This window comes from Protopterus annectens, chromosome 10.part0 (assembly GCF_019279795.1).
Source record: "Protopterus annectens isolate FY-2018-M chromosome 10.part0, PAN1.0, whole genome shotgun sequence".
NCBI lineage: Eukaryota > Metazoa > Chordata > Ceratodontiformes > Protopteridae > Protopterus > Protopterus annectens.
In genome coordinates this window covers 192,496,367-192,640,545 of record NC_056744.1, presented here as the reverse complement: position 1 = coordinate 192,640,545, position 144,179 = coordinate 192,496,367, and positions in this window count along the sequence as shown.

The following is a 144,179-nucleotide window of genomic DNA, read 5'->3' as shown; positions in this document are numbered from 1 at the left end:
AGTGGACAGTGCTGGCAAAAGTGGATGTGCAGGGTCTGTACATAATGCTGAGCAATGTATGCAGTTCAGTGACTTCTTCCACTGTTCATGTCTTTCAGGTGGAATGTACAGAAGATACAACCTAACCTTCTTAGAAGCTGAGTCTGCTGCAATTATTGATGTGCTGAGACTCCATCACCAGGTGCTGTTGTCAAGGAACCACCATAACCAGCAACAACATGCTGCCCTGTGGGCAGACCTGTTAGCAACAGTGAATAATGTGTGCCACCAAGAAAGAAGCTAAGAACAGATCTGACACAGTGCTACCAATCTCATACGCTATGCATGGCAAACAGCCACTGCTGTAGCCAGGGACCGTGCTGACACAGGGGCAGGGCCTGCTAGACAACCACCACTCTCAACCACAGAAGACTTCCTGGCAAACCTGGCTTTAGCCACCAGCTCACAGGAAAGCATCAATACATATGTTGTGGAGGTGGGTATCACAGAGTCCACAGCCGAGGAGCATCCTGGTAAGCATCCAGTGGTCATCATCTTAATACTGTAGCATTCATAGTGGCAGCCTGTGTACAACTGTACACATGTCAGGTCAATGTACATCTGTGGTTGGGATTTTGTAATGCACAAATGTGTGCACATATTGTGAATGTCAGCAATTTGGGTAGTATCACAGCTTGTACTATACATGTTGATAAATGCACATATTATCCTGTACCATTGCCATATCTGTGTGTGTGTGTGCCGACAACAGCTTTCCCCCACAACTCCAGAGGTATTTCTAGTGTGGCTGGGGAACATCAATCTGTAGCTGGTGAGTGTGAACTATCATGTTATGGGTCACCTATACCCTAGGCATGTTAAGGGTTGCCAGTTTGCTATGCACACAACTGTTAAGTGTAACCATTCTGTAATATGTTTCATGTTCACTTGTGGTGGGGTTCACTGCAGTGCATCACAGTGGAAATCACAGTAGCAAATTTGTTGGAGCTATAACATATTCTCACATAGTTTTTTTATAGGTGTAGCCACTGTGCTATAAGGGGTGCATTGCTATTGTGTACACAGGTGCACTGTGTGTTAGCTGAAGGTCCATCACATACTCTGACTTCTAATGTATCTCACAAGTGTATAGCACTAGAAATATTAACTGGACATAGCTGCACTGCATGTTGGTGAGGGCTTGTCCAGAGTGTGTCTGTTGTGGTCTGATTGTGTGTTGTGCATGGCATTATTTAGAAGGTGTGGTCTTTATAATGCCTTTGTGACACCCGTGTGTGTGTGTGTGTGTGTGTGTGTGTGTGTGTGTGTGTGTGTGTGTGTGTGTGTGTATCATCAAACATTATCATGCAGGAGTTAATGTAGTCATGTTGTCTTCCCATCACAGGTGACCATGGGGGTCAGAGTGTGTCCCCTCACACCCAGATGTTAGTGTTTCATCAGACACTGATGATGATGGTGGCCTGTGTGAGGCACTGTTGTGGTTGTTGGGGGCTGAATCTGTCCCAGTGGTTGATATCCCATTTCCACCCCCAATGTCCTCGCACATGGTCAGTATGCCCACACATACCCAGTCCCCAGCAGCCACAGATATTGGGCAGTTGGATAGTGGTGGCATCAAACAGGGTAGTGTGGCAACTATGGCATCTGTGACTGTAGACACTAGCCATAGCCAGAAACCTGGTGACATTCCACACAGACAGATTGAGAGGGGTGCTCACTGGAGGCCTGCTGCCCATCCAGACCCTGTCAGAGGTGTCACAGCATGTGTCACCCGACGCATGTTTTGGTCCATCATGGAGGCACTGGCATGTTGTGAATGGTACACCAGATGGATGCTCAGGGTCACTGATGCAACACTGCCTGGCATGCATGACTCCATCCACAGCATCGGTGATGCATTACATCATTTTGGTGATGTAGATGATAGATGGTGAGGTGAGACATTGTCAATCCTTAACCGTGCAATGTCTGTGCTTGAACATGTGGTGGGAGTAGGGCATCGGATACGTGGTCATAGGTCAGCAACAACATCAGCTGAGAGCCCAAGTGGCCATGCATACTCACATTCCCATAGCGGCAATACCACCAGCGCTAATGAAGGGACAGTGGTGTCCACACCACAACATAGCAGGCCATGGGCACCTGGTCCTGGGCAGTCCTATGAGAGACACAGAGCCAGCAGACACCGGTCACTGTAAGAAAGTAATACCATATCTGGCCTTGGGCATGGTGGTGCCAGTGTCACTCCTGGCAAAACCAGTTCCCGTGTTCATGGCTGGAGATGGTGAACTGTACATTCTGCTATGTACGTTCCACAGCTGTCCAACATACCTTCATGTAGGGCTAGGACATGGCTTGACTTTGTGCATGCACACACTCACACATCACTGTCACATGCAGGTCATCAACAGATGCACACAGCTCCTCTTCATGGCCCAGATGGCCAGCACCCCTCCAGATACACACACACCTGATGTCAGCTGTATGTCACAGCCTAGGCCTTTGCCAACCCCACAGCACACCCTGTGCATGTGATGATACCTGTGCCACATCCCTGTTATCCATAACATTGATGCAGGGACATGCTAATATGTGTCTGATGCACAGGGTGAATCTAGTACAGGTAATGGCATTTTGTAGTATAGTAGTGTTATGCCCTGTAAGGTGCTGTCTCCTGCCAATTGTCATGCGTACACATCAAAGTGTATGTACCTTTGAGCCATGATGCTTTATTGCTGTTAGTACTGTTGACTGACTGTTGTCTCACAAACCTTATGCTGTTTCTGTTCCAGCTGTCTGAGTGTGTATGTTGTGGTGAGCTGCTGCTATCATTACAGAAGCTCAGGATGGTGCAGTGGCAACACGTACTCCTTTTCATCACCAAGGTATGATTGGAACAGTGTGTGAGGGACAATGGGGAAAACAGTGTAATCTTCCATGCATACCCCCTGACACAGCAAACAAGTCCTTATTCATGTCACCTGGGTGTTCCTTAGGATCACAGGTTCATAGTTACAGAGGAGGTTGCTAGAGTACTGGACCTGGGTCCTTTACTTCACTCCCAACACAATCATCAATCAGCACCTGTTGGCCATGGCATTGCTGGATACAGGTTGGACCCATGGGACAGATGTTTATATTTTTTTCCAATTCACTCAACCTTGAAGCAGTTGATGAGGGTCTGAATGGTACTGTGTTTGGAAAGTTTGGGGAGTGCATACATGAGACAGGGCAGCCTCTGGTTGACAAACATGTCTCTCCATCAGGTTTTTGTGTTGTGTCATATGTGATTAAGGCCTGTCATGCAGGCAGAGAGTAAAGGTGGAGGTGTCTCTATTTACATGATAAATACATATACTTCAAGGCTGGTCAAACAGGAGCATGCACTTGAGCTATTCCATGTTCAAATCACCACAAGTAAATCCAATACAACTTCCTTGCAAGCCAAATGTCCTCCTCTATGACCCAGGAACACATACCATGTATTTAAACCTAGTAGAAACACTAACCACCAAAACCAATACCATATTCATGGGTGACTTTAATTACCCCACCATTAACTGGGAATCTTATACAACATCAAATGTACATACACAGAGATTCCTGGATTTTGTGAAAACAAACTCCCTGAACCAGATAGTCAATACACCAACCAGGGGTGCAACCATACTGGATCTGGTCCTCACTAATACAGGAGAGTGCTGCACAGCCCCTATTGTAATGCCTTCTCTGGTAAAGTCAGACCACAAAATGGTCTCCTTTGAAGTAAAAATAAAACCTGGACCCCCAGGTCAACTGGAAATATTCAGGAACTATTCTAAGTCTAACCTCCTGCTATTAAGTGAGAACACGGCAAAATGTAAGCCCCTATAAACCCTGAGAACACTTCTGCCTATGCAGAACTGTTCACAGAAACCCTGTACAAGCATGTTAATAGCTGCATGGAGGCAGCTGTACCCACCAGGAAGAAGTACAAAACTAACTCAAAAAACAAGCCACCCTCATGAAATCACAAAATCAATCAGCTGTATAATAGGAGGAAGAAAATCATGGCAAAAATTAGGAGGTGCAGTACCCTGAAGGATAATAGCATTCTCATCAAACTAAACAAACAACTCAGAGGAAAAATAAAGTCTACCAAAACCAAATTTGAAGTAAGTTGGACCTCCCAGGCCAAGGACAACCACAAAGCATTGTTTAGCTAAGTCTGCAACCTCAAAGGCAATATGCAATTGGGTGCAGAGTTCATTGTGAATGGAGCCACCTATACTGAGCCAGAAAATATAGCAAACCTCCTAGCTGATAAATTCATCTCCAACTTTACTTCTCTCTCCCCCTCAACATTCCCTCAGGAAATATAATCAAATATAACTCTCCTTACTATCACTAGGGAAAAGGAGATTAATGCTCTCTCTAAGACCAAGAACACTGCATCAGTGGGCCTAGACAATATCCCAGGATGCATTCTAAATAGCATAAAACATGACCTATCAGGGCCTCTAGAATTACTATTTAACTGTAGCCTCCAAACAGGCTTCATGCTTCATGAATGGAGAAAGACAACAGTCATCCCTCTGCATAAAGGTGGGCCATCTGCAGACCATGGAAACTACAGATCCATAAGTTTCACTAGTCTTATATATAAAGCCATGGAAAGAATTATCATGGAGATGATCAATAGAGATATAGTAAACCACCAGACACTGGACCGAACCCATTTTGGATTCGTCAAGGGCCGATCATGCCTACTCAACCTAGTGGACTTCTTTGAGAAGGTCACCAAAGCAATGGATGAGGGCAAAATCATTCACACTCCCTACCTTGACCTGGCCAAGGCATTTGATACAATACTGCACTTGGGCATTGTTGATAAACCCATGTGGTTAGGTACAAACCCATTTGTCACCTAGTGGATAGCCAACTGGCTCACAGACAGAACTCAGGAAGTTAGAACTGGGGACTCCACCTCTACAAAGAGGCCAGTCACAAGTGGGATCCCTCAGGGAATCAGTCCTTGGACCGCTCCGTTTTGGCATTTACTTCTTAGAAGTCAAGGCCAATGATAGTGGTCTCTGGCTGACTAAATTTGCAGATGATTGCAAATTAGAAGCTGTCATTGAATCTCATACTGATACAAATGTTCTCCAGGAGGGGCAGACAAATAACTGGTGTCAGAGCCATGGACTAAAACTAAATGCCAAGAAATGTATAATAGTATCCTTTGGGAAATCATCCATCCCTGGTAACTACCATATTGACAACATGCCCCTTCGAGTTGACCCAGTAGTCAGGGACATAGGGACACATAGATAGTAATCTAGCCTTTGATCATCACTTGTCTACAGTGGTAAGGAAATCATTCTATGTTGCACAACCAATAAACAACGGTATGGCGTCTAAGTACAAGGAAGTCATTGTTCCACTGTATTCGGCATTCATCAGACCTATAATTGAGTACAATGCACCCTATGGTATGTACCTAACCAGGCACATCCAACAACTGGAATGTCCACAGAGATCCCTCACTAAAAGAATATGTCCTAAGCAGACCACCTCAAGGCCATATACTGCAGTGAGTTTTGCCACCTTCAGGACTACTGCATATTCTGGGGCAGCCAGTATTTGGCAGACATTTCCTGTTGTCCCACATAGCTGTCAGTTGTCTGCTGCTATCCCAGTAGCCCACCTCATTCCCCTTGCATACATGGAGCAATACCATAGATATGCTACCACAGTCTACCACTCCATTCATTTGTTGTTAAGAAGAGTGACTAACCTTGTGCCTGCAGCAGTTGTGAGGACAGAGCTTCAGGGATGACTCTGTTGGATGCACACAGTACACAGCCTATACATGGTAAGGTACAGGTAGTGTGATGTGTGTGGCATCCTTTTCAATGTGTGTGCAAGTCAGATTGAGGTGTCAGTCCCTAAGTCCCTAGGGTATCAGTGTAGGTGCTATGCATTGCCTCTCTGCCAAGACCAGGGCATACTGGGCATGCCTATGTCTGCCTACAGGGACAGGCTCAGGGAGTTCCATCTTCAAGTCCCTCTGTGCCTGTGAGGACCTTGGCAATGTTGGGGGGCTGTATGTGCCTTCCCTGTGATGTTCCTGCTGCAGCTGTTTCTGCAGGATCATATTGTGTAGCATGGCAGATACCATAAACATGTGTGCACATGTAGCTAGAGAGTACTGCAGGGCTCCACCAGATATGTCAAGGCAGCAGAACCATGAATTGAGCAGCCCAAGCACACGCTCTATGGTGTTCCTAGTTTATTCATGCACCTTATTATGGCATTCTTCAGTGGGTTTGTGTGCATTTCTGATGGGTGTCATCATCCATGATTCCAGTGCATAGCCAGCATCCCCCAGTAGATGGCCGTATGGGATGCCCCCCTCTGGCAAATGCTTGGTACAGCTGTGATGCATGCCAGATGAATGAATTGTGATAACTGCCAGTGCTGCCAGCACACACATTGATAATGCTCTGGGCATTGCATACAACCTGGCAGTTGATGGAGTGATACCACTTGTGGTTGATGTAGATTCTACCCTCCTCACTGGGTGGTGCTTTGATGTGCACTTGACCTCTGGGTAGTGTGCTACATGGTGGATGAGACGTATATTGATGGTTCCCTCCTCAGGGGTGTTGGGGAAATAAATGTACTCACTGGCATGTGTTAGCATGACATCCAGGATCTGGTGGAGTTCCCTGAATACAGATGCCTGTGAGACCCCCATGATGTCCCTAGTAGGTCTTTGGAAAGTACCTGTAGTGAGTATTCTTAAGGCTACACATACCTTTGTTTCCACTGGATGGGTTCCCCTCTGTTGGCTCTGGGGTCTGAGGTGAGGGCGGCAGAGCTTGGTGAGTTCCTTTAGTATGTCCTTGTCCACCCTGTAGCGCTCTACTATCTCCAGCTAATATAGCCCCTGAAAGGTTACCCTGGGTCTGAACACACTTCTCCTCCTCAGTCTGGGCCAATTGTCAGCATCATCATTATCACTGACCTCAGCCTGTAGTGTGTGGAGATGTAGCAAAGCAGCAGCAGCTCTTAAAATTTTGTTAATTAAAATTCCCAAGTCTGTACTCCAATGGTGCAGAGTATGTGCGAAAAATCAGAATGAAAGGTGTCTGCAAACTTTATATTGTTATGCTGCAGATGCAGCCTGCGTGATTGGCTGACGATCATACATTCCACCTGCCAGCTATATTATTGATGGGTTTTAATGGGCCAGTGTGAATGGCAGAATGTTTATTAGTAATTTGTCGTTGATTGGCTTTTCTAAACTATTTCCTTTTATTTTTGTTTAGTTTTTTTCAATTTCCTCCACTTCTAAGCCCTGTGCTGTGCTGCGCAAACCGGCGGCTCCAGTATAAACATTGTTCAGCAGATTTGACCTTCTCCTGTAAATGAGCATGCTTATCATTTTTTTAACCTGCTAATACATGCACAACAGGTCTCAGTATAGCTGAGCCATCCAGACACACCCCCTCTGTTTAGCTGTGCTTAGCTGAGTGCAAACAAGCTACAATGTGCTTAATCATACTGTGGCACACCTCCTTTTATGTCAGCTGTCTCTTCTGCCTATATTACCATAGTTCTAACCCTTACACAGTTAGGACCTGTGGAGATGGTGGCCCATTTTGCTATCTAATAAACTTAGCACATTTACTTACACCTAATTGCATATACCCTAGATTCTGCACTACACAAGAGCCTATGTCCTTAGCAACCACTATAACCTGCTATTGTATGACTGCATGCTGGCCACTATAACAGGAAAATTCAATATAGCTTTAAATGTCATATTTTACAATTTTAATTTTTTTTTGGCAAGCTAGCATGTCTGCACATTGCTGCACGTCACTTAAACATGGGATATGTGATAAAAAAAAGTATTTTTTTTTATATATTGCAATGCTTTTTTACATCACTGGCCATATTCTTAGCCATTTGCATGGCTACTGCACATTATATAACCCTTAATTTGAGCTTTTGCAGCCCCTGTTTAAATTATATCCTTCGGTACATAGTTAGCAACTGCGTACATTTTGTTGCCTTACACAGCACCTACACTGGTGGTCTTATGCTTGCTGGATTGCAAAATCACCTTGTCTGCATGGTTTTTACCAGCAGATGAGGTGACTTGCATTCTGCAGACATCTCCATGTCCAAACAGTGTCATGATGCTCATACACGCCCCGAGCCTTGTTTCCTGGATCGCTCAGCGGCCATGTTCCATGTCCAAACCTTACCACTATTCATACATGGAATTTGGCTGCATGTAAGATTTATTGAATTACCCCCCCATATTTTCTTGAGGGGACATGTCTGATAAAGGCCATCACTGTATGGTCCAGTAGAGCTAGCTGAGATGGTGACAGCCAAAAAGTCTGACAGCAGTTAGACGAGAAGCCCCAGTTGACCTGACCATTGGTAATTTTTGGGGTTTATAAGAAACAATGATTGAGCCATTTAAACTAAAAGTCCAGGAAAGAACTATCAAAAACTGAAGGTTACTATAAATGTAATACAGCAAAGGTGTTTATTCCAAGCAGTGGTGAATTTCACTCTCTTTGTAATGTTCTTTCTTTAAGATGTTAAACATTAATACCCACAGACACAATATAAATAAGTACAAGAGAAGGACTTTTATTTATTTAAAATTTGTTAACTGGCTAAGTGAGGGGGGGTTGCTGACTCTTTTCAGTCACATCCTAAATACATTTCATGTAGACATAAAAATGAAATAATATTAAAATTGGAAACATTGGGAAGAAAGTGATATACTGGAAATATAAAAGTTAGAATATCTAAAAAAAACTATAGGGAATATGAGAATTAGAAGCTGTGAAAAAAAAATATACAGAGAGCTATATAGAGAAGTATATACCAATATAAACACATGAGCATATACTATCTATACAGATATTTACAATGAAAATTTGTTGGTCCAGACTGAGATGATATTTTCTGGGAAAGTTCTAAATCAGTATAGGACAATGTATTGCATTAGCTTGTATCTCTTAAGCAACTGCATTTATCATCTTTGAACAAATAATAACTTAGTGATGTTTTATTTCTAAACCTCTTTGGAAGGTTGTTCCATCTTGTATAGGCTAATATAAGGAAGGGCATCTCACCAGTGGCATTTTTGATCCTGGGTCTAATTAATCTGAATGTGTTGTACTGGATATTTTTTAGCAAAGGTGGACAGTAACCAGAGGGATGAATTTTATAAATTAGAGTAAAAGAATGAAAAGTTGCTCCAATAGTAATAGCCATTTATCTGCTTTAATAAGTCACAGTGATTTTTATTTATGTATGCTAAGAGAACAAATATGAATATTTTGTATTCAGTTGTTTTGCCTGTCACAAAACAACTTGCATTATATGTTGTCAGTTAACTAATAGTTATATTTACTCTGCAAATATGCAAAATAAAAAATTACATCACAACAGCAACACTGATCTCTGTTCAAATACAGTAACTACATATTACACAATTACAGCTAAATATACATTGCATTTGTTGATTAATTTAATTAAGACAATGAAGTTAAAAAGAACATTCACAGCATGCTGCAAAATATACTGTTAAATATTTAAAGCAAGATGCTGTTTTGCATTGTCTAACTAAGCCTTTTAGGTTCAAGATATATAAATCAGAAAACCATTTTCCCTCTAACACTGTATGTATGTCAGTCCCAAAACATGCACTCATATGTTCTGTTTTCACAAACAGCAGATCTCATAAGCCAGAATTATCAATCAATACACAATTCTGCTACAGTGTTTTGCCAGATACTTATACACAACAGGTTAACTTAAGGAATATATATCTGCCAACTCAGTTGGTGTCTTTCTCTGAGATGTCTTGTGTATGTTTAAATGTAATTTTTCTCTAAACAGAGCCTTCTTTAATATTTAAACTATTAGTCTGGCATGCTTTCTTATGGTCACAATACCACTACCCAGTAAATTTGTGATGCTGCACCATGTGAATTAAAGCCCAAAACAATGACTTAGCATACAGATGGGCCAGATACATTAAAATGAAATACATAGACTACATCAAAATTAGATTGTTTTTACAAAGGGTCACTCTAACTGGAAAGCACAAAATTTGGGATTTATATGACTTCTTATTTCATTTCTTGGTCAACACTTTTTCCAAGGAGTGTCATATTTCCTGGGAAAACCTACTCTTCTCTCTTTTTCTCACTGTTTATAAGTATTGTTATTCCTAAGCCATTTTAAGAGTGCAGTCACTTGTTCTTTATAATGTTCTTATATTTTTGTCAGCAGGTAGGGGTATTTTCCTATTAGAAACAAAGCAATGTAATTTAAATATTTTAGTTATCATGCATGCTGTAGGCAGTTAATACTTAATGATTTGTATATTAAGTGGTTGCTTTGTTTAGGACATCGACCAGAACAGTTGCAAGTGTGACCACTGCATATGTAAACAGTCCACAACAGCTGTAAGGGCAAATGTCTTAAAACTTTACTTTAAAGATCACCTAACAATAAAGAGGCTAGAGTGTTTTAAGAGATTTGGTGTAAGCAAAAAAAAAAAAAAAAAAAAACTCTGTAATACCTGACAGGCCCATTAAAACGTTTAGGAAATAGAAGAAGAAGTTTTTCGCAGTACTTTCTAGATCTTTAATGAGGGGTGTGAGTCTTGCAGAATAAGGTTATGGTGGCTGCCACTATAGTGCCTTCCAAACCTGTACTAACAGAGCTGCAACTGAAATATGCATTAACCAAACACTTTTGCCAGCACCTACATCAGTGCAAACTCCTTATTTTGTGAATTAAAAATAGGCACTAGTAATATTTTTTACATAAAACAACCTGCACTATTTACATCTTCTATTGACATGTATGCTACTTTCAGTGACTAAAGGATTTAACTTCTTAGTATCCTTTCCTCAGGAGAAACTTCCACCAAAACATACAACTTCCATGTCAGAACTTTGTCGACAGAACTTGATGTGGGTACCTGGAGAGGGCCAGTTTAGATCTAGTTTTACTTTGAGAAGCCCTTGACCTTACTTGCACCAACAAAGGCCATAGGCTTACAGGCTAAAGGTCCAAGGAGTTTTCCTTCGGTTCCCTCTAGGGCAGAAGATGAAAACTGTTATTTATTGAACTTACGCTGATCAATGCATCTTTACAGTCCTAAGTAATTTACATATAAAAATTATGTCAGTGTAACAATTTTCACCCCACCTTACAGTATTCTGTTCTAAGAAACTTTAAAAAGAATGTATATACTTCTAATAATTTAGTCAAGATGGCCAGGAGTTATTTAGCTGAAAACAGTCAGGAACATAAGCAGCATACATTTTATCTTTCGTAGAAAACACACCTGAAACTGAGAATAAAAATAATTATTAATAACTGGGACTGTAGAAGTATTCGGCCTTTATCCCCTAAGGTGCTCCACTGATTCTGTAGCTAGTTTGTTCAGTGCACATATTGTAGGGAACCTAATCAAAAACACAAATGTAAGACTGTGATATCCCAAATTTTGGAAACTCCAGTGGCAGAAGTCCTCTTCTAGAAACTCACATTCAGATTTCACTGAAACATGGTATCAGATAGGGGAATCTGATTCAGAATGCTATGAGTCTCACCATCAGGTCATAACACAATTTAAAAAAGCTGAAGTTTAGGATTGGTTCTCTGGTCATAATCCACTTGCAATGTCTTTGAAATATGGGTGTCAAGAAATTTACTTCAATAATACAGCAAAGTGAAGCTCCTGAGGAGAGTTTTTTGCATCTATTCCTCAAACACATAAGTTTGTTATGACCAGAAATCCAATCATGACCCAATATGTAATGCTTTATATACCCTGCTATACTACTACATACAAAAAAAACACTGTAGGAGAACAAATGGTTTTACATTCTTGAATGCTGTCATACACATAGTCAACAACTTTAAAAGCTGTAAGACATTTCAGACTGTCATTCTTTTTACTCCTATTTGTAACACAAAGAATAACACTATATACAAATCTGAAAAATCACTTTTAGAGTTGTTCCTTTGTGTCTGCTTTATGTGCTACTGAACTACAGAACAAAACTTGATCATAACAATGTTCAGTGGTGACTAATAAAAGTTGTACAACTCTAAAAGACGTTATTTAACCCTGCAGTACTGTATAACTTGGCTGCTATTTCTGTTAGTTTTGTACAGAATCAGAGTGCTCTGTGTGTTATATTTTTTGTCTGTTAATGCCACTCTTAAAATGAATCCCAACAATTCTGCAAATTCAAATGAAAATTCTGAATTTCATTTCTCATATAAAAATTATGTTAAATATTGAAATGAGAGGGAGAGATCAAGAGGCAAGAGTTGGGAAAGAAGGAACACACACACACACACATATATTTTATATATATATATATATATATATATATATATATATAATATGTGTGTGTGTCTGTGTGTATGTATATATATATATATATATATATATATATATATATATATATATATATATATATATATATATCTATATATATGGGTCTACTTCTACTCACCAAAATAACAGTTTTTTACAGCCGACTCCACTTCAGGGTACCTCCATATTTTCATTGAAAGCATGGGCTACCAAACTTCATTCCCAGGGAAAGGAACCACTTGGCCACCAGGGTGAACTGTCCCCTTTTCTCCAGTGTAGTATGATCTCAGAGTTGATATATTTAGTTAGGGGGGTGTGGGGGCGAAGCCCCTCACTTGGGTGGGTTTCATTTACTTCTATTAATTTTTTTTTGTTGGTGGCCAAGTGGATCATTTCCCAGGGAAAGGAGTTTGGTAGTCCATGTTTTCGGTTGAATGGAAGTTCGCTGAAGAGGAGTCAGCTGTTTGGAATTCAAACAAGTGTAATTTTGATGAGAGAAAGTAGACCCACACACTAACACACACACACACACACACACACACACACACACATATGTATAAATATATGTATATATATATATATATATATATATATATATATATATATATATGTGTGTGTGTGTGTGTGTGTGTGTGTGTGTGTGTGTGTGTGTGTGTATGTATTATGTGGATCCACTTTTAAATGTCGAAATTCTGAAATCTCGACTTTTAAATAAAGTATCCAAAACATCGAGATTTCAGAATCTCGACATTTAAAAGTTGGTTAAATAAGTGTTTGCAGAGGGGCAAGCCCCCCTGCACCCCCCATACCCCCTACTTAAATATACCAACTCTGAGATTGTGCTACAGTGAAGAGAACATAACGTGCCTGTTGCACTTACCATTCTCTTCACTGTAGTGCGGTCTCGGAGTTGGTATATTTAAGTAGGGGTATGTGGTTGGTGCAGGGGGGGTTGCCCCCCTGCAAACAGTTTCTTTGACTTTATTTTTGTTTTTTTTTAACCCACTTTTAAATGTCAAGATTTTGAAATCTCAGTGTTTTGGGTTTCTTTTTTAAAAGTCAAGCTTTCGGAATTTTGACATTTAAAAGTGGACCCATATTATGTATATATCATTCATATGCATGTTGGCGTATTCTACACACACATGCATGTATATATATTTATATACATATGGATTAACTTTATAATCTCGAAATACTGAAATATCGAATGTCAGTAGCTCGAGACTATAAAGTTGAATGACCATAATATCGCTAATCGCTAGATTAAAAGAGCAACATTTGAAATCGTAAATTGGAAACACTTTGCTTGTAACTGTGAGTAGATTGCTTGAGTGAATGCAGAACTAGTGCACTATACTGAACCTGACAATGGCTGAGAAGACTATAAATGTATCTGGGTCAATAGGAGCTGTATACCAGACAACTACATCTCAAAAAGGGGGGTTGTGTCCTTCTATTAGATGGATATGTTTTAAATCGTGAAAAAGTGGTGAAAGACAGAATATATTGGTGTTGCAAATGGAAACAAGCAGAGAAATGCACAGGTAGGGCTGTCTCTGTTAGTGTGCCAGATGGAGAAAAGTTAGTAAAGTCTGTAAGCCACAAACCTGGTGGGGATCCTAGCGAGGTAGAGCACTACAGAATGTGTGCTCAGCTAAGACTGAAATCTAAATTATCTCGTGACTCTCCCTGCTTAATTGTGGATGATGTATTAGCTGCTACATCCACTAGTGTAACACTGAGCTTGGCTATACATAAAGCCCTAGTACAGCAAGTGGGTAGGGTGCGAAGCAAAAAAAGTAAAAGTGTAGTACAAAACATAATGAAACTACAATGAAACATGTCTAATTTTCCTACCAAATCAGGAAAGTTCATCAATAAAATAATGACTGATAGTTCCACTGATACCACTGTGCTTGTGTTCAGTACAAGTCAAAATTTGCTAGACTTGAGTATTGCAACCATATGGTTAGTAGATGGTACATTTTTTTTATAAAGGAATCCTTTTTAACCAATTGTATAGTATTCATGGACTTGTAAAGTATGGAGGATTTCATAAAAGTTTTCCACTATTTTGTCTGATGACTAAAAAGTCATTAAAGTCCTATAATTTTATGTGAAGTTGTGTTTTGCAGTTATTAGATGAAGAGGGTTATGAGTTGAATTTCAAGAATATCCTAAGAGATGCTGAAATCGCTGCTAAAAGGAGTGTTAGTTTAAATTTACAAGGTGTGATTGCAAAAGATTGCTTATTCCATTTTGGCCAAAATAACTGGAGGAAGATGCAACAGTTGAGGCTTGGTCATACTTATAATACCAATATGTCATTTCAGCTGCACGTAAAATGCCTAGTTGCTCTCACGTTTTTGCCTGAGGATGAAGTTATTCCTGTGTTCCAGTTAGTTAAAGATGCATTTCTACCTGACAGCAAAGAGTTAATTAAATATTTCTGTGATTAGTACATACTAGGCAAAGTGTGTAAGTTTTGTACTAGAACCAGTGGTTTTAGTTAGTTCCCCCTGCTGTTTCCAGTGTCTTTCTGAAACATAAATTACCTCAATACACTATTCCTCCCACGTCCACAAAACAGTGTTGAAGCGTGGCACTGCAGGTTAAAGTCCCTTTTAGGACACAGAGCAGCAGATTTAAGTGTGCTAATGAGTGTGTTGGCAAGGGAACAAGACAGAGTAGAGGAGCTGCGTGTGCACATGAGTTGTGGCAGTCCGCCATCTCCTAAATGTCGCATTATTGTGAAAAGGCATGCACAGTTTGATAATGTGGTGAAAAATAAGGAAAAGTATACAAACATGGATATTCTCCTAGCGATTGCAAGGTTGCAAAAGATGTAAAGTATTGTCTTTATTTCATGAAAGTTACGTGACAGACAGAGCAAGTGGTGTATAATTTGTTTTGGCTATTATATACAGCCTTAATGTTCTTTTAATGTAATCAGCGTGCGCTTTACAGTTGTGGAAGAGAGATATCACATGATGGTGACAGTTATTTAAGTTGTGGTCCAATGTTTTGGATGGAATATTTCTACAATTCATATTGTTTTTAAGTGAAACTAGGCACATATGTTAAAAATAAAGTGGTTTTCCAATTTTCCGACATTTTGAGATTTAGGGGTGTTCGATGTTATGATATGTTGTGAGCTTCTGTATTCTGTATTTCCATGCTTTTGCACTTTCAACTTTATAGTCTCGAGATACTGAAATTCAACATTTCAGTATTTTGAGATTATAAAGTAAAGATATATATATATATATATATATATATATATATATATATATATATATATTAATATATAGTAATACTAAATGATGATGGTTCAACTGGAGAAATGGCCCTATAGATAAGAAATTGTACATAGGTAAGGATTCATAGTGTAGCTAGTGCTGCAAAAGACAACGGTTTTCAATAAATTGTAAATGGCAGTAAGTTATTTTTTCCTTATACAGGAAAAGTATATGAAACAAGAAAATAAGGACTGGCTGCTTCAGTCTGAGAAACTTGTAGGCCAGGAAATTATGACTGGTTACTCATGTATACGTTTTTTAAAGCCAGGAGTAGGTTGAATGGCAGATGTCATTAAAGAAAGAATCCAGAGGACTCTATAAAGCATTTGGTCAAGGAGAGATGAACTAAGGTTGGAGAAGTCAGCTCTGTGATGGAGGTCTACGAAGAACTGGCATTTCCAGTGGAAGACGTGGTACTTGAATATTCTGGACTGTTCAGTGAGAGATGTTGGTAAAAAGGCTTTAGTTTTAGCCACTGAAAGCACCAGTGATAACAAACTTTGAACTGTTTGTTTTGTTATACTGATAAAAAAAATGGGTCATGGACCTTACCTATTTGGCTTGCACTTGTTGCTGTCAGTTTTTAAATTCTCCTTTTGCACCTAACTGAGCACTGCTGATAACAAAGCAGTTGAACTGAAAGCATTTTCAGCTCCAAAGCTGGAATTTCTGTTTCATCCATCTGTCAAAATGGTTTTGAGCTCTGTTTCGTCTGGTGAAGTCAGCCTGATTTAAGTTATTTTTAATAAAAGCACTAGTTTCAAAAAAACACTTTTGCGTGTCTGCTGCTTAAAACTCCACTATATATCCATATCTATAACTACGTACGTATATCTGTTGATGAAGTCATATAAAATACTAGACATTTCACAGAATTCCAAGTATCTGAATCCAAATGGTTGAAATCCTATTTGGCATGGTACTCATTTAGCCAAAGTTAATTTGCCTGAAACATCATCAAAAAACATATAAAGTAAATATTGCAAAAATTGATTTTTGTAAGGGGTGATGCAGCCAGTTCCCTTTTGGGGTTGAAGATTCACCTTCTACAACAGTACCCTTACTTATACTAGTTTCCAGTGTTGCAAAGCCACAGAGATATGAGAAAGGACTACACACAGAATATCAGTGCAACTACATAAACAGATACCACAGCAGCAGTGATTATATACAGATAACACTTAGCACCAGGTAAAACTGCTTCATATATTTCCATGCCTTTCTATTTTTATTATGAAGTATATGTGCATATGCTACATTTGACTAAATATACCCTGGGATTCGGAAAAATTGCATCAGTGATTGTGACCAGGCCAACACTTTTATAGTGTGTGCACAATAAGCTCTGAGGGTCATTACCAAGGCATGCAGTCAGACCAGTGTACTTAAAGAGAGCTGCTTTTCACAGCCTCAGTAGGGACCCATGGGAGGATCATGTTAAGTCAACTTATAGCCACAGTAAATTACAAGCAGCTGTTATAAACATAGATTGAGCATGAGTCTCTAGAGTAGTTGGCACAAAATCGCATGCTCAGATGGTAACATAGAAGTACTAGATGGTAATACTGAAGTGCTTATCTGTTGTTGTAATACAAAGTTACAAATAGGCAGAGAAATGTCTTCTGTTAGGAAGTCAGGAAAATATACAGAAGGGTAGTGGGCAGAGGCAGTAACAGGGCCACAGAAAGCAACAGAAATGAAATGTCTGCAAAGGGAGCTGATGTCTAACAGGGATTCAGAATACAGTTGAGAAGTGGGTTTGAGACATGCACACAGCTGTCAGTCTGAAACACTTGAATTTAGGAAATGTGAACTCAGATAGGATATGTCAGATACAGAAAACTAACAGGATTTATCTATCGACACCAATCCTGGCATAATTAGAGTCTGATTAGAGTACTTGTAGTATAATGTAAATGTCATGAAACAAACACCTGTTCAAAGCTGAGGGGATATGAACCCATCAGCCTTTTCCAATTACACTCTATGCAGCACTTCCTTAACATGATGAACCAAAGGAACAATAACATGGAAGGTATCAAAATAGCACATAGCAGATGAGCATTACACATTTTCAAAATAGAAGCAGAATAGTCACAGAAAACATTTACTCTAAGGGGTATAAATCCCTTATCCTTCTTCATTTGAGCTCTACAAATCACTTCATTAACAAGCTAAGCCACAGAAGCAGCCATCCAGAAGCTGCAATGAAATGCATAGCAGGTGATTGCTACACATTTATCGAATGGGAGAAGAAAGCCAAAAAACAAAAAAATCTTACAACTCTGGGGGGATATGAACTCTCCATCCTTTACAGTGATATACTACAGATCACTTGATGAATACACTGAGCCATGGAAGCAATCAGAGTAGCACCATAAGCTTTATCCTCGTATTTGCCAACTGCTGTGCAATGCTCCTCAGTTCATTTGCATGACTGATGGTAGCTGAGCACAGTATAAACAGTAAATGATATTGATTCTATTTCTTTGTTAGTATACAATGAGAAGTGCCATTTTTTGTAAATTATATATGGGCATCTAGGGTGTTGTTTGTGACCTGTCGTGCACAGTATCACAACAAAAGATAAGCGATGTCAAAGCCATTTTGGGGCATGTATGTGATGTGTTTATCCATTTGTGACCAAATTAAATGTCAGAATGAGAATTTAAAAAATAAATGAAAAGGGCAAGCAAGTAGAGTGTAGAACAGAAGGAGAGCAGATAAGGACTGAGCATGATGGATATGGGGTATAAGGGAAATCCTTTTTTGTGGGACAGGTATCCATTTTATTTTTATTAAGAGAAGGGAAAATAGTGAAAAGAAGTAAGGAAAGTATGAGGTTAGGTAGCAGGTGAAGACAGATATAACTGACAGGGTATGAGGTAAAAAGAGGAATAGAGTGATGAAGGACACATCAAACAAGCAGAGGGGAGACAATGGTAAAGGCAGGAGTGCATGATCAACAGGTGTAGATAAATATACAAAATGGAGGGGAATACCAGGTTAGGGGACAGAACTGTCTGTTTGCAGTGAAGTCTTTACAAGCTGTGACCCAGTCAGAGTTTACTCATCAGCATGAGTACTGTTATCATTGGATTCTAGCTCACTGAAAGTTTTCCATCTCGCTGATGCAGATATCCAACCTTGTGTGAATGATATCCCCCACAGTCTCTGCCAACTGCTGATATGGTGAGTACAAGTGAACCACCTTACAGCACAGAATTACCTGACACAGGTTATGTAGGTAAATCAGGATCTGTGGAGGCAGCTGTGGCAGAATGCATCCCAGATGTGCATGGCGCTTCCACTGCTGGAGGTGTTGTTGCTACCTTTGTGGAAAGCTGACAGGCCTTGCCAGAGGAATGGATGCAGATCATGTTGCTGCTGCTGCAAATAATAGTAAAATGAATATAGAGAAACAAAAATGAAACAAAATAAACATATATAATAGAAAGGATAGGAACACAGAGGGCAGAGGAAGAGAATACAAATAGAATGAAAAACTATAGTTCTATGTTGCTAATGATATTGTCAAATATAATATAATAGCTGAATCAGTAAATGCTCAGAAATTTCAGAAGTTTTTTTTGTCTATATATATGAAGGGGCAACCTGAACCATCAGTCATCATCGCATGCAGTGTGACAGGTAAAGTACTAACAGGAGGAGCTATTCAGATAGACAATGATGTGAATGTGGTCAGAGGTACAGTTTGATTTCTGATACTAATGCACATATACAAAGTAAACATGCTGCTCAAACATACATATTTCACTCCTATGTGATAGGCAAAGGAAGAAAAATTTTTATTTTACATTGGAAAATGTCCATAAACTTCTAATGCAGAATAACTAAGCACCTAGTATTGTATTAACAACTCAGCAGCAAAGACAAACACTGACCCATGCCTGGAGATTCAACCCCACCTCCCTACATACACATTCTGTTGTAGTTGCTGCCACTTGACCAACAAAGAGTCACTAGATAGTTAAGTACCAGGTTTTCCCAATGAGCATTTTTCCTTTCAGCTAGGAACATATCATGATGGTGAGTTGTTATTGAAAATACAAGCATCCAGTGCAGAACAACTAAGAACTTTATATTGTATTAACAACTGAAGAGGAAAGGAAAAACTGGAACTTATTTGATAAATGAAATCGGGACCTTCCACTTCACATTCTGAGAAGTTGTCACTGCCACTGGACCAAAAAGGAGTTGCTGTACAGTTAGGAACCTGGTTTATCCAAAGAGTAGTTGATAATCTTACATACATGGCTCATGTAGTGATGCAGTAATACTACTGAGACAGAAAAATATACTACATATTTTGCATGACAACATAACTGTGGGGTGGATAGAATGAATCCACATGCATTCTCAACATGTGAGGGCAGAACCTTAACATCATGACCCACTTGTCCACCAATACAGGACTTAGAATGTGTAAACACAATTCTATCATTTCATAGTCATACTGCTACCTTTGAGCTATGCCAATACTGACAGAATTGGCACTAGTGTATGAAAGTTATACATTTTTAAGACCTACTACTGTTAATATTAAAGACAGACATTCTGAAGCATGTATACATTTCTTTAGTGTTTGCATACATGCTCCAATCTGTTCTTGTATGGCTGTCTATTACTTTCTACTTCTTCAGGAGCTAGAGACATCAAAAGGCCATAAAGTAAAACATTTGGATGTCACACAATGGCAGGTTATTTGTGTACTTAACATAACTTGTACTGACAGTATGGAGGTGGTAACTGCATTTTAACTTCATCTTTCCATCAGTGTAGCAGGTCAAGATTCTGGTGCCTCATGTTAGAATAATGGTGACGACAGTGGTTCACCATGTGTAGGATGCCAGCAGCATGGGAGACAGCCTCCTCCAAACTATTTCAGGCTTCAGCTTTAAACTGAAGCCCTTCTCCTGCAGCAGCCTCTAATGGTACTCCCTATGGAAGAGGTTCAGAAAACATTTGGACTTCTCTTCGCAACACCTTTGTGTTCTAAAAGCAACACTATCTTCTCCTTCTCCTTCTCCTTCTCCAGATATAATGTTCCACCTTGAAGAATTTCAGGGAAAAGTAACCAAACTGACATCCAAAACAGTTATTGCATATCTCAGCTGCTGTGTAATGACAGGCATTGACAGGTACCTCATTTGCTGCCTAATTGAAACTCAGAAAATATAGGTACTATATTGCTATGGTTCCAATGTCCTTTAAGGTGTGAAACATGATGGTCTTCCATCCTTGAATGTACTGCTGAGAAGACATGCTCTGCAGTAACACTATCTGCAAATGGTTAAATATAGCATGACTATTCCCTCTCCATTAAAAGCATTGGCTGATTGCGTGTGTGCAGTGCTGCCCACACAGACCTAGGTGTGTACATGGCATCAAGTAGAAATTTGCACATTGTTTACCAGGTGCGCTCATCATGCAAATTGTGCAATTCAGAAACTCTAATTAGCAAAAATCATCTTTCCCAGAGGGGTGAATCTGTATAATATAGCGAGAGGAGCAGCACAGATCTTCTTTCTTTTACTGAAGTAAAAGAGTTTCCTTCCTGCTAAAGGTAGTTTTGGACAGAACTTTCTTCTGGCTAAGATATCTGCTTATATAAGGTAAGTGCTACTTCTTACAAATCCATTCCATTGCTTAGCAGTTGCTTTTGACAGCTGTTTACCCTGCTGCATAAAAGGATGACAGCTTGCCAGCACTTTTAAATGTATTGACCAAAATGAATTGCAAGAGTACTGAATTTATTAGCCTGCAGAATTGTTACGCTTGATGGGAGACATACCCCTGAGCTCAAATTCAGAGTACTTGTCAATACTATTTTAGTGTTGTATGCTTGCTCATATGTCATTTGCCACAATCTTTGTAAGAGTGCTACTACAATGGACATGTGCTCTTAGGCAATTGTACTAATTTATTTCTTATTTATTTTATTTATTGACATTTGATTACCGGGAAAGCCCAAATGGGTAGGTACCCATTTTGAGTGAAAGCCTGCAGAGAGAAGATTTAAAGTATTACAAAGCCATTTTAAGAACAAAATTTTACAATATTTAAAATAATACAAAGCATCTATCATTTAAATAATGTTACCAAATTCAACATAATGTGAGAATATTGGTTGAGAACACATACGACGTTTATGACAATGATTTAATATTCGGAGAAATGTGTGTGAAACTTCTGTCATTGTTTTATGGAAAATACATGCTTAGTATCTACATGCCTAACATTTACTTAAAAATTGTGGGTACAGATACCTAGCTGACAAGCAAAAATAAAACATGCTATATGGCCTAGGAGGACAGTATTTTTTTAAGGAATTACAGGGCTCATGCAAGAGTATGGCTGTTAATTCCACTGTTATGCATTAATATATATCAATGCCTAAAAAAGATGGCATACAGAAAAAATGCTGCATCTGCTGTGTACTCCACATCCATCTGTAAGCTCAAACTATTGATGCTGGGAATGAAGTGTTATTACATTCAGGCAGTGAAGCATGTATGGTTGACAGAGGGAGTGTGACCACTGCATCCCCTACACATACCATTGACAGTCTCTAAGCCTGCAGATACCCAGGCTACACAGACATCAGAGAGAGGACAGGTTGATGGGGACACTATTGATCACAGAAGTGTGCTGGGACCTAGTAGGAATACTTCTGAACCTGTCCCTAGCATTCATGTGTAGGGAGGCACACACTAGAATGTGGCAACAGTGCTCAATGGACACATGGTTAAAGAATTCCCTTGAAACTGGTGTTTAAGTAGCTGTGACCCAATGCCTATGCAAGGCCATTGTGGAGACAAAGGATTGTGCCACTGCAGCCATGACAGAGATAGTGAAGGTGATGCAGGGTGTATCTGCTGACTTACAGGACTGCAGTTCAGTGTGTGTGTTTCCTTGGATAGAATGAATCACACAATGGACTGTGCAATAGCATCTCTGGCTATCTGGCATGGATGAGAGATAATCCTCACATCTGGTCATCTGCAAATCCACAAAAGTTACTAACATGGCCATGAATATGTGGGATCCCACTCCTGCAGTGCTAATACTTTCACAGCAACATCTATTGTAGAGGTATCTACTCCCAGGAGAGAGCAGTTATATGGTTATGGCCATCATGAGTCTCACAGAAAAGAATTTACACTCATATTTAGATATGCTACTAATACATGTGATTCTGTATGAATTGCAGAAGAAGTCAATTCTGGGCACATTACAAGTGCTGCAAAGAGCCCTTTTAGTTACAGCAAAAATTGAAACAATACTACATTCATGAACTTTATTTGTACACTGACTTAGGAATGTGGTCTTGTCATGTTTTGGTATTAGCTATCCAAAAGACTTTCCCCCATATTTAACAAACTCCTTGCAAGAATAACATTATTATTGTACGTAGTGGTTCATGTCCATTTAGAACAGCAGCACACCTTGAATATTCATGAAGATGCACTGCTGTACTTCCTGTATGGACACGAACAGTGAACGAGTGCAGGGGGCATGTCCAAGTAGTGCACAGACACTAAATATGCCCCCTGCACTCAGAAAGGGCCATATAGCACTTTCGAAGCCAAACTGGCATAATATTAGAGCTTTACTCTAATATTATGCCAGTATTCCAGTGTCTGCAGACACTGAAATGAAAAATAAATGATCATATCAGTGTCCATGGACACTGAAATAAAAATTAACAACAAGAAAGCAATGCAGGGGGTGTGTGACAGGTTCTGTGACACACCCCCTGCATTGCTAAAGTGCCGTATATGACACTTTTGCAACCTGCTAAAGCAGGAAATGTGTGCAAATGCACACATAATGGGGAATAAATCCCCCAAAAGTGAAAAATCACAAATATAGCCCCACAAACATAGAAAGTTGATGTCATGCATTAGCATGAATTACGTAAGGGTAGAAGTTTGAAAGCAAATCTATGCCAATATTCCTTTACAGCAGTGCATGTTAACAAAGGCACAAATGATAGGGGGAATAAATAATCCATTAGTGACACGCCTGAAAAAATTGCCCTCATACACTTTGAAAGTTGATAGATAACAGGATATGTATTAGCAGGTGTCCCTGAAGGATAGAAGCTTGAAAGCCAAATGAATGGCAGTATTTCATGATTGCAGTTCCAATTAGTTGTCAGAACACCAGAATACACACCCGTATAACATAATAATATAATAATAATATATACTTTTTTTACTATCCTAAGGAATGTTTAAGTGTAGCTAAGAGGGTGTGCACATTATGGCCCTCCGCTTAGCATAGCTTAAACATGCCAGAGGAACTAAATGCAAATATACAGATGAACTTTTCAAACTGTGATAGTGTAGTGGTTAGAGTCTTGGCTTTACATGCAGGTGTTCACGGTCTGAGTACTAAGACAGACCACTTACTTTCTTATGTGAACGCAATGTTAAAATTATTTTAGTAAACTTAAATTATGTAGCAAATGTTTTTTGTCAACCAGGGTAGTGAGATGTCAGTGTAGTAAAGATTTGAAACCTCCATATAAACACAAGTGCCCAATACAGTATAGTCACACAAGAATATAATTTAATGAAAGCGCATATGGGGTGACATGGAAGGTAAACATAAAATTAAATGTGTATATAAATATTATTTTATAATATAAAATTATAAGGATAATATGGTTAAATGTGCCTTAATCAATCTGTATACATCAGACCTTGTTCTGCCCAGCAACAAAATAGTTAGCCCTGCCAAGTATCAAACCCAGGATGCTGTCCTCTACAATCACAGCAAAATGCCAATACACCATTTGAGCGGTGAGAACATGCATTCTGGTCATTTAAAATTAATGAAATAAAAAAAAAACAGCAGTCCCAAGCATCAAATCCATGACACTAACCACTACAGTCCGAGGAATGTACCACTACACCATCTGGACCATAACAGCTAAGGATGCTTTTTCAAGGCATCCAACAATAGGGAGAAAGCTTTGTGGAGCCATTCATGTGCTGTATATAGACATGTACACACACACACACACACACACACACACACACACACATATATATATATATATATATATATATATATATATATATATATGTGTCTGTTGAAACATATATATGAAAAATTAGAGTCATAATATAGATATACATATATAAAAATATAAAAAAGGAATATACATACATATATATATATATATATATATATATATATATATATAGATATAGATATATATATTAAACATGCAGTGCAGTTATACCTCAGAACCATGCCTTAGTGCAAGAAACCTGTGCAAAGGCTGTAAAAGGGGGGCGATTTGGGCTACATATAGGGACATATTTCAAATATTGCTGTTACAAATGAAAACATTTGCTACAGCAACAGGGTGCATTTCAGCAGACAATTACTGAAGGATATGAGGATGGAAACCAAAATGTTATGTCATTATTTACTGACATTAATCTTGGATCATCATTGTGATTTACCAGACAAATACAAATAAATTGTGGAACTGAACAAAAGTATGGTCCAAACATCCGGACATTCTGTGAAAATCCGGGCAGTGGAGAGGTATGCTCAGAACCCATAGTGCAATGAATCTGGACCAAGCCTGACAAAGTGGGGGGAGGGGGCAAAGGCTTAAAAATAGGGACATATCCAAAATACCTGAGTAGATAAGCTGAGAAAGTTGATGTAGTAGCACTTTATGTCCTAACATATATCGACTGAAATATCACAATTCCAGGACTCATTTGCTTCTCATTAGTTAGTGATGTCAATCCCCACATCATCCCACTGATGTGTCAGGAATACACAACAGCTATGGGGACCAGATGAAAGATATCGGCTAGACAACTGGACATCCTATGAATATGTGGACGTAACACAACATTAGGAAAATTACACTGAGCTACTGAGCAATGTCCAAACTACAATCAGACTGACATAACACTACTCAAGCCCAGCTGTAGGGCTGTGCACATGCATTAGCAAATATAACAGGCACCACAGGGATGTAACATGAGTGCAAATCAGACATTGGTGTGAAAGTGCATATCCCCAACCAATTGCACCATAGTCACAGCGACATACTAGGAAGCAAACTGAACACTGCACTATAATGACTGTGTGAGCAACAATCTGTTTGCCACACACACATTACCCCTACATATACTGCTACAAGTCACAGTGTAGTGGGAAACTTGAGGTGTTATGGGACATGTCATGGTCTGCATGTACAAACATATACAGGCAATAGGGAACCAGAAACTGGAGCAGCATGCACAGTCAGATAGAAAGAGCCCATGACACTTACATGTACACCCTCCATACACAGCCCAAATAACACGTACACACTACACTGTTACACAATCCTGACAGTCTTTTAACAATGGGCAGACATACACAGACCTCTCAAATGTACAGTTTCCCACAGAGTGTATAGACACAGGCCTCATATTTATGGCTTCCTTGTTACATGTCTGGGGGTCTATAACATCACTGAGATGGTAGCAGGAATGAATGCAATAAATAATGATACATCTGGACAAAGCCTGACATAATTGGGGGACAGATGCCCAAACATAGGGGTATATTGGACATATATACAACCAGCAGCAGACCAAGAGAGAATATCCAAAAAACGACAGCAGGGAATCAGATCCACAGTTAAATTTTATTACACTGACTTAGCGCCTCGGCCACAATAGCCTTCAAAGAGTACAAAATTACAAAAAACACATTCCCCTATTTATACACCACCAACAATCAATTAATAAGACAATCAAGCAATTAAGAAAATACCTTAATAAAATTTAAAGCTAACTTTTCCAATTTACTTCTCTATTCAACCCTTTTGGTGTTAAAGTGTCAAACTTCTGTATAAAAACAGTTTCTTTATACACTAAAATAGTCTTAATTAATCTTTCATCCCCCTTCCTAATAAATACTTCTTCCAAAATTGTAGCTTGTAATAAACTAATGTCATTATGATGTTTTTCCAAAAAATGAAATGCTACAGGACTTCCAGTCTCTGTTTCTTAATATCTCTTATGTGTTCCTGCAACATATTCTAAATTTTCTCTTTGTTTCACCAATATAGAAAAGGTTGCAGGGACATTTCAAACAGTATACTACACCTGCTGTATCATATGAAACATGATTATGTGGTATAAATATTTCCCATTAATCCTAGGAAAACTCGATGTTATATAACAACATATATTACAGTTATTACAAGGTGTCGTACCCAGAGGTACTAAAGAACTGGAGGGGATTGCTACCAGCAAAATAAAATAAGCTTTAACTAATTTGTCCCCTAAATTCTGTTCTCTCTAATAGGCAACAAAGGGTGTATTACAAATAATCCTATGCAGGAGTTCATCTCTATGTAAACATTTCCAATGATATTTTACTAATTCCTAAACTTTTGTGTTTAAAGTATTATATGTGGTCCCAAAAAACATTTTTTCACCCTCAACAAAATAATTCTTATTATCCGCGGTGGTGGTGCTGCGGTAGTGTTGTCGCCTCACAGTAAGACTCTGTCCGGTTCGATTCTCAGCTAGAGCATCTTCTGTGTGGATGCATGCGTGAATGGGCGTACCTTCGTTGAAGGTTGTGTGTCAGGGCTGGCAACTTGGCACGTAAAAAAAATCTACTGCCAATCATTAGCGGACCGGAGTTTTGCAGTGGCGACCCCTAATCGGGACAAGCCAAAAGACACAACAACTAGAATGAGCATATCATTTACTATTATTACATCTTGTGAGGTTGGACTGTATTAATTTATTAACAGACTCCTTGATTAAATCCTCACTATAACCTCTATTTAAAAACATAGACAAAGTTTGACAAATTTGCTTTTGTAAATCCAATTTATTATTACAAAGCCTGGATAATCTAATCATGTCCCCATAAGGTAAAGACTGGATGGTATGAACTGGATGGCAACTAGTACCAAATAAATGTTGGTTGCCATCCTCAAATTTACGATGAACTATAGTTTCAATGGAGCCATCTCTCACTCCAGACAAATGTACATCCAAAAAATTCACCTCCGTGCCACATTGTAAACCATCAAATTGAATATTGTACATATTATTATTCAATTCAGAAAAAAATACTGATACTCTGTCCAACCCTCCATCACAAATAAAAATTAAATCATCAATATATCTGAAATAAAATTAAACATGTTGTACAAACTCATTTTTGTATGTGTAATCAGACTCAAACATAGCCATAAAAAAGATTTGCATACATGGGGGCAAATGGTGCCCCCATGGCTGTGCCTCTTAACTGATAGCAAACAACTTCATTTAAACTAAAATAATTATGTAGTAAACAGAAAACAGAAGTTAGTAAGTTCTACCATAAAATGGGACCTCAGACTATCATCCAAAAAATATTGTAAGGCTCTTATTCCATCATTGTGCCTAATATTAGTATACAAACTACATACATCAGTAGTGATCCAAAACATATTCTGATTCCAATGAATGGCTGATACTTTATCCAGAAAATCAAATGAGTCTTAAATATAGGAGACCAACCTCTCTACATGGGGTAATAAATAGTTATGTATTAAAACCCCAACATTATGTAAAAAATAGTTAGCAACAGACACAATAGGATGCCCCAGGGGATTAATGTTATCCTTATGTAGCTTGGGAAGACAATAAAAAGTTGCTAAATTAAAATTACTCTCACACATTACCCCTACATATACTGCTACAAGTCACAGTGTAGTGGGAATCTTGAGATGTTATGGGACATGTCATGGTCTGCATGTACAAACATATACAGGCAATAGGGAACCAGAAATTGGAACAGCATGCACAGTCAGATAGAAAGAGCCCATGACACTTACATGAATACCCTCCCTACACAGTCCAAATAGCATGTACACACTACACTGCTACACAATCCTGATGGTCCTTTAACAATGGGCAGGCATACACAGACCTCTCAAATGTACAGTTTCCCGCAGAGTGTATAGGCACAGGACTCATATTTATGGCTTCCTTGTTACATGTCTCGGGGGTCTATGACATCACTGAGATGGTAGCAGGAATGAATGCAATAAATAATGATACATCTGGACAAATCCTGACGTAATTGGGGGACAGAGGCCCAAACACAAGGGTATATTGGACATGTTGCTGTTATAAATGTAGACAGTTGCTTGTGTTACCAGATTTGTTGTAACATATTTTTTCTGAGGGATATGAAGTCAGTATCAGCAATAGATGTTAGCATTTACTGACTGCATTCCCCAGAGTATCCTACTGATTAGCCAAGGACAGCAACTGTCTGGGAAACAGACCAAACATATCAGACATACATCTGGAACAAGTTTAGGACTCTGGACAGTATAGCGGTATGACCACAGTGATGTAACAGAATGGAAATCCACTGACAGCTGCCAAAAATATCAGTCAGCACCTTATGAAGCACAGTAAGACCAACATGACACTCCCCCACATCACCTCTAGGCAGTTACCGGTATATATTGAAATACAGTATGCACTACCTGGATAGAACTGTAGTGAAAAGCAGAGAATGGTGCAAAAATGTCCACCCAGAAACATTTGCACCAAAGTCACAGCAACATACCCATATACAAAATGAACTCTAGAGTAGAAAGACTGTCTGAACAAACATATCCTGATTGCCAGTCACACACTACACTGACATACACTGGCCCAATTCACAGTGTACTGGGAATCTGCTCAAGCAATCGAGACCTCCAAAGCAGAAATGCAAGTAGCCTCCACCCCGAACACAACCCAAATGACACATAGCCCAGAAACTCTGTTTCCCACTCAACCACAGCCCATAAGGCATAACAACGTACCAAACACTCTAGACATAGGTGACTTTATAGTCCAGCGTAATGATGTTCAACTCTCCAGGCTAAACAAGGAGAAAGTTACTGTCAGCTGCCTGTCGGGTGCCAGGATCTGCCACATAATGCATACACTCAAGTCACTCCACAACAAGTACAAATATAACTCTGTCATTGTCCATGTTGGTGTGAATGACCTGAGATGTACCTCCCTGGACTACATGAAAAGAGACATGGAGGAGCTCTCCGATCTTGTAGCACAGGCAGGTATGACCCTAGCCCTGAGTAGCATCCTGCCATCACTCAGAAAGATACCACAGTACATGGACACAATGATTGACTTCAACAATTGTCTAAGCTTCTGGTGTCATTCTAAGGGGATCCAGTATCTGTCTGCCTGGGATGACATGACTGACAGACCACAATGCTTTGCCAGAGATGGCCTGCACCTGTTGCCCTTTGGATTCTGGATACTGGCTAAGGCTTTTGCCACCCCTATAGTGCCTTTTTTAGGCAGGGTTCAAATGTCAAATTTACCAGTGTAACAGGTACAAGCAAACAAAATCTGAGGGTAATGCAACTCAGTGCTAGAAGTCTAAACCTCAAAATGCATTCACTCGAGGCACTCCTTAAAATGCAAAACATCGACATCTGTGCAGTGACAGAGACCTGGTTCAAGGCTCCAAAGAGCACCCCTGCATTACCAGGCTATAATTCATACCACACCTTTCGGCCACCTAACCTGGACCGAAACACTAAAGGCAGAGGCGTGTCCATATTCATTAAGGATATCCACAACTCCAGGCTAGTTGCTCAGCATAATGCATTCCAGATTATCCAAGTACAACTAACTCTGGGCAAGACCGCAATCCAAATTGTAACTTGCTACAGATCCCCCACCATGCCCCAGGATTTCCACTCCTCATTTCTTGATACACTGGAAATTATTGGGGTACAAACCAACACCTTAATAATGGGCAATTTCAACTACGCCACCATTAACTGGGAAAACTACTAATGTACCAATTCTTTTGCTCAACGTTTTCTGGAATTCATAAATTCAAATGCCTTGGATCACCTTATCCACACTCCCACCAAGGGCAGCAATATCCTAGACCTGGTCATTACCAATATAGGCAACCGGTGTTCCACACCAGAGGTCAATTTCTTGTTGGTCAGATCCGACCACAAGCTAATCACCCTAGACATCCACATCCAGCCCCTACCCCCATTAGGGAAACCATCGTAAAAAAATTTCCAATGCCAACTTCACGCTTCTTAAGACAGAAGTGACAAACTTCACGACACCCATGCAGATGGACAATAGAGGTACGACTGCTGAATCCTACACAACTGCACTTTATAAGCACTTACACGAGTGCATGGATCATGCTATCCCTAACAGAACCAAGATGCTATCCTCCAAAAAAAGGAAACCAATCTTTTGGTCCCCTGCCATAAACAAACTCTACAACAGAAGAAAGAAACTGTAGCAAAATAAGGGTAAAATCCCATGATTGGAAGAACTCCCTGGTCAGCCTCAGTAAGAAGCTGAGATTCCTCATAAAATCCTCCAAAGCTAGTTACGAAAACAAAATCACCACTGATTCTAAAGACAACCAGAAAGCATTCTATAGCTATGTCAAGAATCTCAATGGCAACACTCAGATCTGCTCTGAGTTACAGCACAATGGTACTAAGTATACAGAACCAACTGATATTGCCAAAATCCTGGCAGATAGGTTCAGTGCAAACTTAACCTCCCTCTCACCCCCTAAATGGCCCATCTCTATAATGGAAGAATGTAATCATGGCTGCACAGGTAAAAAACATACTCTCCAAAGCCAAGAACACAGCATCCATGGGACCTGACAACATCCCAGGCTGCATTCTACATGAACTACAGAATTAACTGGTAGCCCACCTAAGCACCATGTTCAATCATGGCCTCACCTGAGGCTTTGTGCCACTGAATGGTGCACAGCGATGGTTATCCCGCTCCACAAAGGGGGAGCAACCATGGACCCTGGGAACTACCACCCAATTAGCCTAATGAGCTTGGTATGCAAGGCAATTGAACGTATCATCATGGAACGGATAAACAAAGACATTGGTAATCTCTAAACTCTGGACCTCACCCAGTTCAGGTTTGTAAAATGTAGATCATGTCTCCTAAACCTGATAGACTTCTTTGCAGCAGTCACCAAAGCTGTAGACAAGGGTAAGGTGGTTCACACAGCCTATCTAGATCTCGCCAAGGCATTTGACACCATACTCCACTCTGGAAATATAGATAAGCTCACTAAACTAGGTATAAATCCCTATGTCACAAGATGGGTTGCCAACTGGCTCACTGACAGAACCCATACTGTGAAAGTAGCTGACTCCAAATCCAACTTCAGACCAGTAACAAGTGGAGTACCACAGGGTTCAGTCCTGCATCCTCTCCTGTTTGGTATCTACTTTTCTGACATACAGGCTAACACAGAAGGTCTTTGGCTAATGAATTTCACAGATGACTGCAAACTAGGAGCCATAATCGAAACTCTTAACGACGTGGACATCCTACAAAAGGGCCTCACTGAGACAGATGCCTGGTGTCAAAGCCATGGCCTCAAGCTCAGTGTCAAAAAGTGCATTGTCATCAACTTTGGTAAAAACTCTGTACCCATGAGCTACCACATAGGTGGTAGTCTACTTAACACCGAAAGTGTGATACAAGACCTTGGGACACAGGTGGACAGTAGTCTCTCCATTGATAATCACATCACCACAGTAGTCAGGAAATCCTTCTATGTGGCACACCTCATCACAAAAGGTTTCTCATGCAGGAAAAAAGAGGTCATTGCTCCCCTCTACCCCTCTATCCCCTCGTCACTCATTAGACCCATTATAGAGTACAACACCTCTTTTGCTATGTACCTCACAAGACAGCTACATCAACTGGAAAGGCCACAGAAATACCTCACAAAAAGGATTACCAGCCTCAAACAGATGCCCTATGTAGACCGTCTCAAAAAACTCCAGCTTTACTCCGTCGCATATTGCCTACTCAGAGGCAATCTCTGCCTAACATACAAAGTTATGTCAAACCCAGAGCTGTTAGACATGCTCCTCTTAAAGAAATCCCAATCCCTCCTAGCTAAATGCTCTAGGGACCTTAACCTTGTCAACACAATAAACAGAGCATGCTGGAGGAACAGATTCCTGTTTCAGAGACTTCCCATTTTCTGGAACAAACTACCTATCTATATCAAACAAAGCAACTCATTAGAACGCTTCAAGAAAAATCTTGATGATTAGATGGGAAATAGGAAATTCACCCCTGGGATCACCTCTGTGGCTCTGCTCAACAGGGGCACAGGAAAATAATTTTCTCGGGTGGCAAAAGCCAGGGTACATTTTTGGCTAGGCTTATAAAGGCCATAGGGCCTATAGCCTAGTAACTAGCTATGAACCTATGTACCTAATCCTGAGGTGTGACAGGGCATTTCACAGTCAGCCCCTACAAGCCCCTACAAGCATACAGATCTGATAGACCACCAGCAGCTGTAGCAGCATGCAAAGTCAGATAGGTAAAGGATGTATGGCACCCACATTTGCTACTCTCCCTACCCAGCCCAACAAACATCTACCCACAACACTGCTGCACAATCTTGGCAGTCTGTTCACAATGGCCATACATACATAACTGTTATATGTACAGATTTTCACAGAATTACCAGGGTGTGGAACCATAATCCTGGCCACTGCTTCATAGCATGGCCAGGAGTCTGCCAGGTCATTGGGATGATAACTGGAGTGCAGCTGGTAATTAATGATATACCATGCCTCTGCACCTTGTAGTGCAGGATATCTGGACAACGTATGACATACTTGTGGGACAGTGGGCTGGAAAGAGGGACATAACACACATAATGGTGTTACAACCTGAAACAGTAGCTGGTGTTACACGTGTTGTTGTAACATAACATCCCTGAAGGATGTGATGTCTGGAACACCAATGGATGTCAACAATTACTGACTACAATCCTCACATTATCATACCAGTGCCACAAAAACAGATGTTGTTCAAGGAACAGACTAAACATAGCAGGCAAACATCTGACCAGTATGTGGACAACATGTCAGTTGAGAGGTATTTCAGAGGTATATCACTGTCAGAAGTCAAGTCACCCAGTAAATGCATGTCCAGATGACCCCTGTCAATCTAGCAACCCTCCATATGTATAACAGTACTAATGGCATACAATCTGTACCCAATTCTGGAGCGTTATCCCCCATGCTGTTGGGCTGTCTCCACATGTCCTGTCTTGTGAGGTATTTTCACCTACAGTCTGTGAAGCTGTAGCCCCCACACCTCTGTAATATCCCCTGCACAGGCAAGGAAAATGGGCAAGGCCCACATGAAGGGCATCCCATATGTTGGAAGTAGCACCAGTGTCCAGGCACACACCACAATACTATGTGGGCACCTACATAACTTTATGGCCTCAGCAATACCTGACAATACAACATCAAGCCCCTCAAGGTAGGCCGAACTCCTATGGTGGACAGCAGCAGTACACAACTACCATCATAGGTGGAAATAATCGCAGGATGGACCAAAAAGGAACAGGTGTCTCATTGGAAGCCATGTCACCTTATTTTGCACAAGCAAATAAGGTCACAGGAGATTTACCCTAAGGCTGTCTTTCAGTGCAAAATGGAGACATCCACCAAGGCCAAAAACTAGGCCTTCCAGACGTGTGTCTGCAATTTCATAGGCAACATACAAATCTGCGCTGTAGTGGTGGTCAATAACACCACATACACATATGCCATGGATATAGGCAACTGGCTGCAGATAGTTGAAGGTAAACATCACCACCCTGTCCCCCCATAGGTGCACATGTTCATGTACAGCACCTGCTGCCCTCCCCTCATGATCAGGAAGCAGGTCTGTAATGACCTCTCAAAGGCAACACATAGAGGGCTCCATAGGCCTGATACCATTCCTGGCTGCATCTAACATGAACACAAGCATGGGCTCTCAGACCCATTCTGCAGTGTAGTCAACCACAGCATGAGCACTGGTGTCATCCTGTCTGCACAGAGGACAGACAGAAAGTTAATAGAAGACAGGTTATCCATTAGCATTAATGTTCAGAAGGATACAAGTCTGAAACTGAAATGTTTGCCATTATGTCATGACAGCAGTCCTCAATGACATGGCTGAAAACCTCAATACTCTCCATGTAATATAGTAATATAATATCAATATCCAATAGATGATTGAAAATATACAGCTCAAATCCCCAAACCAAGACAGTGTAGTGGTCAGAGTTCCAGCTTTGTATGCAGGTGTATATGGTTCGAGTACTACAACAGGCAATCCAATTTTACATGGGAAAGTGGTGTTAAAAGTACTATGTTCATATTAAAATATGTGGTAAGTTATTTTTGTCACCCAGGCTAGTGCAGCTGGTGTAAAATGGAAGTGTGAGTGCATATAACATGTGAAAACATTTATGTATACACGTGTCCCATACAGTATAGTTACACCCCTTGCTACTGTAATGAAAGCACATACAGCCATGTCATGTAATGGAAATCATATACACTTACTAAATAAAGTCATTAGTGCGGTATATTATGAGAATGAACTGTAAGCAATGGTTAACAATGCTCAACTAAGCTTAGAAGGTTTAACAACACATTTTTGTTGTCCTCACGCCTCTCCCTGGGGTTTGAGTGTCCAAATTCATGTCCAAATTCTGTACAAATGCACAGCTGATGCTGTACAAAAAATGGACAGCTATGGACCTTCATACACCCATCCTGCACATCCATAAATATCTTTCATATTGTTCTTTCCTCTGTTGGTCCCTTTTTCACCACTTTCCTATCACCACATTTTATTTTATTTTACAGAATTAGTGTGGGTGTAAGTGTGAGCAAGCGGTTGTAAGAGCAACTAAATTATCAGCCCTGCCAAGTCTTGGACCCAGGGTCCTGTACACAATTGACAGAGCAATATATCACTACACCACTTGAGCTGTAAGGACTGCTGATGCGTTTTTTAACATATGCTTATTCAACAGTATGGAAAAGATTCCGTAGCATCAGTCAGGTTTCGTATTTATACATGTAGACATATATATATATATATATATATATCTATATATATATATATATATATATATATATGTATATATATATATATATATATATATATATATATATATTTATATGGACAAATATATACATAATATAAATAGTGATATATATATATATATATATATATATATATATATATATATATATATATATATATATATATATATATGTGTGTGTGTGTGTGTGTGTGTGTGGGTCTACTTCATTTACCCGAAATACCATAATACCGACTTTCATAACACTGAGCCCATAATCACGAAATCTCACTACAGCGAACATTCACAATACCAAAAATCACATAACCGACTTTTACAACACCAACACACAGAACAGAAATGTATGAGCATATAATTCGTTAATGCTTGTAGTGATTCCCAGTTCAAAATAGTGCTTCATTAGGTGCAGAACATTTCACAGTTTGCATATATTATTTTCACTGACATCAAGTTACATATCCATAAATGACGGCACCACATAAATAAATACTACGAGTTTCGTCTACCACAGCGAGAGTTACACGAACATCACTATGCATTTCAAGACATCATGTAATAACAGAAGCAGAAATGCACGCCGCAGAACAGTTCTACTGCAGATCACTTGTACCGCTTACATAGCATACTCTCGTCCTAGATTCAAAGGTTGTAACTCATTTTAGAAAATCATATCATCACCAAATGTATTATCACACTAAATTCACAACTACAGACTTCCCATAAAGTAGTGCATAAACCATGTGACCGTACTAGTGTGCAAGTCCAGATGCACGTTATGAATGATTTAAAGTATAAATTCACATTTTTTAACAATTTCTCAATAACCTTCACAAATTCCAAAGGAATATATGATTCTTTATTCCTTAATACTGTCTCAAACTGTTGATGTCTCATAATTAGCTTCCTTTTCTTCAGTGAAGGGGGAAATCCAGTGGCCATCCGCACTAGTAGCTCATCTACACTAGCTTGTTCCCTCACTAACACTGCTAATAAAACAGACAGATTAGTACCTATAACTCCCATCAAGCATTTGAGTCTTCTGTGCCTTACAATTTTGTGATGAAACAGTCTGATAGACATTACCGATGACTCCAGGCACTTCCTGATACATATCCGTCATCTTAATGTTGGTACGTAGTACAGCATCTAAAAGGTACAGACCATTATTTATTCCTGTTGTCAGCACAGATTTAGGAAATGGTAATAATCATTAGGAGATGTCAATGATATGCATTACAGTGAAATGAACGCTCGCTCAAGTGAGATTTTGTGATTATGGGCTTGGTGTTATGAAAGTCGGTATTATGGTATCTCGGGTAAATGAAGTAGACCCATATATATATATATATATATATATATATATATATATATATATATATATATATAAAGAAATTATATATACAAAAAAAAAAAATATATATATATATATATATATATATATATATATATATATATATATATATATATATATATATATATATATATATATATATATATATATATATATATATATATATATATATATATATATATACCACAAATGCATCCAAGGATCCAACCAACAGACAAGGAAGTCACTATTAAATAAAATAAAGCCAAATCTTTATTCAGTAAGGACTTTCGTGGTGCATAAATCCCACTTCTTCAGACCTTTAACAATCACAATAATTGATATGCTCTTTTATACTAAAGCCAATACAAATCAGCCTATCAAAACATTTCCCTACTAATAATTAACAGCTAATCAACTCAAGAGAGTGAATCACTTCCTACCCAGTTAAAACACAGTGACATCTATGCATATAAAAATGTTTTTGCATATAAAACATCTGTATATATAGAAAAAAAATCTATACATATAAAAAATATGTAAAAATACACAACATACAAAATACTTTTTATTACACTGTTAAAATGCTCAACTCTTTAACACATACATATTGTCCATACTCATACAAAATATTGTTAATTAAACATCCATGCATAGGGATCCTTTCATTCAGGCCTCTACCCCTGTCTGCCCACAATTAATTATCCATCTGGTCTTTGATGTCTCTGTCTTATTAATTATATATCCTCCCCTTTCATTTTTCTTTACAATTTCCATAACCAAAAACCTAAAAGTATGTAGCGGACTTTCAAGGGATAAATGCTTTGCCAATGCATTGGTTAGAACTATATTCTTAATATTCAGTAGATTTTCTCTTATCACAAACCTAAGTTCCCTGTTTGTCTTCCCCACCCACTATACAAGCAATGTTAACAGGACAGTGAATATTGTAAAGAAACATTGGCCCATATTTACACATGATCCCGAACTTAAGGGGATAGTAGTGGAGGAACCTTGTTTCTTATTTAAGAATAAGAAATCCCTGAGGAGACTCCTTTGTTGTCTAAAAACATGGAGAGAACTAAAGTTGAGTCTAAGAGTACTTCACCATTTAATAGATGCAATCAATGTAGATGGATTAATACCAGTACTATATTTTTACACCCTGACACTGGAAAAGAGTTTCAATTTGGTGTGGCAGCAAACTGCAACAATAAGAATGTAGTTTATCTGGCAGTGTGCAACCAAACTTTCAGTTTTTATGTGGGGAAGACAAACAGGGAACTTAGGTTCAGGATAAGAGAACATCTGTTGAATATTAGGAATATGGTTCTAACCAATGCATTGGCAAAGCATGTATCCCTTGAAGGTCCACTACATACTTTTAGATTTTTGTTTATGGAAATCATAAAGGAAAATGAAATGGGAGGAGATATAATTAATAATACAGAGACATCAGAAACCAGATGGATAATTAGATTGCGGGTAGACAGGGGTAGAGGCCTGAATGACAGGATCCCTATCAAGCCCATTTTAAAGAACAGGACTCTTTGTAGGTAGTTACAGAGCTTTGAGTGCATGGGTGTTTCCTTAACAATATTTTGTATGAGTATGGACAATATGTATGTGTTAAAGAGTTGAGCATTTTTAACAGTGTAATATAAAGTATTTTTATGTTGTGTATAGATTGATATATATATATATATATATATATATATATATATATGTATATATATATATATATATATATATATATATATATATATATATATACAGATTTTCCATGTGCGCAGATTTTTTATATGCAAAATGTTTTTATATGCATAGATGTCACTGTTTATTATGATACTGTGTTTTAGCTGAATAGGAAGTGATTCACTCTCTTGAGTTGACTAGCTGTTAATTATTTAATAGGATAAATGTTTTGATAGGCTGATCTGCATTGGCTTTAGTATAAAAGAGCATAGCAATGATTGTGATTATTAAAGGTTTGAAGAAGTGAGATTTAGGCACCACAAAAGTGCTTACCAAATAAAGAGTTGGCTTTATTTTATTCAATAGTGGCTTCCTCATCTGTTAGTTGGATCCTTGGATGCAGTTGTGGTACTTACTTTTGTCTAGTTTCATTGTCCTGCATCCATTTATTTGAGCCGTGACCTTATTTGTATTTTGTGATATACATACATATATATATATATATATATATATATATATATATATATATATATATATATATGTATGCTCATAACATGTAGGGAAGTCATACCTCAGAACCACACCTACCAACCTCTTACTGCAAGAAATCTGGCCCAGGGTTGTCCAAGTGGGGGGAAAACGGGACAGAACTAGGGACATATTTTAAATATCGCTCATATAAATGTAGAATGTTGCCAGAGTGACAGGGTTTGTTTCAGCATACATGCTCTGAAGGATGTGAGTTCTGAGACTGAAATGTATGTCATCATTTACTGTCAGAAATCCTCAGATTATCACAGTGATTTACCAGGGATATGAAAATAATGCATCTGCGGAACAGACCAGAAATATGAACAATAAACTTTGACATATTGCAACAATCTGGACAGTCCAGAGGTAGGCTCAGAACCCCTTAGTGCAAAGAACCTAGGTCAGGCCTGACAAAGTGGGGGGAGAAGCCATAGAAATAGAGACATATCTGAAATACTGCAGTAGATAAGATGACACAGTTGCTGCAGTAACACCCTCATATCTGTCCTAACATATATTGGCTGAAATAGCACAAGTCCAACACTCAGTTACTTCCCACTAGTTAGTGACTGAAATCCTCACATCAGCCAAATGATGTGTCAGAAATATACAACACTTATGGGGGCCAGGCAACACTATGTCCTACAAATATCTGGACATGACATCACATTAGGGAAACTACACTCAGCTGCTAAGCATGTCTCCAAGCACTGTCCAAACTACAGTCAGACTGGCAAAACACTAACCCAAATCTCCTAGGGGAAATTACACATGTATTGGCAAATATATCAGGCACTACAAGGATATTACAGCACTGAAGAACAGACACCAGTGTGAAATTGCATACCCACAACCAATTCAACCACAGTCACAGTGACATACCAGTAAGCCAAAGGAACAGTACAGTATAAGGACTGTGTGAACAAAAACATCTCAACATGTTGCCACTCACACACTACCCCCACAGATACTGACCCAATTCACAGTGTACTATGATGCCTGACCATGGTATGGGATGTCTCAGTCTGCCCCTACAAATATATAAAACTGATGGACCACCAGAAACAGGAGCGGCATGCACAAGCAGATAGAAATGGAGCCATAATGCATACATCCACACCCCTCCCTATACAGCCCAATTAACATTGACATAATACACTACTGCACAATCCTGAAAGTCTGTCAACAATTGCCAGAAATGCACAGACCTATCAACTGCACAGAGTGCCACAGAATATTCAGGTTTCACTCATATATAAGACCTCTTCCACATAACATGTCTGGCAGTCTGATACATCACTGGGAAAATGTCAGGAATGTAGACACTAAATAATCATATACCATAGCTATCAACCTCTTACTGCATGACATCTGGACAAAGCCTGACATAATTGTGGGATAGAGGCCCAAAAACAGGGCCATATTAGAAATATTGCTGTTATAAACTGAGAATGTTGCTGTTGTAATAGGGTTAGTTGTAACGTATTTTTCCTGAGGGATATGAGGTCATAAAATCAAATGGATGTTAGCAGTTACTGACTACAATCCCCAGAGTATGCTACTGTTTTTCCAAAGACAAAAAATGTCTGAGGAATACACCAAACATAGGAATTCAAATTCTGGCCATTCTGCAGATAGCCCTACAGGTGACAGTTATGTCAATCACATAACACTGTCAGAGTTAATATCACACATAAACTCCATGTCCACACAAACCCTGTTGGACTAGCATTAATCCAAAATGTCTAAAAGCAATACTTACATTCTGTCCCTATGTCTGGAACATTCTCCCCCATTTTGTTGGCCTGTCTCCACAGTTTTGTTTGTAAGAGGTATTTCCAAATACCCTCTGTGATGCTGTTGTTGACAGACCTCCACAAAGTTCTCCTCACTGGCAAGGAAAAGGGCCAACGCTCACATGATGCACTCAATGATAGGAGTGTGTTGCCATGCTCTTGGCTATCTAAATAACAACACAGCTGTCCTGCATGCAATTAGCAAGTGGGGGACACCAATTGGTGCACAGGCCATCAGCTGCTCATGAGCATTACCTACAAAAGGCAAGATGCTGCCTATGCAAAACAGATGTACACCCTACATCCTAGAGAGAGATCGAGAGAGAGAGAGAGAGACAGAGAGAGAGAGAGAGAGAGAGAGAGAGTGAAACAGCAAAAAGAAAAAGAAAAACCAAGCAGGACATAACCACCTACACTTGAATAAAACAAACAGGTATATCAAACAAGTAAGCATGTAATGGACTGCAGTAGGGATATGTAAGAATGGGAAAAAGAAACTGTAACATAAATGTCTCAACAAGACTTGCTGTATTGATATATTGCTGATCAGAGCCTATTGCCATAACATCTGGGTTTGTCTGCAGTGACACAGATCATAGGTCAGGTCCCTGAGTCACCCCAGGAAAAGATGCCTCACATATGACTACTACTGCAGTGTGTATTAAACAATACTGACTGTGACAATGCAAGAACAGCCACTGGGATGTTGTACATTTCCATATCTTACTTATGACTACAACAATGATACACTTGGTTGTCTCAGAAATTTGAGAGACCTATACATGGTATTTGCATAGTAAATTACTGTTGCACACGTGTATGTTGAACTGCATGTGCTATACTAAGCTCATACCATTAAACTGTCCAGTGTTATGCACAATGACCTCATATTTGTAGTCATTTACTCATAAAGTTCTGTTATGTCTGGAAAGTCAATGGCAAATCTGTGAAGTTTAGCATTACAACATCTCCTTCTTTTTCTTCTGGCTGTTCCCATTAGGAGTCACCACAGTGGATCAGCTGCTGCCATTTCTACCTGTCCTCTGCATCCTGCTCTGTCACACCAACCACCTGCATGTCCTCTCTCATCACATCCAGAAATCTTATCTGAGGCCTTCCTCTTTTCCCCTTACCTGGCAGCTTCATTCTTACCATCCTTTTCTCAAATACTTAGCATACCTTTGCAGCACATGTCCAAATCGATGTAATCATGCATCTCTAGCTTTGTCTCAAAACCATAACAAAAAACTAAAAAACTCAAAAAAACAATACAGGGAGCAGCAGTAGATAACGCAAACAAATTTATTTAAAACATTTTCATTTAACAAATAGTCAAACTTCTTCAGATAAAATAAATGCTAAATAGGACACGTTTTAAAGGTCCTACTTAAGTGTCATGTGGTTAAAATCAACCAATTAGGTGAACCTAAAACAAAATGCCCACATCCTAACACATTTTACTACACAATGGAATAAAACTTTACTTAAACATTAAAAATATTATTTATATTCTCATATTATCAACTTTAACTTAGGTAGTGTCAAAATAAACAAACTTATATATAGAAATCACAGCAATCACTACCTTTCAAAGTTTCTAAGTTTCATAAGGCATGTAATGGAACAAGAGTCATTAATACCTGGAAAAATTATAGGCATTTGTTAAAATTTGCCAATATAATTCTAGCTTGTCTAATTTCAGCGTACTAGGACCACCCCTTCTATCAGGGGGCACATGATCAATAATTCTGAACTTGAAATAGTGATCTCTTTTAACCATTACTAAAGTATTTTCTTCTTTATATTTCTCAGTTGGGTAAAGGTGTTGATAAATATGTTCACAGAGTCTCCTTTCCGTTTTACGTATATAAAATGCTTGGCATTTTTGGCACTTAGCTAAGTAAGCTACTAGTTTTGAATTGCACATGAACATGGCTCTAGACTTAAAGGTCCTGTTATTGATAGTGAAACTATTACCTACTTCAATGTGTTTATAAAATCAACACATTTCACAATGTGTCATTCCAATGTACTTTGACATTGGGTAGTTACTGTCTTTTTTTTCAAAAAGATTTTTCAAGTTGTAGCCCTACAAAATATAATTCTAGGTATATTACCCAATATATCAAACATTGATGCATCATACCCTAGTAGTATCCAATTTTTGTTGAGTATATATGTTAAAAATTGACTCTCCATTTTGTACATTGCACCCAAACTTAATCTAAAGTTAGTTACATCAGTGCTATTGTCCAGTAAGGTTCTAAACTACTGGTTGTCCCCACCAGAACATCTGACCTAAAAATTGGAGAGTATACACCTGTAGTTCTTTTAATTTTGACTTCTTCAACAAGGGACTCCACTAAATTCACTGGATAGCCTTGTGCAAGGAACATTTTTCTGAGCTTGATACATTCATCATAAAAATCCTCATCAAGGGATACAACTCTTGCTACCCTTACCAACTGGCCTTTGACCACTGAATGCTTTTGATGATAAGGGTGGCTGCTAGAGAAATGAAAAAATGACTTGAATTAGTCTTTATATATCATTTTGCTGTATATCTCCTGTTCTCTTTGTCTTTCCTCAAGTGTATATCCAAATATGCTACCTTATTTTTTTTAAATTCCCAAGTGAATTTTAGAAAGTTAGTTGTCCCATTAAAGTACTCCACTAAATGATGTGCTTGTATATCATTACCCTTAAACAAAATTAACTATTGTCCAGGAATCTCATATAAAATAGGATGCAGTCCTTTATTTCTTGTCTCTTAAAGATATTTTCAATTTCCAAATACACCATAACCATATTGAACAAGCTAGCTCAACATGAGGAGCCCATGGCTACCCCATTTTTTTGAAGAGAGTATTGATTCTCAAATATAAAGTTGTTATTGGATAATACAATGTCCAATAACTCATCCACTAGAGATATCTCTGATTGGCTAGCTCCTTTTCTTTGTAACATAAGCGTGACCCACTCTCTCCATTCCTGGTGAGGACTCAACGTATAAAGATCTTTTATGTCAATCGTAAGGTACTCATGGTCATGGTTATATTCCAATTCGTTGATCTTACTTAGAAATAACCATGAATCCTTACATACTTGTGCTTCTGTTGGAAGATATTTTTTCAAGCTAGAATCTTCCATTTTAGCACATGGATAGGTGATAGAACTATGTCCATCAAACAAGGGTCTCATGGGTGGGTATTGTAAATCCTTATGCACCTTAGGTATTTCAAACAAGGCTGGAATTCTTGGGTATGGCATAGACAGGAAATTAAACAATTCAATACAAATTTTTCCGTCTATAAATAAATCACTGATGTAACTTCTAATCTGATGATATGCTGTATTAACTTCACTAAGAGATGTTGATCCATATGATTCACTATCCAAAATTATCGACATACGTGTCACATAGTCATCATAATTCATTACAACCAAGCCCTCTCCATTATCTGGTTTACTTACCCTTACTCTAGAGGTTCTTAATAGATCTAGTCCTGCCTGTTCTGTTTTACTAATATTCCATTTGTAATTTTGTTAGCTAAATGGTCTACAATCGACAGAATGTAAATCAAGTTTGCACATTCATTCAAAAGTTTGTAGTAAGGGGTGCAATGGGGGATTGTACGTACTCGGTATACTAAAAGGGTTGTCAAATCTATTATCATTGCTGTCACTATTGTCATTACCCAAAAGCAGTTGCAAATTCAATTTCCTAATGAAACATTTAATGTCCATTATTGTCAATGCAACGTTCATATTTTGAGATGGTACGAAAGTGTTGCCTTTAGCTAACAATTCAATAGTACATTGATCAATCGACAAAGATGAATAGTTAAATACATTAAAGTCACCTGTGTTGTTTTTTAAAATTTGTAGTTGGTTACAGCCTTCTGGAACTAATGTTTGCATTTGTTTATTTTTTGTTTGTTCTTCTTGGTCTAAAACTTGTGGATTTGCTTCGGAACTGCACCTTGTTGTTGTACGTTCTGAAAATAATGTTGCTGTGCCGCTTGATTCATTTTGATACTATTATTAAATCCAGAATTGGTAATTTGCAGTCTTTCACTACATCTCAATGGCATAATCTCGGAAGCACACTCCAAGTTATTAGGGTCACTTAAGTCTGTGTTATTTCGTTTCGTAGCTAAATGTTCAATCACATTAGCCACACATCCCATAAAACTTTGCTGTCCTTGGGGGCTGAGTTGTGCGGTTTATGATGTGGGTGGCTGGGGATAGGCAAGCCAATTATCATATCCAAGTCTATCTCGTTTAAGTTTTTTAAATTTAATAGCTTTCAGCTTATCCAGATAGTGATTAATGCTTGAAAAAATTCTAAGGTATTCGTATTAATACCTGAAAAAATCTTTGTCTGCTTTAATTGAAATATCCAATTCTGTAGCTTCTCTCATTGTCAGATCTAGAGAAGGTCTACAATGTTTGATCATTAATTTTAAAAGTATGAAGCCTTGTTGGTGGAAAAGTTTTAATAAGTCCATATGATATATGGAGCCTGCCTCCAATCCTGTCAGATATTGAAAGTTTTGTAACCCTTTAGGAATCATTTTCTGATTTAAACATTCTTTGAAGTATGAAATCTCAAGTTGGAGTTTATGTACTTTCAATAGTTTCTGATCGAACAGATTTAACTTGCTCATGACATTGTCATTGAAGTCTTTGCTCAATTCCACTCCCCCAACCGGTTGCCCCTGCTGGTTATTGTCCATCCTCTGCATCCAGGTAATCAGGTTTTCCACCATTCTGATAATATTCAGACTCCTATAAACCATGAGGAGGAATTGGTTACTTCATCATTCACCGATGTTGAGTTAACAAGAGTATTCTGATGCACTGTAACAGTCGACTGATTGCTTGTATTCTCATTGGTGTGGTTAGAAGGTGTCAATAATTTCAGGAAAGTATCCAGTACCTGAGATGCTAGAAAACTCTCAGGAACAACATTGTTCTGCATGTGTTCATGTTGTGAGTTGTCTAGAGCTTCAATTCTTGTTGTCAAGGTGTCAACTCATTGCAATAAAACTTCCACTAATACTGTCAGGTTACCAAAGTCTGTATTACTCAATTGCTGTGAAAACAGAGTTGGACTATCATTCATGCCAGACACTATAACAACTGAAAAACTATAACAAAAAACTAAAAAAGTTCTCAAAAATAAATAAGGTCCAGCAGTATATAACTCAAACAAATTTATTTAAAGTATTTTTCATTTACAAAAACAGTCAAATTTCTTCAGATAAAATAAATGCTAAAAAGACACACATTTTGAAGGTCCCAGTTATGTCATGTGGTTAAAATCAACCAATCAGGTGAACCTAAAAATAAATACCCACCTCCTAACACATTTTACTATGCAATTGAGTAAAATTGTACTTAAACATTAAAAATATTATTTATATTCTCACTTTATTGACTTTAACTTAGGTAGTGTCAAAACAAACATACCTACGTATGGAAATCACAGCAATCACTACCTTTCTAAGTTTCTAAGTTTCAAAAAGTATGCAATGGAACAAGAATCATTAGTACCTGGAAATATTATAGGCAATTGTTAAAATTTGCCAATATAATTCTAGCTTGTCTAATTTTGGCATACTAGGACCACCCATTCTATCAGGGGACACCTGATCAATAATTCTGAAGCTAAAATACTGATCGCATTTAACTATTACGTGCTTAGCCAAAGCATTTTCTTTTTTTGTTTTTCAATTGCATATAGGTGTTCATAAATATATTCACAGAGTCTCCTTTCCATTTTACCTATATAAAATGCTTGGCATTTTTGGCACTTAGCTAAGTAAACTACTAGTATTGAATTGCACGTGAACTTGCATCTAGACCAAAAGGTCCTCTTATTGATAATGAAACTATTGCCTACTTAAATGTGTTTACAAAATCGACACATTTCAATGTACTTTGGCATTGGTAAATACTGTATTTTATTTCTAAAAGATTTTTCAAGTTGTAGCCCCTACAAAATATTATTTTAGGTGTATTACCCAATTTATCAAAGATGCATGCATCATATACTAGTAGTGTCCAATTCTTGTTGATTATATATGTTAAAGATTGACTCTCCATGTTGTAAGTTGTTACCAAACTTAATCTAAAGTTAGTGGCATCGGTGCCATCAGCCCAATAAGGTTCTAAACTACTGGTTGTCTGCACCGGAACATCAGGCCTCAAAATTGGGGAGTATACACCTGGAGTTCTTTAATTTTGATTTCTTCAATAAGGGACTCCAATAAATTCACTGGATAGCCTAGTGCAATGAACAGTTTCTTGAGATCGATGCATTCATCATAAAAATCCTCATCAAGGGGTACAATTCTCGCTACCCTCACTAACTGGCCTTTGACTACTGAATGCTTTTGATGGTAAGCGTGGCTGCTAGACAAATGTAAAAATGAATTCGAGTAAGTACTCTTTCTATATAATTTCACTGTATATCTTCTATTCTCTTGGTCTTTCCTCAAGTTTATATCCAAATATGCTATCTCAGTTTTATTAAATTCTCAAGTGAATTTTAGAAAGTTAATTGTCCCATTAAAGTACTCCACTAAATGATGTGCTTGTATATCATTGCTCTTAAACAAAATTAAAATGTTGTCCAGGAATCTCGTATAAAACAAGATGCAGTCCTTTATTTCCTGTCTCTTAAAGATATTTTCAATTTCTCAATACACTATAACCATATTGCTGAAGCTAGCTCCACATGAGGAGCCCGTGGCTACCCCAATTTTTTGAAGATAGCATTGGTTCTCAAATATAAAGTAGTTATTGGATAATAAAATGTCCAATAACTCATCCGCTACAGATATCTCTGCTTGGCTAGCTCCTTTTCTTTGTAACATAAGCGTGACCCACTTTCGCCGTTCCTGGTGAGGACTCAACGTATAAAGATCTTTTATGTCGATCGTAAGGAACTCATGGTCATGGTTATATTCCAATTCATTGATCTTAGTTACAAATAACCATGAATCCTTACATACTTGTGCTTCTGTTGGAAGTTATTTTTTCAAGCTAGAATCTTCCATTTTAGCACATGGGTAGGTGATAGAACTACGTCCATCAAACCAGGGTCTCATGGGTGGATTTTGTAAATCCTTATGTACCTTAGGTATTCCAAACAAGGCTGGAATACTTGGGTATGGCATAGACAGGAAATTAAACAACTCAATACTAATTTTTCCGTCTATAAATAAATCACTGATGTAACTTCTAATTCGATTATATGCTGTATTAACTTCACTAAGAGATGTTGATCCATATGATTCACTATCCAAAATTATGGACATATGTGTCACATAGTCATCATAATTCATCACAACCAAACCCCCTTCATTATCTGGTTTACGTACCCTTACTCTAGAGGTTCTTAATAGATCTAATCCTGCCTGTCTGTTTTACTAATATTCCATTTGTAATTTTGTTGGCTAAATGGCCTAGAATTGACAGAATGTAAATCAAGTTTGCACATTAATTCAAATGTTTTTCGTAAGGGGTGTAATGGGGGATTGTATGTACTCAGTGTACTAAAAGGGTTGTTAAATCTATTATCATTGTTGTCACTATTGTCATTACCCAAAAGCAGTTGCAAATTCAATTTCCTAATGAAACATTTAATGTCCATTATTGTCTTTGCAATGTTCATATTTTGAGATGGTATGAAAGTGTTGCCTTTAGCTAACAATTCAATAGTACATTGATCAATCGACAAAGATGAATAGTTAAATACATTAAAGTCACCTATGTTGTTTTTCAAAATTTGTAGTTGGTTACAGCCTTCTGGAACTAATGTTTGCATTTGTTCATTTTCTGTTTGTTCTTCATGGTCTAAAACTGGTGGATTTGCTTTGGAGCTGCACCTTGTTGTTGTACATTCTAAAAATAATGTTGCTGTGCCGTTTGATTAATTTTGATGCTATTATTAAATGCAGAATTGGTCATTTGCAGTCTCTCACTTCGTCTCAATGGCATAGTCTCAGAAGGACACTCCAAGTTATTAGGGTCACTTAAGTTTGTTTATTTCCTTTCGTAGCTAAATTTTCAATCGCATTAGCCACACATCCCATAAAACCTTGCTGTCCTTGGGGGCTGAGTTGTGCGGCTTATGATGTGGGTGGGTGGGGATAGGCAAGCCAATTATCATATGCATGTCTATCTCGTTTAAGTTTTTTAACTTTAATAGCTTTCAGCTTATCCAGATAGTGATTAATGCTTGAAAAAATTCTAAGGTATTCGTATTAATACCTGAAAAAATCTTTGTCTGCTTTAATCAAAATGTCCAATTCTGTAGCTTCTCTCATTGTCAGATCTAGAGAAGCTCCATAATGTTTGATCATTAATTCTAAAAGTTTGAAGCCTTGTTAGTCGAAAGGTTTTAATAAGTGCATATGAAATATGGAGCCTGCCTCCAATCCTGTCGGGTATTGAAAGTTTTGTAACCCTTTAAGAATTAATTTCTGATTTAAACATTCTTTAAAGTACAAAATCTCAAGTTGGAGTTTACGTACTTTCAATAGTTTCTGATCAAACAGTTTTTAACTTGCGCATGACATTGTCATTGAAGTCTTTGCTCAATTCCACTCCTCAAGCCGGTTGCCCCTGTAGGTTATTATCCATCCTCTGCATCCAGGTAATCAGGTTTTCCAACCATTCTGATAATATTCAGACTCCAATAAACCATGAGGAGGAATTGGTTACTTCACCATTCATCATTGTTGAGTTGACAAGAGTATTCTGATGCACTGCAATGGTCCACTGATTGCTTGTATTCTCACTGGTGTGGTTAGAAGGTGCCGATAATTTTAATAAAGTATCCAGTACCTGAGATGCTAGAAAACTCTCAGGAACCACATTGTTCTGCCTGTGTTCATTTTGTGAGTTGTCTAGAGCTTCAATTCTTGTTGTCAAGGTGTCAACTCATTGCAATAAAACTTCCACTAATACTGTCAGGTTACCAAAGTGTGCATTACGAAATTGCTGTGAAAACAGAGTTGGACTATCATCTATGCCAGACACCATAACCACTGAAAAACTCTAACAAAAAACTAGAAACTCTAACAAAAAACTAAAAAAAATTCTCAGAAAACAAAATAAGGTCCAGCAGTGGGTAACTCAAACAAATTTATTTAAAGTGCTTTTCATTTAAAAAAACAGTCAAACTTCTTCAGATAAAATAAATGCTAAAAAGACACACATTTTGAAGGTCCCAGTATGTCATGTGGTTAAAATCAACCAATCAGGTGAACCTAAAACAAAATACCCACCTCCTAACACATTTTACTATGCAATGGAATAAAATTGTACTTAAACATTAAACATATTATTTATATTCTCATTTTATTGACTTTAACTTAGGTAGTCTCAAAACAAACAAACCTTTATATGGAAATCATAGCAATCACTACCTTTCTAAGTTTCTAGGTTTCTAAAAGTATGTAATGGAACAAGAATCATTAATACCTGGAAATATTATAGGCAATTGTTAAAATTTGCCAATATAATTCTAGCTTGTCTAATTTCGGTGTACTAGGAACACCCATTCTATCAGGGGACACCTGATCAATAATTATGAAGCTAAACACTGATCGCATTTGACTATTAAAATCTTGACTTCCAAAATCACTGGCTTTGTTCCTGTTGTAAACCTGATTAACTTTCCACTAGTACTACTTACCTTAAACTATCTCTCTTACTCTTGTTTCACTCTATTCTCCACTGGCCTTTTCTTTTCTCCCCTTTCATCCTCTCCTTGCTTCTTTCCCTGTTAACTATCTGAACTTGCTTTCTTCTCCTCAAACCCCTTCATATTCCTTACCCCATTCTTATTGTTCTACTTTTGTTACTTACTATCTTTGTATCTTTATCTCCAAGTATTTTTATTCCTGCATGATGTTATTTGGAATTTATCTGTGTGTGGTAGTAATTAATTCATGTTATACTAATTTATTAAAAGAAGTTTGAAGAATTTTGCTGTTTTGTTATTACTAACCTGATTACTAAATGTTTTATTGTTATGTATGTTGATTTTTATGTATGTATAATTTTTTTTTACTTCTGTGGAGCCTTTCTCCTTGGGCCTCTACTGAAAATGGAAATATCTCCAGCTAGACTAGCCCGGTCAACAAATGTAAAATAAAATAAAAATAAAATATTACATGCTTAGCCAAATATTTTCTTCTTTATGTTTTTCAATTGCATATAGGTGTTCTCAAATACGTTCACAGAGTCTCCTTTCCATTTTACCTACATAAAATGCTTGGCATTTTTGGCACTTAGCTAAGTAAACTACTAGTATTGAATTGCACGTGAACTTGCATCTAGACCAAAAGGTCCTCTTATTGATAGTGAAACTATTACCTACTTAAATGTGTTTAAAAAACGACACATTTCACAACATCTCATTTCAATGTACTTTGACATTGGTAGATACTGTCTTTTATTTCTAAAAGATTTTTCAAGTTGTAGCCCCTACAAAATATTATTTTAGGTGTATTATCCAATTTATCAAAGATGGATGCATCATATCCTAGTAGTGTCCAATTCTTGTTGATTATATATGTTAAAGATTGACTCTCCATGTTGTAAGTTGTTACCAAACTTAATCTAAAGTTAGTAGCATTGGTGCCATCAGCCCGATAAGGTTCTAAACTACTGGTTGTCCCCACCAGAACACCAGACCTCAAAATTGGGGAGTATACACCTGGAGTTTTTTTTAATTTTGATTTCTTCAATAAGGGACTCCACTAAATTCACTGGATAGCCTAGTGCAATGAACATTTTCTTGAGATCGATGCATTCATCATAAAAATCCTCATCAAGGCGTACAATTCTCGCTACCCTTACTAACTGGCCTTTGACTACTGAATGCTTTTGATGGTAAGCGTGGCTGCTAGAGAAATGTAAAAATGAATTAGAGTAAGTACTCTTTCTATATAATTTCACTGTATATCTCCTATTCTCTTGGTCTTTCCTCAAGTGTATATCCAAATATGCTATCTCAGTTTTATTAAATTCCCAAGTGAATTTTAGAAATTTCATTGTCCCATTAAAGTACTCCACTAAATGACGTGCTTGTATATCATTGCTCTTAAACAAAATTAAAATGTTGACCAGGAATCTCGTATAAAACAATATGCCATCCTTTATTTCCTGTCTCTTAAAGATATTTTCAATTTCCCAATACACCATAACCATATTGGTGAAGCTAGCTCCACATGGGGAGCCCATGACTACCCCAATTTTTAGAAGATAGTATTGGTTCTTGAATATAAAATAGTTTTGGATAATACAATGTCCAATAACTCGTCCACTAGAGATATCTCTGCTTGGCTAGCTCCTTTTCTTTGAAACATAAGTGTGACCCACTCTCTCCCTTCCTGGTGAGGAATCGATATATAAAGATCTTTTATGTCAGTCATAAGGAACTCATGGCCGTGGATATATTCCAATTCATTGATCTTACTTAGAAATGACCATGAATTCTTACATACTTGTGTTTCTGTTGCAAGATATTTTTTCAAGATAGAATCTGCCATTTTAGCACATGGATAGGTGATAGAACTACATCCATGAACAAAGGGTCTCATGTGTGGGTTTTGTAAATATTTATGTACTTTAGGTATTCCAAACAAGGCTGGAATTCTTGGGTATGGCAGAGACAAGAAATTAAACACTTCAGTACTATTTTTTCCTTCTATAAATAAATAATTGCTGTAACTTTTAATTTGACGATATGCTGTATTAACTTCACTAAGAGATGTTGATTCATATGCTTCACTATCCAAAATTATGGACATACGTGTTACATAGTTATCATAATTCATTACAACCAAGCCCCCTCCTTTATCTGGTTTACTTACCCTACTCTAGAGGTTCTTAATAGAACTAATCCTGCCTGTTCTGTTTTACTAATATTCCATTTTTAATTTTGTTGTCTAAGTGGTCTGGAATCTACAGAATGTAAATCAAGTTCTCACATTCATTCAAAAGTTTTTAGGAAAGGGTGTAATGGGGGATTGTACATACCAGGTATACTAAAAAGGGTTGTTAAATATATTATCATTGTTGTCACTATTGTCATTACCCAAAAGCAGTTGCAAATTCAATTTCCTAATGAAACATTTAATGTCCATTGTCTTTGCAATGTTCATATTTTGAGATGGTATGAAAGTGTTACCTTTAGCTAACAATTCAATAGTACATTGATCAATCGACAAAGATGAATAGTTAAATACATTAAAGTCACCTGTGTTATTTTTCAAAATTTGTAGTTGGTTATACCCTTCTGGAACTAATGTTTGTGTTTGTTTGTTTTCTGTTTGTTCTTCTTGGTCTGAAACTGGTGGATGTGCTTTGATACTGCACCTTGTTGTTCTACGTTCCAAAAATGGTGTTGCTGTGCCATTTGATTAATTTGGATACTATTATTAAATCCAGACTTGGTCATTTTCAATCACTCATTACATCTCAATGGCAAAGTCTCAGAAGTACACTCAAAGTTATTAGGGTCATTTAACTTTGTGTTATTTCCTTTCGTGGCTAAATGTTCAATTGTATTAGCCACACTTCCCATATAACTTTGCTGTCCTTGGGGTTAAGTCATGCGGTTTCTGATGTGGGTGGGCAGGGATAGGCAACCCCACTATCGTACATAAGTCTATCTCGTTTAAGTTTTTTAACTTTAATAGCTTTCAGCTTATCCAGATATTGCTTAATGCTTGAAAAATTCTAAGGTATTCATATTTATATCTGAAAAAAATCTTTATCTGCTTTAATCGAAATGTCCAATTCTGTAGCTTCTCTCATAATCAGATCTAGAGAAGCTCCATAATGTCTAATCAATAATTCTAAAAGTTCAAAGCCTTGTTGGTCGAAAAGTTTTAATAAGTCCTATGAAATATGGAGCCTGTCTCCAATCCTGTTGGCTATTGAATGTTTTGTAACCCTTTAGGAATCAAGTTCTGATTTAAACAGTCTTTATAGTACAAAATCTCCAACTGGAGTTTACATGCTTTTAATAGTTTCTGATTGAACAGTTTTAACTTACTCGTGATATTGTCATTGATGTCTTGGTTCAATTCCACTCCCCAAGCCGGTTACCCCTGTTGGTTACTGCCTGTCATCTGCATCTAGGTAATTCGATTTTCCAACCATTCTGATAATATTGGGACCCCTATAAACCCTGAGTAGGAATTGGTTACCTCACCATTCATCGATGTTGAATTGACAAAAGTATTCTGATGCACTGTAACAGTCTGCTGATTGCTTGCATTCTCAGTGGTGTTATTAGAAGGTGTTAATAATTGTAGAACAGTATCCAGTACCTGAGATGCTAGGAAACTCTCAGGAACCACATTGTTCTGCCTGTGTTCACGTTGTGAGTTGTCTATAGCTTTAGTTCTTGTTGTCATGGCGTCAACTCGTTGCAATAAAACTTCCACTAATGCTGTCAGGTTACCAAAGTCTGTATTACTCAATTGTTGTGAAAACAGATGTGGACTAGTATCCACGCCAGATGCCATAAACACTGACAAACTATAACAAAAAACTAAAAACAGCTCAAAAAAAAAATCAAGGTGCAGAAGTGGATAACAAACAAATTTATTTAAAGTGCTTTTCATTTAACAAATGGTCAAACTTCTTCAGATAAAATAAATGCTAAAAAGATACACATTTTAAAGGTCCTGCTTAAGTTTCATGTGGTTAAAATCAACCAATCAGGGAACCTAAAACCTAAAACCTACCCACCTCCAAAAACATTTTACTATGCAATGGAGTAAAACTTTACCTAAACGTTATAAATATTATTTATATTCTCATTTTATTGACTTTAACTTAGGTAGTGCCAAAACAAACAGACCTATATATAGAAATCACAGCAATCACTACCTTTCTAAGTTTCAAATGGCATGTAATGGAACAAGAATCATTAATACCTGGAAAATTAAAGCCATTTGTTAAAATTTGCCATTATAATCCTAGCTTGTCTAATTTCAGCATACCAGGGCCACCCCTTTTATCAGGGGACACCTGATCAATAATTCTGAACTTGAAATAGTGATCACTTTTAACCATTATGTACTTAGCTAAAGCAATTTTTCTTTATATGTCTCAATTGCGTAAAGGTGTTCATAAATACATTCACAGAGTCTCCTTTCCATTTTACCTACATAAAATGCTTGGCATTTTTGGCACATAGCTAAGTAAACTACTAGTTTTGAATTGCATGTGAACTTGGATCTAGACCTATAGGTACTGTTATTGATAATGAAACTATTACCTACTTTAATGTGTTTACAAACTCGACACATTTCACAACTTGTCATTCCAATGAACTTTGAGATTGGGTAGTTACTGTCTTTTATTTCTAAAATATTTTTCAAGTTGTCGCCCCTACAAAATATTATTCTAGGTGTCTTACTCAATTTATCAAAGATGGATGCATCATATCCTAGTAGCATCCAATTCTTGTTGCTTATTTATGTTAAAGATTGACTCTCCATGTTGTAAGTTGTTGCCAAACTTAATCTAAAGTTAGTAGCATCAGTGCCATCAGCCCGATAAGGTTCTAAACTACTGGTTGTCCCCACCAGAACATCTGACCTCAAAATTGGGGAGTATACACCTGTAGTTCTTTTAATTCTGACCTCTTCATTAAAGGACTCCACTAAATTCACTGGATAGCCTTGTGCAAGGAACATTTTCTTGAAATTGATACATTCGTCCTGAAAATCCTCATCAAGGTATACAATTCTCGCTACTCTTACCAAATGTCCTTTGACCACTAAACGCTTTGATGGTAAGGGTGTCTGCTAGAGAAATGTAAAAATTAATTGGAGTAATTACTCTTTCTATATAATTTCGCTGTATATCTCCTATTCTCTTGGTCTAGCCTCAAGTGTTTATCCAAGTATGCTATCTCAGTTTTATTAAATTCCCAAGTGAATTTTAGAAAGTTTGTTGTCCCATTAAAGTACTCCACTAAATGACGTGCTTGTATATCATTGCCCTTAAACAAAATGGAAATATCATCCAGGAATCTTGTATAAAACAAGATGCAGTCTTTTATTTCTTCTCTCTTAAAGATATTTTCAATTTCCTAATATGCCATAACCAGGTTGGCGAAGCTAGCTCCCCATGGGGAGCCTATGGATTCCCCTGTATTTTGAAGATAGTATTGGTTCTCAAATATAAAATAGTTATTGTCTAATACAATGTCCAAAACTCATCCACTAGAGATATTTCTGATTGGCTAGCTCCTTTTTTTTCTAACATTAGGGTGACCCACTCTCTCCGTTCCTGGTGAGGAGTGACATATAAAGATCTTTTACGTCGATCGTAAGGGACTCATGGTCATTGCTATATTCCAATTTGTTGATCTTACTTAGAAATTCCCATGAATCCTTACATACCTGTGCTTCTGTTGCAAGATATTTTTTTCAAGATAGAATCTACCATTTTAGCAAATGGGTAGGTGATAGAACTACGTCCATCAACCAAGGGTCTCAAGGGTGAGTTTTGTAAATCCTTATGTACCTTAGGTATTCCAAACAAGGCTGTATACTTGGGTATGGCATAGACAAGAAATTAAACATTTCAATACTAATTTTTCCTTCTATAAATAAATCATTAATGTAACTTCAAATTAGACAATATGCTATATTAACTTTACTAAGAGATGCTGAGTCATATGTTTCACTATCCAAAATTATGGATGTACGTGTCACATAGTCATCATAAGTCATCACAACCAAGCTCCTTCCTTTATCTGGTTTACTTAACCTTACTCTATGTGTTCTTAATACTTCTAATCCTACAGAACATAAATTAAATTCGCACATTCGTTCAAAAGTTTTTAGCAAGGGGTGTAATGGGGGATTGTACGTACGAGGTATACTAAAAGGGCTGTTAAATCTATTATCATTGTTGTCACTATTGTCATTACCCAAAAGCAGTTGCAAATTCAATTTCCTAATGAAACATTTAATATCTATTATTGTCTTTGCAATGTTCATATTTTGAGATGATACAAAAGTGTTGCCTTTAGCTAACAATTCAATAGTACATTGATTAATCGACAAAGATGAATAGTTAAATACATTAAAGCCACCTGTGTAATTTTTCAAAATGTGTTGTTGGTTATAGCCTTCTGGAACTAATGTTTGCATTTGTTCATTGTCTGTTTGTTCTTCTGGGTGGGAAACAATTGGTTTTGCTTCGGAACTGCACCTTGTTGTTGTACATTCCAAAAATGATGTTGCTGTGTTGTTTAATTCATTTGGATAGTATTATTAAATCCAGAATTGGTCATTTGCAATCTCACACTACATCTCAATGGCAAAGTCTCAGAAGGACACTCCAAGTTATTAAGGTCACTTAGGTTTGTGCTATTTCCTTTCATAGTTAAATGTTCAGTTGTATTAGCCACACTTCCCATATAACTTTTCTGTACTTGGGGGCTGAGTCATGTGGCTTGTGATGTGGGTGGGCAGGGATAGGCAAGCCAAATATCATATGCAAGTCTATCCTATTTAAGTTTTTAACTTTAATACCTTTTAACTTGTCCAGATATTAATAAATGTTTGAAAAAATTCTAAGGTATTCATATTCATACCTGAAAAAAATCTTTGTCTGCTTTAATTGAAATGCCCAATTCTTTAGCTTCTCTCATAGTCAGATCTAGAGAAGCTCTATAATGTTTGATCATTAATTCTAAAGGTTCGAAGCCTTGTTGGTCGAAAAGTTTTAATAAGTCCTATGAAATATGGAGCCTGCCTCCAATCCTGTTGGGTATTGAACGTTTTGTAACCCTTTAGGAATCAATTTCTGATTTAAACATTCTTTAAAGTACAAAATCTCCAACTGGAGTTTATGTATTTCAATATTTTTTGATGGAACAGTTTTAACTTACTCATGATATTGTCATTGATATCTTAGTTCAATTCCACTCCCCCAGCCTGTTGCCCCTGTTGGTTATTGCCCATTATCTGCATCCAGGCAATTGGGTTTTCCAACCATTCTGATAATATTGGGACCCCAATAAGCCCCAAGGAGGAATTGGTTACTTCACCATTCATCGATGTTCAATTGACAAGAGTATTCTAATGCACTGTAATGGTCTGCTAATTGTTTGTATTCTCATCGGTGTTGTTAGAAGGTGTCGATAATTGCAGAACAGTATCTGGTACATGAGATGCTAGAAAACTCTCAGGAACCACATTGTTCTGCCTGTGTTCATGTTGTAAGTTGTCTATAGCTTCAATTCTTGTTGTCAAGGTGTCAACTCATGCAATAAAACTTCCACTAATGCTGTTAGGTTAGCAAAGTCTGTATTACTCAATTGCTGTGAAAATAGACTTGGACTATTATCCACGCCAGACACCATATCCACTGACAAACTATAACAAAAAACTAAACAAACTTCTCAAAAACAACAAAATAAGGTCCAGCAGTGGATAACTCAAACAATGTTATTTAAAGTGCTTTTCATTTAACAAATAGTCAGACTTCTTTAGATAAAATAAATGCTAAAAAGACACACATTTTACAGGTCCCACTTAAGTGTCATGTGGTTAAAATCAACCAGTCAGGTGAACCTAAAACAAAATACCCACCTCCTAACACATTTTATTATGCAATTGATTAAAACTTTACTTAAACATTAAGAATATTATTTATATTCTCATATTATTGATTTTAACTTAGGTTGTGTCAAAACAAACAAACCTATGTATAGGAATCACAGCAATCACTACCTTTCTAACCTTCTAAGTTTCAAAAAGCATATAATGGAGCAAGAATCGTTAATACCTGGAAATGTATAGTCATTCATTAAAATTTGCCAATATAATTCTAGTTTGTGTAATTTCAGCATACTAGGAACAACCCCTCTATCAGGGGACACCTGAACAATAATTCTAAGTTTGGAATAGTGATTGCTTTTAACCATTACATGCTTAGCCAAAATATTTTCTTCTTAATGTTTCTCAATTGCATAAAGGTGTGCATAAATATGTTCACAGAGTCTTCTTTCTGTTTTACCTATATAAAATGCTTGGCATTTTTGGCACTTAGCTAAGTAAACAACTAGTTTTAAATTGCAAGGGAACTTGGATCTAGACATAAAGGTCCTGTTATTGATAGTGAAACTATTACCTACTTCAATTTCTTTACAAAACTGACACATGTCATTTTGACATTGGGTGTTACAGTCTTTTATCTTTAAAAGATTTTTCAAGTTGTAGCCCCTATGAAATATTATTCTAGGCATATTATTCAATTTATCAAAATGGATGCATCATATCCTAGTAGTGTCCAATTTTTGTTGATTATGTATGTTAAAATTGACTCTACATGTTGCAAGTTGTTACAAAACTTAATCTAAAGTTAGTAGCATTAGTGCCATCAACCCGATAAGGTTCTAAAGTACTGGTTGTCGCCACTGGAACCTCAGACCTCAAAATTGGGGAGTATACACCTGTAGTTCTTTTAATTTCTATTTCTTCAATAAGGGACTCCATTAAATTCACTGGCTAGCCTAGTGCAAGGAACATTTTCTTGAGATTAATATATTCATCATAAAAATCCTCATCAAGGTATACAATTCTCGCCACCCTTACCAAATGGTCTTTGACCACTGAATGCTGTTGATGGTAAGGGTGGCTGCTAGAGAAATGTGAAAATGAATTGGAGTAAGTACTCTTTCTATATAAATTTGCTGTATGTCCTATTCTCTTGGTCTTTCCTCAAGTATATATCCAAATATGCTGTCTTGGTTTTATTAAATTCCCACGTGAATTTTAGAAAGTTTGTTGTCCCATTAAAGTACTCCACTAAATGATATATTCAAGAACCAATACTTTCTTCAAAAAATCGGGGTGGCCACGGACTTTACATGTGGAGATAGCTTCGACAACATGGTTATGGTGTATTGGGAAACTGAAAGCCAGCTGATTGCCAGCATCTTTGCCTATTACTTCTTAGTGCTTTTTTACTGTTGTTAGTGTGTCTGGATGGAGCAAGGAGCTGGTATCGCTGCCACTGACTCAGTTCCCATACACGAGTTGACTACTTTGATCGGGAACTTGTCAGCACTGATTCAGGTGCTGACTTTACAGATTACAGACCTTGGAAGGAATTTATCAGGGGTTTCTACAAACTTAGGCCAGCCTGGTTGTGTCACACAGGCTACGACTGGGTTGATTAATGCCTCCATTCCCCCAGGGCAGGGTAGCCCTATTTCCACATCACCACGAGCGAGCGGCTCATCTTTTGGCTACAATATTACAGGAGGCGGGAACAATAATGGCGGCAGTAACGCCATCTATGCTACATCAGTACTTTCTTTTTTGGAATGGATTAGTAATGGTTCACAGTGCGATTTTGGGTTGGACAATAATAGACAAGTTCGTGGAACTGTAGATCAACAAATCAAAAGATATGAAAAAGAAGTGATGAAGCTACGTAAGCTTCAGGTCAAGAATTGCTATTTAAGGGAGGGTGTTCATAGACAACAGATACCGAAGGGACTTAGGACTTGGAAATTTCCCACAGGTACTGTTGCTGGATCTGATTTACACAACAAACTACTCACAATGTTTAATAGACATGGTTGCGAGCTACTAGATGTGCTTATTAGAGATAACAAAAAAATGATTGATTTAAAAACTAGGATTGATGTTATTAATGAAGGCTTACAAAGTGATTTATTTTATTTTTATTTTTTTTATTTTACATTTTTTGACCGGGATAGTCCGACTGGATGCATGTCCATTTTCAACAGAGGCCCGGGGAGAAAAGCTCCAATGGTAAGCAGATACAGCATTACATAATACCAGCATTACATATTACAAACAGACTATATACAGAGCTTACATAAGTAAGCAAGTTAAATAAGTTCCACAGGTTAGAGTTAATCCCGAGCGTAAGTCATGATTAAATTAAATTACACAGTAAGATGGTTAACAGATTTTTACACATTCTAGAGAGAGTTAGCCCAGCTTGATACAGTGACATAGCCAGTTAAGTGACAAATGTTGTTTGAGTCTAGTTTTAAATTGACCTAAGGTGGAAAGTAAGGAAATATCAGCTGGAAGAAAGTTCCAGGATCTACTTACAGAGTTTGCAAAGTGAGAGTCACCGGCTGTGTTATTAATTTTGCTAGTCTGAATTAGTAGTTTGTTAAGAGGATCGAAGTGGTCTAGGATTGTTATAGAGGTGATAATATTTTTAAGCGCAGGAGTATTGTCCGGATTATAGAGGATTTTATAGGCCATAATCAGTTGGTTATACTGGATTAGGCTGGGTAGTTCAAGCCACCCAAGTTGGTTTAGATTGAAGCAATGATGTGTCCTAAATGGCAGCCGAGTGGCAAACCTGGCAATGTGGTTGTAGCAAATTGAGAGTTTGTTAAGGACAGTCTTGCTTAAATTCGAGAGTAGAGGGGATGCATATAGAAGGGTTGAAAGAAGGTAAGAGTGAGCTATGGCAATTTTAGCTGGAGAGGTTAGAAAGGCTTTTATTCTGTAAAGTGACCCTAGTTTTTTATTGATGGTTTTGATAGTTTGGTTAACATGTAGGTCGAATTTTAGATTATTATCTATAATGACACCTAATAGTTTTGTAGAGGGGTCAGGGGAGATTATTGTGCCATCATTTGAATTTATGGTAAAGGTGAAAGCAGTAGACCTACGTGTTGGTGAAAATAACAGCATTTTAGTTGTTTTGGGATTTAAGATCAGACGATGTTCAGAAAGCCAGTTTTCTATTGTATTAAAGGTGGCCTGGGTAGCTGACCATAACTCTATTGGAGATGTGGCTGAGCAATTCAGAGTAGAGTCATCAGCATATTGGATACAGCTGACTTTTGGGATGACAGTATAAAGGTTGTTAATGAAGATGGAGAACAGCAAGGGCCCTAGTATAGAGCCTTGTGGTACTCCAAGGGTGTTAGGTAGAAGGTTAGAGAGTTTGTTCTGCCAGAGGACAGCCTGCTATCGACCATTCAGGTAGGATTTAAACCATTGAAGGGCTCTAGTATCTAGACAGAATGTTTGCAGGGTGTGGATTAAAAGTTGGTGATCAACCATATCGAATGCCTTGGAAAGATCTAAGAAGAGGGCTGAGGATATATAATTATTGTTGCGATTATGGTTTATGGTGTTGGTAAAGGCTAGTAGGGCTGAAGTAGTGCTGTGATGAGGATGGAAGCCATGCTGAGTGTCTGCCATAAGGTGATTCTGGATTAGGTGGTGCATGAGTTGTCTATGAATAGATTTTTCCATAATCTTTGCAAGTGGAGAGAGTATAGCTATTGGCCTATAACTGGAGAATTCAGTAGAGCTGCCTCCTTTGTGAAGTGGGATTACATAGGATATTTTCTAGGTGGTGGGAATTTTAGCTTCTACTATGGTTCGATTGATTAGTATTGAGACAGGGTAAGCAATAGCATCAGCTGATTTTTGTAGGTACTCATCAGGGAGTTGATCAGCAGAAAGTGTAGTGGGTTTTAATTTTTTGATCAAGGTACGGATAAGTGAAGTGGCGACTGGTTGGAAGCTGAATGCGAGTAGGTTTCTAGGGGTGCTACTTTCAGGACCAGGGGAGCTAGGAGGTAGTTGGCTAGCTAGGGCTTGAATTGTCTCAGTAAAGAATCGGTTAAAACTGTCAGAAACATCTTCAGGGGTTTTATCAATAGTAGTAGAAGGGATTGGGGTTGAAGTTTGTCCAGGATGTAGTAGATTATTTAAACCTGCCCAAAACTTCTGAGGGTTATTTTGATTTACAGCCTGTAAATTACAGTAGTATTGTTTTTTTTGTCTTGTAAAATGGATTTTTTTAGTTTCCTTCCTGGATTGCCTGTATTTAATATGATCTTGGGGGTCTTTAGAAGAACGCCATAAAGCCCATGCTTTGTTTCTAAGGGTAATTTTGAGTTTAGATTCTTTAGAAAGCCGTGGCGCAGATTTTGCCTTTGTTCTCTTTGAATGAACAGGTGCATGCAAATCAAGGATCTCAAGGAATTTGTTGTTAAAGTATGCTATTGCTTCCTCTAAGGGGAGGTGTTTTAGAATAGACCAATTACATGAGTTTAGTTCTTATTGGAATTTGGCAGGGTCAAAGTTTATATTGTGTCTAACCTTTCTGAGTAAGGGTTGTTGGGAATTAATGGCTTTGTGCTTAATTACATATGTGAGAAGGTGATCGCTTAGGCCATCAGGGAGGGTACCAGAGGTGTACAGTTGGGGGTGACTGTTTATGAGTACCCATTCAAGTATGCTTTCTTTTTGGTTGGGTTTACCTATCCTGGTAGGGGTGGAAATGACTTGTGTAAATGCATGCAGGTTTATATGGGTGGTTGGGGATTCTGAGGAACAGGTTCCCCAGTCTATGTTAAAGTCTCCAAGTAGTAGGGTTTCTTGGGGGTAGTGACATGATAGCCAGTGCAGGATATCTTCAAGAGTAGATATATTGTTACCTGGGGGTATGCACATAGAGATGATATTAATGCATTTATTTTTATTAAGTTGCAATTTGGTGGCGAGAATCTCCGAGTTATTAATCTGAGGTGGTTGTATTACATCTATGGTGACATTCAATTCAGATTTATAAAGTACAGCTACCCCACCTCCCTTCCTCGAAGCATGATCCAGCCTGTGTATGTTGTACCCAGGTGGTAACACTTCATTGTCTGTAGTGTTAGGTTTTAACCAGGTTTCAGATAAACAGAGAATCTCAGGGGAGTGGACATCCAGAAGTGCATGCAATTCATGTACCTTGTTATTAATGCTTCTAATATTAAGATGACAGGCTAGGAGAGAGTTTGTTTCCCTATTAATTGTAGGTTTGTAGCTTAGATTGCAAGTAGAGGGGTATGTGTATCTGAAGTGGGTGGGCCAGGGTTGGGGTGAATATAACTACCAAGTATTAGGTTAAGTCTATACTTGGTGATGAACTTCAGGAATTTGTTTATTAGTTTGTGGTAGTGTTTGGATCTAGAGCTAATGTGCCTGGGGTTGAGATGTTGATAGACTGAACAAGATGTTGGATAGGACCTGGTACTGTAAGTATGGTTGAAGGTGGGAGGATTTACAGCTGGGGTGATAGTATGGCCTTTCGGGACCTGAAATCCCATGAGAAACTGGTTTTCATACAAGTTAAGGAGGTATGGTGTGAACAAGAGGGGTAGTAAAGAGGAGTATATCATTATCTGTGATTCAGCTAGTGAGTTAAGGAACTATTTTACCTGGTGATGCAACACCAGAAGATAGAGTGGTGAGGTAAAGATACTGGAAGGGGGGTGGGAGAATGCCAGAAGAAAGCTAATAGGTGCTATTGAAATGTAAGTAGAAGAATGGGGGTGGAAGGAATTATTCCAGATGAAAGCAGATATGATCTAGAAAGTGGGGGAGTGGCTATAGTACTATAAATTTAGAGGTACTGGGGGCGGGAGGCAATTGGGGGCAGGGAGGTGAGTGAAGAGAGCCCAAGCGCAGCGAGGGCGAACGTAGTGGGGCTATTGCAGTTTACAAGGTTTCCTAAGGTGTCCTAAAGCTATAAGGTAAGTATTATAGTTCTTAATGCAAGAGTCAGTTTACTTAAGTTACAGGGGAAGGAGGCAAACACTCATGTAGAAAAAGAGCCCTACAGCTGACCAACATTTATTGTTTCAGAGTAAAATTAATGAATACAATGCTGTGTTGGTTAACAATGACAAAGCTATGGTTGTGCTAAAAAATAAAAAAGGCAAAAAGCTAGAAAGAGACAGAGTGGACTATGAACAAGGGAGGGTATATCCCTTGCCCATTAACAGCAACACTAGTTTGGAAGATAGAGAGGGGGTTAGTCATCCAATGGGTGACCCTGGTTTGGGTGAGAAGAACATGGGTGAGACTAATGATCAGACAGTCCCTTTAGAAGCACCTTTGAGGAGATTAGAGCGTCTCCAGAATCGGCAACAACAATACTACCAGGAGAGGGTCGGAAACGGCAACTTCCAGAATCACTACAACAGAGGCAGACCATACAGGGGGAGAGGGATGCCTAACAGTTGGTAGGAGTTGACATAAGATCAAGGTGTGACATTATTACTAATGAGGCTGGAGACTTCAAAATTTACAATTATAGTGAATAAGAAGTTGATGCACCATGGGCCAACCCCGTTCAAAAAGGACTGAATTTTGTACCCACTAGAATACCTAGGGTGGACAGCTCTTTACTTGAACTTAAATTGTTTGTGAGGAAGTTAAATTTTAGAATGTATTTTAACAACAATGATACAAATATTTATAGAAATACAGGAGAGTGTAAAAAGACAGTATTTTTAACCCACCCTTGCATCCACTTTTACATGTATTTGAGAACCTCTGTACGGAACAAATTCGTAAGTTACACCATGAAAAAAGAAGGGAGGTTATACACAACCTGTTGGACACTGAAGTTGACTTGTTAAAAGAGATTAGATACAGTAGTTCCATCAGAGTCCTGAAACCAGACAAGGGTGGGGGTTTAGTCATTATGAATCAAGCAAGGTACATAGAAATAATGTTAACACATTTGTATACCGATTCATATGACAAAATATCTAGAAATGAACTTAATATTTCTTATAGGAACATAGACATTTATTTACAGGATCTGCTGTTCATTTATTTACAGGATCTGCTGTTGAATGAGCAAATTTCTATTAGTGAACATAACTTCCTAACACAAAACCACCCACGTATTCCCACAATTTTTGGCATCCCCAAGCTACATAAAAGCATAGAGGATCCCCCTTTTAGACTGATTGTAGATGCAAAAGCCTCTAAAACCTTTAATTTGGCTAAATTTATTCACCACAATTTAAAACATTTTTGGATCAACATATACACTTGTTAAAGGATTCTTGGGATTGTCTTAAGAAAATTCAGAGTAATTTATGTAGTGATAACTTGCTATTTGCCACTATGGACATCAAAGATCTTTTTACAGTCATATCCCATCAGGAGGGTATTGACATGTTTTACGAATACTTGTGTACTTTTACATCATTGGGGCACTCTAGGATCCTGATGTATAAGACCCTTATGGAGTTAATTTTACAAAATAATTTCATTATATTTGAAAATAAGCTATTCAAGCAAAAAACAGGAGTCACAATGAGGCGGCTTGCGCCCCTTTATTTGCGAATATTGTTTTGACTCAGTGGGAACTGAATACAGTGTTTAAGAATGAACTTTTTAAACACTGTAGATTTTACGGTATATACATAGATGACCTGTACATTTTTTGGGATGGGACAGAAGAACAACTGGAGCAATTCTTTTTTTTTTTTTGGTTCCTGAATTCAAGTACAGGGTTCATAAAATTTACTATGGAACACAATTGTGAGTCTATCAATTCTTTGGACATTACCATAAGCAAGGATTTGCACAATCACAGGTTCACTTCTACGTTGTATAGAAAACCCACTTATTGTAACACCCTGCTACATTTTGACAGTTGTCGCCCTGTACACCAGAAAAAATGTCTCGTTAAAGGACAGGTTGTTAGACTAGCAAGGATGATCAGTGATTGTGCATTGTTACTACATGATCATAGACAAACTAAAGGCAATGTTTAATAGAAGGGGGCTACCCTGTGACATTTACTGATCCCATCTTGAATGAAGTAATAGCAAAAAGGAATAGCAGCTATTCTTTTCCACTTCTGGATACTTTCCCAGTAGTACCATGGTGACATTGACAACAGACACCCAGGAAGTGGGAATGACCACCTACACTGAGGCTATGATTCTTACTTTAACCCCTTTTACTATAATACTAGGGACGTTTTGTACAACAATTGGACAATACTTACTACTGATGAATCTTGTAAGTCAAGATTCCAGGATAAGCCTTGTATTGTTTATAGGTGAAACACAAGTGTAAAGAATCTACTAAAATGTAATTGTCCAGGTAAAAGGGAGGGATACATGCGTAAATGTGGACACTGTACAGAATGTCCATTCATTTTGGAGACTAATGTTATTAGCATCAGTGTTTATGGTAAAGTCCATTTGTCAGAAAAGTTCAACTGTCAAAGTAAATGCCTTGTGTATATTGCAACCTGTCAAGCGTGTGAATATTTTTATATAGGGAAAATAATCAACGCATTAAATAAGCATATCTATCAGCATGTCTATGACATCAGGAATGGTAATGGCAACAAAGCCCTGGCCAAACACCTAGGGGAACATCCACAGCACAATTTCAGGTTTGCTGTACTAGAACAAGTACACATTGAAAATAGCAGGGGAGTGCCAGCAGAGTTATTCCTGGAATATAAGGAATTACTCTGGCAGCTCAGGTGCAATGCTACTAATAAGCCTGGGTTAAATGAAACATTGTCAGTTTCGAGCTACCTTAAACTTAAGTCTGAATTTCATATATAGCATTGTGCTATAATCATTTTAGTGTTGAAAGATGGTTTATAGGGTTGTCTTTGATTATTGTATTGACTTATAGTTTATCATTTTGATCCTTTTAGTTGGTCTACCCAAGTATTTACAATACTATGTTAATACTATTTTCATTATGTATATTTATAAGCACTGTGATGTATTTGATTGACATGGTTGTTATATATCTTGAACATGTGACACAAGCTGTTTTTTATTTAAAGAGATTCTGATAATTATTTATTTTATTCTGAAGAAGTCTTGTGGTGAATGCCAGACAAAAGCGCTAAAGTCTGTGGTTCAGTTGCCAGCTTCTTTGCCTATTACTTCTTAGTGCTTTTTACTGTTGTTAGTGAAATTGAAAATATCTTTAAGAGACAGGAAATAAAGGACTACATTTTGTTTTATATGAGATTCCTGGACGATATTTTCATTTTGTTTAAGGACAATGATATACATGCACGTTATTTAGTGGAGTACTTTAATGGGACAACAAACTTTCTAAAATTCACTTGGGAATTTAATAAAACCGAGATAGCATATTTGGATATACACTTGAGGAAAGACCAAGATAATAGGAGATATACAGCAAAATTCTAAAGATAGAGTACTTACTCCAATTCATTTTTACATTTCTTTAGCAGCCACCCTTACCATCAAAAGCGTTCAGTGTTCAAAGGCCAGTTGTTAAGGGTAGCGAGAATTGTATCCCTAGATGAGGATTTTTATGATGAATGTATCAATCTCATAAACAATGTTCCTTCCTTGAGGCTATCCAGTGAATTTAGTGGAGTCCCTTATTAAGGAAGTCAAAATTAAAAGAACCACAGGTGTATACTCTCCAATTTTGGGGTCAGATGTTCCAGTGGGGACAACCAATAGTTTAAAACCTTATTGGGCTGATGGCATTGATGCTACTAACTTTAGATTTAGTTAAGTAACAACTTACAACATGGAGAGTCAATTTTTAACATATATAATCAACTAGAATTGGACACTGCTAAGATATGATGCATCCATTTCTGATAAATTGGATAAGACGTCTAGAATAATATTTTGTAGGGGGCTACAACTTGAAAAATCTTTTAGAAATAAAGGACAGTAACTAGCCAATGTCTAAGTATGTTGGAATGACACATTGTGAAATGTGTCGATTTTGTAAACACATTGAAGTAGGTAATAGTTTCACTATCAATAACAGGACCTTTAGGTCTAGATCCAAGTTCATGTGCAATTCAAAACTAGTAGTTTACTTAGCTAAGTGCCAAAAAATGCAAAGCATTATATATAAGTAAAATGGAAAGGTGACTCTGTGAATGTATTTATGAACACCATTTTGCAATTGAGAAGCATAAAGAAAAAAATGCTTTGGCTAAGCACATAATGGTTAAAAGCAATCACTATTTCAAGTTCAGAATTATTGATCAGGTGTCCCCTGAAAGAAGGGGTGGTCCTAGTACACTGAAATTAGACAAGCTAGAATTATATTGGCAAATTTTAATGAATGCCTATAATTTTCCAGGTATTAATAATTCTTGTTCCATTATATGCCTTTTGAAACTTAGAAGCTTAGAAAGTAGCGATTGCTGTGATTTCTATATATAGGTTTGTTTGTTTTGACACTACCTAATTTAATGTGAATAATATGAGAATAAAAAATATTTTTAATGTTTAAGTAAAGTTTTACTCCATTGCATAGTAAAATGTGTTAGGAGGTGGGTATTTTGTTTTAGGTTCCTCTGATCGGTTGATTTTAACCACATGACACTTAAGTGGGACCTTTAAAATGTTTGTCTTTTTAGCATTTATTTTATCTGAAGAAGTTTGACTATTTGTCAAACAAAAAGCCCTTTAAATAAATTAATTTGAGTTATCCACTGCTGGACCTTATTTTGTCACAAAACCATCCAACAGGGGGTGACCCTGTCATATACACATTGCTAATCCTGTCCACCCTCATCACAACCAGTGGAAATCCTAACATCTGTAACTATGCCACGTCCAGCTCTGACTACTCCTTTTTTGTCAGTGACATTGTCTAGAACCCGTATAACATAGATGGTCTTACTACGCTGTAGTTGACCTTCCCTTTCACTTTTAATGGTACTCGTCTGTCACAAATCAGTACTGACACTCTTCTCCACCCTCTCCATCTTGCCTTTACTTTCTTCTTTACCTGTCCTCCACAGTTGTTATTGCTCTGAAATGTCGATCCTAATAATTTAAACTCATCCACTTTTGCCAACTCTAATACCTGCATCCTCAACGTTCTGCTACCCTCCCTCTCATTCACACACAGATATTCTGTCTTAGTCCTGTTAACCTTCATTGCTCTCCTCTCTAGAGCATATTTCCACCTCTACAGGGTCTCCTAAATCTGTACCCTACTCTCAGTACAGATCACAATGTCATCTGCAAACATCATAGTCAATGGGAACTAATGTTTGATCTTCTCTGTCAACTTGTCCATCACCATTGCAAATAGGAAAGGGCTCACAGCTGATCCCTGATGTCATCCCATCTCCACATTAAATGCATCCGTCACTCCCACTGCAGACCTCACAACTGTCATACCACCCTTGTACATAACCTGTACCAGTCTTTCATATATGTCTGCCACTCACGACATCCTCATACAATACCACATCTCCTCTCTAGGTACCCTGTTGTATGCTTTTTCTATGTTCAGAAAGACACAAAGCAACTCCTGACCTTTTCTGTACTACTCCATCAACACTCTCAGAGCAAACATCTCATCTGTAGTGCTCTTACCTGGCATAAAAACATACCGCTGACCACTACTTATCACCTCCCTGCTTAACCTAGCTTCAACTACTTTTTCCCATGACTTCATGCTGTGAATGATTAATGTTATCCCTGTGTAGATACTACAGCTCTGCACATCAATCTTATTCTTAAAACGTACACAAACACTTTCTCTCCACTCCACATGCAACCTCTCACTTTCCAGGATATCATTAAACAATCAGGTTAAAAACACCACTGCCATTTCCCCTAAACACCTCCATGCTACCACAGGTATGTCATGTGGATCAACAGGCTTTCCAGTATTCATCCTCTTCATAGCTATCCTTACTTCCTCCTTGGTAGGCTGTTGCACTTCCTGATTCACCATAACCACATCATCCAACCATCTCGCTCTCATTCTCTGCATTCATCAGCCTCTCAAAGTACTCTGTCCACATCACACTCTCCTCACTTGTGAGTATGTTTCCCTCATTATCCTTTATCACCCTTATCTGCTGAAAATCTTTCCTAGCTCAGTCCCTCTATCTAGCCAACTTGTTCAAGTCCTTTCATCCCTCCTTAGTGTCCAACCTGTCATACAAGTCTTTATATGCCTCATCCTTAGCCTTTGCCACCTCTCTCTTTGCCATGCACCTCATCTCCTTATAGCCCTGTCTACTTTCCTCATCTCTCTGACAATCCCACTCTTTCATCCCCAACCTCTTTCTCTGTATACTGTTCTGTACTTCCTCATTCCACCACCAGGTGTCCTTGTACTCCTTCCTCCATCCACATGTCACAACCAAGCATCTTTCTAGCCATCTCCCTTATTAACTCTACTGTACTTACCCAGATATTTGGTAAATCATCACTGCCACCCAGTGCCTGTCTTAACTCTTCCCTGAACTCCACCTCACAATCACCCTTTTCCAGTTCCCACCATTTGATCCTTGGTGCTGCCCTCACATTCCTCCTCTTCTTGACCATCAATGTCGTCTTACAGACCGACAGTCTCTGCTGCCTAACTACACTCTCTCATGTCACTACTTTACAGTCTACAATCTCCTTCAAACTGTTCCTCCTACATTGGATATATTTCACCTGTGTGCATCTCCCTCAACTCTTGTATGTCACCCTATGCTCCTCTCTCTTGTTATAGTATGTATTTACCACAGTCATTTCCATCCTTTTTGCAAAATCCACTACCATCTCACCATCTGCATTCCTTTGCTTAACACCATACATACCCATCCCGTCCTCATCCCCTCTGCTCCCATCACTAACATGGCTATTGACATCTGCTGCAATCACCAATCTCTCACACATGGATACAGTCATCACCACGTTATCCAACTGACTTCACATTTCTCTTTCTCATCCATTGCACAAGCAACTTGCGTAGCATATGCACTAACAACATTCATCATTACACCATCAATTTCCAGATTGATAAACAGCGCTCTATCAAATACTCATGTTATCCTCCAAAAACACTGGCATACTGTTCATTCAGGATAACCTTAACCCATTTCCTCTCCCATCCACACCCTGATAGCACAATTGTGACTTGCCTCCGATACACCTAGCCGTACTCTCTTTCCATCTGGTCTCTTGCACACACAATATATCCACCTTCCTCTAGCCATCATGTCAGCATGCTCTGTCCCTATACCAGTCATACTGCCAACATTAAAAGTTCTTACCCTCACTACCACAGTCCTAGCCTTTCTCCACTCTTCCTGCCATATGAGTGTTGTACATCCTCCATGGTATGTCTGTCAATGCAAAGGCTACTATGCTATCAAATGACTCAGGTGTGTTACAGCAATATTAAGACAGTGTCATTAATTTTGTCCCACTACCCCCCATGCATGTGTGGCATCCTACAGCTTTCCTGCTCTAATGGTTTGAGAGGGATGACTGGGAAGCAAGAGTGTGAATACAGTGTGCCATAGTGACATAGAACAGAAATGTATATCAGGTATTACCAGTGCACATGTCAGTATGAATAGGTGTATATGGCCGCCTCTTAACAACAGACATGGGATGCAAAATGTCAGTTAAATATGCTGTACATGTTGTACATGTGTGTAATCTTAGTTAATGAGCATAAAACAGAGTGACATTTCTACAGCTACTGGCTGTTGCATTGCCCTGACACAGTCATGGGTACTACAGTAAGCATGATTATCTGTTTGAAATTGGAGTGGTGTCCAACTGTGTTCTGACTGTGTCTCCATGCCTACTACAAACAGCTATATGAACACCAACATAGCTGTTTGGACTCAGCAATACCTTACTTGTAACACCTGTCTCTACAAAAGTAGTGTAATCCCTTTGCTGGACAGCAGCAAATACACAAACCACAGACTTGGTTCCTATATTGGCTGTACAGGGCAAGTTAAGAGCAGGCACCAAATTGGCATCAAGTTTGATCAAGCATATAAGGTCACAGGTGGAGTACTGTAATGCTAACTATGAGTACAAATTAGATACACCCACCAAGGCCAATCACAAGGCCATCTTCACATATGGCTGCAATCTCAGAGGCAACAAATCAACCCACCCTGTAATGGTGGTCAATCAGACCACATACACACACACAACATAGCTATAGCCAACCTGCTGCAGATAGGTTTAGGGCAAACATCTCCCACTGGCTCAGCCTCACTATAGGTGGGTATGCACAGCACCCACACCACTCCCCTCATCACCATTGAGCAGGTACATATTGCTTATTGAAAGGCAACAAACATAAGTATCTATGGGACCTGATAACATCCCTATCCACATCCTACATGAACTCAGGCATGTGCTGCCAGCCCCATTACACACTGTAGTCACACCAAGCCTCGACACCATCCACACCCCATCCACTCTCACATACATGAATGAGGAATAGAGGATTATGAAATTAACTAACCCTCATGGGGGGAATATGACACATCAGGACCAGGAGTGCAATGCAAGCTGATACAGTGCTGATACATTACAGGGGTATGGTGTGGTTGTGAGTGGAGGCTACTGATATTCAATGTAGATGTGCAGGTTCTGTATGTACTGTTGCCAAATGTATGAGGTCCTGTGATGTGTTTCTCTTTTTATGTCTTCCAGGTGCAATGTCGCATCAGCAAATGTCAACGTTCTCAGCTGCTGAGACAAATATAATCATAGAAGCCATACTACAGAACCATGCCATAATCTTTGGCTGGAGCCAGCAACATCTGCAGGAGAGGACCAGCCTGTGGGTTGACCTTGTCAGCCTGCATGCACATGCAAAAGAGCAGGTACAGCATCGTATAAATGACCTCATATGCCATGCCCGGCAAAGGGCTGCTTCAGTGGCCGGGCTCCGCACAGCCACAGGTGGGGGCCTAGCCATGCAGCCCCCAATGATACCCACGGAGGAGCTCATTGGCAACCTTGGGGCACTCATCTCAGTACAACATCAGGGTACAGACCCCCCCCCACATACTGGAGGTAGATGGCACCCAGACAATAGACAAAGAGTGTGCAGTTATGGCCTCAGTGGAGATTACTAGACTAATGTAGCAGACATACTTGTATTTGTAGAGTATCTATGTTCATGTGTCAGGTCAGATTGCAGCTGTGGATGGGGTTTTCTAATGCACAGAAGTGCACATCTGTGGTGAAGGGCTGCAAATTGTGTAGTATTGGGGGTTGTACTGTAAATGTGCAGACATGCTGCATCCATCCTGTAGCAATGCCACATATGAGTCTGCTGACAATACTTTTCTCCCACAACTACCTCAGTCCCTCCGGTCTGCATGCAGGATGGCAGCCTGAAGCTGGTGAGTATGGAATTGTTCTGTTGTTGTTTGCCAATACCCCAGGCATGTGAAGGCCATGCAATGTACCATGTACACAACCATCACTCATAGACATATTGCTTTATGTGCATGTTCACTTGTGGTGGGGTTAACTGCATTGCATCACAGTGGTCACCACAGGGGCCTATCTGAAGAGAATGTAACATTCCTGTAGCATACATTGCAACCTGTCAGTGCAAGACTTCTGGGAAGACACCAACAAAATGGGGGGACAAACGGCCATGGACATATGTGAAACATTACTCTCATACAGTGGATATAAACAGTGTACACACCCCTGTTAAGATGCCAGGTGTTTGTGATATATATACAAATTGAGACCACAGTATGTCAGTCCATACCTTTTCCAACCTGTAATGTGACCTGTGACATGAAAATTCACTTGTAGAACAAATCAATCTGATGGGCTCAAAATATGGAGTATACAAATCTTACAATAAGCTGGATGCAGATGTGTGCACACCCTTCAAATAATATTTTATTGCAGCAGCTTGTGATTTACTGGCAGCATTCAGTCTGCTTCGGTACACACTTGCCATCAAGTAAAGGCACTCTGAGTAACACCAAATAACAGTCTGCTGTCCAAGTAGGATATTCATGATATTTGCTCCATTGCCTACAACAGCAACAGCCATGGCTTGTAGACAGCTTACAATGCAGCAAAGGGATCTCATATTTGAAAGGTATCAGTTAGGAGTAGGGTACAACAACATTACCACAGCATTGCATACACAATGGAACACAGTGGAGACAGTCATCAAAAGGTGGATTAAATATGGGACATCAGTGCTGTTGAAAAGAACCTGACATCCCTCCAAAAATGATGACAACACATGTCAAAATCTGGTCAGGGTGGCTGCCAGGAGACATACAGCAACACTGGGGGAGTTGCAGCAATCTCTTGCAGTACTGGTGTTGTGTGCTACATGTGAGAACACTCTCCCATATTCTGCATACATCTGGCCTATGGGGTAGGTTCAGAAGATGGAAGCATTTCCCCACACCAAAAAACATCCAGGGATGGATACAATTTGCAATACCCCACATCAAGTCTCCCAAAGGCATGTGTGGAAATGTGCTATGGTGTAATGAGACTATGGATCACCTCACAGCCACAATACCAAAATGTATGTGTGGTGCACAAGCAACACCTCTCTTAACCTGAAGACCAACATCCCCATGGTGAATCATGCTGGCAGCAGTGGCAAGCTGTGGGGATGCTGTTCCAAAGACAGAACTGGGCTTATAGTCATGGTGGTGGGAATTCTGAACAGTTCCAAATAACACCTACATCTGGCCCAAATCCATCAGACATCTGCAAGAACAGTGAGGATGGGAAGGGTTGTCAGCCTTCAACATAACAAAGACATGAAACATACATGCAAAGTTACCTAAGAATGGCTTCACCTGAACACATTCATGGTGATGGAGTGGCCCAGCAAGAGCCCAGACCTACACCAGATAGAAAAACCCCAGTGTGACCTGATGATGGCTGTACACATGAGCTGCCCTTGCAATCTGACAGAGTTGGGTGATCTTTGCAAGGAAAACTTGCCAAATAATGCCAAGTCAAGATGTGCCATGCTGATAGATGCCTTCTCAAGAAGAGTGAATGCTGTAAGTCACTTAGAAGGTGCTTCAAAGAAGTATCATTTTAAGGGTGTGCACATTTATGCAACCACCATATTGTACATACTGCAGTCATTATATTTTACACGTAATATATTTGTTTGTTTATTGATCACATTGCACAAGTAATATGTCACATGAATGGTGGGTAACATATATGAATGTATTATTGTGATTTCATCTTATGTATTGACTGTGGTTTCATCTTATATATTACAAGAACATGGCATGTTAATAGGGTTGTGTACACATATCATATCCACTGTAGGCTTAGAACGTTGGTGGTGTAACAGAAATTGTGTGACCATACATTTACTGCTAGTTTGGAAGTCTGACACTCAAATGTATGTCATTAATCAGTGATGTCACTCGTCAGATCATCCCAAATATGTATCATAGAAACACAGGGGTTATGAGAAACAAAGCAAACATATGAGTCAAACATCTACACATCCTGTGAGGATATGTACAGCTGTGAGGTATGTTCTGTAGTACTTGCCACTGTGCTATACAGGTGAACAGCAATGATGTGTACATGGGTGCAGTCTATGCTGGGGAAGGGCCATCACCTACTAACACTAATCACATATCCCAGAGCTCTAATTTGTTAGTTACATGAGGTAAAACTTGCTGTAATGAATGATGTTGAGGGCTGTGTGTCATGCATGTCACCTTTACGGTAATGTGTGGTCTGTGTAACAGATTGTGCCACCTCACCTGTAAGTGTCTTTGTGTGTGTGTGTGTGTGTGTGTGTGTGTGTGTGTGTGTGTGTGTGTGTGTGTGTGTGTGTGCATATGTGCATGTGTCTACTAGTCAACCTCAAAGTGCAGGTATTAATGAATATTTGTTGTCTTCCTCTCAAAGGTGGCGATGGGGTTCAGGGTCCCGCCTGCTTGGAAACTGATGTCATTATCTCTACAGATTCTGACAATGATGATAGTAATAGTGAGGTACAGGTGGGGTTGTCAGGTGCTGAATTTGTGCCATTGGCATCCAACTCTAGTCCACACAATCCCCACACACAGTGGCAATGTCCCCACATACCCTATCACCAGTGGCCACAGATGATGGAAAGTTGGCAGGTGGTGCATTGAACATGCTAGTGTGGTGATCATGGCAGGTGTGAGTGTAGACACTCACCATAGCCAGAGTGCAGGTGAGGTTCTACACAGGTGGATGTACAGGGTGCTCACAACAGGACCACTGCTCATCAAGCTGCTGTTGCAAGTGCCATAGCAGCAGTCACCGGATGCATATTTCAGGCTGTCATGGATGCACAGGCACGTAGTGAATGCCACACCAGACAAATACCCACAGTGGTGGATGTAACTCTTCCTGATTTACATGGCGACATACATGACTTTGTTGAGGTCAAACATCATAATACTGAGGTCATGAATAGATGATAGGGTGAGACCTTGGTAATCCTTGAGCATGGCATGTCTGTGCTAGAGCGTGTCATGAGAGATGGGCATCAGGCACATGGAAGTAGGTCAGCACCAACAACAGCTGAGAGTCTACAGGACCATGTGGCCTTCACACTCCCATAGTCTCAGTGATACCAGCACTACCAAAGAGTGGTTGCTGTCCACATCACACTGGAGCAGGCCATGGGCACATGGTCCTGTCTGGTCCCATCAGGGGCACAGATCCAGCAGACAGCAATCACCATCAGGCAGCAGTACTGCACCTGGCCTTGGGCCTGGTGACGCCAATGATACCCCTGGCAGGACAAGTTCCCAGGTCTGTGGCCAGAGATGGTGAACTGCATACCCTGCTGTGTACAACACACAGATGGCCAACATACCCCTGTGCAGGGCAGCCACATGGCGTGACTGTGTGCATACATACACACACATATCCATATCACAGGCAGGTCACCTTACAGGCACACACAGCACCTCTGTGCAGCCCATCTATTGGATACCCCTCGAAACACACACACACACACACACATGATATCAACCGTACGGCCCAGCATAGGCCTCTGACAAACCCACACCACACCCTGTGCATATGATGATAGTTGTGCCATATCCCTGTCATCCATACCATTGATGCAGGGTCATGCTAATATGGGTCTGATGCACAGGGTGGATATTGTACAGTGTAGCTATGTAATACTATGTAAGGTGCTGTCTGCTTGCATTTGTTATGGGTATGCATACAGGTGTATGTACCTTATTAGCCAGGATGCATCATTGCTATTAGTACCATGGACTGAATGTAGTCTGACATGCTGTATTCTGTTTGTGTTCCAGGTGTCTGTGTGTCTGCAGGCTATGGTCCTGCAGACATTCCCACATTCCCAAAAAGTAGTATGGCAGAGTGGGAATGCAACATCTGTATCATAGGCAAGGTACAGCTTTATATGTACATGCACCAGGTGTGTATACATGCAACAGTGTGTGAGGGACACATACATACCTTGTCACAGACAGGTAGCCTTCAGACATGTCAGCTCAGTCTTGTGTAGTAACATAGACTCATACATACAGAACAGGTTACTGCAGTACTGTCAGCAGGTCCCTCACAAGCATAGCCATTACATTGACTGCAACAGAATCAACTGTCAACACCTGCTGGCCCTGCCATTTCTTTCCTATACACTCAACCCTGATGCAGTCGATGAGGGCATGCATGATACAGTGTATGACAGGTTTGTGGTATGTAATCCTGAGTTCACCATTGGAACAGGGAGACAAAATGGTATATCCTTTGCATACAAACAATAAGGACAGACACAGGGGATGTGCACACACTAACACAAACACATTTGGCAATAGACAGATTAGTAAACCTAAATTTCTACCTTGAGGTACTGTACTACTACATATATGCATGGGACATAACACAGTACTTCTTACAAAATGTAATGTTCTGAATGCTTTTATGGATGGTGAGATAACCGACCAGAAATAGCATGTGGAGTCATAGATTTCTCCTACAAGCCTGGACAAGTGATAGTGTAGCAGACGTTGTATCAGCATGATGTTTCAGTCAGGTATGATGCCTGATGCTGGCACTCACTGTGACCGATTTGGCAACAATATTACGTGCATGGGCATTGTTAAGGGACACAGAACACATATAAGTTGCAAACATCTGGATATTCCAAAGACAGAGGACTGGTATGGCATGCACAATGGTTTAGCATGCTGCATGTGAGGCAAATGCTCTCACCATACTATATAAAGTAATGCCTTCGTGAGGTGGTAAACAGGGGTAGATGGTACACCCATAAAATGGTATCAGCCAAACAGGATATGATCATCACCCAAAGACACATGTAAACAGTTGTCAGTATTGAGATGAGCTCCCCTACCTTTCTAATTATTTCTACTATAGTGTTACACAGTTATCAGATGTGACACAGTCACTTAGTCCCAACATACTTCTAAGGTGAATGACATCAGCAGCTCTAGTAAAGTAAGGTGATGGGAAGTTTACAGGGTGGTACACAACTGAAAATGGTATAACCCACACAGTATATGGTTTTCAATCAAACAGTTGCCAGTATTGAAATTAGAACCCCTACCTACTTCATTTCTACTATAGTGTTATGCAGTTATCAGACGTGACACAAAGTTTACATGATTTCATCTAGTCCCAATGTACTTCTATGGTGAATGACATCAGCAGGCCTTGTAAAGTAGGGTAATGGGTAGTTTACAGGGTGAAACACAACACAACATGGTATACCCCACACAGTATATGATTCCTACACAAACACACACACGTGCACACACACACACACACACACACACACACACACACACACACACACACACACACACACACACACACACACACACACACACACACACACACACACACACACACACACACACACACACACACACACACACACACTTGCCAGTATTGAGATTGGAACCACTGCCAATCTAGTTATTTGTAGTATAGTGTTACACAGTTATCACACATGCTGCAGAGCTAATTGGTCTGACAACTGGCCAAAGGTGCTGATAACTGCACAACTGAGGTAAACTATTACAGGTGCCAGAAGGTTTGCCTTCAAATTTTTCCTTAGATCTTGTTAGTTTTTTCTCTCCTGCACTTCAAATAGTCTAATAGTTTTACACTTCAACAGGTTGTTTTATCAATTGTTCTAGCACAACTGAGAGCCATCAGCCATAGTTATTCCTCACAGAATTAGCTCCAGTACTTAGTTGTTATGACCACCCCTCCTGGCATGATTAAAGTGCAGTTCTCTGTGCTTTTGCTCATGTACACAGACAACCCTCTCCTCTAAACTCCCAACACTCAGACTTGTAAGAGATACCTCTATATCACTAAATTGGAAGATATACACTCTTCAGTGAAGACCAGACTAGCTGGTCAAGAGGAGAGGGTCAACACCTGCAACATACCACATGGAACACAAAACCCTCCAGAAAACCCACTATCACAGCTCTGACATACAAACAAAAACCACACACCCACCTTCACAGAAGCACTCAATAGACATTTACCCAAACAGTGTAGATCACCAAGACAGACACCCATTCAACCACCACAACACAGCACAAACCACAGGACACATATCTCACCTACACAGTGTGCACCTAAACCTAAGCCCCTATGGCTAACCACATTGCCTGATACAGTAATCATAGGTGACTCAATAGAGAGGCCCACAGATGTCCCAATCACTAGGTTGAACATGGAGGAGGTAACAGTCAGCTGTCTATCAGGTGCCAGAATCCAACACATAACACACCCAGTCAGGTCACTCCACAACAACTACAAGTATCATTCTATCATTGTCAATGTGTGTGTGAATGACCTGAGATGCACCTTCCTGGACTACATGAAAAGATACATGGTGTAGCTCTCAGATTATGTGGACTAGAAAGGTATGACAGTAGCCCTGAGCAGTATACTACTGTCACCCAGAATGGTACCACAGTACAAACAACAAATGATTGACTTTAGCAATTGGCTTAAGTGTCTGGTGTCAGTCTTATGGGATCCAGTATCTGTCTGCTTGGGGTGACATAATTGACAGACTGCGATGGCTTGCCGGAGATGGCCTGCATCTGTCACCCCTGGGTTTCCAGGTACTGGCTAAGTGTCTTTTTTTAGGCAGTGTTCCAAATCAAATTACCACCGTAACAGCTATACATATATGCAATCTGAGGATCATGCTGCTCAACACTAGATGTCTACAACTCAAGATGCAGCCACTCAAAACACTCCTTAAAATGGAAAATATTGGCATTTGTGCTATAACGGAGACCTGGTTTACAGCAGCAGACTGCACCCCTGCACTACCAACCTATAATTCATTCCACACCTGTCAGCCCCAAAACATGGACCGCATCTCCAAAGGCAGTGGTATCTCCATATTAATAATGGATATTCACACATCCAGAATAGTATCCCAGCATAAAGCATCTGAGACACTTCAGGTACAACTGACATTGGGTAATAGTGCAATCCAGGTCATAGTTGGCTATAGGTCCCCATTTATGTCTCTAGACTCTCAATTCACATTCCTCAATACCCTAGAATCTATCAAGGTCCAACCCAACACTCTCATACTAGGGGAGTTCAACTACCCTTCCATCAACTGGGAAAGATACTCAAGCACCAATACGCTAACCCAACGCTTCCTGGAATTCATAAGTTCCGATGCCCTGGACCAACTCATTCTGACACCCAGTAGAGGAAGCAAAATCCTTGACCTGTGTTGATTACTAACATATGGGAACCATTGATTGACAGTAGTAGTCAATCCCTACCTGGTCAGATCCAACATAGAGTAATCACCATGGAAATCCACATCTCACCCACACACCCCGCAAAGGTAACCATCTTGAAAAACTTCTCCAAAGCTGAATCTGGACTCATAAAAACAGAGGTGGCTAACTTCACAGCACCCATTCCAATGAAAAATACCTGCATGACTGCTGAATCATACACAAATTCACTGTAGAAACATGTACATCAATGCATGGAACTAGCCATACCCAATAGAACCATGACACTCTCCTCAAAACACTGAAGCCCAATCTGGTGGTGCCCTGCCACTAATAACCTATGCAACAGAAGGAAGAAACTGTTGAAGAAAAAGGTGGTGTCCCAAGAATGGTAAAACTCTCTTATTAGCCTCAACAACAACTTGAGATCCCTCATGAAACCATCTAAAGCCAGCTATGATGGCAGAATTGCAGCAGACACTGACAACAATCACACATCCTTTTATAGTTATATCAAGAACCTCCATGCCAATACCCAGAAGTGCTTTGAGTTGCTGCACAATGCTACCTCCAATACTGAGCAAACAGATATTGCCTACATTCTTGCCAACACATTCAGTGCCAGCTTTACTACTGTCTCCCCCACTGGGGAACAATCAGAATGGCAGAGGAATGTCAGGCACCCAGGATTACTGCCACCCAGGTTACACCTGCATTGTTCATGGCAAAGAATATAGCTTCCATGGGACCCAAAAGTATCCCTGGCTGTGTAATACATGAACTACAAAAATACCTGGCACCACATCTGTGTGCCCTGTTCAGTCACAACCTCATCTCAGGCTTTGTCCCTCCCAAATGGTGCACTGCTACAGTCATCCCTCTCCATAAAGGTGTGGCAACTACAAACCCTAGGAATTATCAGTCCATTAATCTGATGTGTCTGATATGTACAGATATGGAGTGCATCAAGAACCTGATTGACAAACATATTGGTAATCTCCTAACTCTGGACCCCCACAGTTTGGCTTTGTGAAAGAGAGATCATGCCTGATCAAACTGGTTGATTTATTTGAGTCAGTCACCAGGGCTGTGTATGACAGTGAGGCATTGCATACAGCCTACATCAATCTGGCCAAGGATCTTGATACCATTCCTCAGTCAGGATTATTGATGAACCCACCATACTAGGCATCAACCACTATATCACTAGGGGGTTGGGCGGTAAATTGTCTCACAGATAGAATACATAGTGTGAAAGTAGTGAGCTAAAAGTCAGACTGCTAGCCAGGCATGAGTGGAGTCCCACAGGGATCACTCCTGGGTACTATCCTGTTCAGCATCTACTTCTCAGGTGTCCAGGCCAACACAAAGGAACTCTGGCTGACCAAGTTCACAGACAACTGCAAGCTGGGAGCCATCATTAACTCCACAAGTGATGCAGACATCCTACAGAAAGGCCTCACTGAAACCACTGACTGGTGTGGATCTCATGCCATGAAGCCTAACACCAAGTTCCCAGTAAGTACCACATCGATGGGAGCCCACTGAACACTGTAGGCGTTATAAGATATCTGGGGACACCGGTTGACAGCAATCTCTCCTTTAACCACCACATTGCCACTGTGGTCAGGAAATCCTTCTATGTGGCACATCTCATTACCAAGGGTTTTGCATCCAGGAAAAAAGAGGTCATTGTCTCTGTATAATAGGCCATTTGGCATGTACCTCACTAGCCACCTGCAATAGCTGGAGAGGCCACAGAAATACCTTACAATGAGGATCCCAGGCATTAAACACATGTCCTACACAGATAGACTCAAACGACTCCAGCTATTCTCTGTCTCATATCACCCACTTAGAGGCAATCTCTGCCTGACTTGCAAAGCCATGTCTGACCCAGCTCTTTTAGAAATGCTGCATCTAAAGACATCACAATCTTGCTGCACCAAACACTGCAGGGAGCTTGACCTCATTGCCACAATCAACACAACATGGTGGAGGGACAGTTCCTCACCCACAGATTGCACATACCCTGGAATAGACTTCCCACACATGTCAAGCAAAGCACCTAGATGATGCTGTTCTAGAGAGATCTTGATGAGTGAATGGGTAATAGAAAGTTCACCCCAGGGATCACTCCAGGGTCTCTACTTGATGGATGCACTGTGAACTAATGTTGGGTGGCACAATGACAGGGCACGTCTATGGTCTAGGCTTGTAATGGCTCTAGGGCCATTAGCCTAGTACACACCTATGAACCTATAAGGGGAGTGACACTGGCATGACGGATAAAGTAGGACAGTGGGTGGGTAACTTATCAAAATACTTCTTGCTACAAACATGCACACTTATACACCCACACACACATTTGCCCAATCTGAGAGTAGAACCTCTGCCTATCTAGTCATTTTTACTACAGTGTTACACAGTTACTGCACATGCTACAGAGCTTACTGGACTGATAACTGGCCATAGGTGCTGATAAGGGGAATGACATCAGCATGTCTGATAAATTATGCCAGTAGGTGGGAAACTTATCAAAATACTTCTTCCTACAAATATACACACTTTCACATACACTTATACACCCACATCTGAGAGTAGAACCCCTGCCTGTCTAGTTATTTTTACTATAGTATCACACAGTTTTCACAAGTGCTACAGAGCTTATGGGGCTGACAACCGCCAAAGGTGCTGATAAGGGGAATGACATCAGCAGGACTGACAAAGTAGGACAATGGGTGGGAGACTTATCAAAATACTTCTTCTTACAAACATACACACACACACTCATTTGCCAGATCTGAGATTAGAACCACTGTCTAGCTAGTGATTTGTATTATAGTGTTACACAATTTGTACACACACTACAGAGCTTACTAGGCTGATAATTGGCCGAAGGTGCCAATAAGGGGAATGACATCAGCAGGACTGATAAAGTTGGGCACTGGGAAGTGTGGGTGGGAATCGTCTAAAACTGTTTCACCTACAAACAAACAAGGAAGCCATATTTTAATGGTGAAAGTGCCTAGTTCATGGGACTTGCTGTTTTCTGCTTGTGTCATTAAAGTGGAGTTTCTCTGCCTGTTTTGGGTTGGTTTGTTTTTTATTTTTTGGTTAAAGGTGTTTCCATACTTTATACTGTTGTGCTGCAGATGCTACCTGTATGATTGGCTGGCTATAATACATTCCAGCTGCCAGCTATATTACTCATGGCTTTGATTTGGCCACTGTGAGTGTTACAGGCATTAGTGACAATTTGTGCATTATTGCCTTTATTCTGCTGTTGCCCTTTATTACTTATTTTTCTTTACATCTCCTCCCATTTTCAGCTATACAGCCACCTGCCAGCTAATTTATTGTGTGCTTTGCATGAGCCATTATGAGTTGTAAGGGTCCCATATTAGTATTTTCTACTTCATTTCTCCTTTATTGTGATGTTGCCCTTTATTTCTTTTTTTTTTACATCCCCTCCCATTTTCAGCTATGCAGCCACCTGCCAGCTGTACTATTGAGTGCTTTGAATTGCCCATTGTGAGCTGCAAGAGTCCCATATTAGTGATTTCTATTACATTTCTCATTTATTGTGCTGTCGCCCTTTATTTCTTTTTTTTTTTGGTTACATCTCCTTCCATTTTCAGCTATGCAGCCATCTGCCAGCTGTATTATTGAGTGCTTTCAATGGCTCATTGTGAGTTGCAGAATCCAATATGACTGATTTGTACTGCATTTCCCCTGTTCTGCTTTTTCCTTTTTTTTTCTTATATCCTTCCTGTTTAAGCCCAGGGGCATGTCATGCAAACCTGTTTAGCTAGTGTAAACATTGCTAAGAAGAAAAGCCCCCCCCCCCCCGAACATGAACACGCTTACTGTTTCTGTACTTAGCTAAGCACAGCTAAGCTATCTGGGACACACACCCTCATTTTGCTGTGCTTAGCTAAGCATGAACCCAGGCAACGGAGCTCCGATGTGCTTACAGCAAGCATGACACACCCCATTTTCATGTTAGCTGCTCCTCCTGCCTACATGATGGTGTTAGAGCACCTACACAGTTAGATGCAGTGTGACACTTAGAAGAATTTTGTGATTCAGTATAAGTCCCCTCATTAACATACCCCGCTGCCTTAATCTGTAGTTACTGCACTACACAAGAGCCTTCCCCCTTAGCAACCACTGTGCCAGGTCATTGTTTTTATTCTGCTTGCCATATAGTATAAGGGGAAATTGCAGGTTCCCCTTAATATTAACTTTTCCCTTTTTTTTATTTTTATTTTCCCCATGATCCCATTTGTACGGCACTGCGCTATCCTTCAACGGCCGAGATCGGCCGTTAAAAAATAAACTTTTATTTTTATGAAGGCTAAATAGTTTTCCATGCTAATAGCCATATATTTTGCCATTGGCATGCCTTCAGATTAGGGCACATGGTTTTATTGGAGCTGACATGGCTCCATTTTCATTTTTGCAGAAATGTATTCAGCTAGTAGCCGAATACATTTCTGCACCTTACACTGTTCCTGCACGGTTACCTGCCTGCTTCCTGGATTGCTAATTCACCTCATTTGCATGGTTTTCAACAGCAAATGAGGTAATTAGCATGCTGCATGGGTTTCTGTGCAGAAACAGTGTCGGCTTGCTCATGCATGTCAAAACGGCGTGTTCCTGGATTGCCATATTCCATGCAGGAGCGGCTACACGGCTTCTGCATGGAAAACAAACTTCATGAATCCCACGGTTTGAGAAATTTAACTGAGTCACTGTACTAATATGAGCAACTGTGGAATCAGGAGTTTACTGATATGAGTCACTGGACTTAGGCACCTAATAAAATACTCCAGAATTTACTGAATACCTGTTAGGTGCCAACAACAATGAAAGAGGGAGTGGCACATGTGGGTGTGAGTACAGTACAATGCTATAACTCATTATATATAACTGTAGGTGTAGGGCGTATCACAGGTAATGTGCACAAAGAGAAAGAAATGCAATACAGGACTTAATAGCCTGATAAACCCTTTACACAGGGTGAGACATGGCAAAATATATTGCAGAGGACAGATACTGTGCAGAAGAATACAATACAGAGGGTCATTATGCTGCTGCAGTAAGGTTATCATGACAGCATGCCCTTTACCACACTCTGTATTGGAACAGGGGAAATGTTCACAGAACAACAGGGCAAAGATATTAGCCACCATATAGGATATCATACAGACACACAGGATATCCACAACAGCCATGAACCCACACTGAACACTGTGTGTAACCCATAGGTATAAACATCCTGTAATGGATCCACAAAAGAGATAGTGGCTGTGAAAAGCTGACCACTGAGTAATTTGAGCTGTAATGACAGGCTCTACACACACATAGCATGCAAATCTTGGCCAGATGAAATATTGACAGGACTTTTTGGGACCTTACCTGGAATGACACAGCATATCAGTGCTGTGGAGTTGACATAACAGAGGTCTGCATCAGGTATGGTGAAAGGCATGCGATATTTTAAAGAAATGTCCACCACAGGAGATAGACAACCAAAACAGAAGTGTCTCAAAGCCGTGGATGAAATCCTGGTTTCCTTATCTGGGGAGAGAGAGAGGAAATGGACCTTCATATCTGATGGTTGCTTAGGTTTGGGACCTGGACTGATTATGACTACATGAGTGTTAGAAAGGGAAGCACCAAATTAGTAACATCATTTCCACTGCCATATTTTACAGTGCATTCTTTGTAAGTCAAGACTTATTCAGCAAGGGATTTGTACATAACTGTCCTCCGGGCTCTTCTATTCTGCAACTGTATCCAGATGCTATTCACAGAATGCATCATCTATCAATATATCTGCCATGTGTGTACTTGAGTGGGTAAGGCATTTACTGCAGTACTATAATAAATGTCTTGTCTTTAAGCTTCCAAAGCTTCTACTGTTGGATGGACCAGTTACAATGGGACAACACCCTTCTGATTAAAGCATGTCAGCTATGTCTGATGATGATAGCAATATGCGAATGGCACAGTCTGATGATACAGTAACACTGTAAGAAGCACTAACACTGGAAGGCTCACACACATCCTCTACACATGAGACTTATGTGCAGAAACAGGCAGAAGTTTGTCCCACCCTAGTTTTTGCCGAGTGTCCTCTTATTGTGACACCACATAGGTCATTGAGGAGTCCCCAGCTCATATGACAAGAGTGGAGTGTACCACCTTATATGTTCATGTACATCCTACTGGGGAGGGGTGTAGTGCTTTGCAGTGCTGCAGTAATTCCAAATCTATCCCTGATCTTGGTACAACTCCCAAATCTGTCCCTGATTTTGGTACAACTCTTGTCATTAATCAGTGAATGTGTAGGTCAGTGATCCACCACAGACAACTGCTATCCACACTAATTGTGGGCATAGTAAGAAGTACTGTTGCCTGAAATATGGCATGCATCCCCTGCATGGTGACAAAGAGTACAGGGACAGGAAGCAGTCAGTGCTGTTTAGGACTTTAGTGTCTGCCATACTGCATCCACTCATCAATCCATATATCAGATGCTAAACTTGTTCCAGTGTGTCTTTGCAGAGCTATGTTGTTAATGCACCTGGAGGGTCAAGATGCAAAGTAGTGGATCACATGCAGAGTATTCCAGATGGCATAGACACCTGCTAAGAGACCATCACTGTCAGCTCTCATCACAGTGGCCACTACTCCTGGTTATGGGGAGTCTCATGTTTAAACCTATTGACTGTGGAACAATTCACAATGCCACAAGCTGTCACAGGTTCCCATACTTCTATATATTTGATATCACTGGTGGGCAGATGAAGTGTCACATTAACTTGTGGTTGTCATTCAGGTCACTGATGACATACATCTGTTGGCTCCTCCAAACACAGGACACTCTGTCAGTTTCCATGCACATGTTCTCTTATTCATAGTCCTGAAATAAGAGACCACTGCAGTATGCATTGACATTATTTCTGACATGCAGCACAATCACACACCTACAGCACAACTGAAAGATGTGATTCCTGACTCACTACAACCTGTTAGCAGCTGTCCTGGGCACAAAGTGTTAAGGAGCACAATCAATTTCTTCCTGAGTGTTTTGTGTACCAAACTGCCAGTACAGGAAATTGTATTTTTTTTTTCACTTTAAGAGCTGAGGGGGCACGGATTGACTGTAAGAAGCCATTCAGCTTCAGTGGATGCTGAAGTCCTTTTTTTTCCTTCAGCTAGATGAGCCTGCTACAGCTCTGTACCAGATTATATGACTACCATATCTACCTCCCATGATCATGGCTTATATGGTATCACTGCTGTCATAGGTCACTATATTCTCCACTACCTGTGCAATTTATGGGGATCGAGTCCTTTCTACTCTCTAACCACTGTGGATAAAGTAATGTCTGATGCACAGCATGGCCAGTGCATCTACTGTCATGCATTGACTGTGTTTAAAAATGCAGACATTTTATTCCATGTAGTCTGTATCATTACATATAGTCATAGGCCAGACACTGTCTCTTCACCAGTGCCACAATACGATACTCTAACCTTGAACTCAATTTGGGCATCCCTGCTGCTCATTCCTCATGTATCTGATTGCCCTGCTCCTTTGTTGTTGTTTCAACAGGTATGGTGGGTTCTGCTGGGATGTCATCCTGTTGTTCTAGCTGTTTCTGTAAAATGGCCATGATATGGAACAAGATGCACACTATGAATATCTGGCTGCAAGTCTCAGGTCTCAGGCAAATACTCCAGTGCCCCAGCACACACTTCAAAGCAGAGTAAGCATTGCTTCAGTTAGCCAATATGTGGTTGACTATATTCTGTGTTTCTGTATATGAATTAATGTATGTTAGCTCCTCCATGGTATATAGATTGTGGATGGGGGTCATCATCCATAATTCCAGTATATATCTGGCATCCCCTGCAACACAAAACAGGGTCACAGTAATATGCAGCTTGTGCGATTGTTGTATATAATAGCATATGTGCCCACCTACATATGTACTTACCAAGCAGATGACCCAACTGAAAGCCAAATGAACATTGGTATAGGTTGGACAACTGCCAGAGATGAAAATCATGGGAACTACTTGGGTGGTTCAAGCAGTCAAAGTGGATGACAACTTGCATATTGCACACTACCTGACAGTTGAGGAAGTGGAGGCATTTTGTTCTGATGTATTAGACATCCTGTGGACCTGGTGCGTCCTTGATAGCAATATCTGTCAATCAAAGGCACTCAGGACTTCTGAGAATATGAAAATGATGTAAATAACATGTAACCTTGCATAGAAACTTATTAGCATCAGATGATACTAGACTACATACAGCAGATATCACTTCACATTACTTTTTTTTAATTTAATATTCCCTAGTTTTGGAAATTGCAGTGTCTTAAATGAAGGTTGTCACGAAAATGTTGACCTTTTGCTACCTGAAGCAGTGGATATACAAATAATATGACAGCGGTTCCCATAAATAATTCAGTATGATCCATTGAAGGTTACAAATTTGTAGTGAATAAGAATATAGTATAATCTTTAAAAAAATAGCTGCAATTGCTTTAAACAATAATGGGATCTGAAAGCGCATTTCCACTACATTGTGGAGTCATTTATATACATTGCATATGTTGCTGCTTTTATCTTAGTGTGGCCATGCTCTTTTTGTTTCCAAATAGCCTCCTCCCTACAAGTTCGCACTTTCTATTCTACTTCATACACTATTATGTGTTGTATATGAATGATGTGTTATATAACTCTGAGGATTGTGTGAAGAAAGAACCTGATTTTGTAATTACTTACTGAGTCACATGTGTTAACTTCAGCTTAAATGTTTGAAACTGCTCTTAATATAACTTGAAAAATTACTTTGTAAAAAACTTATTGCCTTTTATTTACCATTTGTCACTTTTTAGTTAATACAATTTGCTGGGATGTCAAGCCAATTTTTGCTTATTTAATTAAGAAAGAAGACTTCAGTTGAAGCTCAAATAAGTAATAAGGTAGGACACTTGATGTGATGTGCTAAGTAAAAGGGTAACACAGCATAACCTTCCTTCACTGGCATGCAGTCAACTGTAATGATGTTTGGCAAAGGCCAGGAGAGCTTTATATACAGTTGGGAAAGCAATATTTAATATAAATGCAACACTTCATAAGTCCTGTAGTTTTCTATAACTCCACATGATACTGAAATATATTATCCACCAGAGATACCTCTCATCAACTGTTCAGATTTTTGCAGAATGACCAGAGTTTTGCGTTATATTTGTGGTCTGTTCCTTATAAAATTTTTGGTTTTGGTTTTCTGACAAATTAGCAAGAATAGATGTCACTAAATGACACACATTTGAGTTTCAGACCCATATCCTACAGAAAATGCATACTAATGGAAAACCTGTTATTCTAGCACCTTTCTAGGATTATGAGAGAAATATTTAAAATCTGTCCTTATTTTCTGGGCCATGGGCCTCATTATTTTTTACTTTGTCCAGACTTTTTGTGCTGAAATGTTGAGAGGTATGGAACTAGGGCATATCTACAAATATCTCAGTAACTGACCCTTTATAAATTCTTTTACATTGACTCAAGAAAATCTTTGTTTTCCTGGCTAGATACGATTTATCTATCTTGACTGGCCTTTTGTCTAAGACAGAAGTGTAACTAGCTTACCCTTAACCTTTGTAACTTCTTAAAGGTAATGCAGTTCTGTTAGCCCACTATACAGAGCAAAACATGCTAACTATGCAGATATCTCAGTTCTTACAGATGAAGGAAATCCAAAAATGGTGAGTAGATAAACCACAGGAACACTGCCTCAGCTAAATATACCATAGATCTCTAAAGGAAATATTCACATCACTAGGAGAGAAGCAAATGATGTAAGGCAAAGAAAATACAGAGAGGGATAAAGAGAAACTGTAGAGTAGGAAGGGGTGTGTGTTTCACTTCTTAAACTGCCAAATTAGATGTGTAATTGTTCAGTTTAGTAGAATTTCAAATCCAGAGCTACTTAATATCTGGATAGCTTTGAATAATTTTCCCTTTGCATTGTGTTTACTTATCAATTTTTCTGCAGCATCTATCACGCCTGTATTTAAGTTACTTTTATATATAAGTTTAAATCATCAGTAGGAATATCTTGACAACTGCATAAGTCAGCTATGAAATATGATTATAGTAGGGAAAAGTGTTTTTTTTTTTTTTTTTTTTTTTTTTTGGAAATACTTATTTATACTGAGAGCATAGTACTTGCATGACTGCCCTTTATTGTTATAAAGAAAGAGAAATTGTTAATAATTCATTTTCCTGTGAATCCTAACTGCAATATGTTGTGTACTATAGCTCTAAGCCATACATCTCAACTGTCCAGATTTTCACAGAATGTCTATCTTTTTGCCTCATATTTTTGGTCTGTTCCTCATTAAATTTGTGATTTTATGGCAAATTACTAAGATGATCTGAGGACTGAAGTCAATAAATAATTATATACATTGGTGTTTCAGATGTCATGTCCTTCATAAAAATGCATGTGATTACAAATCCCATTATTCTAGCAACTTTCTAAGTTTATAAGAGCAATATTTAAAATTTGTCCCTATTTTGGGGCCTTTGTCCCCCATTTTGCCAGGCTTTGTCCAGATTTTTTGTGCTAAGAGTTTAAGAGATATGTTCTAAGCTGTAATTAATGTCAATATATTCCCTTGTCATCAAGTATCTGATCTAGTTTAAACAAGTTGAAATAAATGAGATATTACATTTAAATGAAACTGCTTTCTTCTATCATACAGATTTAATATTCTTTACTACCGCCATGTCACTGGTTTGATGTTTGCTGTTAATCAAATAAACAACAATCCCTTCCTATTACCAAACTATACAGTGGGATACGTGGTTTACGACTCTTGCTTTGCTGAAGTGAGAGCACTTGCAGTAACAATGAGGCTGTTGTCTGGGGAAAAGGTGGCCCCAAATTACCACTGTGGGAGTGAATCATGGCCTGTTGCTATCATTGGAGACTCACCATCAACATCTTCTGTCATAATGGCAAGGCTACTGGGAATGTACAGGTATCCACAGGTAGGAAATATAAACTATTAGTATTTTGACTATATGGTAAATTAAATTTATTAGCATTAATTTAGGTCTTAGTGATGAAAGGTATAACCAAAAAAGTTGTACCATGTTTCATAAAACTAAAATAATGGTAAAAAGAGAGATAATACAGTTTTTGGACTATATCAGTGATAATTGCTGTGCTGGTAATTAATGGTGCTCGAAGCAGGGCTGACATGGTTCCAAAGCTTGCATTTTATTTGGGTGTATAATTTATTATTGGAATGGTTACCTTATTTCTTGCGTCCTCTGGTATTGTTTAATGCCTGGATGCTGTTAGGGTATATAATTTATTACTGGGCTGGTTCCCTTATTTGTTACTATGTCTTCTGGCTTTGTTTAAAGCCTACATGCTATTTGAGTATACCGTTTATTATTGGAATGGTTCCCTTATTTACTATGTCCTCTGGTTTTATTTAATGCCTATAGGGTATAATCTAATGTTTTATTCCTTTGATGAGACAAAACAAGTGCATATCAAGGCAAGTGCATTAAGGAAGATCTGGATATGGAAGTATACAGCCCTGACCCTTGTAATTTAAGTTTGGAACATATGACCGACTCTTAATCTTCAATATATTTATGTATTTATTTATTTATTTTTGTTTAGCTGATTATAAACATGAGTCAGTACCTAAAAATCCATAGGTGGGATATTACTGTTCCAATATAATAATTGCATATTTTCCTTAAATGTTTCATTATTACAATTATATTTAACATCTGCTGGAAGTTTGTTCTGTCAATTATTCATTCTGAGAACCAGTTTAGGCTGTTTCTTGATGTTAGCTAATGGTTCTAAGTAAAGGCCAAGAACTACTAATTTTACTTTTGTTTAGTACCAGGAAGGCAAAGAAGCAATCGTCCAAAAGGTCTTATCAAGCAATATGAGGTCTCCTCAAGCATATACATAATAAAGGGAACAAAGGTTCTATTTTTGCAGATTTTGTCTGTACTTTAGTATCTGACTCCCTAAATCCATTTTGTTATATCTAGCTGCATTTCTTTTTCTATTTTTATCATACAAAATGGAGCTGACAAAACCCAAACAAGCTGCATCTTTGATCACACATGAATAGTGAGTAACGACATCATGATATCTGAGGTAGTTGTCCTTGTGAGTTTTAAAGTGTAATGGGCATCAGGAAGAATAAGTAAAGTCCTTACATAGGTGGATCTGATCTATATGTTTAATGTTAATGCAGTAGAATGGAATAAATTTAGAAGGAAAAATTGACATACATTTTTTTTATTGTATTTACCTGTGTCTCATTTAAAATACCATATGATAAATTTTATAAAATTGTAAAGTTATGGTCATGCTCATTGGTTATATATTTTTTTCTAACTTTATGTAATGAGGGTACACAGAAGAAAAAAAATCTTTAAATATCTAAGTCTGAAATGGAGATATTAAACAAAAGTAGTCATAGGTAAAGTCATGCAGTCCAGGAGACCACTAATGAGCCTAGATCAATTTCCCAATCTCTCTAGAGCAGTGTCAGGCTAAGTGACTTATTCAAGGTCACACAGTAGGCAAATGAAGGCTGAAGGAATCATGACCTATACAGGAGATACAGGAAGTAGCTCATTAACAGATCATAGCCTTAATCGTCTGAGGCAACTGTCAGTCTAATGACTTGTTCAGAGTCAAGTGGTAACTGATGGAATTAAACCCAGGACTGCAGTACACACAATGGTCATTTGCAGCTTATAACCTTAATGGTCTGTGCTATACTACCGTGTTTTTGGTTCATAATCTTTATTTTTACTTTACTTTGCTTTACTGCCCCCCCACCCACCCACTTATGGACCACTTGATCAATTGAAATTCCATCTTTATTTTTACCAACTTGATCCCACTAATATTTATTAATAACCATTCCATTTCTGGTTTATTAAGGGCAAAAGTATTCATATTGTATCCATTAAGCTTGTTCAGTATTAATGTATGATTGACATTGTCAAATGTGCTAGAGAAGTTTAAATAAACAAGATTTACTTACAGTCCCTGATCTATAACTTTAACTATGTCATTTTAAAACATAATGTTATATACTGATGGATATACCTTTTATATAAGCATGCTGGAATAGATCAAAAACATTTTTTTTTTTCATTTCAGTAACTATTTGCTTTAGGTCTAGTCTCTTCATAAGCTTACATATGATAGATGGGTCTAAAAATCACTCTTCTATGTCATCAGTAATGTTAACAGCTAGCAGATGCAATAGCTGATATTTCAATACATAATTTTTATTGCTGATTCATTCTTCATCAGATATCTTATCCGCTTAAGAGATCACTGTGATGCCCCACCACTGGACCAGTAATCAAGGAGCATCAATCCTCACCACTGGCAACAGTGAGGTATGTTCAGTGGGAGGATAGCAAGAGAACACACAGTATTTTCAGATGCAGCTCTATGCATCAAGTGCAATTTCCCTGAACAGCACACAGAAAGCACAGTCAGTCCGGGGCTGGTTTCACTCTCTTTCTCCAGATCCCCTGTAAGACTCCCCACTGGAGCAGCTACCCAGTTGAGATCTGAGTCAAGTGACCAAGCCAGGACCTCCAGCACCCTCTCTGTCCAACCAGTGCTTTCTGTCCCTGCCCAAGTACCTGACACACACACATTCTTAGAGATTTGAGTTACACACATGCACACAGACACACACACACACACACACACACACACACACACACACACACACACACACACACACACACACACACACACCTGAGAGAAGCTGGCACAGGTTTACTAGCTATGTCCTCTTCTGCCCAGACTATAAGGTAGTTACCAGTGCCACCAGTCAACTCCTTATCAGCTACTTTAAGGCCCCTAACAAAGGGTGTGCAGCCCTACTGTGTGATATTAATACTAATACAAATGGTAGTTTGACCAAAAGCAAGGCTATTAGGAGTAGCCCACACAGTGTCACCAAATAAATATACAAGTATTCTCAGAACTTAAATATCTCTACACAGATCAGCCACAATGAAAGGTTTAAATATATTTAATAATAAAAGAACAAGACAACACTAAATATATATTCAAAATGACATTCAAGTTCAAAACCACAGAAAATATTTAAAACAACATTGCAGGTCTCAAATAAGTAGGCTACACTGTGGTTACATGTCAAACAGCATTTTGCAAATACCTTTTCAGCACACACTTCTGTGCAACAGTTTGATATACACATGACATACAGTTCTAATAGATTTGTAACACAAGCTTGTATAAGTCATTTCAATATTCACCAATGACATATAATTATTTACAAAATTTCAGCTAGCTGGGCTGGCAGTTTCTCCTTTCATCATACTTCTTCCCCCTTCAAAGACTCAAGCTATTTTTTCAAGTGATCCTTGAGAAATGTTGTTTGAGCAGGATGAGCCCATCTGGGAATACATTACCACATTCCCTGTCTTGAGATCCCAGCTGCCTTTGCGTTGCTGACCCCATTGCAATGTTGCACTGTCATATCATATTTGAATTCCTTTATTGCATCACAAAAGGGTTTTTATTGCCTGAAGTTAGCTAGAGTGAATTGTGTTGTCTCTTTATAGGTTCATAGGTTCATAGGTTCATACTAGGCTATCTGCCCAAGGGCATTTATAAGCCTAGCCCATAGTTATGTGGCTTTCGCCACCCCTTTAGTTTGAATAAAAACTATGCCTATCATTTTTCTGTGCCTCTGTCAAGCAGTGACACTGAAGTAATCCCTGGGGTATATCTGCGATCTCCCATCCATTGGTCAAGATTCCTCTTGAACAAGGCCAGCGAGGTGCTCTGCCTCACATGTACCGGGATTTTGTTCCACAGCATAGGGAGTCTCTGGGTGATGAATCTGTCCCTCCAGCACATTCTATTTATAACCGTGTCAAGGTTTAAGTCTCCGCCCTTGTGGTTTGAGGGATCTAGATTTTTTGTGGTGAAGCATATTCATCAAATCTGGGTTTGACATGGCCTTATATGTCAGGCACAGGTCACCTCTGAGCAAGCGGTATGAGACTGAATAGAGCTGGAGTTCTTTCAGTCGGGCAGCATAAGACATATTTTTGAGACCCTTTATCCTTTTGGTGAGGAACTTTTGGGGCCTTTCAAGCTGCAGCAGGTGTCTGGTCAGATACATTGCGAACGGGGCATTGTACTCAATCATAGGTCTAATGAGTGATGAGTACAGGGGACGATGACCTCCCTTGATCTAGATGTGAATCCCTTCATGATCAGGTGGGCGATATAGAAGGTTTTCCTAACTACTTTAGCAACATGAGTGTCAAACGAAAGGCTACTGTCAACTTGGGTCCCCAGATCCCTGATGACTTTTTCTGTGCTCAGTGGATTGCCACCTATATGGTAGCTAGGGGTAACCTTGTTTTTCCAGAAGGGTATGACTATGCATTTTTTGGCGTTTAACTTCAGGCCATGGCTCTGGCACCAGTTATCCATTTCTGTGAGGCTCTTCTGGAGGATATCTGTGTCAGATGTGTTTTCAACTATGGCGCCCAGTTTGCAGTCATCTGCAAACTTTGTCAGCCATAACCCTCCTGTGTTTGCTTGTACTTCAGAAAAGTAGATGCTGAACAAGAGTGGACCCAGGACTGAGCCCTGTGGGACACCACTTGTGACAGGCTTTGAGTCTGACATGGCTCCAGCAACTCTGACCCTGTGGGTTCTGTCACTTAGCCAGTTTGCAACCCATCTTGTGATGTATGGGTTTACATTCAAGCTGATGAGTTTTTCGATGATACCCGAGTGGGGTATTGTGTCGAAGGCCTTTGCCAGGTCGAGGTAGGCTGTATGGACTGCCTTTCCCTCAGCAATGGCCTTGGTGACTGTCTCGAAAAAGTCAACCAAGTTTAAGAGGCAGGATCTGCCTTTGACAAAGCCAAACTGGGTTGGATCCAAAGTCTGCAAGTTCCCTATGTCTTTATTTATGAGTTCCATTATGATCCTCTCCATGGCTTTGCAGATAAGGCTTGTCAAGCTAATGGGCGGTAATTTCCAGGGTCTGTGGAGGCACCGCCCTTATGAAGTGGGACCACAGTTGCCGTGCGCCACTCCTTGGGTGCGTATCCTGAGGTGAGGCTAAGATTAAACAGCTGTCCTAACTGTGGGTTTAATTCCTCGTTGAGTTCATGAAGCACACAGCCAGGGACACCATCCGGTCCCATGGATGCTGTGTTTTGTGCCTTAGTGAGGGCAGTTCTCACCTGGGCATTGGAGATGTTTGGGGCGCTACAATCCTCTGGAATAGATATCTCTCCTTTTGGGGAGGGAAGAAGTTTGCACTGAACCTGTCAGCCAGTATGTTAGCAATGTGTGTAGGTTCAGTAATTTTCACATCATTTTGAACTAATTCTGAGCATATCTGGGAGTTTCCTCCTAGGTTTCTAACATAGCTAAAGAAGGCCTTATGATTATCTTTAGAGTCCTTGGCGATTTTTCTCTCAAAATTTGCCTTGGATGATTTTATGAGAGCTCTTAGTTTTTTACTTATAATGATCAAAGGTGTCTTACCTTTCAAGGATTTTGCTCTATCTTGTAGTAGCTTCCTCCTTTTGTTGTAGAGCTTGTTTATGGCTGGGGTCCACCAGACTGGACGCTTGCCTTTGGTACAGAGAGTCTTAGTTTTGTTTGGGATTGCCTGATCCATGCAGTCCTGTAGGTGCTGGTAGAAGGCATTTGTAAGTGATTCAGCGGTTTGAGTAATGTTTACCACTGGCTCAGGGGCCTTAAAGGAGACCACACTAGTTTTTAGAAGTGTGAAATCGGCTTTTGAGAAGTTTTTCACTGTGGTCTTTTTTGTTTCAGGTGGGGGCGGGATGAGGACCTCCAGCGAGATTAGTTTATGATCTGATCTCACCAGTGAGGGGTATACTTCCGGTGTTGAACATTTTGATCCCATGTTCGTGATGATGAGATCAAGTATGTTTTCTCCTCTTGTGGGGATGGTGACTAGTTGTTCCATGGCATTTGAGTTTATGAACTCCAGGAATCTTTGGGTTAGAGTGTTTGGGCTTGAGTAGTGTTCCCAGTCTATATTAGGGTAAAATACTTGGTGTCTTTCATTTTGTGTATTTCCCTAATTTTGTAACTGTTGACATGCAGTTCAGATACTGAGGTCCTACAGAATTTATTTATTTATTTTATTTAACATTTGTTGACCGGGAATGTCCGACTAGGTTCAACAGAGCCTATTTTCAGCAGAGGTCTGGGGAGAAATGCTCCAGATGCATGTCTTTGGAATGTGGGAGGAAACCGGAGTACCCGGAGGAAACCCACGCGAACACAGGGAGAACATGCAAACTCCACACAGAAGGCACCCCAGCCGAGAATCGAACTGGAGAACATTTCCATACTTTTTATTTGTTATATTATATATTTTTTTGATATATTGTCATTATATATATTTTTGTTTTAGATTATTTACATGTTTTATTACATTTAGAGTGCATAACATATGCTTTTGATGTGCAAAACAACTGTTTATTGCACTTTGAATGCAACTTTAAGGGTAAATGTAACAGCAGGCGAGGTTATTGTGTCTGTCTTTTTAACTAAACTTTTTTAATTAAGCTTACTAATTAAGTAATTAGCAACTCCTATAAAAAGGGAGGTACTTTTTGTATTCTTTTAAAAAACTCCTCTGAAGAAGCCACACTGTGTTTGTGGCGAAAACGCTGCTTTTTACTTGTGCAAAATAATAAAAACGCGTTAAGGAACTTTTGGGCTTGTGTTCTTGGTGGACTGGAGCTTTGTTCGCTCGTTTGTTTCCTGTTTTTTTGGTATTTCATATGCCTGCAACCATAGGCTCCACCATAGTAACTTGGGATTTTGCTGGCTGGCTCCCTGTAGCCATAGATCCCCCTCAGACTCTTCCTGCCCTCCACTGCAAATACTCAGCAAAAGGGCCTCTCTATCATGGTAAGGTTTCATCATGTTAACATGGTATAGTATGTCCGCTGCCTCATGTCTAGCAGTTCTACCATGTAATTAAAATCACTGGCCTTCCTTACCACTTTGAAAAATGTCTCCCAAGCTACGTGCAGCTTGTTGTGTCTGACAGGAATGAGAACCATAACCTGCCACTCCACAGCATACTCTCTACCTCGAGCATTCCTGTCATACCAGACCTTTTTCTGCTGTTGGGCTTCTGCCAAGTTCTCCTGGGCCAAGTCCATGAGTTCCTTGAGCCTCATCTTGAGGTTTAGGACATATGGCACAACAGACTCCTTGAGGGATTCACATTTACCCTCCCAATCATTGCAAATCAGATCTACCATTCCCTCCCTCAAAGATGTTCTCGTATGACAAAAGTGCCTTCAAAGTCCTTAGGCAAACCAACTCACCTATAGAAGTGGTTCCTTTCACCAAACGTCTTGGCATTACTATAGACAAACACCTCAAGTTTGATATCCATATTCAACAAAATATAAAGAAAACCCACCAAAAGCTAGGTATGCTATACAGGAACAATCTCTTCATCTCCAACTCTACTAGGCATACTCTGGCCACTACTTACCTTCTTCCTTCCTTATTATATTGAGCCCCTCTTCTAACTAACCTGACCTCTTCCATCTCAGCTGGATATAACAGCCCTGTGTTTCTTATGCTTAGTCAAACACTCTGCTTGTGCTGTGCTGACGAGGTCATAACAAGGCCAAAATATGCATATCCACAGCTAATGAGTTTTGGCTTTATTGGCCTGAAATTGTCCATTAAAATGATGAAAGAATTCATGGGCATTCAGAATCGCCAATTAGCTGAAAGACCTGATGTTCATAAGGGTCATTTGCATATCCCATGTGCCTCTGACACAAGAGGTTTGGGAGGTCACTAAGTGGAAGTTTTAGCTTTGCTGGAGTTTTCATTTTGTTTTTACTGATCACCTCTAAACGAGAAAACTGCTATAATAAAATCTCCACATTTGCCACCAAATCCAAAAATTCCACCCATCACTGCCTTACCCATCAATCTCTGAGTTGTCTAGAACTCACAAATTACCTAGACTACCTCCATCTTACCACTGCACACAAGCTTGTATTTCACCCAACAAAATGTCTTGCTCTATCAAGCATCCTTCCCCACCTACACCCCTAGTAGACCTCTCAGATCTGAATACCAAAACTTAATTACTATCCACAAACCTAAACGACTGGCTGGCCAGCTTCTCCTTTCTTTCTCACTAGGCAATACATGGAATTCTCTCCCTTCCACACTAAGGACAATATCAAACTCAGAAAATTTCAAAAGCCAGCTTTTCACATACCTGTCCTCGAAATGGAAATGTACCTGCTTTCACCCTACCTAATTCTGTTTAAGTAAATGCCCCTGGGAGGATTTTCCTCCTGGGTTCCTCGGCTCAAAGCTATTTCCTAAGAGTGTACCCAAGCTCACTGCAACTCCTATAGCTATTCCACACATGATTTCAACTTTGTAAATACTGTCAATTACCTCTTACTTTAAATAAATGCATGTGTTTCTTTACTTTAAATGAAAGAATGTCTGTCTAAATGAATCTGTATATTATAACCCTTATAGTCTATTACAATGAACTTTGTTGCTCATGCTTGATATTGAATATACATATTTGTAAACTGTACTTTATACTGTATCTTTTCTAGACTTGTATCTTTACTGTATTCTGTATTATGGAGATTTTCTCCCTGGGCTTCCACTGAAAATGGGCAATTTGGGCCCAGTAGACTTCCCCGGTAATTAAACTGGAAATGAAAATAAATAAATAAATAAATAAATAAATAGAGGTCCCCACTCCCTATAGCCATACAGCAACTCAAAGGGTGAAAAACCTGTACATTCCTGGGACACTTCTTTGTAAGCAAACAACAGATGGGGCAAATAGTTGTCCCACTCTCTCTTAAACTGGTCTGCAAATGCCTGTAGCATGTTTTTTAGTTTAGAGTTTAACCTCTCCAGAAGACCATTAGTCTGGGAATGGTAGGGGGTGGTCTTTAGATGTTTCACCCCACAGTGCTTTCACAGGCAAGTCAGCACAGCTGACATGAAATTGACATCTCAGTCAGTCAGTATTTCTTTTAGGAATGCTACCCTGCTGAAAATCTGTAATAAAGCATTTGCCACCATTTCTGCCTCAATGGAGGACAGAGCCACTGCCTCAGGGGTCTGGTAGCATAATCTACTATCAATAGTATATACTTCTTCCCTGTAGAACTTGGTGTACTCAGCAGCCCCACAATATCCATAGCTACCCTCTGAAACAGCTCCTTAATCACAGGCAAAGACATCAAAGGAGCTTTGACCTTCTCTCCTGCCTTGTCTACCTTTTGGCACTGCTTGCAGGCCCTGCAGTACCCTGTTACATCCCTGGAAATCCCAGGCCAATAATGTTCTGCATAATACATCTCTTGGTATGCTTTATGCCCATATAACCTGCAAAGTGAATGTCTTTGGCTATGGCTAGAAGTGCCAGATGGTGAGCTCTGGGTACTATCAACTGCTGTATGCTCGCACCCTCTAGCCCTGTCTCACAGGTCCACTGTCTATACAGTAACCCTTTGTATCAATATACAGATTCCCCTTTTCCTTGAGAATCGGGTGCCTCCTTGGCTACCTCCCTCAAGCCTTGTAATGTAGGGTGTCAGAGTGTGCCTGTCTCAACTGTCTCTTTGTAGCCCTTCCTAGCTCCCCTTACACAGGAAGTCTAGTATCCTCTGATAGTGGTGCCTCACTGTCAGCCTGGGTACTACAATTCACCTCTGCCCTTGCAGTCACTTTGTCCGAGGGAACATCAGTACCTGCAAGCAGCTGTGTCTCACCTTCAGTCTCACTGCTGCAGGGTAGCTCCCTTCCTGAAGTAGCCACCACACTAGGCCTGGCTTCAAGGGTGCCATCTGTCTGGGTCCCCCAGGCTACTGGACCCACATGCTTGTCTCCAAGTCTGACTGCAATGTAACTGCATGCACACAAGGTACTGCATTATCAAAATCATTCTGTAGCAGGACATCTGAAAGGATATACTCAAACATACTTACTTGCTTGCGTCCTTTTACACCCTCCCAGTCAAGGTGAACTCTAGCCAAAGGTATTTTGAATGAGCTCCCTCCTAAAGCTCTGACTGGAGTAGACTGCCCAAGCAAGTAGTGATCCTCTTTAACCATTGCAGGCTTCACAATGGTTAGGTCAGAGGATGTGTCTCTTTTAGCAGTGGCCTGTTTTCCATCTACTAAGAAAGCATATAACCTCTGTTGGTAGTTTGGTGCCCTTATTGTCCCCATACAACTTACTTCTGACATTCTGTCATTCCCACTTACTGGCTCCCCTACCTTTTGTTCCCCATCTTGCCTCCATGGATATCTATATGCTACATGGCCCCACTAGTTACATTTAAAACATTCATCCATTGATCCTAGCCATGTATATGACTAGTGGCTTCCCCTGTTACTGCCAGACTCTGTTGGGGAGGTTTATGCTGCCCACAGTGAGTTCCCTTAGACCCATGTGCAGTACTGGGTATGCCTTTCCTGTGGAGTGATGCCCTGCTTGCTAGGTATATTTATTTATTTTTATTTTTTTTATTTTACATTTGTTGACTGGGAAAGTCTGACTGGATACAGGTCCATTTTCAGCGGAGGCCCGGGGAGAAAAGCTCCAAAAACAAAAAGTCCATACATTCCAGGCAAGGATTTATACTAAATGGTTATAATCATTCCATAAACTTACAGAAAGGTCAAAAGACCAACATTGTAAATGCAAGACATATTCAGTATAACACCTATAGTCATCTCATAGTTATATAGCAATGTGCTAAATAAGTAGTTATAGATACAGTCATATCTGTGTAGAATTATGCTATGGAACATAATATATAGTATTGTGCCAGGTTGTGAGCAGGAACTAACCTGGGGAGTAGCATGGGCACAGACAGATGTCTTTGTAGTGGGTTTTCAGGAGATGTTTAAATTGACTGGTAGATATAGTGGAGGTTATTTGGCTTGGTAGAGCATTCCAAGTCCTAGCAATGGTGCAGGCGAATAGAGAGTATAGTTCTCCCTTTTTCACCAACTCATCTGCAGTATTGCATTCTGTATCTGCCAACCAGATTTTCATGTCTCAAGGCAAAGTGCTAAGGCCTTATTCCCTCACCAAAAGGTTTGCCAGGCCTACAAAAAGGGAAGGGTGACCTGACACCAACTCATCCATCTATGAAAATAGGTGCTTAACTCAGCAATATATTCAAACACAATTTCATCTGCCTTGCTTCTATGCCCACAAAGCTTTTTCTCTATAAGCTTTAGTTGTTAACGTAAAACACTTTAATAAACATTTTTAAAGATATTATAAATTAAGCAATCAGTATCAGACAATTTAGAAACAGCCGTTACAGCTTTTCCATGGAGTAATGGGGTCAAGAACCGTACCCAGAGCCCTTGGTCAATATTATACTGTTCACATACCTTTTCAAGCATATGAATAAAACTACCAACATTTTCACCCTCTGTAAACTGTGGAAGAAATTTACTGACTGTTATTGTTTCTGGGGTTCAGTTATTCCCTTACCCATTACCTCCATGACCCTGGCAAAAGGTCAGCATTTCCTTTTCATGTTGCCTCTGCCTCTCATTTTCTTCAGCTTCCAAATGCCGCCATCTTTCTGCTGATTCTACTTTGACCTCCAAATGCCACAGTCTCCCTGCTGAGTCTATTTCCAAACGTTTGGCCTCCAGTTCAAGTCTCTTTAACTCCAGACAGATGTTTAAGTCCTCTGTGGAAAAATTGAACTGTTCATTTTCTGAGAGTGGTACATCCCCAAGGCCAGTCTGGTTGTCTTCCTGATTGCTGGTCTGTGATGCAGCTGTGGTTAAGGCTGCAACCACTTCTCCTTTAGTCAGGTTGGCATACCCCAGTCCTTTGGCTTGGCACATCTCAGCCAACTGCTTCCTTGTCAGCTTGCCATAATTCTCTGCTGACAACCTTGCCTGCTCTCTCTGACTAACTAAGCTAACAAAAAATAAAACTATTCATCATATGAAAAATCTGAATGTCTACCATGTGGCTGCTTGAGAGTACAAACACCTTATATAGTGACCAATGTTTACAGGCTACAAGACTTCAATACTCACACCACTGCCCACCAAATGTGATGCCCCACCATTGGACTAGTAATCAAGGAGCATCAATCCTCACCACTGGCACCAGTGAGGGACAAACACTGGGAGTATGACAAGTACACACACAGTATTTCCAGATGCAGCTCTCTGCATCGAGTGCAATTTCTCCTAAGAGCACACAGAAACCACAGTCAGTCTGGGGCTGGTTTCTCTCTCTTTCTCCAGATCCCCAGTAAGTCTCCCCACTGAAACAGCTATACAGTTGAGATCTCAGCTGAGTGACTAAGCCCAGATCTCCAGAACCCTCTATGTCCTACCAGTGCTTCATGTCCCTGTCCAAGTAGCTGACACACACACGCTTTGAGGTTTGATTTACACACATACACACACGCGCACACACACACACACACACACACACACACACACACACACACACACACACACACACACACACACACACACACACACACACACATATGCAAACACAGGAGAGGGTGGCACAGTTTTACTAGCTATGCTCCCTTCCGCCTAGATTATAAGGTAGTTACTACTGCCACCAGTCAGCTCTTTATCAGCTACATTAAGGCCTTTAACAAAGGGTATCCAAATTTACTGTGTAATGCTAATACTAATACAAATGGTAGTTTGACCAAGAGTAAGGCTATTAGGAGTGGCCCACACAGTGTCACCAAATAAATATGCAAGTACTCTCAAAACATAAATATCTCTACACAGATCAGCCACAATGAAAGGTTTAAATATATTTAATAATAAATAATAAAAGAACAATACAGTACTAAATATATATATATTCATGGTGACAGAGTTCAAAACCATAGGAAATATTTAAAACAACATTGCAGGACAGTCATAAATAAATAAAGAAAAATATCTAAACTAAGCTTCAGTATATTTCTGACTGAATCTACGAGAATTATACTATAATCTAAGAACATACTAATAGAGCAAGGCAGATGTGGTAATGGCTCCTCTAGTTGTTGTTAGGTCCAAGACATAGTTCAGAATGCTGTGCCTCAATAAAAGACTTCTGAAATTAATATCTAAAATATTACTTCTGGGATAGCTTGCAGAATGACATCATTTCTTGTCATCTGACTGCTAGTTCCCAGGCCAAACAACCATTGATGAAGTTGGCAGTATTTGGCATCTACCTGTAATAATATACAGACAAGGGCTTCTCCTCAGATTTCTGGCAGATGTTGGAAGTCATAAAACAATTACATCCCTTCATACTTTCAAGACTAGTAATTAATTCACCCTAAAGTTAATACAGATTGTTTCCTAGTACAGACATAGTGTATCTTGCTGCATTGAAAACTGAAAGATACCATATTTTATGGCCTAGCCATAAAGTAATTTAATTTCAGTTATTTTTATGAAGTTAACCTCCTGTATTCCAGTTTCCACTGTTAAAATATATAAATTTAAACAGTTACAACAGTGCATGTACATTTATGCTCTTTTCCTGTAGGGCACACTGTGGTTACATTTCAAACAGCACTTCAAAAATACCTTTTCAACACACACATCTGTACAAGCAGTTTAACATGCACATGCCATACAGTTCTAATGCATTTGCAACACAAGCATCTTGTATAAATCATTTCAATATTCACCAATAACGTATAATTCTTTACAAAATTCCAGCTAGCTGGGCTGGCATTATCTCCTTTTGTCACAATCACTAATCCCCCCAAAAAATTAAATTCATTGGAGGAGTAACAGTGCTCAGAATGTTATGTGTGTGTGTCCAAAGGTATTCAAAACTATTCCTCAAAAAATTGAGCTTCATATTTGAATTAGTCATTTCATCTTACTTAATAATATAAAGCGTACTTGCTAAATGGTTCTGCCGCTGTTAAAATAAATAAGAAATGGTCAGAATCATTCTGCAATTACTGACATTGTTAAAATAAATAAGAAACATATATCTTGGTATTATTGAAGATTATTTGTTTCTTTACTTATTTAGTTATTATGTACAGTATACTTGTTGACTGGGAAGGTCTAACTGGGTAAATTATCCATTTTCTGCTGAGGCCTGCACAAAAAAACTACACAAAAATTAACAATATACACAATATTACATACATGTTCACAGTAACAAACATTTAGTAAGATATTTTCTTTGGTAAATTATAAAGAAATTAAATACTTTACAAAACACTATATATATATATATATATATATATATATATATATATATATATATATATATATATATATATACAGTAGAATAAAGGGGTCCCCTTCAAAACATCTGAAACCCATAACATTGCATTTCATAATATCTAACAGTACAAATCACATGAAAATAACATCCCCTCCACATATAATGACATATAATGACACCAAACTACCAAGCACACTTTTTACTATTGCCAACAACAATAAGTGAGTCCCAGCTCTACTTTCAAAGTCTGGATATATTTATTAAATAAAGTTCAATATATTTACAAAAATAATTTTCAATCTCTCTAGCGCCTCGGCCAACAGCCTTTTTACTCTAAAAAGGCTGTTGGCCGAGGCGCTAGAGAGATTGAAAATTATTTTTGTAAATATATTGAACTTTATTTAATAAATATATCCAGACTTTGAAAGTAGAGCTGGGACTCACTTATTGTTTTTGTTGTTGGCAATACAGTTGGTTCTTTTCCTGTTGTTTTTTTCAACACTTTTTACTATGTTTCTGCAGGGGGGATTGATATGGTGGGGTTAGGAAATTAACTTTTTCCCACTGTAGTGCGAACTTGGAGTTGGTATATTTAATTTACAGGGGGTGTGGGGGGTGGAGCTCCTCACATGGGGGGTGCAGGGGGGTTTGCTCCCCTGCAGAAAGGTAGTAAAAAGTGTGTTTGGTAGTTTGGTGTCATTATATGTGGAGGGGATGTTATTTTCTTGCGATTTGTAGTGCTAGATGTTATGAAATTCGATGTTATAGGTTTTAGATGTTTTGGGTTTTAGATGTTCTGGTCTCAATGTTATGAAATTAGATGTTATGGGTTTTAGATGTTTCAAAGTAGACCTGAATAAAGTCATAGAAAGAAACAGAAACATTCTGTGAGATTCACAAACAATTTTGTAGGCTCTTCGTGAAGCTTACATGATGTTTACATGTTAGCTGGCGTTACCAGACAGGAAAAGTGTACTGAGGATAGCATGCACAGATATTAGGGTTGTATACAGAAACATGTAAGAGAGGAGGGTAAATGTTCAAATTGTAGTAGGATAATTGATGTGAAGGTGCTTATGTCACTGGACCCCACCCAACTTGGGTTCGTGTAGGGACGATCTTGTCTCCTGAACCTGATTGACCTCTTTAAATCAGTCTCCAGAGCTGTAGATTAGGGTAAGGCAGTCCACACAGCCAATCTGTACCTCCCCAAGGCCTTTGACACCATCCCCCACTCTGGAATCATAGATAAACTTACTAAGCTGGGCATTAATCCCTACATCACTCGATGGGTTGCCAACTGGCTTACTGACAGAACCCACACTGTAAAAGTATCTGACTCCAAATCCAGCTCCAGACAAGTGACAAATGGAGTACCTCAGGGTTCAGTCCTGGGACCACTCATGTTTGGGATCTACTTCTCTGAAGTACAGGCCAATACTAAGGGACTCTGGCTAACAAAGTTTGCAGATGACTGCGAACTGGGAACCATTATTGAATCTCCAAATTATGTGGATACTCTACAAAATGGCCTTACAGTAACAGATGCTTGGTGCAGATCACCCACCATGTCCCAGGGCCCCACTCCGCATTCCTGGAAACACTGGGAAACATAAAGTTCCTACCAGACACCCTGATATTGGGTGATTTCAATTACCCAAACATTAACTGGGAGAACTACTCAAGTACAAACTCCATTGCCCAACATTTCCTAGCTAGAATTTATAAACTCAAATGCCCTGGATCAACTGGTCAACACCGCCACCAGAGGTGACAACATACTGGACCCGGTCATCACCAACATGGGCAACCGGTGTTTCACACTGGAGGTCATCCCCTCACTGGTTAGATCTGACCATAAACTAATCACTCTGGATATCCACATTCCACCAACACCCCCGGTCACAACCACTGTGAAATCTTTTCAAAAGCAAACTTCACGTTACTTAAGACCAAGGTGGGAAGTTTCAAAGCCCCCATGCTAAAGGATGTCCAAGCTGCAAAATCCTTTACTAATGCACTCTATTGGCACCTACAAGAATGCATGGATTGTGCTATCCCAAACAAAACCAAGACTCACTCCTCCAAGAAAAGGAAACCAGTCTGGTGGACCCCTGCCATAAACAAGCTATACAATAGAAGGAGGAAACCAGTACAAAAAAGAGTAAAATCCCAAGAAGGGAAGACATCCCTGATCAGCATCAGCAGGAAACTATGTTCCCTCATAAAATTATCCAAGGCTAACTTCGAAAGAAAAATTGCCATGAACTCCAAAGATAACCACAAGGCATTCTTTAGCTATGTCAAAAATCTAAGTGGCAATTCTCAGATCTGCTCGGAGTTTGTGCAGAATGGCACAAAATACACTGAACCGACCGATATAGCCAACATCCTGGCATTCAGGTTCAGTGCAAACTTCACCCCCCTCTCACCCCCAAAAGGGCCCATAACTATACCAGAAGAATGTAGTTCCCCTGAAATCACAGACACTCAGGTTAAAACAGCCCTCTCCAAAGCCAAAAACACATCCTCAGCAGGACTGGACAGTGTCCCAGGCTGTGTTCTACAGAATCTCAAAGATTAACTAACCCCTCCCCTAAAAACCCTGTTTAAACTCAGCGTCTCCACAGGCTACGTGCCCACAGAGTGGCACACAGCAACGGTTATTCCACTCCACAAAGGTGGAGCCACAATGGACCCCAGGAACTATCACCCTATAAGCCTGATTAGCTTGGTCTGAAAAGCTATGTAGTGCATCTTTATGGATCTCATTAACAGAGATAGTGGAAACCTCCAAACACTGGACCCTACCCAGTTTGGCTTTTTTAAGGCAGAGCATGTCTCTTAAACCTGGTGGACTTCTTTGAGACAGTTACCAAGGCTATAGATGAGGGAAAGGTGGTCCACACAGCCTACCTAGACCTTGCAAAGGCCTTTGACACAATTCCCCACTCAGGTTTTATAGACAAGCTCACCAGCCTGAACATAAACCCCTACGTCACGAGATGGGTTGCCAACTGGCTTACGGACAGAACCCACATGGTAAGAGTTGCAGGAGCTAGGTCTGACTCTAAACAGATTACAACTGGCGCTCCCCAGGGCTCAGTCCTAGGACCCCTCCTGTTCAGCAAAGACTTGTCAGAAGTACAGGCAAGCACAGGAGGACTATGGCTAACCAAGTTCGCAGATGACTGCAAACTAAGGGCTATAACTGTCTCTCCAGCTGACACAGACATCCTGTAAAAGGGTCTCACTGAGACAGATACCTGGTGTCAAAACCATGGCCTCAAGCTAAATGCCAAAAAGTGCATATCATCCTCTTTGGAAAAAACAAAGTACCCACAGACTAACAAATATGTGGTAGCCCACTAAATATGGAAGACATAATAAGGGATCTGGGGACCCAAGTAGATATTATCCTCTCCTTTGATAATCACATTGCCAAAGTGGTTAGAAAATCCTTCCATGTGGCCCACCTAATCACAAAAGGGGTTGCATCCAGATCGAAAGAGGTCATTGGGCCCCTCTATGCATCACTCATCAGACCCATCATAGAGTACAATGCCCCATTTGGGATGTAACTTACAAGACACCTGCAACAACTGGAAAGACCACAGAAGTACCTCACCAAGAGGGCTGTTGCTGGGTGGCACACTGGTGTTGTGAGCTATGTGGCACTTTGGTTGTGATTGGTGTTTGTTTGCGTTTCAGCTTTGGAGGTCCTTGTTGCTTGGGCAGGTTACAATTAAAGGTCTCTGCATATGTGGATTTAGTGTTGCTATGTGTGGATGTTGGTGGTGTGAGTTTAGAAGGGCTATGTGTTATTTGAGGTGTAGTGTGGGTGTTAACCTTCTCCTCTTGACTGTCAAGCACAATCTTGGGTGGAGAGAGAGTTGCTTCCAGTTTGACTATGTAAGTGCATCTCTCACAGGTCGTAGTGTTGAGTGGTAGGAGGATAGGGTTGTCTGTGTACATGAGGCAATTGTTGCATTGCCCCAGTGTGCCCAGATTCACCAGGTGGACAAGAGAAATCACTGGAAGCTGACCTTTGGACATGCCTGGTTTGGTGATTTTTTTTGAAAAGTACAGGAACTGTTTTCCCTTACCTTAGCAAGGTACTTTGCAATTATAGGCTGTGTAGTGCCTTTTACTAATTTCTCCTTATTAATAAGGATAGTTGTGTGCTTGTATCAGTTTAAGGCTTCCTAGTGCTTTCCAGCAGGTATTAGAGCAAGTGCTAGTCGCAGGGATGCTTAAACGTAAGATGAAAAAAATGGTTTATCCTAAACACTGCAGTGTGCACTAGAGAAGTTAGATGTGAAAGTAGGTAACTTATGTTTTATCTGTCTAAAAAGTTAAGTTTTAGAGGAGAGTCACTATTTTTAAAACAGCAAGATAGATTGAAAGGGGGTGATCACTTTTGTATTCCGGTACTATGGAATACAGTAGAATGGCCAATAAATTGAAATAGTTGAAGGGGGGTGATTTCACAAAATGATAATTTTGTGATTACTCACACAAGTCATTGAAAGCAGAGAGGAAATGAGATATATGGTCAAATTAACATAAGAGGCAGGCAACTAGAAAGACAGTGGTATTTAAGAACATGACAGTGACAGGATGGGGGAGGGATTTCTGCCTGACTCACAAGAGACAGAGTTGTGGTGTCTTTTGAAGACATTGAAGCCTTACACCACCATGGATCCTTCCTGCTTGACAGAAACAGAAGTGACATGTCAGCCAGAAAAAGTATGTGGTAACAGGTGATCTATGACATAAATGCAGTGGGTGGATGTGCCAGAAATTATAATCAGGTGCGTCACAATGCCACTTACATAATTACAGCAGCACGCAAAAGTGCAGCTCTGGTAGCATGACTGCAGATGGCTACAGGTGGCGGTCCTGTTATGGAAACACTGATCACTGAAAATGAGCATTTCCTGTCCACTGTCAGAGATCCAGGCAGCTCAGCATAGGATTCAGACAGACTACTTGATGTTAGTGCTGATGTGAACAACAGGCCAAGCTTTTTATATATATATATATATATATATATATATATATATATATATATATATATATTTATATAGGACCACTTTACAGAAAGCTCACTTCACTGAAAACTCACTTGACTGAAACTAATTTCATTGAAAGTCATAAATGGCCTTTTCCCCACTGTAGTGCGACCCTGGAGTTAGTATATAAAGTAAGGTGGGGTGTGGGGGGCACAGCCCCCCACTTTGGGGGGTGTAGGGGTTGAAGCCTCCCACATATCTTGGTTATATATTCTCTTTTGGAAACAGTTATGTATTGCACTTGTAAGTATCACTGTGTATAGTTTAAAATGTTTATAATATGTGGGGGGATACACCCCCCACACCCCCCAATGTGGAGGGCTGTGCCCCCCACAGCCCCCCTTATTTTATATACTAACTCCAGGGTAGCACTACAGTGGGGAAAAGGCCATTTATGACTTTCAACAAAATGAGTTGCAAAGAAATGAGTTTTCAGTGAAGTGAACTTTCAGTGAAGTGGTCCTAGTAATTTCATTTTCAGTCAAGTGAGTTTTCAATTAGCCATAGTACACCCATATATATATATATATATATATATATATATATATATATATATATATATATATATATAAATATATATAAAATGCAAGTAATGCGACATCTTTATGTGTTACTACTTCTACATATGAAAACATTTGATACATGCACATTACAAGAGAGATGTTTCCAACAGAGATTATGTTGAGGGGATGGTCATTCTCATTGATTCTGAGATCTTTCTTAAGTTGAAAATAGGCAGAGTGATATTCTCTTCTCCCTGTGTCATTTGCATTATAATCCTTATTAGCCTTCTTTCCTCTGCCTTCCTCTTTTTCCAGGGACATCAGAATTGCCATCTGTAAGACCATCTGCACATATTAAACACAAACTTTCTTTGATTGGTAATAAGCATTACTTAGATGTAAGTCTGAGGAAAGAGTAAAAAAATGTATATTCCTTTAACATTTGAAATCGTTTAACATGAGTGTGTAGATCCAAGTATGGATCAATTCCACTCACTATTTCTCTCCAGCATGTGTTTTTGATTATTATCACAGGTGATCCTGACAATGGCAATGTAGAACTTATACCATCTGATGTCACAGTATTGGTAACCTCCAATAATGATGGTGGGGATATAGAGACATAGTCAGAGAGTGCAGAGGTTCAGTCTGACAATGAGGTTCTGTCTCACACATCCAAAGGCCTTATTTCAGCCAGAGTCAGTATGCCTATACATATCCATTCCACTCAGGCCACAGATGTAGGAAAGGTTAAGGGTGACACGGTTAATCAGGGTAATGTGATTTCTCCAGTTGCAGAGCTTGTTGAGTCTGCCTGTAGACATTGTGAGGGCATGGCACCTTGCAGGAGGGTTACTAGAAGTTCTCAGAGGAGATATACAATTCACCCTTGTCCTGATGCTGTTCTGTTATTATGTGCCACCAGACATATGTATAGGGCCATCATGGAGGCACAAGCACATTCCACAAGGGCTTTGGAAGAGATTGTGTGAGTTGTAAACATTGTACATTCTGATGCATGTAACTGACTCAAACATGTGAGTGAATCATTGCATTGGATGAGTGACACACTGGACCGGGCAATGTCTGTGATAAACATCTGCTGGGGGAGGGCCAACATCCACGTGTCTGTAGATCTGCAAAATCCTCTGGTGTTAGCCAATGTAGCCATGCAACATCCTGCTCCCATAGTGGCACTACTTCCAGTGTTCCATCAGTGACTGAGGTGTCCATACCAAAATATAACAGGCCATGGGGTCATGCTCCTGGATATAGTCATGAATAGAGCTTGCCCAGCAGACATTGCTCATACTCAGGTAGCACCCACAATTCGAACTGGATATGTGGAAATACTAATGCAACTTCTGGCACAGGCAATTTTGTGTGGTCGGGAGTGATGACACAGAACTGACAACTCTACTGCATGGCTCAGACCTGTCTGACATGGCAGGACATAGTGCTAGCAAAGAGCTTGATTGTATTCATGCAGTCACACACATACACACGCACACATTTCACAAAAACTGCCCATACTGACCCACATACACATCCAAGCTAAGATAGCCTTTATGTTGATTGGGATTTACCTCCTGTTAAAGGACCTGTGATAGTTTTTACTTTAATGAATGCCCTGTATTTCTTACTCATGCACATTCACTACGTTGGTGTTAGCCTTGTCCTACTGCCCATCCTTTGCAAATGATGATGACTATGCCATGTACTTTGCTCATTTGGATTTGACTTAGAGTTGCATATACGTTTGATGCAAAGAGCAGAAAGCTAAGACAGTCTTCCTCAGCATGTTGATTATATACATATTTAGCACATAACGAGTTTGTGGATGTTTCTGTAAATACTCATTTTGGAAGGCTTTTTTTACATTTAGTATTATAATTTTTGCATTCAAATCAGTGATATAGTATTTCTGCTTATTGCTCTACTTGTGAAATTGTTGATATAATTGTCCTGTTAATGGATTTGTGTACTGTGGATATGTGACCGGCTTGATCCAAGTGGAAAGTGACTGGCTTGATGTCAGTTATTGTGTAAAATGTCTACCTGTATATTGCCAATATCATTTCTATAAGCCAAAAATGCCATTGATGGACAGCTCACACAGGTTCTGATCGAGTACATTTATGACTGACAGTATGCAGGTAATTGACCTTCTTACACATTTTTTCATATAATGTAGGTGCCGTACATACCATGACATTGCTGCATTTATAAGTCTTGTGCTTTGGGGCTCTCTCTGTCTGATGCTATCTGTACACAGGGGTCTACTTTGGAAGCTTAAAGTTTCAAAACTTCGAACATCATATGGTCGAGACCATAAGATCGAAGTTTTGAAATTTCAAATGGTTTAAATGGAGATTACCATACAGGATGGAACAGGAAATTTACCATTCCCTTCACTGTAGTGCAATCTCAGAGTTGGTATATTTAATTAGCATGGGGTGTGGGGGCACAAGGTCTCTTGCCCCACTGCATAAATTTAAAAAAAAAATTTGCTTTAATTTTTTTATTGAAGTTTCAAACTTTCAAAACTTCGATGTTAGTGTCTCGATCATATGAAGTTCAAAGTTTTAAAAGTTTGAGCCTCCAAAGTAGATCCATGCAAAGGCATTACATGGGTAAGTAAAATTTATGGGCATCAGATGGCTACCTCTTCACCTGGATTTTGCCCCTTAGAATCCTCAGCAGTATGTGCTGGAGATGGTGGCCCTGTCCCTGTTGCAGCTGTTCCTCAAGATGATATTGTGCAACATGGTACAGACTGTGAGAATTTTTGCACAGGTGCCTGGGATGTACTGCAGAGTACCTCCTGATGCATTTAGACAGCAAACCCTTGACTTCAGCATGCCAAACACACTCTCTATGATATCCCTAGTTTGAGCATGGGCATCATTATAGCCTTCTTTTTTGGATGTGTATGCATTTCTGATGAATGTCATGAGCCAAGGTTCTAGTGCATAATATGCATTACCCACTGGATTGCCATATAGAACATCACCTCTAGCAAACCTTACACAAAGCTGTGAGGTCTGTCATATGTGTGAGTTATGATAGTTGCCTGGGTAGCCTGCACAGACATTAAGGATGATCCCTCAAGCATTGCAGAAAACCTAGCAGTTGAATGAGTGGAACCCCTTTCTGTCAATGCATTTCCTTCCCTGTTCATCAGGTGGTACTTTTTGTCCTATGAGAGTGAAGTTTTTGGTCCCAACAACTTCAGGGAAGTGTGCTACAGCATACAATTCCTGCATTTTTCTTGCTCTCTTCTCTGGTGTGCATGGAAATTAGATGTACTCCCTTGCATGTTCTAGCATAGCATTGAGACATTGGTAAAATATTCTGAAGGCTGTTTCCTGTGACATCCCTAGTATATACCCTGTGGGTCTTTGGAAATGCACCAGTAGCTAATATCCTTAATAGGTTCATAGGTTCATAGGAGGTAACTAGGCTAATGGTCCTAGGGCTTTTACAATCCTAGCCATGTAAAAAAAAACTATGTACCCTAATTGACCCTAGTTAGATGGTCATTGTTAGCAGAGCAAACCCTAATTGACCCTAGTTAGATGGTCATTATCAGAGGAATTCTATGATCAGCACTGACTATCCCTGTCCATGAAGGACACAGGTGTCACCCCTGGGATGAATTGACGGTCACCCATGCAATTGTCAAGATCATCAAGGAGCGCTGCTTTACATGAATTGGGAGCTTATTCCAGATGAGTGTCAATCTGTGGGAGATATTATCTGTCTCTCCAACATGCTTTGTTAATGTCGCAGGCACGGTTGAAATCACTGGAATGAGTAGTGACTCTTGTCTCATTTGATTTGTGGATGTACAGCAATTCCATTAGGGCAGAGTCAGATACTGGTCTGTAGGCCAGGAACAGGTCACCTGTCAGCAGCCTGTATGATACAGAGTACAGTAACAGGGCTTTCAGTCTTTTCATGTAAGTCACATTTTGGAGGTCCTGGATTCTTTTGGTAAGAAACTCTGTGGTCTTTCCATTTGCTGCAGGTGTCTGGTGAGATGCATATAGAAGGGAGCATTGTACTCAATTAGTGGTCTGATAAGGGTCGAGTACAATGGAGTTATAATCTCTTTAGTCTTGGATACAATGCCCTTATTTACGGGATATGCAATGTAGAAGGTGTTCCTTACCATTATGGACACATGCCAATTGAAATTTAGATTGCTATCAACCTGTGTTCCCAAGTCTTGCACCACTGGGGTTGAGCTTAGATGGGTGCTATCTATATCTTTTTTAGTAGGGGCTACTTCTTTGATGAAGGGGATAATGGGATATTTTTTTGCATTTAGTTTTAGTCTGTGACTTTGGCACCAATCATTTGTCTGTGTCACCCCATTCTGTAATATGTTTACATCATCCAGGGATTTAATGATTGCAACCAGTTTGCATCATCTGCCACAGGCCATTTATTTTCACCTGGACCTCAGAGATATAGATTCTAAACAGTAAAGAGGCTAACACAGATCCTTGTGGTACTCCACTGGTAACTGATCTACTGGTGGATGTGGACTCCCCAGCTCTGATAGTGTGCATTCTGTCAGTGAGCTAGTTGGTTATCAATCTAGTGATTGGTTATCAGTCTAGTGACATATGGGTTAATCCCCAGCTGGGAGAGTTTCTCAAGGATCCCTGATTGGGAGATTGTGTCAAAAGCCTTGGCTAAATCAAGATAGCTGATATGAAATGCTTTGCCCTCATCCAGGGCTTTGGTGACATTCTCAAAGAAGTCCACCAGTTTTAATAAGCAAGATCTACCCTTGAGGAAACCAAACTGGGTTGGGTCAAGAGTTTAAAGGTTGCCTGTGTCCTTGTTGATAAGTTCCATGATGATTCTTTCCATGGCCTTGCAGATTAAGGCTGGTTAGGCTTATGAGTCAATAGTCTCCTGGGTCAGTTGATGGACCCCCTTTGAGCAAGGGGATTACTGTTGCTATTCTGCACTCTGCCAGAACAAAGCCAGTTCTCAGGCTATGGTTAAAGAGAGTACCGATTGGTTCCGTTAGGTCTTGTTTTAGATTGTTTAGTAAGCAACCTGGGATGCTATCTGGTCCAGAAGAGGCTGTGTATTTGGCCTTAGAAAGCGCTCATATGACCTGTTCTTTGGAGATACTCAGTAGAGGACTGTTGTCAGGAATGCTTTGCAGTATGTTTGGTGGGCACAGGGGAGTGAAGTTATTGCCAAATCTGTGCACTAGCAGGTTGGCAATTTCCTCAAGTTATGTGTGAGTGGTACACCCACTATAATTTTGGTACACAGCTAGGCATACTCTTTTAGATTTCAGACATAGCTAAAGAATGCCTTATGGTTGCCTTTAGTTAGGACGCTAATTTAGTCTCATAATTAACCTTAGAGAACTTTACAAGATTATCTGATTTGCTTGTTCAAGCTGTGGAGGATATTCTTCCTCTGTTGAGAAAGTTCCCTCTTGTTCTTAGATAACTGTTTCTTTCTTTTGTTATATAACTTATTTATACTTACAGTCCACCAGGGTGGCTTGTTTTTTCAGGAGGACCTGGTTTTAGCCCTGTCAGGTACAGCTAAGTCAATACATTTGTTTAAATGGCTATATAGGGGATCTGTGTACTCTTCTGCATAGAAGTCATTGTTGGCTGTGTTAACAGGGGGCTTTGAAACTTTTTATACCATCACTTAATAGGCTATAGTTTGCTTTGGAGAAATTGTTCACTTCTTTTGCTCCTGTGGGGTGTCAGGTCTGATCTTTAATTCAAACGAGACTGATTTATGATCTGAGCTTACAAGAGAGAGGGCAACACACATGGGCTAGTGCAGTGAACTCCTCATGTTGGTGAGTACTAGGTCTAGGACATTTGAGCCCCTTGTGGGGGTGCAGACTAGCTGTTCCAGAGGAATTTGAATTAACAAAATCCAGGAACCTCAGAGCAATCATGTTTGTGGTTGTGTAAGTCACCCAACTGATGGAAGGATAGTTGAAATCTCCCATGACCAAGGTGTTTGGCTGCATACTGACTGACTCAAGCAAGTACAGGTAGGCGGTGTGCTTCTCCTGGTTCATTGTGGGGGCCTGTAGCTAGCAATGATGTGGCAGGGTATTTTGCCTGTAGTTATTTGGAACTGGAGTAGCTCAACAGAGTTGTACTGTTTTATCAGTTATAAGGTGTATTTGGATTTAATGAAAACAGATACACCTCCACCTTTGGTTCTTTTACGCTCAATTTGAGGTCTGAATGTGTGAAAGACATCATAGCCTTGCACGGCCGGGGTGCTGTCTGTGGCCTTGTACCAAGTCTCGGTGACTACACAAATGTCAGCATCTTCCAAGGTGAGGAGTGTTTTCAGGGAGTGCAGTTTACCGTTTAGGCTCCTACCATTAAGCAGTATGACCTTGAGTTTGTGTCTAGTGGATTTCTTTACGTTAGAGGTTTTGTTGTTTTGATATTGCCTAAAAAGGTACTATGGGGGATGCAAGCATTTTCACCAGTACTCAAAATCCTTAAGCAAACAGGTGAAGGCCATCACTGGCAAACAGCATAGTCTGTCTACCATGTCTTCCTAGGCTGTCAGTTATTGGATCCACCTGGAGTGACACCAGGAACTAAGCCAATTATTGAAATCTATCAGTTTTTGTCTGTATTGTGGCACCATCCTAGATGAAGGTAGAATATTGCTTAGGGCTAGGGACATACCTGCCTAGGACACATAATCTGAGAGTTCAGTCATGTCTCTCTTCATATAGTCCAGAGAGGTACATCTCATATCATTGACTTCAACATGTACTATGAGACAGTCACAACAGTAATTGTTGCTGAGTGACTTTGAGTGTGTGTGTGTGTGTGTGTGTGTGTGTGTGTGTGTGTGTGTGTGTGTGTGTGTGTGTGTGTGTGTGTGTGTGTGTGTGTGTGTGTGTGTGTGTGTGTGTGTGTGTGTGTGTGTGTGTGTGTGTGTGCATGTGTGTGTGTGATTTGATGGAGCCAGGCACCTGACAGGTAGCGGACCGCGATCATCTTCTTGTCCAACCTGGTGAGGGGGACATCTGCGTGTCTCACTATTGAGTTGTCTATGGTAGAACATTGGCTTTTGAGGTGTTTTGTCTAATTGTTGAGACACTGATATGTGTGTTGATATGTGTAGTGGTGGATTCTGTTTGTGCACCAGTATGTGTAGGTTGTTTGCACTTGGGAGGTCTCAGGTCTTTTGGTAGGCTATTAGTGAGTGTTTCCATGTATGTGGGTTTATGTGTCTTGACCTTATCTTGTGTGAGTGAAGAGGTATGTGTGTGCTAATGACTTGTCTGATGTCTTGTTTACTGTTACATGAGAGGACTGATTCTAGTTTCATGGTATAGTTACATCTCTCACATACTGTATTTGTTTGCTTTAGGGACAAGTGGTTGCCAGTATACATGAGGCAATTGCTACATTGCCTCAGGATGCCCATGTCAATCAGGCTAGCTGGAGAAATGTTAAGAAACTGACTGTCCATAGTAGCAGGTAATTCTTAAGTACTAGTTTGTGAGAGGGCAATTTAGATCAGCTATTGCTCTGGGATTAACAAGGGAACCTATTCTATAGAACATCAGTGAATAAAAGTGGGGTGACGCTGCTCATTGTCCAGCTGAGTTGCCTGCAGTACAGAAGTGCACAACTGCATTGCCCACAGAGCAGCAGGGAACCTGGGAGGGTTTCACTGACTAGTGTCCAGGGAAAAAATAGTTTCTAGACATTTGCATCTATACAAGGCACTGCTATGCCCCTTTGTGTGGTGCACAGATATGAGCAAATGTGAGACTTATATACAGGCAAAACTGAACAGTTTTAAAATAGTCTGACAATGAAAATCCCACAATGACCCTTCCTCCTGCAATCCTCAGCTCATACACAATTATATCCACACTCTTCTGCCACAAGGGTGCAAGGGAGCCCTTCTTAGTGTAAGATGGCTGGATTTAATTTCAAGTGCATAAAAAGCAGGCTAAATTCAGCAAGTCTGGATATAGTCTCTGCTAACTAAACAATATTTCAGTGCAAAACAAGTGCAGATACCAAGAAGGCGCAAACAGTAAAAACAATCAAAAAGGCAGAAATTAATGCAGTAAAACAATGAAATGCAGATGAAAAAGTGAAGATCAAATGGAAGATAATGTTAATTTATTGTTCATAGCTTTGGAAGGCTTGGATTCAAGTAGAAAACACTCTGGACCCCTGGCAAAGCATGCCAAACAGAGAGCAGCTCAGGCTAATTGAGCCAAAAAATGCACAAATGTGAAGTTTTGATACAGGCAACATTAAACAGTTCTAAACTAATCTGCCAATAGGAAATTACACAATGATCCTTCCTCCAGTAATCTCCAACTCAAACAAAGGCTATATCCATACTCTTCTGCCACAAGGGTGCAAAGGAGCTCTTCTTAATGTAAGATGGCTGGATTTAAGTTCAAGTGTATGAAAAACAGGCTAGATTCAGCATGTTTGGATCTAGTTTCTGCTAACTAAACAGTATTTAAGCAGGAAAAAACAGTTACACGATCAAAATGCAAAATTTAATTCAGGAAAACAATAATATACAGATGAAAAGTGCAGACCAAACTCAAAATAAGCTTCATTTCTTGTTCTTAGCTTTGGATGGCTTGGATTCAAGCAGACACACTCTGGACCTCTGGCAAAGGATGCCAAATGCAGAGCATCTCTGGTTAATTGGGCTTAATCCAAAACAATGACATGTAGAATAACAGGTACAATAAGCTTTCAACCAGAAATTCTCAGCTCAGAAGGGCAGAGGCTACCCTCTTTTTCCACAAGAGTGTAGACCACAAACTTTCTTAATGTAAAATAACTGGCCTGAAGCCCAAACGCTTAAACCACAACTAATACACTTTTAGAATAACAGACACAATAAGCCTTCAAGCAGCAATTCCCAGCTTAGAAGGATGTAAGCTACCTCTTCTGCCACAACAGAGTAGATTCCAAACCTTCCTTATGTAAGATAACTAGTCTGAAGCTCAAGTGCTTAAATCAAAACTAAGAGGCTTAGAATAACAGCTGCATTTTAAACAGGCTACTAACAAGCAGTAAAAAATGCTGCAGAATAAATGCAAATAACACTTTAAGAACAATCAGCAAACAGAAAAATAAAGTAATAAAGTAAGAAGAAGCAGGGATATAGTAAAAGCAGCTTTTTTATGTAAGTAGGAAGGGAGGAAACAGAAGCTAATTCAAGTTTAAGAGAGTAAGGGGGTGGGCCTTGCCAACTGATCTCTCCATACTCAGTGGAATGAGCTGATGAGATGGGACTGGGAGGAATGTCTAAAATCAAATTAATAGTAGGGGTGGGCAACTCAAGAGCCTCCAAGTTTAAGACTATAGCAACAGTTGGAAGGGTGGGTGGGAAAATGAAATGCACACATATCATAGTTTTCATTTGTATAGATTCTCCTCAATTTCCCCTGTGTCTGAGGTGGGGGGGGCATAGTTTACAGAGTTCATGTAGTGTTTCCCTATCAACCTTGTATCTCTTTATGATTTCAATATCATGGCAGTCTATGATATGTTACATGGGGTCTGAACAACCTTCTTCTCCTTGCATGAGGTTTATCAGCAACATCAGCAGCATAGATTTGAGTCAGTTGTACATACATATTATGAGAGCAACAGCAGTCCCTAACATTGTTTTTGTTTTGTAAGTGTGATAGGTGCTTTATTCCAGTAGGTTTTGGTGTTCATGGCAAAGGGCTACACCATCTCTACATGGTTACCTTATAGCTTCTTGAATGGCTCCACTATTTTGGATTGATTCATTACCATGAAATTCAGCTGATTATGCTTTCATTAGCATACACTGCTATCTGCCTTGGTTTGGCAGCTCTACACAACATGTAGAGCCATTAAAGGAACATAAAATGGTGCGCTATTGTGTAAGCTGTACCACACGCACACAAGGGCAATGCAAAAATTAGCCATACAAGAATCCAGCACATTAAGTAGTATTAAATAATTTGTGCAAAAGAGTAGCTTTGTAACATTTTTCCTGAGGAGTAGGCTGAAAATGTGAAGACAGGGATGGTAAATATATATTTGAGAAATTGTAAATAAAAGAAGCTGACATTAAAAAAAAAAACGTTGGTGTAAAGACTTGAGGTGATTAACAATGTAGTCCCATATAAAAACCTAGCCAGAAAAGTATGAGCAATGACAGAAATAATTGTTTTTGTAATCTGAGATCAGTGAAACTGTAAAGCTTCTTAGATTTACACATTTTTTTCTCAGTGAAAGAAGGTTATTCCACAGTGTAGAGATTTATGCAGAATACAGGAATTCCCTGAAGGAGTTATGAGCCTGACAAGTGCAGACAAGGTGTTGAGTTCTTGATCTAGGATTTCTTGTTAACCTGCACCACTATAGGTGAGTAGACAGAGATGGGCATTAATGTAGATGATGGAGGATCTTATGAGCTATGGTTAGTTAAATAAGGCTAAGGCATTTGGGAGGCTTGAGCCTGTTATGTTGAGCAAGTGCAATACAATAATGGATTTTATTGAGTAGGTAAACTGCAAACTGGGATACTTTGTTCAATAGTTTTGAGAATGTAGGTTAACAAAGATGGAGGAAACATGCATGATGGAAGGTAAATGGTATTCATGTACAGTGGTTATACAGCATTTCTTCTCATGATTTGTAATGTCAGCATTAATTATCTTGACCTCTTTAACTATTGACTGCAAGTGGTATTCAAAGTCAGTACCCAAATGCATAAAGTTAATCCGCTCTGTTCATGCATTTTCAAAGCACAGAAGAGATTAATATGGGTCATTTATGGTAGCATTTGATAGCAGTGACTAAACCTATGTAAATTAACTAATAATGATATGTAAATGAGAGATGCTGTACATTTGCATATATTAATAATTCCCTTCTCATGCCTGACTTGTTTCAGCTCCGTCCAGGTGTATTATAAAAGATGGAATCATGTATTTTTCCATCTACTTTGCATTTTGCAAAGATGCTTTTTCTTGCTGCTAGCCTTGCTGTTTCCTGGTGAGAGCTGCTTGTCTTTGTTGAGCCAAAAAACAATTGTGCCCAGTGGTACTCACTGGCTGAAAAAGTAGGTATGTAGACAGAGAATAGCTCATCATAATTTTGATAATCAGGAGATACTTGACAGATGTATAGAGGACAGGAATACAGCAATGGAATTAGTGAGCATGTATGGCCCCCACATGGACGTTGGGGGAATATGTAGCCTTCCTATCCCTGTGCATCCTAATGTATGTATAACCCTCACTATACTACCACTGGGACCTTCAAGAGACAGACTCAGAACATGTTTGGTATCTCCCAGGCTTCTACCTCAAAGGGACCTCAGCAGTTCATTGATGTACTCTTAGCACGTGTGGAGCACTACATCAATGTTCTTCTGTCATCTCAGTACAGAGTCCAGTATATACATGCCTTTTATGGGGTGGCACATTTCACTGAGGTGCTCAGTGTGATAGATAGCACCCATGTTGCAATTATAGCCTCAGCTGGTCCAGGAAGAGGAAGCAGTACCGCTTTAGGAAGGTCTATCATTCCATTTAATGCCAGGTACTGTGTATATAATGTAAGCAGTTATTCATAGCAAAATGCACTGCTTAATACTAAACCACATTTTCTTTGTTTTGCCTCCCCACATTCCTCTTTTCTCTTTCTCTCTCTTTTTTTTTTAGGTGAGGCTGGATATCTACAAGAGCCATGGCTCATGACACCACTGAGAAATCCAACAGGAGTCGGGAAAGATAATTTTAACTCATCCTGTCTCCGACGAGTATGGCCATCAAGTGTGCTTTCGGCATGTTGTAAAGTTGATTTAGATGCCTTGCTGAGTCTATGGGTGCCTTTCATTATGTCCCAGCTACTGCTTGCAGGATGTTGCTTTCTGCATAACATGATTGTGTATCATTTTTGTGGTGAAGTTTCCCATGCTGTCACTGCAGCTTTTATTTCCAATCATACTTTGACTAATGATGACCAACTGACAGCAGCAGTAAGGGATCCCATATGGCAGGCTTCTGCATGGCATACAGCTGCACAGATAAATAGGTGACATGTAGTCCATAACTATGAACCATGGCATTCAGGTTAGCGTTTGTTTTCTTGTAAGAAACAGATAGAGTATAACTGATGCATGTAGTTATATGTGTGGGCTATGTTCTGTGATGTCGCTTACTTTTATTTTTTTTATTTCAAAACAGGTATTCATATTATTGTTTATAAAAGTCATGCCTGAGTGCTCCTTGACACCTGCTCTGTAATGTCATAAGCCATCATATAAGGACTAATTGCATTTTTAACTTTTTTTGCACGATACATTATGCTTAGGTGGTGTACTTAAGTATGCACATACTGAATCTCCATAAGTGGTACATTTAATAAAATTATTTTAGTATTTAACATGAGTTCATACCTTACAAATTAGTAAAGCATGTATTACATTTTTGTATTATGCAATGTTTATTCAGTTTCAACTCTTACATATTTGAAAAGACATATTATTCTCTTTTAAGGTACTTCAGAAATACACAGTAAGTTATGTCCTCAGAGACTTCATCATTTGTGTAGGGCTGAGGGTGAAGTGGCAACAGTGACAGTTTATATGGCAGGAAACGTGTTTTTTTTTAAGAAAGTGTTACTCTTAATAGTGTGTAATACTTGCTTTATGTTCTCAGTAATTGTCAGTTGTAACATTAATAATGGATTGAACATTAATGGTGTAAGTCAAGGCAATCAGAATGTCATGATGCATAGTTTTCTTTCCACATATTTCCTTTAGTTTTAAGCAATACCATTATTGAAACAAAATGCATCCAGATGCAAAGCAACTTAATAGTAAATTACATTCTGCACTCACATATTTTTTATAGGTTCATAGGTTCATAAGTAAGTACTAGGCTGTCAACCCTAAAGCCTATATAAGCCTAGCCAAAAAGGTTCCCTGGCTTTCGCCACCCAAGAAAATTATTTTCCTGTGCCCCTGTTGAGCAGAGCCATGGAAGAGATCCCTGGGGTGAATTTCCTGTTTCCCATCCAGTTGTCAATATTTTTCTTAAAGAGGGCTAATGAGGAGCTTTGTTTGACATGAATGAGTAGTCTGTTGCAGAACATGGGAAGTCTCTAGGACAGGACTCTATCCCTCCAGCATGTTCTCTTTATTGTGGTGACAAGGTTTAAGTCCCTGGAGCATGTGGCTCAGAGAGATTGGGATTTCTTTAAGCGTAGCATGCCCATCAGATCTGGGTTAGACATGGTTTTGTATGTTAGGCAGACATCACCTCTGAGTAGGCAATATGCGATGGAGTAGAGCTGTAGTTTTTTTAGATGGTCTGTGTATGGCATCTGTTTGAGGCTGGTAATCCTCTTAGTGAGGTATTTCTGTGGCCTTTCTAGTTGTAGATCTCTTGTGAGGTACATGCCAAACAGGGCATTGTACTCTATAATGGGTCTGATGAGGGATGAGTAGGGAGGAACAATGACCTTTTTTTTCTGGTGGAGAACCTCTTTATGATGAGGTGTGCATGTAGAAGGATTTCCTGCCTACTGTGGTGATGTAATTTTCAAAGGAGTGACTACTGTCCACTTTTGTCCCAAGGTCTCTTATCACACTTTTGGTGTTTAATAGGCTGCCGCCTATGTGGTAGCTTATGGGTGTGGTGTTTTTTTCAAAGGGGATGGTGTCGTTCCTCTTGGCATTGAGCTTGAGGCCATGACTTTGACACCAAGCATTAGTCTCAGTGAGGCCTCTTTATAAAATTTCCACATTTAACCATGTACACAAATTGACATTTATTTGGTACTTTTCCATTATTGGGCAACAATTCTAGGTAAAGTGTTAACAGTTGTGTGAGAATTCTGCATAAACAGTGCAACAAACATTTCAACTTCAGAATATCTGCACCTTGGCTTTCACAGTGCAATATTTCATACTTAACAGAAGACTTAACAGAAAGTGCAGAAAAATCTCAATACATGTGTATTGGAGGAGGGGAATAAAAGAGGTGAATAACTGCCACTTTTTGAGTGGTGATGCTTTCTTTATTTCTTCCAAACCGTAAGAGAAGAATGATGGAAAATCATAAAAAATGAAGTCTGGGAGCTAGTGGCCTTACTTTGTAATTACCCCTTGATAATGAAATGTTAACTTAATACAATAAAGTCAAAAAACTGACAAGAGCTTGCTGGCAGCTGAAAGCAGAAGCAATCCATACTGTTGCCCCTTGCCCCAATATCGGAAAAGATATTTAAATGCAGTCATGTCATCTTCTTCTGGAACATTGTCATAAGTCTCCAACCCCCAAATTCTGGCCTGAATTTCTTGTTGCTCCATTTCTTGTAGAACCATTGGCCCCAATCTGTCATGTCTAGCAATAGAGCTCTCCTTAAATGAGCACTGCTTGTCCATGTAGTCTGCTCATAGTGCACTGGCAACACAGCTGTTAGTGATTTTATCCCATGAGTTCTTCACCCAAGTCACAACCTCTTGCAGGCTAGGCTTTACAAAGTTTCCAAGCTGATTTCTCTCCATTCTATTTTCAATGTAGTCATTGAGTCCCATGCACAAATGGTCCATGAATGGCTTGTTTATTGTAATATCAAGAGTCTAGAGATAGGCAGTCATTCCTACAGGAATCCTTATTTGATCTAGTCTTCTTTGTGCAAGGAATTTCTTCATGTCTTTAGCATGATGAGTGCTGGCTGAATCCAAGACTAGCAGACCTCTTTTGTCACCTTGCAAAACAAGTGTCAGCATTACGTCAACCCATTTCCTTATAACTGCTTGTGTGCAACAGGCTTTTTCAGTTTCAAGAATGTAAATGCCTCAAACATGTTCAATCTAATCTTTCTTGCCCTTAATAATGACTAGAGGTGGAGTTTTCTTTCCATCTAAATGAATTGACAAAATACAGATAACACGTGAACTTTTGTAACCAGTGGAGGGAATGTAGATTGATGAGGCACCCCTCTGATCAATTGTTGTTTGAGATCCTTGGTCAATAAACACTGCAGTTTCATCCATAGCAATCATGTTGGAGAGTTGATATTTAGAAAAACTGATGCCATCAACAAAGGACTTGAATGCAACTGCACGTTTAATAACTTCAGTATCTTCCAGCTTGAACAGTGTTGTCTATCTTTTTAGAGATAGTTCATATTGCTGAAGGAAGCTACCCAGCCAATGTTGTGATGCTTTGAATTCCCACACTTGCACTTATTAGCATTTCCCTCGTCCACTTATTGACTGAGGTTATCGTACTCTGCTCACCATTTTCGGACCATTCGGAGATCCAACTTTTTCTCTTTGCAGAAAGCCATCAGATTCTTTCCTCAGGAGTCCTCCATGATTACTTTCTTGTACTTGATGGGATAGCTCTTTCTTTTTACACTCATCTTGTCTGGGGGGGTTAATTGAAGACTTACGAGACAGGAGTGGCAACAAAAATGGTGACAGTTAAGAAGACACAACCACACCCATTCGTTATCAAGTGCACGGGTTTTACATGCGTTGTCTGTACTTTGACCAATCAAAGTACACTTGCCAGTATTTATGGGCCAAGGATCTCAAATGTCAAGTGTGAGTGAGGATTAGAGTTACAGTAAGAATTGTGGAGGACACCCGGGGAAAAATCTTCTGACTTTGTGTAAAGAGAAGAAGTTGGGTGTCTGAATGGTACAAAAATGGTGAGCAGAGTATGATAACCTCAGTCAACAGGTGTCAGTAATATTATTATTTTATAATTCAACAAGTCCGTCATGTGTTGACTACCTTAACTGGGGCTTATTTTTGGGGTAGAGCTTATATCATGACCACCCTGGAAAACCATGTCAAGCCTTATTTTCTGGTTAGGTCTTATTTACAGAGAAATATTGCAGTTTGCAGTCATCTGTGAACTTCATCAGCCAGAGACTAGCTGTATTAGCCTGGACTTCTGAGAAGTAGATACCAAACAGGAGAGGACCCATGACCGAACCCTGTGGTACTCCACTAGTCACTGGTCTGAAATCAGATTTGGAGTTGGCTACTTTCATTGTGTGGGTTCTGTCAGTGAGCGAGCTGGCCTCTCATCTTGTGACATAGGGATTTATGCCCAGTCTAGTGAGTTTATCTATAATAACAGTGTGGTGGATGGTGTTGAAAGCCTTGGCAAGGTCAAGATAGGCTGTATACACCACCTTACCCTCATCCACAGCTCTGGTGACTGCTTCAAAGAAGTCAGTCAGGTTTAGGAGGCATGCTCTACCTTTTGCAAACCCAAACTGAGTGGGGTCCAGAGTTTGGAGGTTGCCTATGTCTTTGTTTATAAGCTCCAGGATGATGCGTTCCATGGCCTTGCAGACCAGGCTCATCAAGCTAATGGGGCAGTAGTTCCCAGGTTCGGTGGTGGCACTCCCTTTGTGGGCTGCGATAACCATCACTGCACACCATTTAGTAGGCACAAAGCCTGAAGTGAGGCTATGATTGAACATGGTACTTAGGTGGGGTACCAGTTTGTTCTGTAGTTCATGCAGAACACAGCCTGGGATGTTGTCTGGACCCATGGATGCTGTGTTCTTGGCTTTGGAGAGTGCGGTCTTTACTTGTCCATCCATGATTACAGGGGCTTTGCATTCTTCCGGGATGGAGATGGGCCCTTTGTAGGGTGAGGGGCTGGTAAAGTTTGCACTGAACCTGTCTGCCAGGATGTTGACAATATCAGTTGGTTCTGTAAATCTAGTGCCATTGTGCTGTAGCCCAGAGCAGATCTGAGTGTTGCCATTGTGATTCTTGATATAGCTGTAGAATGCTTTGTGGTTGCCTTTAGAATCAGAGGTGATTTTATTTTTGTAACTTGCTTTGGAGGATTATATGAGGGATCTCAGCTTCTTACTGAGGCTGACCATGGAGTTCCTGAAATCATGGGATTTTACTCTTTTTTTGCAACAGCTTTTTCCTTCTGTTGTAGAGTTTGTTTATGGCAGGGGACCACCAGATCAGCTTCCTTTTTTTTGGAGGATGGTGTATTGGTTCTGTTGCAGATGGCATGATCCATGCGCTCGTGTATGTGCTTATACAGTGCATTTGTATAGCATTAGGCAATCGTGCCTCTATTTTTCGTCTGTATGGGTGTCATGAAGTTAGTCACTTCTGTCTTAAGAAGCATGAAGTTGGCTTTGGAGAAGTATTTTATGGTGGTTTTCTTAATGGGGACTGTGGGTGGGATATGGATGTCTAGGGTGATTAGCTTGTGGTCAGATCTGACCAGCGAGCATTGTTTACCCATATTGGCAATGACCAGGTCCAGGATATTGCTGGCCCTGATGGGGGTATGGACAAGCTGATCCAGGGCATTGGAATTTATGAATTCCAGAAAACGTTGAGCAAATGAGTTAGTACATGAGTAGTTTTCCCAGTTGATGGTGGGATAGTTGAAGTCTCCCAATATTAGGGTATTGGGCTGTACCTTAATATTATCCAGTATATCTAGAAACATGGAGTGAGCATCCTGGGGCTTGGTGGGGATCTGTAACAAGCTACAACCTGGATTGCAGTCTTGTCCACTGTTAATTTTACTTGGATAATTTCAGATGCATTATGTTGCGCAACTAGCCTGGAGGTGTGGATATCCTTTATGAATATGGACACACCTCTTCCTTTACTGTTTCGGTTCAGGTTAGGTGGCTGAAAGGTGTGGTATAAATTATAGCCTGGTAATGCAGGGGTGCTCTCTGGAGCCTTGAACAAGGTCTCTGTCACTGCACAGATGACGATGTTCTCCATCTTAAGGAGTGAGTCAAGTGAGTGCATTTTGAGGTTTAGCCTTCTAGCATTGAGTAGCATTACCCTCAGATTTAGCTTGCTTGTACCTGCTATGGTGGAGAGTTTGAAATTTGGACCGTGCCTAAAAAAGGCACTATAATGGTGGCAAGACCCTTAGCCAGAATCCAGAATCCCAGGGGTGACAGGTTCAGGTCATCTCTGGCAAAACATCTTGGTCTGTCGATCATGTCATCCCAGGCAGACAGATACTGGATCCCCTTAGAATGACACCAGAAGCTTAGCCAATTGTTGAAGTCAGTCATTTTGTCCTTATTACTGTGGTATCATTCTGGGTAATGGCAGGATGCTACTCAGAGCTAGGGTCATACCTGCCTGGGCTACATGATCCGAGAGCTCCTCCATGTCTCTTATCATGTAGTCCAAGGAGGTATGTCTCAGGTCATTCACTCCAACATGGACAATGACAGAATCATATTTGTAGTTGTTGAGTGACCTGAGTGCTTGCATTATGTAGTGGATCCTGGCACCTGACAGACAGCTGACAGTAACTTTCTCCTTGTTTAGCCTGGTGAGAGGGACGTCAGTGTGCCTGACTATAGAATCACCGATGCCTAGTGTGTTGGGTACGTTATTTTGTCTTATGGACTGAGGATGAGTAGCACACTGATTTTGTGGGCTATGTGTCATTTGGGTAGTGTTGGAGAGTGGTGGTTGCTTGTGTTTTAGTTTTGGAGGTCTCTGTTGTTTGGGCAGATTTTTATTGAGAGCCTCCGTGAATGTAGGTGTGTGTTTTGTGTTACTATGTGTGGATTTTGGTGGTGCAGGTTTTGATGAAATATGTGTTGAGTGTGGTGTGGTGCAGGTGTTTACATTCTCCTCTTGGCTGTCTAGTCCAGTCTTGGCTGGAGAGAGCTTAATTTCCAGTTTGGCTATATAATTGCATCTCTCACAGGTTGTAGTGTTGGGTGGTAAGAAGAGAGGGTTGTCAGTGTACATGAGGCAATTGCTACATTGCCCCAAGATGCCCAGATTCATCAGCTGGACAGGGGAAAACACTGGGAGCTGACCCATATACACGCCTGGTTAGGTGCTTATCAATTTAAGTACTAAAAACTGCTTTCCTCTTGACAAGTGAGGAAAGTTGAGTGCTGCAGTAATGTGTAGATTATTTGGTGCTTGCAACAAGTTTTGAACAAGTGCTGAGCACAAAGAAACAGTTTCAAGTGCTAAAACTAGAAAACTGGCTAGTTCTAAGGGAAATTTTGAAGAGCAGTCTTTCTGGCACTGGGAATAGTTTAACCATAGCTAAACAGTGCTGCGCAATGTGCAAAACTGAGCAAACACAGGTTTTTAAACAGAAAGATGAAAGGGACAGAAATAGCCCAAAATGGCCAATAAAACTACAGATTCTGATCTGAAACCACTCCTCCAGAAACAGATAGGCTGCTCAAAGCTCACCACTCTTACTGATGAGCAGAAAAGCTTCCTTCTATCTTAGTAAGGTCTGGGCAACACAAAAAATTACAAAACTGCCCAGAAATCAGCAAAATCAGAAAACTGGACTCTACTGGTTATAGAAAGGCAGGAAATGAGTAGAGAGATATGACTTTATTTTTTATTGTTTGTTTCAAAAATTAAAACAGATACAGTAATACAAACACTTTCAAGGCAGAATAATGACTAGCACACTTGAGCATGTAGCCTCAGCAATTAAACAGTTGAAAAAACACTTAAAAAGGGTCAATTAAAGTGCAAACAGTATCAGAATTTAAAAAAAAATAGTTCAAATAAGTACCAAAGTTAATAAAAACACTCAGAATAGTGTGGTTAGTGAAAATAAGCAATAAAAAGCAAAACAGAGGTACTTAATCCACTTCAAGTCTCACTTTTCTCCTTCTGCTGGTGTAGAACTCTGCAGGACAGCCATGCAGGCTCTTGCTGATGTAATACAAGTGCAAAAAATGTGCAAACACGGCGTTTTAAACAGAAGGATGAAAGGGATAGAAATAGCCCAAAATGGCCAATAAAACTACAGATTTTGAGATAAAACCAGTCCTCCAGCAACAGATAGGCTGTTCAAAGCTCACCACTCTCACTGATGAACAGAGAAGCTTCCGTCTATATTAGTAAGGTCTGGGAAACACAGAAACTACAAAACAGCCCAGAATTTATTGTTTTCAAGTAAAACGTTGACATCTCTTTGAAAAAGTCAAATTATAAGCATCAGAAATATATAGCCTAAATCACAGTAAGTCATGCTCAAATGTGTTATACATGACATTTCCTATAAATTGGGGAGGTAAAGGTGCTTGTGGTCTTGAAAAGGGGCTGTCATGTGATCTGGATGGTGACTTGCTGTGATTTCATAACCTACTTGATGCAGGTGATCCTACAGACACTGGTGTCACAGACTGTGGGACCAGGACCTCAAATGAGAGGCTCTTTTACATGTAGAGGAACGCTGATGTAACCTGCAAGAAATTTGTTGGGCTTCTTCTCTCCTATTATTTCCACTGTCTTCCTGAAAAGCACTTGCAGTACAATGTGAGATGCTCTCAAATGTCCAGCCAATACCACATCCACTTATCTGTCCAAAACTGACTCATATTTAAGTTTGGTAAGTCCTCATTAGTGTACAAATGGTGTTGAACATGTATGCTTGGTGTGCCACCATACTACAGATCAAGGTTATCATGGCATTATCCCTATTCTCTGCCATTCCAATCTAGTGCTAGAAATCCTCACTTACACCTTGCAGGAGTCTGTCCTTCTCTAGCTGACTCTCTGTGGCAGTTCAATGGGCCTTAACAATGCCATAACACATTTGCTGCAGGGCACCCAATGCTTTATGTGTTTCCTGGGGTAGCTGTGACATATGCCTGTGGCTGACACCCTTATTTAAAGGTGTCACACTGCAATCTCTGAATGTCTGCCATCATCCAAAAGGTGTCCCTGTGGCTTTTGAAGATATTGGTATTGCCATGTACTTGACTTTGTGATCCAGTGTCACTTCCTGCAGAGTTCATGCGCCTGTGGGGAATGAGGTCCTGCTATTAAACTTGATGAATGTGTGCCACCTTTTTCAGGTTTCCTCATAAATATAACTGAGCTATCATCATCATCATCATCACTATTATCGTCATCGTTGTCATTAGCCATTTTGCTACTGATATACTCTAAACTTATTGATGTGGTGGAACAAGTTGTTTCTGCTATGCGTCCTGTAATGAATTAATTGATTACATCACTATTAAGAATCTGACATACATTACTGTATGCTGTGCAAAGAAGTTTTGGGGATACCTCTCATGCACATTCTGTTCAATGACATTATGGGCAAACATGGAGGGTTCACATGATAATGGTAATTGTCATGTGTTACATGTAGTTATTCAATTTTAGCATTCATTTTTCTACATAAATACGTGACTGTTGTTAGACCTAGCTTCCTGAGGAGATACCGGTTGAAGTTGCAGATATGGGTTATATGGGTAATAGCCACTGTCCACACCATTTCTGATTAGGCCAGTGCCATCATCATCATCATCATCATCATCACTGTCACAGACATCCCCACAAGTGGAGAGGAGGTATCCCTCATTGTGTGCTAAAGGGATAACTGCAGGAGGCACCACCAGTACTGCATTTCTTCTTGCCTTTGCTCAGGCATGTCCCACCATATCATCCTCCTTCTTCTTGCACTTTGTTAATATGCACTTTCTTCCACCAACAAAATTTATATTCATAGGCATTTGGGTCTAGATTTTTACCCTCTCAGCTTGTCTGGATCACCCTTTTCCAAAAATGAGTTATCTATATGTCCAGACGGTTGCCATGAGGATACAGTTCTCTTCATGGCTAAACTTCTGCTTTCTTTATCTAGATCCCTGCTTCTGTATCATTACTGTACCTAAAACTGAATGCCAGAGTCATATACTGAAACATTTACTCTAATCATCAGCTAAAAAACAGAACAATGAAAGCATGCCTACTTTTCTAACAAATAAACCAAAGATCTGAGTACAAAATGTGGTTTGGTAACACAGCACCCATATTCATATGCACACTCAAAGTCCCAATCCAGCAACTTAAAGTTGTATTGTAGTAATCTGAGCATTAACATATTTTGCTAACATACTTGTATTCTTCCCCTAACATGTCCTTGTATTCATACTGTCATTTTTCATTCAGGAGTGACAGTCATAAGTCCTCCAGTAAAGCAAGATGTAACTTGACACAAAAATGCATTCTTAAAAAAGCAGTGCATCATACAACAATTAATTCACAGTATGTACTTGAATACTGTGTAGCACAATCATTAAATACCACCAAAATGAGCTCCAAAAAATCTTTCACATTGCCTCATGACTACTTCTATATACATTTCCATTGTTGCTGTTAGGAACTCCCATTCATGAATGGCACTCATTTCATCATTATTTACATGAATCATTTGAATCTGACCATCAGATCAATAAAAGACACAATCATAGTAAACACTATTACCTAACATCAATATGAACTGCTTCCTAATAATTTCTAACATTTTTACTATTTATTTCTTACGTGAGTAAGTTCACAGTTTCCAACATTTGTTGCCTATCTAGAGGGATACCAAGTTAATATGGTGGTCTTAATCTTATTCACATACATTCAATGTTGTTTGTGGATATTGTATGATTATTGGGATTAGTTACTCTTATCTTTATGAAATGTAGTAACACATGAGCATATCCATATAACCAGATCTCGGGTAGTCATGAATATTCTGTGGACAGCAACAGACATCACAGCAGAACTCATCTTTCTGCATGAATGTGTAAACAAACCTAATAATTCTTTAATGTTCCTATGATTACAGAAGTGAAAATGGAATCAGATGCAGTTGAGTCTGCATAATCATGAAGCATAATCCATGTGTGCTTTTGATATTAGGTGTATGGTAGACCCTCCCATTGTGGGGTGAATGCTTTGGGGCATTTGGAGCATTACTCCTTTTTTGTGAATCCAAGTCATTGCATATGCACTTTTTTCAGTCCTGCATACTTCACTTTAAAAGTATATATTATGTTACCACGGTGCTCTGCTGAATGTACAAGTGCAATCTGGTTTATTAGTTTTAATACTGTAATCCATTTAATTGATGATAAAAATAATTTTCCATCCTAAGGCTAAATTATTTGACTGGTTGAATAGGTAGAATTAAGCAAGCACTTACATTTTTTTATTTACATTTGTTTTCCAGGGTAGACCACTGATTTCCATGGACATTTTAAGACTTAGCCCAGGAGTAGTATCTAGTTAAGTGACTTGCTCAGTCACAGAGTTAGGCAATGGAAGCTGAAGGAATCAAACCTTGCACCATAGCTCCTTAATCCTCTAAGCCAAGAGACAGACTCTAAGTTAAATTCCAGACAACTGCCAGCTTCCATGTAGTACTTCAAGCATACTTAAGGATTAATTTTGGTTAGTTTCCTTTTTGCTGCAAGTGGCATTTTTTCTGAAAATGCCTTTGCATGTACTTATCCAATATAAATAACTTGCAATCACTGAATTTGCATATGGGCACAGTGGTGCACTGTGCAAAACAAAAAAAAATGCTACACAAGTGCAAACAGTAGGACTATGAATATCACCCACTTTCTTTTTATACATGTTATTATTTGTTACACACCAGTTCTTATACATTCTTTTTCATGCTGGTTAACAAACATAGTTTAAGAGGACAACACTTTGTCTTATTATTTATTTATTTGTTTGTTTTTGCCTATAATGCGTCACACTTTCTTTAAAGAGATGTTGTTTGTTCCTTAAAAAATAAGAGATTCAACATATTTTCAACAATTTGTCCAGAAAATTCTGTCTATTACAATCTGCAAGACCTGAGCTGTCCCTATTGATGTGAGTTTACGTTTTAAGTCCTAACATCTACTTCTTCAGTAAATCTAACTTTACAAAAACTAACTGTACTAAGACAACTTTTAAAATCCCCAGACCATAATAACATCTGCTTATATGTCAAAAAATGTTCCATACTAAGGTAGATTTCTTGTTACACGTTTGGAATCACCAATGCACTAAATGCAACATTTGTCAACTTAAGTCTTGAATCCCACTAACAAAAGTCTACATGAATAATGTGAATATTATGAAACTAGTTTCTCATATCTCTTTTCACTAAATGACCACCATGAACAGTATTCTTTACCAAATATCCAAAAATGAAAAATATAATGCCACTCATTGGATAGGTTCTGCATTATGTACATTAATTGCATTGTGGACAGTAGTAGTTAAGTCATGCCTGCACAACTCCACACACACACACACACACACACACACACACACACACACACACACACACACACACTGACTGCTTTGAGATTACAGCCCCCAACTTATCAAACTATGTAATCTGGAAGACAGTAATTAATGCCAGTGCAACCGCAAAAGTCTGATTTTTATCCTATGAGAATGCATTTTATACAGGATGACATCAGTGTGTTTTTGCAGAGAAGATGATGTTGAGGGAAGTGTGTGAAATTGGTGTGAACTCATCCTGCAGTTTAAAATTAATTCCAGGCTACTAATGTATTGTGTACATCAGTTAAAATCATATCTGAGCAACTACACACACACACACACACACACACACACACACACACACACACACACACACACACACACACACACACACACACACACACACACACACACACACACACACACACACACACACACACACACACACACACACACACACTGACTATTGTGAATTTAGAACTCCTACCTATCTAGTGATGCAACCTAGACCGCACAATACTTAACACAAGCACCACTGCAGAAATCTGACTTTACACTCTGACAGTGAAATGCAGATAGGATTAGCATATCATTCTGTGTCAGAGAAGATATTGTGATGTTGAAGGTTTTGTGCATATCCATATTTGTTGATATGGCTGATTAAGGTTGATGTTATGATCAATAATATTTGCATACAGCTGACTTATCTCACCTATGCTGTCATTAATGTATACTGCAGAACTGAGACTGACATGCACCTACCTGTCTTGTGTACATGAAACACACACACTTGTGAAACACAGGATGGACAATGAATCATTCATGGATCAGCAGATTATGATGATGGTATTTAAACCTTTATGAATGGAACTGATATTAGGAATGGTATGTGCTCATGCATAGGCAGGGCAGCCTGCCAATACCAAGCAGTACTTAATGTTCTAATGCAGTAGGGATAACAAATTATTTCCATGCATCAAGGCTCCATGTGGTTGTATATTGTTTGTAAGTGTCAGTGCTGTAGTGCAGACCCAACTGTCCAGAGTAAAGTGGTCAGTTAACCACACAGTTCACTGCATTTCACATAAGTGCATTACACACGTTCCATGTAATGAAGTAATATCATTCTGTAGCAATGCTTATTTTTGTTCCAAATTACTTTTGAAAGCAGAATGCTGAGAAACGTATTTGTGTGACTATTGGCAAAGTGTTAGTGCATACATGAGGATACTTTGATATATTGAAATGGGACTGTAGAGTACCATTGTTTAGTGGTGTTCAGTGGTGCTTTTCTTGTTGTATTATAACTTTCCATGTTAGCTCCAAAGGTCAATTCAAAAATGAAGTGTTCTGCATTAGGCTGTGAGCAAACAGTGCTATCTGCTAAGGAAAAAGTGAAATACTTTAATCTGGTGTACCTTCAACAGTGCAAACATGCTTAGTGGAGATGCACATCTTTCAGCACTCTGGACAGTACTTCGTAGACAATATCCATCCATCCATCAACATAGCTTTCTCTATGGCATAAGGTGTAACCTCTCTGAATTAAATGCAAAAGCAGAGTTACAGCAGAGTTTGACTCCAGTATACAGATGAATTTACAAAGAGTGTGAGAACGTGATTATTATATTAAATTTTTATCGTGCCTTTAAGAATACCTAAGAATGACTATTATAAATATATTTCCTGGCAAAATTGTATATGTGATAGCTACTGAAATATTTTTTAATGCCTACTACACATGAGACATGCTTCAAAGGAAATCACAAGTTATCTGAGCATACAATAACACCTGAAGTGAGATTTAGCAAGGCATACTGCAGTTGCATGTTGCCAGACATCACACAAATGCTGAGCACCATAACTGATAAAAAGAAGAGGCTTAGATAGATACATAGGCAAGTCATTCACAGGAAAGACACTCATAAAAACAAACAGTGCGAGTTTCACATAATTGTGGATATGAATCATTGTCAAGAAGAAAAAACAAGTCTACAGAATTTATCATTATCTCTAGATCCCACCAAGGAAAACCTACCTCACACATGTCAAAGTCACACCGTTGAAGTCACAGTGATACCCTGTGTAGTCGATGTAAGATGTAGCTTTTATTCTTCAGCAAAGTAATGGCAGACAATGCCATAACATGACATTTACATCCATCAGCCTAATGAATAGTCAACAGTACAAAGGAGTCAGGGAGAAGATAGATACAGATATAGAGACACATATGAAAGGGTGGTCTTAATGGGTAATTAATGTAGATCTTTATAGTGTGTCCTCAGTATTAATAAGTCATGCTTGGTTTTGGTAAATGATGGCTGTGGTGAAGAAGAAGCTCTAGGACAAGCAAAAACTAATGGTGGTGTGGGTAGATTAAAGGAAAGGTGGTATAATGACTGGTCCTTAGGGCGGCCACGGTGGTGCAGTGGTTAGCATTGCTGCCTCACAGCAAGAGGTTCTCCGGTTCGATCCTCGGCTGGGGTGCCTTCTGTGCGGAGTCTGCATGTCCTCCTGTGGCCTCCGGGTGCTCGGTTTCCTCCACATCCCAAAGACATGCTGCAGGTGGATTGGACACTCTAAATTGGCCCTAGGTGTGCGTGTGAGTGTGCCTTCTGTGGAAGGTTGGGCGCCGGGCTGGCAACTCGACACCGTAAAACTCCACTGCCATTCAATGTGCGGACAAGGTGATCCGCTGTGGCGACCCTAACCGAAGAAGAAGAAGAAGAAGAAGAAGGTATAATGACTGGTCCTTATGGACATGGATGTGTTTAGAAATTATTTTTTGCAACAGCATTCAAAATATGTTCATAAAAGTTTGTTAACAGATATAAATTAAGATTTATGCCATTAACCATATCAAAGAAGTATAACTTCACAGTAAGAAATAATGTGACACAACTGGACTTAAACCCTTGATGCTATGGTCAAAAAGCATGCTTCAGACAAATGATTTATGTCAACATTCCACAGAGGATGTTGCACTTTGTTACATGCAGTATTCAGAGAACTGTTAAGAGTAATTGTTGCAAAGTATTACCTTTATTTTACCTTAAATCTGTGTTCCAATAGCACAACATGTTTAAACACCTTTGTGCTGGGATAACTACACTACTGTGGGTGACAGAAACAACTGACTAGGCTTTGCCATCTCGGAATTTGTATGCTATGCCATCATCTGTGCAAATGTGCATTTTTAATTCATCACAATCATCATGCCTAAACAATTACATTCTCATTCACTTGTGTTTCATAAGTAAATCATTTATAAGACATGCTGATTAGAAAAATGTATCTATCAAAGCATTAATGAGGCATTCTTCACTATAAACATAATTATAATAGCCATTTGTATGTAGTGTTACCTTCATAATAAAAGTGTTGTTAGAAATTGCATTCTGACACTCTGTTTAGAGGAATGTGTGAGACTGAGCGGCAGAGCACTATACTCATTTCTGAATGCACATGAAGAACCTGTTCAGAATGATATGTGCTGTTTGTGTGTGTGTATACTCTCTCAGCACATAAGCTAACTATAGCAACTTTCTGCATCCTCCCTGTGCCCTTTGTTTGGACAGACTCCCAGACACCTGTCACTGCCTTTGTCCATAAAGGCACATTCAAGAAACTTGCAGCCATTGCAAAGTATTCTGTCATGAATACAAACACACTTACAGCAGCAGCAACAGCAATTACTCTTATAGTTGCTCTTCACTCCTTCACAGTCTTTGACCATGGTTTATCAGAGTGAACCGTATCCAACAAACTCAGCAATGTCTTCATTTCTCCTACATATATGATATACACGTTTTAGGATTCCATCATGGCTACTCCCCTCCATTTCTACTAAAAATAGAAAGAATAGAGGGACTTCTCTAGCATTTTATCCAAACAACTATCAGTATAAACACCATCTCAGGTCTGCTCAGAAAACAGATCATTGGCATAGTAGACTAACCTAGTCAACACAAATGTAAATAAGATTACATAAATAAGTGCAGTATAGATGTCATGGGATAACAACTAGTGCTTACTTTATGCAGTACATGGCATGGTAAGATGAAAGAAGACAATCTGCATTCCTTACTATGGGAAAGATCACTCAATTCTGACTCACTGAGTCCCACTAATGTAAGGTCTCACTGTCTGAGTATTGCAGGTGGTCAGATGTCTCATTCACCAAGCAGTACTTGGGTTTGTGTTTATAAATGATGTACCAGAGATCCTGTAAGTAAGTAAGTAGAAGCATGACCTGTCAATATAAATAGTTACAGCAGCACATCAATGACTTGTTTACAAAAGCAGTACTTCTGATAATCAAATATCCCCGGACACCACTTGCCTCTGAAGTGCATAGCTGAAACATGTAGATTGAACACTACTTATGTGGACTGAGCACTACTTGTCTCTGAAGCTCAAATCATATTTGGTGTCATGAAAGACCGCCTGCTTTAAGTGTAGTTGCTCTAGCTGGGATTTTTAGCTACAATTAGTAGACCATTTCCTATCCAGTTAGATTTATGCTTGCACTCATCAAAATGTTTCCATATTTCATTATTTTGGCATATGTTTTTGCATAAATGAGAGTTTCTAATTTGGCACATGTTACTGTTTTAAGGGTTTAGTAGGAGGTTTTCTACAAGTTAAATATATGTATAGATCACAGGGATGTGCACCTGCAAGTTGTAAGAAGTAAACATTATATCAGTCAAACAGTTTCACACACCCTTCTTCAATTTGACAATATTTGGAGGCAGAAATGCCAGTCCAGTGATATGCAAAGATAAATTCCTGACTATGGCTCAGGCAACATGAGTTTAATTAGCATCTAGGGCACCTGACAGACTTGGCAGGAGGGAATGGGAGTGAGTCATCAGTGTCAACTCATCCGCTGGCTCTGCCTCTCTGCTTGGGTTGCCCCTAGAGGAAGTACTAGGTATTGCATTCATGGAGCATTGCCCTGCTGAGCACATGCTGCTCCTGTGTGTGATCACTGGTTAGGGAGGTCAGCATGCAAAAGAACACTTACCAGAGCAAGGCAGTACTGGTGAAGTCACAGGTGTCACTGTGTCGGGGAAGCTGGAAGGTAGGCTACTTTGCCACACCAGGAAACTGTCCCACTCCTCATAACCAAACATTTGCCATGGGGAATATCTGAGCTAATTAAGCACTCCAAAGCAGCAACAAATAGGGTATAGGAGTCTCACCTAGCAAGGAAATGCCTGGATCTCAAATCAGTGGAAAGGTCATACTCATGGAATGAGCCTTTATAATTCTTAACACCTGAATAGCCCATCATTTTTTTTTCTTGTCCTCACTCTCCATATGCAATCTGTTTCAGAATAAAATCTAGTTTGTTACTAATTTTATCATTCAATGGAAGACATAATGACTCATTAAGAGTAATTAGCTTAATGTACTTGTTTTTTATTTGCAGTCTCGTGCAAGTTAAAAATAACTCTTACTGTCAAACACAGTCTATGCATTGATTTCTCTTAAAAGTGAATATGTATTTTCAGTTTTTAAGGAGGACATCATAAACTAAGTTTGAAAAACGTTGATGTACTGAGTAAAATAATATGGTTACACCTACTACAGAGCAACAGATGTAAATGTCCACCCAAGATCCCACATGAGAAATACATATAACTACAAGAAGATAACTTTGCATCCTGGTCATAATGGTAGTCAACTACAGTAATCTATCCTTAGACAGGCCATTCTTCAGGAATCTAACAGTCAATAGAGATGATTAAGAATACGTGCTGTTAGACAGTGGCTTTTTGCTTTCCAAAGTTTAATTCCATCAACTTCCATTTGCCTGTTGCGTGACTCTGGCCAAGTTACTTAACCAGACAGTGCTCATGGAATGAGTCTGAAATAAGTTTATGCAGATCAGTGCTTTACCCTCATTAGCAAATACAAATAAATATGAAAAAGAGAGAGAAAAACAGATGTATCAGTTCATAGGTCATAGGTAAATACTAGGCCAGCTGCCCTTGTGGATCACTGTAAACCTAGCCAGTCTCCCTTTTTGAGCTTGAAACAACCTAGCCCATGTTTTATAGACTGGTCTTAACCATCTGATGGTCAATAATTATATATTATTTCTATTGAGAATAACTGGGATCATATCAAAGATAATTTGAGGGGGGCCTGCATGGGATAAAGGATTTAGGAGAGGCATTTGTCTATCATTAGTATGAAGGGCAGTCCTGGGATAAATTTTCTTTTTCAGATCCATAGATCTAAGCTATGTTTGAAAATGGATATGGATGAACTTTGTTTTATGTGGATATGGAGTCTGTTCCATAGTAGCATTATCCTCTGTTAAATATACCTGTCCCTCCAAACCATTCTGGATGAATGTCTACCTTAAGAATTTTTTCCTTATGTCTATTTACTTATTAAGCATTCTTGAGTGTTTTCAGAGACTACAGATAAACATGATACTGACAGAAAGCCTTGTTCATGAGATTGAGGAATATTTTTACACAAACACACACACACACACACACACACACACACACACACACACACACACACACACACACACACACACACACACACACGTGCACGCTGTCTCACGCACACACACACACACACACACACACACACACACACACACACACACACACACACACACATATACACACACACACACACACACTCACACAAACAAAAACATAATCCCACCCTATAAACTCACCAACTTAACATTTTCTGCAAAAAAGTTCACTTTAGGATTCAAAACAGTTGGCAAATTGTGCATTTGACAAAACCAACATGCAGTTTATTTGATCCAACAAATCTGCAATCAGTCAAATATATATATATATATATATATATATATATATATATATATATATATATAAATCAATCTATATATATATATATATATATATATATATATATATACATATATATATCAATATATATATATATATATATATATATATATATATATATATGTATATATATATCTATTGGTCTACCTGAGATGGTCAACAGGCTATTTGATCAACATCCATTTGGTCGACAGTTAATTTGGTTGACAAGCATGTTATGTGGGGGGGCTTTGCCCCCCACACCCCCCAATGTGGGGGGCTGTGCCCCCCCCAGACACCCCTAACTATATATATATATATATATCAACTCCAGGGTCGCACAACATTGGGGAGGGGAGCAAATCTGCTTGTCGACCAAATGAACTGTCGACCAAATGAGTGTCGATCAAATGGCCTGTCGACCATCTCAGGTAGACCCATATATATATATATATATATATATATATATATATATATATATATATATATATATATATAGATATCTATATTTATCAGATTCTACACATATATAAAAGATGAAACTTTTAATTCTCGAACACCTGTTTGAAACTAGAATATCAAAAAAAAATACATCTAGCCTCCTGCACCTCCATGTTGAAGGCTGTGCCTCCCACAACGCCTACTAATTATATACAGTATACCAAGTCCAAGACTGCACATCAGTAAGGTAAGGGCAAATTTCCCATATCCTCCAGTTCTACAATATCACACAAAATAAT